General features: G+C 45.5%; 2 protein-coding genes across 3 annotated transcripts; both read right to left on the reverse strand.

The window, feature by feature from the left end:
• Positions 1–20,114: 20,114 nt before the first annotated feature.
• On the reverse strand, positions 20,115–49,497 carry MED25 (mediator complex subunit 25). 2 transcript variants are annotated; one of them, XM_069742443.1, is made up of 20 exons: positions 49,331–49,497; positions 47,069–47,206; positions 46,407–46,452; positions 46,191–46,315; positions 44,642–44,740; positions 43,891–44,011; positions 43,613–43,772; positions 43,065–43,198; positions 42,845–42,941; positions 39,766–39,998; positions 39,334–39,471; positions 39,163–39,248; positions 38,569–38,626; positions 37,151–37,258; positions 36,884–37,060; positions 36,450–36,557; positions 36,272–36,355; positions 35,963–36,142; positions 20,972–21,179; positions 20,115–20,615 (listed from the first exon to the last, which is right to left on the reverse strand). In XM_069742443.1, exons 2-20 carry the CDS (start codon positions 47,191–47,193, stop codon positions 20,512–20,514), a joined length of 2,391 nt encoding a protein of 796 aa, XP_069598544.1. In that variant the 5' UTR covers positions 47,194–47,206; positions 49,331–49,497; the 3' UTR covers positions 20,115–20,511. The 2 variants fall into 2 exon arrangements, with proteins under 2 accessions (XP_069598544.1, XP_069598543.1); XM_069742442.1 differs by having other exon boundaries at positions 39,163–39,245; positions 49,331–49,483.
• Positions 49,498–75,352: 25,855 nt separating this feature from the next.
• LOC138651923 (MOB kinase activator 2-like) lies at positions 75,353–107,204 on the reverse strand. The gene is made up of 6 exons (XM_069742540.1): positions 107,005–107,204; positions 97,447–97,545; positions 92,347–92,495; positions 86,976–87,069; positions 78,395–78,519; positions 75,353–76,282 (listed from the first exon to the last, which is right to left on the reverse strand). Exons 2-6 carry the CDS (start codon positions 97,482–97,484, stop codon positions 76,005–76,007), a joined length of 684 nt encoding a protein of 227 aa, XP_069598641.1. The 5' UTR covers positions 97,485–97,545; positions 107,005–107,204; the 3' UTR covers positions 75,353–76,004.
• Between the last annotated feature and the right edge of the window lie 36,975 nt (positions 107,205–144,179).

Below are 144,179 nucleotides of genomic sequence, written 5' to 3' on the forward strand. Positions count from 1 at the left end.
ATGTGCCAGACATGGGATGTGAGTGAGGTTGCCAAGGGCCAAAGCTGCCACCAGATTTCGGCCATTGTCACACACTACCATGCCTGGCTGGAGATTCGCTGGCACAAACCACACATCGCTCTCCTGCTTGATGGCATTCCAGAGCTCCTGCGCTGTGTGGCTTCGATTCCCCAAAGAAACTAATTTCAAGACGGCCTGTTGACGTTTGGCCACGGCTGTGCTCATGTCAGTCGTAACAGGTAAATGTTCACGGGTCCATGTGGAGGTGGACTGTGACGGCTCCTGCAGCAATGATTCTGAGGAACTTGTGTATGAGGAGGAGTCAATGCGTACAGACTGGATTCCTGCAATCCTTGGAGTGGGCAGGACACGTCTTGCGCCACTCACACGATCTGTACCCGACTCAACAACATTAACCCAATGGGCAGTGAGGGAAAGGTATCGCCCCTGTCCATGTTGACTGGTCCACGCATCGGTGGTGAGGTGGACCTTGCTACTGACGGTGTTCAGTAGCGTGTGTTTTATGTGTCCCTCCACATGCTTGTGCAGAGTAGGGACGGCTTGCCTGCTGAAATAAAAGCGGCTGGGCACCTTGTACTGTGGGACTGCCAATGCCATCAAGTCACGGAAGCTGTCAGCCTCCACCAGCCTGAATGAGAGCATTTCCAGTGACAGAAGTTTGGCAATGCCTGAATTCAGAGCCTGTGCTCGGGGTTGGTTTGCCGATAATGGCCGCCTTTTCTCCCATGCCTGTACTACTGATGGCTGTAGACAAGGCTGGGAGTGTGAGGATGACTGGGAACGTGGTGCTGTGGGTGGAATTACACTAGGTCTCTGGACAACAGTGCCAGAGGTTCTTCCATGGCGATCCTGGGAGGAAGCCGAACCAGCTGTGTGTGAGCTGGAGGAAGAGGCAACACGAGCTGAAGAGGTGGTAGCTGCCGCTGTTGGTTGGCCTAGGTCTTCAGTGTGTTTTTGTATCTCCACCGCGTGCCTGGTCCGCACATGTTTCCACATATTTGTGGTATTGAGGTTGCTGACACTTTTCCCTCTTTTGACTTTCTGATGACACAGCTTGCATTTGACAAAACAAATGTCATCTGCAACTGTGTCAAAAAAGGACCAGGCACTGCAAGTCTTGGGAGCGCCCTTTTTGGCTTTTGGAAGAGACAGGCTCCTAACGGGTGCCAAAGTGGAGGCTACAGGCTCCGCAGTCTTCCCCCTCCCTCTCCCTCTTTGGCCCGTTCGGGGAATCTCTTCCTCAGAGCTGCTCCCACCACCTTCCTTTTCCTCACGCCACGATGGGTCAAGGACCTCATCATCTCCACTACCCTCTGCCACCAACTGCTCCTCCTGGGTAGTCTCGGCAGCACAGTACGCACCAGAAGGCGGCACCTGAGTTTCATCATCAGATGCGTACTGCGCTGTGTGTTATGAACTGGTGGTTTAGAACAACAATGGACCTGGTGGTTAAGAGCACACAAAATGACCTGATAGTTACTAATAACATAGGACGAGCTCTGAGACGTGGGAACTCTGCTGACCACAATCCCTAATCCTATCACACCACACTAGAAATAGCCGTGGAGCGCTCCTGTCCAGTCCTAGGCGCCTCGGCACAGCCTAAGAAACTAGCTAGCCCTGAAGACAGAAAAATAAGCCTACCTTGCCTCAGAAAAATTCCCCAAAGGAAAAGGCAGCCCCCCACATATAATGACTGTGAGTGAAGATGAAAATACAAACACAGAGATGAAATAGATTTTAGCAAAGTGAGGCCCGACTTACTGAATAGACCGAGGATAGGAAAGATAGCTTTGCGGTCAGCACAAAAACCTACAAAAGACCACGCAGAGGGCGCAAAAAGACCCTCCGCACCGGCTAACGGTACGGAGGTGCTCCCTCTGCGTCCCAGAGCTTCCAGCAAGCAAGACAGAGCAAAATAGCAAGCTGGACAGAAAAAATAGCAAACAAAAGAAACACAAGCAGAACTTAGCTTATGCAGGGAAGACAGGTCACAAGAACGATCCAGGAGAGAGCAAGACCAATACTGGAACATTGACTGGAGGCATGGAGCAAAGAACTAGGTGGAGTTAAATAGAGCAGCACCTAACGACTTAACCTCGTCACCTGTGGAAGGAAACTCAGAAGCCACAGTCCCACTCACATCCACTAGAGAAAGCCCATAGACAGAACCAGCCGAAGTACCACTCATGACCACAGGAGGGAGCTTGGCAACAGAATTCACAACAGTACCCCCCCTTGAGGAGGGGTCACCGAACCCTCACCAGAGCCCCCAGGCCGACCAGGATGAGCCAAATGAAAGGCACGAACCAGATCGGCAACATGAACATCAGAGGCAAAGACCCAAGAATTATCTTCCTGACCATAACCCTTCCACTTAACCAAGTACTGGAGTTTCCATCTCGAAATACGAGAATCCAAAATCTTCTCCACCACATACTCCAACTCCCCCTCAACCAGAACCGGGGCAGGAGGATCAACGGATGGAACCACAGGTGCCACGTATCTCCGCAACAATGACCTATGGAATACATTATGGATGGAAAAAGTAGCTGGAAGGGTCAAACGAAACGACACAGGATTAAGAACCTCAGAAATCCTATACGGACCAATGAAACGAGGCTTAAACTTAGGAGAGGAAACTTTCATAGGAATATAACAAGACGACAACCAAACCAAATCCCCAACACGAAGTCGGGGACCCACACAGTGCCTGCGGTTAGCGAAACGTTGAGCCTTCTCCTGGGACAATGTCAAATTGTCCACCACATGAGTCCAAATCTGCTGCAACCTATCCACCACAGTATCCACACCAGGACAGTCCGAAGACTCAACCTGCCCTGAAGAGAAACGAGGATGGAAACCAGAATTGCAGAAAAACGGCGAAACCAAAGTAGCCGAGCTGGCCCGATTATTAAGGGCGAACTCAGCCAAAGGCAAAAAGGACACCCAATCATCCTGATCAGCAGAAACAAAGCATCTCAGATATGTTTCCAAAGTCTGATTGGTTCGTTCAGTTTGGCCATTTGTCTGAGGATGGAAAGCCGAGGAAAAAGACAAATCAATGCCCATCCTAGCACAAAAGGCTCGCCAAAACCTCGAAACAAACTGGGAACCTCTGTCAGAAACGATGTTCTCTGGAATGCCATGTAAACGAACCACATGCTGGAAAAACAATGGCACCAAATCAGAGGAGGAAGGCAATTTAGACAAGGGTACCAAATGGACCATCTTAGAGAAGCGATCACAAACTACCCAAATGACCGACATCTTTTGAGAGACAGGGAGATCCGAAATAAAATCCATAGAGATATGCGTCCAGGGCCTCTTCGGGACCGGCAAGGGCAAAAGCAACCCACTGGCACGAGAACAGCAGGGCTTCGCCCGAGCACAAGTCCCACAGGAGTGCACAAACGAACGCACATCCCGCGACAGAGACGGCTAACAAAAGGATCTAGCCACCAAATCTCTGGTACCAAAGATTCCAGGATGACCAGCCAACACCGAACAATGAACCTCAGAGATAACTCTACTCGTCCATCTATCAGGAACAGTTTCTCCGCTGGGCAACGGTCAGGTCTATTAGTCTGAAATTTTTGCAGCACCCGCCGCAAATCAGGGGAGATGGCAGACAAAATTACCCCCTCTTTGAGAATACCCGCCGGCTCAGGCAAACCCGGAGAGTCGGGCACAAAACTCCTAGACAGGGCATCCGCCTTCACATTCATAGAGCCCGGAAGGTACGAAACCACAAAGTCAAAACGGGAGAAAAACAGCGACCAACGAGCCTGTCTAGGATTCAACCGTTTGGCAGACTCAAGATAAGTCAAGTTTTTGTGATCAGTCAAGACCACCACGCGATGCTTAGCTCCTTCAAGCCAATGACGCCACTCCTCGAATGCCCACTTCATGGCCAGCAACTCTCGATTGCCAACATCATAATTACGCTCAGCAGGCGAAAACTTCCTGGAAAAGGCACATGGTTTCATCACCGAGCCATCAGAACTTCTTTGCGACAAAACAGCCCCTGCTCCAATCTCAGAAGCATCAACCTCGACCTGAAACGGGAGCGAAACATCTGGCTGGCACAACACAGGGGCAGAAGAAAAACGACGCTTCAACTCCTGAAAAGCTTCCACAGCAGCAGAAGAGCAATTGACCACATCAGCACCCTTCTTGGTTAAATCAGTCAACGGTTTAGCAATACTAGAAAAATTATTGATGAAGCGACGATAAAAATTAGCAAAGCCCAGGAACTTTTGCAGACTCTTCAGAGATATCGGCTGAGTCCAATCATAAATGGCCTGTACTTTAACAGGGTCCATCTCGATAGTAGAAGGGGAAAAAATGAACCCCAAAAATGAAACTTTCTGCACACCGAAGAGACACTTTGACCCCTTCACAAACAAAGAATTCGCACGCAGGACCTGGAACACCATTCTAATCTGCTTCACGTGAGACTCCCAATCATCCGAGAAGACCAAAATATCATCCAAGTATACAATCAGGAATTTATCCAGGTACTCTCGGAAGATGTCATGCATAAAGGACTGAAATACTGATGGAGCATTGGAAAGCCCAAATGGCATAACCAGGTACTCAAAATGGCCCTCGGGCGTATTAAATGCTGTTTTCCATTCATCGCCCTGCTTAATACGCACAAGATTATACGCACCACGAAGATCTATCTTGGTGAACCAACTAGCCCCCTTAATCCGAGCAAACAAATCAGACAGCAGCGGCAAGGGGTACTGAAATTTGACTGTGATTTTATTAAGAAGGCGGTAATCAATACAAGGTCTCAACGAACCATCCTTCTTGGCCACAAAAAAGAACCCCGCTCCCAATGGCGACGACGACGGGCGAATATGACCCTTCTCCAAGGATTCCTTTACATAACTCCGCATAGCGGCGTGCTCAGGCACAGACAAATTGAACAGTCGACCTTTAGGAAACTTACTACCAGGAATCAAATCGATAGCACAATCGCAATCCCTATGCGGTACCTGGATTTGGGCTCATCAAATACATCCCGGTAATCCGACAAGAACTCTGGGACCTCAGAAGGGGTGGATGATGAAATAGACAGAAATGGAACATCACCATGTACCCCCTGACAACCCCAGCTGGACACAGACATAGATTTCCAATCCAATACTGGGTTATGGACCTGTAGCCATGGCAACCCCAACACGACCACATCATGCAGATTATGCAACACCAAAAAGCGAATATCCTCCTGATGTGCAGGAGCCATGCACATAGTCAGTTGGGTCCAGTACTGAGGCTTATTCTTGGCCAAAGGCGTAGCATCAATTACTCTCAATGGAATAGGATACTGCAAGGGCTCCAAGAAAAACCCACAGTGCCTAGCAAACTCCAAGTCCATCAAATTCAGGGCAGCACCTGAATCCACAAATGCCATGACAGAATAGGATGACAAAGAGCAGATCAAAGTAACGGACAAAAGAAATTTCGACTGTACCGTACCAATGGTGGCAGACCTAGCGAAACGCTTGGTGCGCTTAGGACAATCAGAGATAGCATGAGTGGAATCACCACAGTAAAAACACAGCCCATTCTGACGTCTGTGTTCTTGCCGTTCAGCTCTGGTCAAAGTCCTATCACATTGCATAGGCTCAGGTTTATGCTCAGATAATACCGCCAAATGGTGCACAGTCCTACGCTCATGCAAGCGTCGATCGATCTGAATGGCCAAAGACATAGACTCATTCAGACCAGCAGGCACAGGAAATCCCACCATAACATCCTTAAGGGCTTCAGAGAGACCCTTTCTGAAAATTGCTGCCAGAGCACATTCATTCCATTGAGTGAGTACAGACCACTTCCTAAACTTCTGACAATATATCTCTACCTCATCCTGACCCTGACACAGAGCCAGCAAGATCTTCTCTGCCTGATCCACTGAATTTGGTTCATCATAAAGTAATCCAAGCGCCAGAAAAAACGCATCAATATCACGCAATGCGGGGTCTCCTGGCGCAAGGGAAAATGCCCAGTCTTGAGGGTCACCACGCAACAAGGAAATAATGATCTTTACTTGTTGAACTGGGTCACCAGAGGAGCGGGGTTTCAAAGCCAGAAACAGTTTACAATTATTTTTTAAATTCAGAAACTTAGCTCTATCTCCAGAAAATAAATCAGGAATAGGAATTCTAGGTTATAACATAGGATTCTGAACCACAAAGTCTTGAATATTTTGTACTCTTGCAGTGAGATGATCCACACAAGAAGACAGACCTTTAAAGTCCATCACTACACCTGTGTCCTGAACCACCCAAATGTCTAGGGGAAAAAAAAGACAAAACACAGTGCAAAGAAAAAAAAATGGTCTCAGAACTTCTCTTTTCCCTCTATTGAGAAGAATTAGTACTTTGGGCCTCCAGTACTGTTATGAACTGGTGGTTTAGAACAGCAATGGACCTGGTGGTTAAGAGCACACAAAATGAGCTGATAGTTACTAATAACATAGGACGAGCTCTGAGACGTGGGAACTCTGCTGACCGCAATCCCTAATCCTATCACACCACACTAGAAATAGCCGTGGAGCGCTCCTGTCCAGTCCTAGGCGCCTCGGCACAGCCTAAGAAACTAGCTAGCCCTGAAGACAGAAAAATAAGCCTACCTTGCCTCAGAGAAATTCCCCAAAGGAAAAGGCAGCCCCCCATATATAATGACTGTGAGTGAAGATGAAAATACAAACAAAGAGATGAAATAGATTTTAGCAAAGTGAGGCCCGACTTACTGAATAGACCGAGGATAGGAAAGATAGCTTTGCGGTCAGCACAAAAACCTACAAAAGACCACGCAGAGGGCACAAAAAGACCCTCCGCACCGGCTAACGGTACGGAGGTGCTCCCTCTGCGTACCAGAGCTTCCAGCAAGCAAGACAGACCAAAATAGCAAGCTGGACAGAAAAAATAGCAAACAAAAGAAACACAAGCAGAACTTAGCTTATGCAGGGAAGACAGGTCACAAGAACGATCCAGGAGAGAGCAAGACCAATACTGGAACATTGACTGGAGGCATAGAGCAAAGAACTAGGTGGAGTTAAATAGAGCAGCACCTAACGACTTAACCTCGTCACCTGTGGACGGAAACTCAGAAGCCGCAGTCCCACTCACATCCACTAGAGAAAGCCCATAGACAGAACCAGCCGAAGTACCACTCATGACCACAGGCGGGAGCTTGGCAACAGAATTCACAACAGTTGTGGTCACCGGAGGCACTGGCCCACCCGCCTCTTCAGAGTCAGAGAGACAAAGCTGTTGGGCATCACTGCACACTGCCTCTTCTTCCATTTCTCCAATACTGCTTGGCTGGCCCCCTGTTTCCAAGCCAAGAGATTCAGGGAACAGAAGTAGATACGGCTCCTGTCCTGGGCTCTCTGACTGCCTGGCCAATTTGGCAGGTGGTGAAGAGACAGATGGCTGGTCTCCAGTGGTCTGTGCCTGAGAGGATGTGGCACTAATTGAAGTCGATGCCGATGCGTCAGCTGCCATCCATCCGACAACGGCTTCAATTTGATCTTCACGCAGCAGCGGTGCACGGCTCTCTCCTACAAAGCTGCGCATGAAGGACTGTTCCCTGCTGAAACTGGGTGATGATGAGTCACCGGTGCCCGCAGCAGGTACAGAATCACCACGTCCTCTCCCTGCTCCTCTCCCTGCTCCGCGCCCACGCCCACGTGCCTTACTCCCTGCCCTCTTCATCTTGGTTTACAGATAAAGATAAGCAGAAAAGTACTAAGGCCTTAGTGTGCTTATTCCTGAAATGCTCCTCCTAACAGGTATAAGAAACACTAATTTTCTAAAGTGTGGACTAGACTTTATTATTAGTTAATGTGGCCTACACAACTGTTAAGTGGTGTTTGGTGAACTTTACTTTTTTTTTTTTGGGCAGATCGGACTGCAGAGCGAGTTTCACTCAGAGACCGTGCAGACAGCCGTAAACGGCGCTGCAAGGCCCAAAAACACTCCTCTAGGTTATCCTATGGAGTGTTTTTCCACAATTTAGCTGGAGACGTGTGGAAAGCCACTAATAGGAAATTTGAGAAAAAATGTGCAGCAGGCTGCACTATTAGCAAAAAAGGACAAGTTTTTTTACGGTATGAAACAGTGACGAACCTTTAGCTGAATACAACCGGCTGTGGCTGCACACAGACTACAGGACGAGCTGCACTCACACGGAGACCGTGCAGACAGCCGTAAACGGCGCTGCAAGGCCCAAAAACACTCCTCTAGGTTATCCTATGTAGTGTTTTTCCACAATTTAGCTGGAGACGGGTGGAAAGCCACTAATAGGAAATTTGAGAAAAAGCGTGCAGCAGGCTGCACTATTAGCAAAAAAGGACAAGTTTTTTTTACGGTATGAGACAGTGACGCACCCTGAGCTGAATACAACCAGCTGTGGCTGCACACAGACTACAGGGCGAGCTGCACTCACATGGAGACCATGCAGACAGCCGTAAACGGCGCTGCAAGGCCCAAAAACACTCCTCTAGGTTATCCTATGTAGTGTTTTTCCACAATTTAGCTGGAGACGGGTGGAAAGCCACTAATAGGAAATTTGAGAAAAAATGTGCAGCAGGCTGCACTATGAGCAAAAAAGGACAAGTTTTTTTACGGTATGAGGCAGTGACGCACCCTGAGCTGAATACAACCGGCTGTGGCTGCACACAGACTACAGGGCGAGCTGCACTCACATGGAGACCGTGCAGACAGCCGTAAACGGCGCTGCAATGGCCCAAAAACCCTCCTCTAGGTTATCCTATGTAGTGTTTTTCCACAATTTAGCTGGAGACGGGTGGAAAGCCACTAATAGGAAATTTGAGAAAAAATGTGCAGCAGGCTGCACTATTAGCAAAAAAGGACAATGGATAGAACAGTATGAGGCAGTGTGAACCCCCCTGAGCTGAATACAACCGGCTATGGCTGCACACAGACTACAGAGTGAGCTGCACACACACACACACACACACACAGAGACCTTGCAGAACGCTGTTAAAACAGCGCTGCAAGGCAAGAGCAAGGTGAACACACAGCGGTTGCTAAATTAGCCTGGGAAAAGCGCAATGAAGCAATTCGCTATCTCAACTGGCCCTCAGTTAGAACACAGCGTCCTGTCCCTAACTGAAATCACAGCAGAGTGAGCGCAAAATGGCGGCAAGCGTTTTTTATAGTGCATCATGACATGATTTCAGCAGCCAATCACAGCCTTGCCAGTAGTTACATGCCCACCATGCTAAACAGGATGTGCCCACACTTCCATTCATTCCTCATTGGCTGCTGCGTGCAGTTTGAATTCTGGGAACTTCCGATTCCGGTATCCGATATGCGGTAAATATCGGAAATCGGTATCGGAATTCCGATACCGCAAATATCGTCCGATACCCGATACTTGCGGTATCGGAATGCTCAACACTACTTGCAACACATTCATATATTGGGTCACAGATTTCCCTCCCATGCATCTCCTCCAAGATTTGCAACACCTTGGTGAAAGTGTTCTGCTCATGTGGGGTCCGGAACATGACGGAGTATCTAGCGTCCCTGTGAAGGGCCATCAAAGCAATATCTACCTGCATAGCGGGGGTCATAGGGTGCAACATTAGCATGCCTTTAACCCGCTCGGCCCAGTCCCATAGCAGTGATTTGCTCCCAGTAAACTTTTGGAGATTGTTGAGCATGGCCCCCAGCGACAAGCTGGCCCTTGGGACTCCAAAGGCCGCTTTGTCTGCTGCCTCTGCGCCCGTGTACTGCATCCTGCCGACCACGCCAAATGTAAGCAGGTTGCAAGATGCAGTGACGCAAGGGAGGCAGAGCAAGGGTTAACAATTTAATTAACAGTAAAGATACACCTCGCAGGGAGATAACCAGTTAAAAAGGGGATGGATACAGGGTAATGGCACAAAAAGCAAAAAAAAAAAATAAAAAATAGCAACAATTCACTCAGCAAACTTATCGTGTACTGGGTTTCCTCAGCCACAGATGTCCCGCTGAGGGTTGTAGTCCTTGGTGACAATCGACAATGTCCTCAGATGGGGATCCTCAGCTCCCGGCAGTCTCTGGTCTCACCCGTTGGGCCCCTGGTCCATGAAATCGTGCAGCCAAATTCACAAATGCTGCAACAATCACAGTATCAGGTGAAGTTTCTGATGTGAAGGTCAGTAAGGGGGGAATGTTGGGTTTTATTTCCTTTGTTTTTTAAAGAGATATTACAGCAAACACATAAATTCTAATGAAAAGCCCTAAAGAGCATTTTTCAGGCCGAGTTATAGTTTTGTATGACACCATTCAACTTCACCATATAATAGAAATTGGGAGAAAAAAAATGAGTGGTGTCAAATGGTGAAGAAAAAAAAATTGCAATCCTGCCGTCGTTTTTTTGGCTGTCATTTTTACAATGTGTGTTAAAAATTACCTGGTGACTTTATTCTGCAGGTCTGGTAATTTTCTCTGGTTAAAAAAAAATGTTTTAATGGATTTTCCATTTAGATATATATATATATATAATAGCTTGGACTTTCACAGACACGGTGATACAAAAAAAATATATATTTTTTCACTTCATTATTTTTGGTTTGGAGGGAAATAAAAGGGAGGTATTAAAACTTTTTTCTCAGAATATTTTTTTTTTTTTACCTAAATTTTTTTCTTTTCGCACCTGCAACCACTTGTATTATATACTGCAATACTAAAATACTATAGCAAAAATTAACGATCTGTGTCTGCGGTTTAAACCAGCACAAAGATAGTTGTGACTTGGGCCTTTAGTAGACCCCCTGGATCACATGGTAACTCGGATGCCCACATTTTTATTTATTTTTTTTAAACAATTTTCAGATTGACAGCAGCACCTAAATGGTTAAACAGCAGTGATTGGAGCTCAGCTCCAGTTGCTGCTGTTCAAGGCAAGTGTCCTGAATCCCTTTAAACATCAATGATCAAAGGGGGTTTCTGGGTAAATGTATGTATGTATGTACATACGTTTGTATGTATGTATATGAAAATTCTGCATTCACACTGAAGGCATCAAAACTATGAATTAACACATGTGGAATTATATACTTAACAAAAAGGTGTGAAACTGAAAATATGTCTTATTGTCACGGGGCTTCTGCGACAGAGAGGTTCCAGAGAACCGCAGCGCTCTGGGCCTCGTTCACACACGATGAACAGAAGCTCTTCTCCTGAATTCTGACCTGGCTGTCTTTTGCCAGGAGGTCAGGAGTTAAACCTAGTTGCTGAAGTTGCTGAGAGCTTGGTCTCTAAGCTGAATTCATTTTTGTAATCTCCTCTCCTATATAGACTCAGCTTTGTCTACAACTGTTGTCAGTGATCAGTTCAGCTGCCTCTCTTGGAGGTTGAAGGAGCGTTGTTGTGAATTCTGCTTTTGGGCTCCCTCCGGTGGTTGTAGGTGGTAATGCAGTTGTTCCTGGGTTGCAGTCCTGGTCAGGTGTATCTGCTGATTGCAGTTCTGACTGGGGTATTTAGGTGTGCAGGATTCATTAGTCCTTGCCAGTTGTCCATGGTTTTTGGGAGGTGTCGGATCTCTGTCTGGTTCCTCCTGCCTTGCTGCCAAATCAGCTAAGATAAGTGTCTGGTTTTGTTTCTGTGGCACACTTGCTGTGTGCTTGATATTTCAGTGCTATTCATTTGTTTTTTCTTGTCCAGCTTAGATTGTGTCAGTATTTTCTCAGTCTAGTTGGATTCTCAGGAGTTGCAAATATACGTTCCACGTCTTTAGTTAGATGTTGGAATTTTTTGTATTATCTGTTGTGGATATTTTTGGAAGGATTTTAATACTGACCGCTTAGTATTCTGTCCTATCCTTTCCTATCTAGCTAGAGTGGCCTCTTTTGCTAAATCCTGTTTTCTACCTACGTGTGTCTTTCCTCTCCTACTCACAGTCAATATTCGTGGGGGGCTGCCTATCCTTTGGGGTTCTGCTCTGAGGCAAGGTAGATTTCCTATTTCCATCTATAGGGGTATTTAGTCCTCCGGCTGTGTCGAGGTGTCTAGGGTTTGTTAGGCACACCCCACGGCTACTTCTAGTTGCGGTGTTAGTTCAGGATTTGCGGTCAGTACAGATACCACCTACTCCAGAGAAAGATTCATGCGGCTCCAAGGTCACCGGATCATAACAGTACAACTGGCCAATAATGAGTTAAATGCATCTCAGAAGAAGGGAAGAAAGGTGTTGAGCCATTTGTTTTTCCTGCAGTCTGCTTTATCTTCTCTTCCCTCTTTATCTCTGGGTGGCTGAGGAGTCTTGTGCTAGCATGGATGTTCAGGAATTAGCTTCTCGTGTAGACCAGCTTGCTGCTAGGGTACAGGGTATTTCTGATTATATTGTTCAGACTCCTGTTTTAGAGCCGAAGATTCCTACTCCTGATTTGTTTTTTGGTGACAGGTCCAAATTTTTGAGTTTTAAGAACAACTGTAAACTGTTTTTTGCTCTGAGACCTCGATCCTCTGGTGATTCCATTCAGCAGGTTAAAATCGTCATCTCCCTGTTGCGTGGCGATCCGCAGGATTGGGCATTTTCCCTGGAATCTGGGAATCCGGCCTTGCTTAATGTAGACTCCTTTTTCAGGCTTTAGGATTATTATATGATGAACCGAATTCTGTGGATCAAGCGGAGAAGACCTTGTTGGCCCTGTCTCAGATTGTCGATTTCTGGTGTTGCATAATTTGCATGATGCTATCGTGCTGGGTATTCCGTGGTTGCAGGTACATAATCCTGTGTTGGATTGGAAGTCTATGTCTGTGACTAGTTGGGGTTGTCAGGGGGTTCATAATGATGTTCCTTTGATGTCAATCTCCTCTTCTTCCTCTTCTGAAATTCCAGAGTTTTTGTCTGATTTTCAGGATGTATTCGATGAGCCCAAATCAAGTTCCCTTCCACCACACAGGGACTGTGATTATGCGATTGGATTGATTCGATTCCAGGCTGTAAGTTTCCTAAGGGTCGACTTTTCAACCTGTCTGTGCCTGAACATACCGCCATGCGGAGCTATATAAAGGAGTCTTTGGAGAAAGGGCATATTCGGCCATCTTCTTCACCGTTGGGAGCGGGATTTTTTTTTTCTTGCTAAGAAGGATGGCTCCTTGAGACCCTGTATTGATTATCGCCTCTTGAATAAGATCACGGTCAAGTTTCAATACCCTTTACCTTTGCTTTCCGATTTGTTTGCTAGGATTAAGGGGGCTAGTTGGTTTACGAAGATTGACCTTCGGGGGGCATATAATCTTGTTCGTATTAAGCAGGGTGATGAATGGAAAACTGTGTTTAAGACGCCCGAAGGCGATTTTGAAAACCTTGTGATGCCATTCGGGCTCACTAATGCTCCATCTGTTTTTCAGTCCTTCATGCATGATATCTTTCGGACTTATATTGATAAATTCTTGATTGTATATTTGAACGATATTTTGATTTTTTCCGATGTTTGGGAGTCTCATGTGGGACAGGTCAGGATGGTATTTCAGATCCTTCGTGACAATGCTTTGTTTGTGAAGGGGTCTAAGTGTCTCTTTGGGGTGCAGAAGGTTTCTTTTTTGGGCTTCATTTTTTCTCCCTCATCTATGGAGATGGATCCGGTTAAGGTTCAGGCCATTCATGATTAGATTCAGCCCACATCCGTGAAGAGCCTTCAGAAATTTTTGGGTTTTGCAAATTTTTATCACCGTTTCATTGCTAACTTTTCCAGCGTGGTTAAACCCTTGACCGATTTGACGAAGAAAGGCGCTGATGTGGCGAATTGGTCCTCTGCGGCTGTCTCTGCCTTTCAGGAGCTTAAACGCCGATTTACTTCTGCTCCGGTGTTGCGCCAACCGGATGTTTCTCTTCCGTTTCAGGTTGAGATTGATGCTTCTGAGATTGGGGCAGGGGCCGTTTTGTCTCAGAGGGATCCTGTTGGTTCTTTGATGAAACCGTGTGCCTTCTTTTCCCGTAAGTTTTCGCCTGCTGAACGCAATTCTGATGTCGGCAATCAGGAGTTGTTGGCTATGAAGTGGGCGTTTGAGGAGTGGCGACATTGGCTTGAGGGAGCTAAGCACCGTATTGTGGTCTTGACCGATCATAAGAATCTGATTTACCTCGAGTCTGCCAAACGGCTGAATCCTAGACAGGCTCGATGGTCCTTGTGTTTTTCCCGTTTTGATTTCGTGGTCTCGTATCTTCCGGGTTCTAAGAATATTAAGGCTGATGCCCTCTCTAGGAGTTTTTTGCCTGATTCTCCTGAGGTCCCTGAACCGGTCGGCATTCTGAAAGAAGGGGTGGTCCTTTCTGCCATTTCCCCTGATTTACGATGGGTTCTTCAGGAATTTCAGGCTGACAGACCTGACCGCTGTCCAGTGGGGAAACTGTTTGTTCCTGACAGATGGACTAGTAGAGTGATTTCTGAGGTTCACTGTTCTGTGTTGGCTGGTCATCCTGGTATTTTTGGTACCAGAGACTTGGTTGGTAGGTCCTTTTGGTGGCCTTCTTTGTCACGTGATGTGCGTTCTTTTGTGCAGTCCTGTGGGACTTGTGCCCGGGCCAAGCCTTGTTGTTCCCGTGCTAGTGGGTTGCTTTTGCCATTGCCGGTCCCTGAGAGGCCCGGGACGCATATTTCTATGGATTTTATTTCTGATCTTCCGGTTTCCCAGAGGATGTCGGTTATCTGGGTTGTTTGTGACCGGTTCTCTAAGATGGTTCATTTGGTGCCTTTGCCTAAATTGCCTTCCTCTTCAGATTTGGTTCCGTTGTTTTTTCAGCATGTGGTTCATTTGCATGGTATTCCGGAGAATATTGTGTCCAACAGAGGTTCCCAGTTTGTTTCTAGGTTTTGGCGGGCCTTTTGTGCTAGGCTGGGCATTGATTTGTCTTTTTCTTCTGCATTTCATCCTCAGACAAATGGTCAGACCGAGCGAACTAATCAGACTTTGGAGACTTATTTGAGATGCTTTGTGTCTGCTGATCAGGATGATTGGGTGGCCTTCTTGCCATAGGCCGAGTTTGCCCTTAATAATCGGGCTAGTTCGGCTACTTTGGTTTCGCCTTTCTTTTGCAATTTTGGTTTTCATCCTCGTTTTTCTTCAGGGCAGGTTGAGCCTACTGACTGTCCTGGTGTGGATTCTGTGGTTGACAGGTTGCAGCAGATTTGGGCTCATGTGGTGGACAATTTGGTGTTGTCTCAGGAGGAGGCTCAACGTTTTGCTAACCGTCGTCGGTGTGTTGGTTCCCGGCTTTGGGTTGGGGATCTGGTCTGGTTGTCTTCCCGTCATGTTCCTATGAAGGTTTCTTCTCCTAAGTTTAAGCCTCGGTTTATTGGTCCTTATAGGATTATTAATCCGGTGTCTTTTCGATTGGCGCTTCCGGCCTCTTTTGCTATCCATGTCTTCCATAGATCTTTATTGCGGAAATATGTGGTGCCCGTTGTTCCCTCTGTTGATCCTCCGGCCCCTGTGCTGGTTGATGGGGAGTTGGAGTATGTGGTTGAGAAGATTTTGGATTCTCGTTTTTCGAGGCGGAGGCTTCAGTACCTTGTCAAATGGAAGGGTTATGGCCAGGAGGATAATTCTTGGGTTTTTGCCTCTGATGTCCATGCTGCTGATTTGGTTTGTGCCTTTCATCGGGCTCGTCCTGATCGGCCTGGGGGCTCTGGTGAGGGTTCGGTGACCCCTCCTCAAGGGGGGGTACTGTTGTGAATTCTGCTTTTGGGCTCCCTCCGGTGGTTGTAGGTGGTAATGCAGTTGTTCCTGGGTTGCAGTCCTGGTCAGGTGTATCTGCTGATTGCAGTTCTGACTGGGGTATTTAGGTGTGCAGGATTCATTAGTCCTTGCCAGTTGTCCATGGTTTTTGGGAGGTGTCGGATCTCTGTCTGGTTCCTCCTGCCTTGCTGCCAAATCAGCTAAGATAAGTGTCTGGTTTTGTTTCTGTGGCACACTTGCTGTGTGCTTGATATTTCAATGCTATTCATTTGTTTTTTCTTGTCCAGCTTAGATTGTGTCAGTATTTTCTCAGTCTAGTTGGATTCTCAGGAGTTGCAAATATACATTCCACGTCTTTAGTTAGATGTTGGAATTTTTTGTATTATCTGTTGTGGATATTTTTGGAAGGATTTTAATACTGACCGCTTAGTATTCTGTCCTATCCTTTCCTATCTAGCTAGAGTGGCCTCTTTTGCTAAATCCTGTTTTCTGCCTACGTGTGTCTTTCCTCTCCTACTCACAGTCAATATTCGTGGGGGGCTGCCTATCCTTTGGGGTTCTGCTCTGAGGCAAGGTAGATTTCCTATTTCCATCTATAGGGGTATTTAGTCCTCCGGCTGTGTCAAGGTGTCTAGGGTTTGTTAGGCACACCCCACGGCTACTTCTAGTTGCGGTGTTAGTTCAGGATTTGTGGACAGTACACTTACCACCTACTCCAGAGAAAGATTCATGCGGCTCCAAGGTCACCGGATCATAACAGAGCGTGGTGTATTAGGAGCTTGGAGGTTTATTTACAGAGATTGGTGTCTGCTGTTTTGGTTGCATGTTAAACCTGTTTTCCTTCCTAGTTTTTTCCTTCTCTTCCCTTCTATGTGTTACCTCTGTGGTTGTGTGAGCTTTTGGTGAGTTTCAGACTTTTAGTTACCATGTCTGTATACCCTGTTAATTGTTGTATTTATACACTGGTGCAGTCCACCTCCTGTGGGGGGTGAGGGGGCCATTGATAGGGTCTGCACAGGAGACAGGGATACGCTGGCGGCTCAGGCCTCCTAACCATCATAGGTATCCCTGAGATAAGGGAAAGTCAGGGCCCTATTATACTGGCAGGGACAGGTGCGGGTCCCAGTACGCCGTCCTGCCCCTTTATCGCTGTTAACGGCTTGACACTTATATTCTCGGTTCTTCAAAGTAGCCACCTTTTGATTTGGTGACTGCTTTGCACACTCTTGGCATTCTCTTGATGAGCTTCAAGAGGTAGTCCCCGGGAATGGTCTTCCAACAATCTTGAAGGAGTTCCCAGAGATGCTTAGCACTAGTTGGCCCTTTTGCCTGCACTCTGCGGTCCAGCTCACCCCAAACCATCTCGATTGGGTTCAGGTCTGGTGACTGTGGAGGCCAGGTCATCTGGCGTAGCACCCCATCACTCTCCTTCGTGGTCAAATAGCCCTTACACAGCCTGGAGGTGTGTTTGGGGTCATTGTCCTGTTGAAAAATAAATGATGGTCCAACTAAACGCAAACCGGATGGAATAGCATGCCGCTGCAAGATGCTGTGGTAGGCATGTTGGTTCAGTATGCTTTCAATTTTGAATAAATCCCCAACAGTGGCACCAGTAAAGCACCCCCACACCATCACACCTCCTCCTCCATGCTTCATGGTGGGAACCAGGTATGTAGAGTCCATCCGTTCACCTTTTCTGCATGGCACAAAGACATGGTGGTTGGAACCAAAGATCTCAAATTTGGACTCATCAGATTTCCACTGGTCTAATGTCCATTCCTTGTGTTCTTTAGCCCAAACAAGTCTCTTCTGCTTGTTGCCTGTCCTTAGCAGTGGTTTCCTAGCAGCTATTTTACCATGAAGGCCTGCTGCACAAAGTCTCCTCTTAACAGTGGTTGTAGAAATGTGTCTGCTGCTAGAACTCTGTGTGGCATTGACCTGGTCTCTAAACTGAGCTGCTGTTAACCTGCGATTTCTGAGGCTGGTGACTCAGATAAACTTATTTATCCTCAGAAGCAGAGGTGACTCTTGGTCTTCCTTTCCTGTGGCGGTCCTCATGTGAGCCAGTTTCTATGTAGTGCTTGATGGTTTTTGCCACTGCACTTGGGGACACTTTCAAAGGTTTCCCAATTTTTCAGACTGACTGACCTTCATTCCTTAAAGTAATGATGGCCACTCGTTTTTCTTTACTTAGCTGCTCTTTTCTTGCCATAATACAAATTCTAACCGTCTATTCAGTAGGACTATCAGCTGTGTATCCACCAGACTTCTGCACAACACAACTGATGGTTCCAACCCCATTTATAAGGCAAGAAATCCCACTTATTAAACCTGACAGGGCACACCTGTGAAGCGAAAACCATTTCCGGTGACTACCTCTTCAAGCTCATCAAGAGAATGCCAAGAGTGTGCAAAGCAGTCATCAAAGCAAAAGGTGGCTAATTTGAAGAACCTAGAATATAAGACATATTTTCAGTTGTTTCACACTTTTTTGTTAACTATATAATTCCACATGTGTTAATTCATAGTTTTGATGCATTCAGTGTGAAAGTATAATTTTCATAGTCATGAAAATAGAGAAAAATCTTTAAATGAGGTGTGTGTGTGTGTGTGTGTGTGTGTGTGTGTGTGTGTGTGTATGTGTGTATGTATGTATGTATATCTATCTATCTAGCTATCTCCGATTTGTGTCTGCGGTTTACACCAGCACAAAGATAGTGGTGACTTGGGCCTTTAGTAGACCCCCTGGATCACATGGTAACTCAGATGCCCACATTTTTTTTTTTTTTTTAAACAATTTTCAAATTGACAGCAGTACCTAAATGGTTAAACAGCAACGATTGTTGGAGCTCGGCTCCAGTTGCTGCTGTTCGAGGCAAGAGCCCTGAATCCCTTTAAGCATCAAAGATCAAAGGGAGAGGGTTTCTGGGTGGGTATATATATACACAAACATACATACATACAGAAACCCCCTTTGATCTTTGATGTTTAAAGGGATTCAGGGCACTTGCCTCGAACAGCAGCAACTGGAGCAGAGCTCCAATCGCTGCTGTTTAACCATTTAGGTGCTGCTGTCAATCTGAAAATTGTGTAAAGAAAATAAATAAAAATGTGGGCATCTGAGTTACCATGTGATCCAGGGGGTTTAAACCGCAGACACAGATCGCTAATTTATATATGTACATATCTACTATATAATTATCTAAGGGTCACTTCCGTCTTTCTGTCTGTCTTTCTGTCACAGATATTCATTGGTCGCGGCCTCTGTCTGTCATGGAATCCAAGTCGCTGATTGGTCGTGGCAAAACGCCCACGACCATTGCCACGACCAATCAGCGACGGCCGCAGTCCGGCGGCAATATGGCAGCTCTTTCCTCCCCACAATCAGTCAGTGCCCGCTCCATACTCCCCTCCAGTCAGCCCTCACACAGGGTTAATGCCAGCGTTACCGGACCACGGTGTAACGCACTCCGGTTACGCAGCTATTAACCCTGTGTGACCAACTTTTTACCACTGATGCTGCGTATGCAGCATCAATAGTAGAACGATCTAATGTTAAAAATAATAATAATCAAAAAAAAAAAAACCTTATTCTCACCCTCCACCGTCGTGTCTTCTCCTCGGCACTGCAAGCGGCAGCTTCCACTTCCAAAGATGCTAAGAGAGAAGGACCTTCCATGACGTCACGGTCATGTGACCGCGACGTCATCACAGGTCCTGCGCTCATACCAATCCTGGGACCGGAAGCTGCCGGGTGCCGCACACAAGCGCCGGAACTACAACGGGCTCTTCAGATGGTGAGTATATGTTTCTTTTTTTATTTTTTAACCTGTTACATACGTGGTTGGGCAATATACTACGTAGCTCTGTGCTGTATACTACGTCTCCATGCAATATACTACGTGGCTGGGCAATATACTACGTGGCTCTGTGCTGTATACTAAGTCGCTAGGCAATATACTACGTGGACATGCATATTCTAGAATACCCGATGCGTTAGAATCGGGCCACCATCATATATATACATACAATATATATATATTTATTTTGTGTGTGTGTGTGTATATATATATATATATATATATATATATATATATATATATATATATATATATATATATATATATACATATATATATATATATATATATATACATATATATATATACACACACACACACTTTGAACGGAACCTGAAGGTACTAGTCTAGATACTTTGAACGAAACCTGAAGTATCTGACATATCGGAATCCGATCTGTCCAATCTTTGCTAACCATGACGGCAGATATTGAAGGATAATATCCGTCAGTAATTATGTAATTTCTATCACCAGCCTAACCATAAAACATGCATCTGAACCCATGAACACAAAAGTCTTATATCTAAAAATAATTAATTTTAATACTTTGCTGTCATAACCATTATTGTAAAAAGGAAGAAACCCCCCAAAAAATTCTACAAATGAGACATTTATTTACCAAGTTAAAAAAAAGGATTAAATAAGCAGAATGCTTCATCTGTGAAGATGGCGTGTCCCATGTCTGTCCATGGCGGATTACTGGAGTTGTAGTAGCACACAAGATAACCTGGCTGAGTGCTGCCACATGGTGGCAGAAGATGGGAGTGCACACAGAACTTGTCCGGAAGAATCCAAAGTCTTCAATTAGTAAATCTTAAGAGGAATCAGCCAGATTGTGGAAGTGATGATGGATAACAATAGATTTCCAACAGTGTGAATTGAGGAGGAGTTTTATAGTTCACAAGAGGCTACTTTTAGATGAGGTCCATTAAGATATCCTCTTCCATGACGCTTTGGGCCTGTACTTGTAATCCTGGTTGAGGGACGGGTCCTCGTGGTCCTGCATTCATCATGACTCCTGAAAAGTGCAGAGAATTTATCAAAAAGACAAATACTTATTCCTGCCCAGGTCTGGAACTACCCCGGTCTCTTGTCTGCACAACTGATGTCACATCAACAGTGCTGCAGCCAATCAGTGAGCTTAGCAGCTAATAACAGGCAGCACTGCCGTGCTCACCAATTGGCTGCAGCGCTGTCAATGTGACATCAGTGCTACAACGGAACAAAACAAACATTTTTTTTTTTATTTTTTTGTGGCTACTGCAGTCTGAAAGGGGCGCCATCCCCTTTAACATGTAAACCAAGGAGAGAACGAATTGGGTCGTACCTGAAAAAAGAAACTATGCTGGCTTCACAGGTATTACTGTGACTTACCTGGCATGGGCGCCCGCTGTGCCATTTGATTGCCCCACTGCTGGGCTGGGGCCTGATGCATAAGAGACTGCCCTGAGATCTGCAGCTGTGGCTGGCCGGGGGGCTGGTGCGGCATCTGTTGCCCCAATGCCTGGTGAGGGAGCAGGCCTTGTGCTGCCTGCTGCATATGATGCAAAGGCTGCTGGGTCTGAGAAACCCCGGCCTGTGGCTGTAAGAAAAGACAAGACTTATTCTTACCTTCTTAATCCATGTTTGACCCTGCTTTATGATAATGAGGAAACACAGAAGCCAACATGATTAAAATCTCCTTGTCTATAGTGGTTGTTAAGATCCCAATTGCTGATTCCCTTTAAGAATCTAACCCTGTATATTTGATTTAAAAAATTATCAGTGGCCAAATAGAGGACTGTTATGTAGGCAATCCAGTGACACAGTGTGCCAGCAATCAGAGCACATACAGTGATCTGACAACAACCCAAAAACAATAGAACGAGCTCTGAGACGTGGAATCTCTGTAGACCGCAATACCTGAACCTATCCTAACACAACTAAAGCCAGCTGTGGATTGCGCCTGTCACTACCTATGCAACTCGGCACAGCCTGAGGAGCTGACTAGTCTGAAGATAGAAAAACAAGCCTGACTTGCCTCAGAGAAATACCCCAAAGGAAAAGGCAGCCCCCCACATATAATGACTGTTAGCAAGATGAAAAGACAAACGTAGGGATGAAATAGATTCAGCAAAGTGAGGCCCGATATTCTAGATAGAGCGAGGATAGCAAAGAGAACTTTGCAGTCTACAAAAAACCCTAAAGCAAAAAACCACGCAAAGGGGGCAGAAAGACCCACCGTGCCGAACTAACGGCACGGCGGTGCACCCTTTGCGTCTCAGAGCTTCCAGCAAAAACAAAAAGACAAGCTGGACAGAAAAAGTAGCAACAAAAGCAAAGAAGCACTTATCTAAGCAGAGCAGCAGGCCACAGGAAAGATCCAGAAGCTCAAGTCCAACACTGGAACATTGACAAGGAGCAAGGAAGACAGAATCAGGTGGAGTTAAATAACAAAGCAGCCAACGAGCTCACCAGAACACCTTAGGGAGGAAGCTCAGAAGCTGCAGTACCACTTGTGACCACAGGAGTGAATTCAGCCACAGAATTCACAACAGTACCCCCCCCTTGAGGAGGGGTCACCGAACCCTCACCAGAGCCCCCAGGCCGACCAGGATGAGCCACATGAAAGGCACGAACAAGATCTGGAGCATGGACATCAGAGGCAAAAACCCAGGAATTATCTTCCTGAGCATAACCCTTCCATTTAACCAGATACTGGAGTTTCCGTCTAGAAACACGAGAATCCAAAATTTTCTCCACAATATACTCCAATTCCCCCTCCACCAAAACCGGGGCAGGAGGCTCAACAGATGGAACCATAGGTGCCAAGTATCTCCGCAACAACGACCTATGGAATACATTATGTATGGAAAAGGAGTCTGGGAGGGTCAGACGAAAAGACACAGGATTGAGAATCTCAGAAATCCTATACGGACCAATAAAACGAGGTTTAAATTTAGGAGAGGAAACCTTCATAGGAATATGACGAGAAGATAACCAAACCAGATCCCCATCACGAAGTCGGGGACCCACACGGCGTCTGCGATTAGCGAAAAGTTGAGCCTTCTCCTGGGACAAGGTCAAATTGTCCACTACCTGAGTCCAGATCTGCTGCAACCTGTCCACCACAGAATCCACACCAGGACAGTCCGAAGACTCAACCTGTCCTGAAGAGAAACGAGGATGGAACCCAGAATTGCAGAAAAATGGAGAGACCAAGGTGGCCGAGCTGGCCCGATTATTAAGAGCGAACTCAGCCAACGGCAAAAAGGACACCCAATCATCCTGGTCTGCAGAAACAAAACATCTCAGATATGTCTCCAAGGTCTGATTGGTTCGTTCGGTCTGGCCATTAGTCTGAGGATGGAAAGCCGAGGAAAAAGACAGGTCAATGCCTATCCTACCACAAAAGGCTCGCCAAAACCTCGAAACAAACTGGGAACCTCTGTCAGAAACAATATTCTCAGGAATGCCATGCAAACGAACCACATGCTGGAAGAACAAAGGCACCAAATCAGAGAAGGAAGGCAATTTAACCAAGGGCACCAGATGGACCATTTTAGAAAAGCGATCACAGACCACCCAAATGACTGACATCTTTTGAGAAACGGGAAGGTCAGAAATGAAATCCATCGAAATATGTGTCCAAGGCCTCTTTGGGACCGGCAAGGGCAAAAGCAACCCACTGGCACGTGAACAGCAGGGCTTAGCCCTAGCACAAATCCCACAGGACTGCACAAAAGTACGTACATCCCGTGACAGAGATGGCCACCAGAAGGATCTAGCCACTAACTCTCTGGTACCAAATATTCCAGGATGGCCAGCCAACACCGAACAATGAAGTTCAGAGATAACTTTAGTAGTCCACCTATCAGGGACGAACAGTTTCTCCGCCGGACAACGATCAGGTTTATTCGCCTGAAATTTTTGCAACATTCGCCGCAAATCAGGGGAGATGGCAGACACAATGACTCCTTCCTTGAGGATACTCGCCGGCTCAGATGAACCCGGAGAGTCGGGCACAAAACTCCTAGACAGAGCATCCGCCTTCACATTTTTAGAGCCCGGAAGGTACGAAATCACAAAATCAAAGCGGGCAAAAAATAACGACCAACGGGCCTGTCTAGGATTCAAGCGCTTGGCAGACTCGAGATAAGTAAGGTTCTTATGATCAGTCAATACCACCACGCGGTGCTTAGCTCCTTCAAGCCAATGACGCCATTCCTCGAATGCCCACTTCATGGCCAGCAACTCTCGGTTGCCCACATCATAATTACGCTCAGCAGCCGAAAACTTCCTGGAAAAGAAAGCACATGGTTTCAACACTGAGCAACCAGAACCTCTCTGTGACAAAACCGCCCCTGCTCCAATCTCAGAAGCATCAACCTCGACCTGGAACGGAAGAGAAACATCTGGTTGACACAACACAGGGGCAGAACAAAAACGATGCTTCAACTCCTGAAAAGCTTCCACAGCAGCAGAAGACCAATTAACCAAATCAGCACCCTTCTTGGTCAAATCGGTCAATGGTTTGGCAATGCTAGAAAAATTACAGATGAAGCGACGATAAAAATTAGCAAAGCCCAGGAATTTTTGCAGACTTTTCAGAGATGTCGGCTGAGTCCAATCCTGGATGGCTTGGACCTTAACCGGATCCATCTCGATAGTAGAAGGGGAAAAGATGAACCCCAAAAATGAAACTTTCTGCACACCGAAGAGACACTTTGATCCCTTCACAAACAAAGAATTAGCACGCAGGACCTGGAAAACCATTCTGACCTGCTTCACATGAGAGTCCCAATCATCTGAGAAGATCAAAATGTCATCCAAGTAAACAATCAGGAATTTATCCAAATACTCACGGAAGATGTCATGCATAAAAGACTGAAACACAGATGGAGCATTGGCAAGTCCGAACGGCATCACTAGATACTCAAAATGACCCTCGGGCGTATTAAATGCAGTTTTCCATTCATCTCCTTGCCTGATTCTCACCAGATTATACGCACCACGAAGATCTATCTTAGTGAACCAACTAGCCCCCTTAATCCGAGCAAACAAGTCAGATAACAATGGCAAGGGATACTGAAATTTAACAGTGATCTTATTAAGAAGACGGTAATCAATACATGGTCTCAGCGAACCATCCTTCTTGGCTACAAAAAAGAACCCTGCTCCCAGTGGTGATGACGATGGGCGAATATGTCCCTTCTCCAGGGATTCCTTCACATAACTGCGCATAGCGGCGTGTTCAGGCACGGATAAATTAAATAATCGACCTTTAGGGAATTTACTACCAGGAATCAAATTGATAGCACAATCACAATCCCTATGCGGAGGTAGGGCATCGGACTTGGGCTCTTCAAATACATCCTGATAATCAGACAAGAACTCTGGAACCTCAGAAGGAGTGGATGACGAAATAGACAAAAATGGAACATCACCATGTACCCCCTGACAACCCCAGCTGGATACCGACATAGAGTTCCAATCCAAAACTGGATTATGGGTTTGCAGCCATGGCCACCCCAACACAACCACATCATGCAGATTATGTAGCACCAGAAAGCGAATAACTTCCTGATGTGCAGGAGCCATGCACATGGTCAGCTGGGTCCAGTACTGAGGTTTATTCTTGGCCAAAGGTGTAGCATCAATTCCTCTCAACGGAATAGGACACCGCAAAGGCTCCAAGAAAAACCCACAACGTTTAGCATAATCCAAATCCATCAGATTCAGGGCAGCGCCTGAATCCACAAACGCCATGACAGAATACGATGACAAAGAGCATATCAAGGTAATGGACAGAAGGAATTTGGATTGTACAGTACCAATGACGGCAGACCTATCGAACCGCTTAGTGCGCTTAGGACAATCAGAAATAGCATGAGTGGAATCACCACAGTAGAAACACAGACCATTCAGACGTCTGTGTTCTTGCCGTTCAACTCTGGTCATAGTCCTATCGCACTGCATAGGCTCAGGTTTAATCTTAGACAATACCGCCAAATGGTGCACAGATTTACGCTCGCGCAAGCGTCGACCGATCTGAATGGCCAAAGACATAGACTCATTCAAACCAGCAGGCATAGGAAATCCCACCATGACATCCTTAAGAGCCTCAGAGAGACCCTTTCTGAACAAAGCTGCCAGCGCAGATTCATTCCACTGAGTGAGTACTGACCACTTCCTAAATTTCTGACAATATACTTCTATATCATCCTGACCCTGGCACAAAGCCAGCAAATTTTTCTCAGCCTGATCCACTGAATTAGGCTCATCGTAAAGCAATCCGAGCGCCAGGAAAAACGCATCGACATTACTCAATGCAGGGTCTCCTGGCGCAAGAGAAAATGCCCAGTCCTGAGGGTCGCCGCGCAAAAAAGAAATAATAATCAAAACCTGTTGAATAGGATTACCAGAAGAATGAGGTTTCAAGGTCAGAAATAGCTTACAATTATTTTTGAAATTAAGAAACTTTGTTCTATCACCAAAAAACAAATCAGGAATAGGAATTCTTGGTTCTAACATAGATTTCTGATCAATAGTATCTTGAATCCTTTGTACATTTGTAACGAGATTATCCATTGAAGAGCACAGACCCTGAATATCCATGTCCACACCTGTGTCCTGAAACACCCAAATGTCTAGGGGAAAAAAAAGACTGAACACAGAGCTGAGAAAAAAAAATGATGTCAGAACTTCTTTTTTCCCTCTATTGAGAATCATTAGGTTTGGCTCCTTGTACTGTTATGTAGGCAATCCAGTGACACAGTGTGCCAGCAATCAGAGCACATACAGTGATCTGACAACAACCCAAAAACAATAGAACGAGCTCTGAGACGTGGAATCTCTGTAGACCGCATTACCTGAACCTATCCTAACACAACTAAAGGCAGCTGTGGATTGCGCCTGTCACTACCTATGCAACTCGGCACAGCCTGAGGAGCTGACTAGTCTGAAGATAGAAAAACAAGCCTGACTTGCCTCAGAGAAATACCCCAAAGGAAAAGGCAGCCCCCCACATATAATGACTGTTAGCAAGATGAAAAGACAAACGTAGGGATGAAATAGATTCAGCAAAGTGAGGCCCGATATTCTAGATAGAGCGAGGATAGCAAAGAGAACTTTGCAGTCTACAAAAAACCCTAAAGCAAAAAACCACGCAAAGGGGGCAAAAAGACCCACCGTGCCGAACTAACGGCACGGCGGTGCACCCTTTGCGTCTCAGAGCTTCCAGCAAAAACAAAAAGACAAGCTGGACAGAAAAAGTAGCAACAAAAGCAAAGAAGCACTTATCTAAGCAGAGCAGCAGGCCACAGGAAAGATCCAGAAGCTCAAGTCCAACACTGGAACATTGACAAGGAGCAAGGAAGACAGAATCAGGTGGAGTTAAATAACAAAGCAGCCAACGAGCTCACCAGAACACCTGAGGGAGGAAGCTCAGAAGCTGCAGTACCACTTGTGACCACAGGAGTGAATTCAGCCACAGAATTCACAACAGAGGACCCTTTAAACTGTACCTTTAAAGAGGGCCTTAAAGGAAATAAACATTGCAGTTCCTGAAGCTGTGCTGATCGGGGCTCAGGGAATGAATGAAAAGTAGATTATAAACTTATGCAGATATGTCAAATCAGAAAAAGTACCTGCCTAGTTAAGTGGCAATGCTCCCAAAAGGTATAATCATCATCCAAAAAAGCAAATATGAAGCAACATAGCCATAAAATAAGTCAAATTTTATTAGAACACATATCAATATATAAGACAAAAAAGTTTATAAAAACTGGGGCAGAAAATATGCAAAAAGAAAAAACCACCGTAAGGAAAAATATAATGTAAATACTAAATATACCGAGGTAATCAATGAAAAAAAAATATATATAATGACTTCAATATGTTAAACTGTACGCACCAGACAAATGTCAGACATGGCAATAGCCTATGCCGTGCAAAAGTGAAAACAAAAGAAAGACCGGCATGCTACATAGTCCCATCAGACAGTGTTCACATGTAATACAAAAAATGTAGTAAATCCCTACGGCAAACCAAAATTGGTTAAATAGTACACTGCAAACAGAATATCTAAATATATAATAAGAAAAGAGTTCTTAAGTAAAATGGAGCCATCCTCAAAAAATATCAAAAAATGTTTATTAACTGTAAGAACTTAGTATGCGCAGCAAATGAACATAGCGATAAACCTGTACCTATAATGCAACCAGATGGCTAAACCAGTGTATGCAACTAAGCAGAGAATTTGGAGGGATGATGGGATAGAGACCCGTCTAAGTTTAAAGTCACATAGGCTAAACATGCAGCAGTGCAACCGATGGGAAATAAGCAGCCATAGTAATTACCTAACGGTGGTAGCAGCAACCCGACGCGCGTTTCGCGTGTAGCTTCGTCCGGGGATGAGTGCATGCATGCACTCATCCCCGGACGAAGCTACACGCGAAACGCGCGTCGGGTTGCTGCTACCACCGTTAGGTAATTACTATGGCTGCTTATTTCCCATCGGTTGCACTGCTGCATGTTTAGCCTATGTGACTTTAAACTTAGACGGGTCTCTATCCCATCATCCCTCCAAATTCTCTGCTTAGTTGCATACACTGGTTTAGCCATCTGGTTGCATTATAGGTACAGGTTTATCGCTATGTTCATTTGCTGCGCATACTAAGTTCTTACAGTTAATAAACATTTTTTGATATTTTTTGAGGATGGCTCCATTTTACTTAAGAACTCTTTTCTTATTATATATTTAGATATTCTGTTTGCAGTGTACTATTTAACCAATTTTGGTTTGCCGTAGGGATTTACTACATTTTTTGTATTACATGTGAACACTGTCTGATGGGACTATGTAGCATGCCGGTCTTTCTTTTGTTTTCACTTTTGCACGGCATAGGCTATTGCCATGTCTGACATTTGTCTGGTGCGTACAGTTTAACATATTGAAGTCATTATATATATATTTTTTTCATTGATTACCTCGGTATATTTAGTATTTACATTATATTTTTCCTTACGGTGGTTTTTTCTTTTTGCATATTTTCTGCCCCAGTTTTTATAAACTTTTTTGTCTTATATATTGATATGTGTTCTAATAAAATTTGACTTATTTTATGGCTATGTTGCTTCATATTTGCTTTTTTGGATGATGATTATGCAGATATGTGCTAATAAACCTCTCTGATCCACGAGAACCCGTCAGGTCATCAGCCGTGTGGTCATGTATGACAATAAGCCTGGAGACGCTTCCCTTCTCTCGAGAAGGTCGGCCAAGCTCAGGTTCTGGTGAGCCGAGCTGCCATCTGGCACATGAGATGTCCTACGCCCTCCGGTGACATCACTCACATCTGGTCTCCATCAGCGGCATGCTCGGATTTACTTATCGGAATACAAATCATTGGCATTCTTGTCGCTCCAGTTATAATAAAGGACCGACAAGTGAAAAAGTGTGATATTATTGGCAGAAGTGTCAGGATAGGCCTCCAACTGGTCACACTCAATACCACAACCACAATCAGCTATTATATTATATTCCTGTCCTTGGCATTTAGTGGGATATTCCAGTTCAACATTAGCATGACACCATCCCATAAGAACACAGCATAGAAATAAGCACAAACACTACTATGACATCCCATAAGAACAGTGCCTAGAAATAAGGACAAACACTACTATGGCATCATCACATAAGAATACAGCCTAGGAATAAAGACAAATACTAACGTGACACTGTCAGAAGAACACAGCTTCAAAACTGAGAAAAACACTACTGTGACATCACATCAGAAAGCAACCTAGGAGTAAGGAAAACAGGGATTTTTGTGTACTCACCGTAAAATCCTTTTCTCCGTGCCACTCATTGAGGGACAGAGACCATGGGTTGAATGATGCTTGCCACTAGGAGGCTGACACTTAATTAACACAAAAAGGTTAGCGCCTCCTCTGCAGTATACACCCTCGTGCTGGCTGACAGAGAACCAGTTCGGTGCAAAAGCAGTAGGAACAAATAGTAACAGCATAGAAGAGTACAACATGTCACCTTAAAAGAACAGGTAAAAGCCATATAAGCCGATAGGCTAACAGGGTGGGGGCTGTGTCCCCCAATGAGTGGCTCGGAGAAAAGTATTTTACGGCGAGTACACAAAAATCCCTGTTTCTCCTCTGCCTCATTGGGGGGACACAGACCATGGGAAGTCCCAAAGCAGTCCCTGGGTGTGAAAAAACTACACAAAGGATTAGGCTTCATGCAACAACTGCCTAAATGTGCGCCACCGCTGCCTGCAGAATTCTTCTGCCCAGACTCACATCCACTGAAGCCTGAGAGTGAATATTATAGTGCTTTGCGAAGGTATGTAAACTGGACCAAGTCGCAGCTTTACAGACCTGCTCCGGCCGTCACCTGTTGCCGAATGGCCCAAGAAAACCTCACCACCCGAGTGGAGTGTGCCCTGATCCCAGCTGGGATGGGCTGACTTCTGACTCGGTATAACTCCTGGATGGTGGAACGAATCCACCTGGCCATCATAGCCTTAGAAGCGGCAAGACCTTTCCTGTGACCTTCCGGGAGAATGAACAGAGCATCTGTTCTTCTGAAGGATGCCATCCTGAGACTTACCTTCGCAGAGCTCTGACCAGGTCCAGAGTGTGGAGAGCTCTTTCAATTCTGTGAATAGGGGCCGGACAAAAGGAAGGAAGAAGAATGTCCTCGTTAAGATGAAGGACGAAACGATCTTTGGCAAAAAGGACGGCGACGGCCTGAGGACAACCTTGTCCTGATGGAAGATAAGGAAAGGTGCCCGGCAGGATAAGGCGGCTAATTCCGAAAGCCTTCTGATCGATGTGATCGCTACAAGAAAGGCAACCTTCCAGGACAGAAGGACCAGAGAAATGTCCTGAAGCGGTTCAAAGGGAGGTTCCTGAAGGGCACTTAGCAGCAAGTTGAGCTCCTAAGGCTCTAAAGGCATGCGATAGGGAGGAGTGACATGAGACACCCCCTGAAGAAAAGTTTTAACCTGAAGTCTTGATGCGATGCATCTCTGAAATAAGACCGATAGGGCAGAGATTTGGCCCTTGAGAGAGCCGAGAGCAAGCCCAGAGTCCAGACCGGCCTGTAGGAACTCTAAAATGGTGGGAACCGAGAAGACGAGAGGAGAAAGACCACAATCCTTGCACCAAGCAAAAAATGTCTTCCAGGTACGATGACAGATGCGTACCGATGAGGGTTTACGGGCTCTAACCATGGTGGAAATGACCTGTTGAGAAAACCCTGCCTGGGTTAAGACCCAGGATTCAATGGCCACACCGTTAAACACAGGGCCCCTGAGTTTTGGTGGTAGATGGGGCCCTGGGTGAGCAGATCTGGGCCAGTCTCCAGGGTATGTCGGCGACGAGGCGTACCAACTCTGCGAACCACATGCGGCGAGGCCAATCGGGAGCTACCAGGATCACTGGTACTCCATCCATCTTGATTTTCCCGATTAATCTGGGAAGTAACGGTAGAGGAGGAAAAAATGTACGGAAGGCGGAATTTCTCCCTGAAAGAACCAGAGCGTCGACACCAATGCCTCTTGGATATCGAGACCTCGCTATAAACTAGGGAACCTTGGCATTCGGTCTGGACGCCATGAGGTCCACATCTGAGATCCCCCAGCGAAGACAGATCTGATTGAAGACTTCCGGATGGAGCTCCCACTCCCCCAAAGTGAGACCCTGACGGCTGAAGAAGTCCGCAGTCCAGTTTTCCACTCCTGGAATGTGCACCGCTGAGATCACCGAGCAGTTGTTCTCTGCCCATGAAAGGATGTTAGTTACCTCGGGGATGGCCGCCCTGCTGCGGTTACCCCCATGATGATTCATGTATGCCACAGCCGTGGCATTGTATGATTGGATACGGATGGGGTGACCCGCCAGAGGATGAAGGAAGTGTTGCAAGGCCAGTCGAATAGCACGGATCTAGATGACGTTGATCGGTAGGTTCGATTCCTGAATTGACCAGCGACCCTGAGCAGTGTGGTGGTGAAAGACTGCTCCCCAGCCCGAAACACTGGCATCGGTAGTCACCACTAGCCAGTGAATGGGTAGAAAAGACTTCCCCCGGTTGAGGGAAGAGTTCAATGTCCATCACCTGAGAGTCTGTCTGACCTGCAGGGATAAGTGGCACCTTCGGTCGAGGGAGAAAGGGTTTCTGTCCCAAGCTGCCAGAAGGGCATGTTGTAGGGGACGACGGTGTAATTGCGCAAAGGGGACTGCTTCCATTGCGGCCACCGTCTTTCCTAGTACCCTCATTGCAAACCGGATGGATTGAGGGTAAGTGACAAAGCGCTCGGGCTCCTTGTTGAAGGGCTAAGACTTTGTCTGGAGGGAGAATTACCAACGCCCGAGGCGAGTCCAGGGACATTCCTAGAAAGGAAAACTGCTGGGCTGGGACTGGAGAGGATTTGCTTAAGTTTATCAGCCAGCCCAGGCGAGAAAGGGTATCGAACGTAATGCAAACGGACTCCGCACAGTCGTGGAAGGACGGACCTTTGATCAACAGGTCGTCCAGATAGGGCAGAACAATCACGCCCCGAGAGTGCAGGATGGACATGACGGCCGCCATGACCTTTGTGAACACTCTGGGTGCAGTAGCAAGGCCGAAGAACAGGGCTGTGAATTGGAAATGCTGGTCACGAATGGCGAAGTGCAGGTATCTCTGGTGAGGGGAAAAAAATTGGAATGTGCAAGTAAGCATCTCGGATGTCGATTGAGGCCAAGAATTCCCGTTCTTCCAGGGAAGTACTAACTGAACGCAGAGATTCCATGCGGAAATGACGGACCTTGACAAACTTGTTTAGAAGTTTGAGGTCTGGTATCGGTCTCACCTTTCCGTCCTTCTTTGAGACGAAGAAAAGGTTTGAATAGAAACCCTGAAACCTTTCGCTTTCTGGGACGGGGACAATGACACCATCGTGACGCAGTGCGTCTATGGCCCGGGAGAAAGCCTTTGCCCTTGCCTCTAAAGAGAGAGGACGTGAGGGAAAGAAACGTGAAGGGGGTGCGTAGTAAAGTCGATTTTGTATCCAATCGACACCAGATCTCTGACCCACTTGTCGGAGACAACGGAAAGCCAGACCTGACGAAAGAGAAGTAGGCGCCCGCCTACCCTGCCGGTGTCGACTGGACGGCGCTGATAGCCAGCAAGAGGAAAATCTCTGGGACCTAGGTCCTTTAGGCCTCGACTGTTTGGGTCGGGACTTCCAATGCTGGTTAGGTCTGTACAAGACCTGAGTTCCTCCATCTCTTCGTGCAGAACGTCCTGAATCGGACAAAGTAGTGGCCCAGCTTGGAGTGGAACGAAAGGAACGGAGATGGATTTGTTGCTGTCTCCGAAAGGGACGTCTAAGTCTCTATTGGGAAAGGAATTTACTCTTCCCTCCCGTAGCATACGAAATAAGCTGATCCAGCTTTTCTCCAAACAAGCGACCGCTTTGATAAGAAAGGGAGGTGAGAGACTTTTTTGATGCAGAGTCCACCTTCCACTCTCTGAGCCATAATGTCCTTCTGAGAGTGATGGCATTGGCTGCTGACTGGGCAGCACAACCGGCCGCATCTTAGGATGCATTTACCAGGTAATCACCTGCCCGGGAAATTTGGATGGCAAAGTGCACTGTCTCCGGAGGAAGGTTACTGTTATGAAGAGAATCAGCTAAGGTCTCTGACCAGAAAACCATAGCCTCAGCTACCCATGCTGCAGCAAAGGATGGATAGAGAGCTGAACCTAAAGCCTCAAAAACAGAGAGGCCAAGCTTTCTATTTGACGGTCCGTTTAGTTCTCTTAAAGGACACGGTCTGATCCGGAGCGGAGCCAGAATCCTCCTCAACCTTTAAAGCCTGGTTGACAGCCTCAAAACAGCGAATCCACAGTCTTCTGAAAATCTGGCGTATCCAGACCTAAGGAACCATCAGATTCACACTCAGATTCGCTTTCGCTACTAAACTCTGGAAAGGGAGAGCGAAAAACGTAGATGTGAGGCGACAAGGCACGTGTCTGCTCAGGATACGTGCTACGGATCCGTTTTCTAGGTGCCTGACGGCTTCTAAAGTGCTTTCGGTCCCTGCTAACCAACTGCTCCCAGCTTGGGGAGGATCCGTCTACGTTAGTCCTGCAAATGCTCCGATCCCCTGAAGGATCGCGGAGGGATTCAATCGCTTTGGCCAGCGAAGCCATGGATTGAGACAGTGACGAAGCCAACTCAGGGGGACTAGGTACACTGGGCTCGGTGGCGGCAGAGGGCTCCTGAGCGCAGTTGGGGTCACAGGCATTGCAGAGCTCTGAGCCTTAGGAAAAGCAGACTGGCAGGAGGAGCATGAAGTAAAAAATATAGCCATAGTCTTAAGACTTTTTTGATGCCTTAGGCTGCCGTCACACTAGCAGTATTTGGTCAGTGTTTTACATCAGTATTTGTAAGCCAAAACAAGGAGTGGGTGATAAATGCAGAAGTGGTGCATATGTTTCTATTATACTTTTCCTCTATTTATTCCACTCCTGGTTTTGGCTTACAGATACTGATGTAAAATACTGACCAAATACTGCTAGTGTGACAGCAGCCATAGGCTGGGACATGATGTACCCTTCTATGAGGCCTTATAATATTAGGGGCTGCTGGGAAAAAAGGGTGTTACAGCAGGGAGGAGGATCCCGGAGGGATTCAATCTGTAAAATGCAGAGCTCCCTTACCCTGGTCTGTGTCCCCGCTCCTCCTGCGTTACTCAGACTACGTGGACCTTGCGCGACACTTGCTGCCTCCGTCCTGATGGCAGATAGAGTGCATGCTGAGGTGGTCTGGGGGGAGAAAGGTGGCCCCTGAGATCTGAGAGGCGCTTCTCGTGCTGTGCATCACGTCATAGTGTGCAGGGCTTGCGGCCTAGAACAGGGCCGCAACAGAACAGGGCTGAAGCCGGTGACTAAATTGAAGGTGCCAACACAGGAAGGGGCTGATGCGCGTCCCTGAGAATGGGTCCCCCCTACCCAGCGCCACCCCAGACCACCTGAAAGGAGCCCTCCAGCCGCGGCACTTACCCGGCTGCTGGGTGGCAGGTAAGGCAGCTTGCTGAAGGTCCTCCTGCGCTGCTGCTGGTTTGGACGGTGCAGGGATAAGGGGAAAAAAGCCTCAATCCACCATCCCTTTAGTAGAGAGGTGGAGAGGGACCGTTCAACCCCTTGTACCATCCGCTTTAATAGTGGTGGTGCAATGGGGGCTGCTCGGATGCCACGAGGTGGGCCTCTGTACATCCAAGGGGTAATCCCCTAGGTTAGAACAGGGCTGAATGTCCGGCAATAGGCCTGGCTGCGGAAGAGGGTACATGGAGGCGACACTCCATGTGCTTGTCCGTTAAAGGTGTGGGGAGATCGGTGCCCTTGAAGGGGCCCATCGCCCCTAAGAATCAACCCAGGCCTGGCATCCCACCTTGCAGGAGAGGATACGGAGAGGCAACACTCTCCGTTATCCCCTGTTAATGGTTCGGGGAGATCGGAGCCTTGAAAGGATCCTCTGCCCTTCGTCCACTGTAAAAAATAAAATCAAAAACTTAAAAATTGTAAAAATATAAAAATAAAATAAAGAGTTTTGGTCTGAATAGCAGACCTGTCCGTGTGCCTCATACGGACACTAAGCAAGAACTGATTCTCGGGGAGACAGCACGAGGGTGTATACTGCAGAGGAGGAGCTAACTTTTTTGTGTTAACTTAGTGGCAGCAGCATACACCCACGGTGTGTCCCCCAATGAGGCGAAGGAGAAAACACTAACGTGACATCATCACATAAGAACACAGCCTAAAAATAAGGGCAAACACTGCTGTGACATCATCACATAAGAACACAGCCTAAAAATAAGGGCAAACACTGCTGTGACATCATCACATAAGAACACAGCCTAGGAATAAATACAAAACACTCAACTTTTGCATGTGACAATTCTATTGACACTTAAAGGCGTCTTGTTATTTTGGAACGCCCGTTCACCAGCTGCAGTTTGCTTAACTAACACACACAAAAAACACAACAACCCAAACTGGTCTTTACCCACTGTTCCCAGGTCCAACAGAGAGTCTCATCTGCTGCTTCCAATGTGTTGTTGTCTGCAGCGGTGATGCCACTGCGACAACGCCGGCCACAGCCAATCAGTGAGCTTAGTGGATCTAAGCAGCTCATGATGTCAACACAGGCAGAGTCGCGCAGTTGAGCGATTGGCTGCAGCGCTGTCAACGTGACGCTGGCGCCGCAGGCAATGACGTCAATAATGGTCTAAGTGTGTCAGTAGTCCAGCGAAGAGATTAGAAAGCTTCACATCACAGAGTGCCTACTCCAGATTAGTAGAATGGCAGAAGATACTCACAGGCTGCTGGCTGAGCAGTAGGTTTCGAAGCTGGGGGTTGGCACCGGGGTTTTGGGGTCTCAGCATTGCTCCTGCTGAGTTCTGTGGCTGTCCGGGGACTTGCACTGTAGCTTGGGTCCCCTGCTGAGGCGCTTGGTTGGGACCCTGCGTTGCCTGCTGTTGCTGCATTCTGATCTGTAACTGAAGTCCTGCAGTCAGTGAGGACGCCTAAGCGCATGTTCACACACAGTTTTCTTTTCCATAAGAAATAAGCAGCGTATTGGCGAGCAGAGGAAATGCAATAAGTGCGACATTACAGAGGAAGCTCACCAGATTCTGCGATCTCTGCTGCTCGTCCATCATGGTTACCTGGCTGACAGATGGCATGCCTTGCGTTACCTGCTGCCCGGGCATCTGCAATATGATAAACATGCCACAATGTGCACGGTTAGCGATGCGGTGTTATAGACCGACGCGCACACAGCGAGACGCGTAGGGACGGATTTACCTGCTGTGGTACAGCCTGCGTCACAGGCAGAGGAACGGGCTGCTTGGATAAGAAGGACTGGGGGTTGGCCTGAGCGGACCCAGCGCCCATAGACTGAGCTGCTCCCATCTAAAAGAACAAGGGACACTTTAAGGCGGCCATATTGAAAATTCAATTTCGTAAAACTCTCCAAAGTCCAATTATTGCGGTTGTGATGCGGACACTAAGCGCATGTTCACACGTGGCATATCTGGTGCAAATTCCACGCATGACCATGATATCCGCGTCTCCAGGATGCAAAGCTGAAAACATAATCGGAGCCAAATTATAGAACAGAACCAGAATGAGAACATTTGTCGTGGGAGCGCAAGTCATTTTTGAGGTTGGGGGGGGAATTCCTGTATTAACAAGATTTGGGGTCACTGAGTTAAGACTGATCGCCAGCGCCTCCTTACACTACGGTTCTGCATCTGCACTTGCTTGTGGTTGGTGATCACTTGTCGGATGCCGTTGACAAAGCCGCTCTGATCGTACGGGATCAAACCCATGAAGATCTTCTTTTTGGAGGAGTACAGCAGCATGAGAACCCGGACTTCGCAAGGAGTGGTGTGCGGAAAGTGTACGCAGCCGGCCTACAACAGCAAGAATGAAAAAAGGTCAACTCCCGAAGATGCAGAAGGAATATAGCTGTAAGACATGTAGGAGCCCATAATGTGACTTACAAAGCCGTTACCCATGATCCGGTAGAGTCCCTTAAGAGATTCCAGATCCTTGTTTGTAAAGTGGAATTGCACCATGCGAGAGTTCCTGAATAAGGGTCCTAAGGTGGTCTGCAACAAAATAAAAGAGGCTCGTTATATTTTAGGGTTCACTTACGTCCCAGGCAAAGTTGGTCATACATATTAGGCTATAAAGATTATTATTATTATTATTATTATTATTACTTTCACACATCAGGTTTTTGCCATCAGGTAACAATCCGTCGAATGTTGAAAAAGACGGATCTGTCGCAGATTGTGAAAAACTGATGCAACGGATCCGACTAGCATATCCAGATAATTGTATTTAAAAAAAAAAAAAAATTGGAGCATGCTCCGTTTAAAAAAACGGCATCTGGCGGCGGAATCCGTCATTTTCCGGATCCGGCACCTTCTCGCTCACATTCTAGCAAAAAGCCGTAAGCTTCTGGCTTTTTCGACAGAGACAAAAAAAGTTACTGCGTACGTTTTTTTCCCAGACGCCGGAAATGACATTTTTGCCAGATCCGGCAAAAACCGGACGAAACTTAAGGTCATCTGGTGCAGTCTGCCGCTAATACAAGTCTATGGGGAAAAAAACGGATCCGGCGGCATCTTTTGCCGGATCCAGTTTTTTTCAAAATTTGCCGGATTGAGCCTGACGGCGAAAGACGGATGTGTGAAAGTAGCCTTAGATAGCTGTTGGATGATCAACTGTTTGGCTGACAGCTCCCTCCCCCAATTCCCCCATACACAGGAATGCTCCTGTGGTTTCTATTAGAGTGCTGCTGCCTTCTCTTGTCGTGAAACAAAAGCGATGGACACCAAAATTCAACAATCCGGATCCCTCTCCTCCCCATCATCTGTCAGGGGAAGAGTTGAGAAGCCTCCCCACCCATACATTAATACATTAGATTGTCAGATGATTCTGCCAAAATAGACTTATCTAATGTGTTTGACCTGTGACCACGTCAAAAGTGGCTAATTTTTGCTCTTAATTTTATTCCCCTTGTTCCCTTGATTACTCTTTTTTTTTTCTCTTTTAAAATCCGCTCTACGGTTCCAGAGATATGGGCCTATTTATTGCTAAGATTTTCTGCCTGGATCCTCTGGGGCGTGTCTTAAGGCTGCTCTGCATAATTACCCTGTGAACCACGCCCCCTTGTAAAGATTAGAAACATTAGCACAGAATAAAAACACTCATATCTCAGGAACCATATAATGGATTTTGAAAAAACAAAAACCAGAATAATCAGGGGAGCAGCGGGAATAAAATAAGAGCAGAGAATGGACAATCATAACCTGGTGACAGGTCCTCGCTAAAGAGGCAGTCAACTGCCCTGATGGCCAAAACATATGACCAGACATGGATAGTCACAGATAGATTAAAGAGGATTATATACCAATAATTGCTGGGGGATCAGCTGCATTATTAACTTCTGGGGCCATTGATCCGTTTTCCTGTAATGAAAAAAAAAACAATAAAACAAGTTGAACTTTAATTTTTTGTGAAATTCTGTTTATATTTCGTTAATCTCTGAACACAATTAAAATAGGATTTTTATATTTAACCGTTCAATCTATTTCTCATTGAAAACTTGTGTTCGCCTCCAACAGACAAAATCCTAGAACTGCCCTAGCTAGCGTCCAAGGAGAGGTAATACCTCACCAGACATTGGATTTTTTTTAACCTATTGTCAAGCAAGGCGTAAACCCACGACAAAACACAATTACATAAAAATATGTGATCATAATACATTACTATGTCGCTTCCCTATCCGGTTACAAGTGGACACGATTCCAGACACATGAACATGAGCAGCGTCGTTTATGAGAATACCAGACCCTTTTTTTCCTAAGCTTTAAGTTTCTAGTACCAAAACTGCAAGTAGTGACCAAAACCAGCCAGACAACATTTACTTTATTTTAAGGTCTGGAAAGAAGTTGGGAAAAAAAAATACAGTTGAGCTAATGAAGTAATACCTATAGGCACTTACAGATTTTCCCCGGGGTTGACGTATACTTGACATGGAAGGGAACGAGTGAGCTTGGCGTTGGTGTCCACGGACGGTGGCTTAGGCTTCTATGCGGAAAGGAAGATCGACTTATATCAAAACCATCCACTCTAAAGTGTCCTCATATTAAGCCTCTGGCAGGACATATCTCACCTCCTGCCATTCCAGCACGCCGCTCCACGCCAGCATTTTGTTGGCCACAGACTGCTGTGTATTGGCCAGTTGTGCGGTGCCAAGCTGCGGTGCGTTTGCTTGTTGGGTAGGTAAACCGGGTGGCACTCCTGTGCCGGGCTACAAGCAAATAAACAGCCTCATGAAAAAGTAGTATACAGACAATAAATAATTGTGATCTATACGCAAGATAAAATGAAGGGTCATTCCTATCTTGTAAAGTGAGGGGTTAGATTGCTAGGACCCCCCGCCAATCCTGAGAGTGAAGGAAACAAGTAAGGCAGGAAAAAACAGGGGACTCTAGTATGCCCCCCATACGGCAGTTATAACTGGATGGTGGTGGACTAGGAAGGAGAAAAGGGAAGGGCCAAGGACTAGCTTGTGTGAAGCGCAGAGCCATCACTTGTGACGTACCATGGGCTGCGGGACAGGCTGCTGCTGAGCGCTCTGCTGCGCCATCATTCCCTGGGAGGGTCCGGGACCTGTGGTTACAGTGGAGACCAAACTTGGCTGGGGAGACGACGTTAGTAAAGAAGCTGAAGAGGTGACCATCTTGGACGCTTGTCCTTGAGGCATTGCTTGAGATGGTGGTTGGTTGAATGGTGGGCCGACAGGTGGCGTAGACTGCAAGGCTCCGAGTCCAGGAACTGAAAGAGGAAAATGCAAATCAAAGAACCAAGATGAGGAAATGCACAACGCAGCGAGAAAGTAGCCCAGGATATGGAACTAAAACAAAAGAGGGGAACGCCAGTGAGAAAGGACGTTGGCGATATCTGTGACCAAAGAACAAGATGGCTCTGCAAAGATAAAGCCCTTGGGCACCTAAGAGACTAATGCACACTGGGGCAGTACAAAGAGTACGCCTAGACTAATGCACACTGGGGCAGTACAAAGAGTATGCCTAGACTAATGCACACTGGGGCAGTACAAAGAGTACGCCTAGACTAATGCACACTGGGGCAGTACAAGGAGTACACCTAGACTAATGCACACTGGGGCGGTACAAAGAGTATGCATAGACTAATGCACACTGGTGCAGTACAAAGAGTACACCTAGACTAATGCACACTGGGGCAGTACAAAGAGTACGCATAGACTAATGCACACTGGGGCAGTACAAAGAGTACACCTAGACTAATGCACACTGGGGCGGTACAAAGAGTATGCATAGACTAATGCACACTGGTGCAGTACAAAGAGTACACCTAGACTAATGCACACTGGGGCAGTACAAAGAGTACGCCTAGACTAATGCACTCTGGGGCAGTACAAAGAGTACGCCTAGACTAATGCACACTGGGGCAGTACAAAGAGTACACCTAGACTAATGCACACTGGGGCAGTACAAAGAGTACGCCTAGACTAATGCACACTGGGGCAGTACAAAGAGTACACCTAGACTAATGCACTCTGGGGCAGTACAAAGAGTACGCCTAGACTAATGCACACTGGGGCAGTACAAAGAGTATGCCTAGACTAATGCACACTGGGGCAGTACAAAGAGTACGCCTAGACTAATGCACACTGGGGCAGTACAAAGAGTACGCCTAGACTAATGCACACTGGGGCAGTACAAAGAGTACGCCTAGACTAATGCACACTGGGGCAGTACAAAGAGTACACCTAGACTAATGCACACTGGGGCGGTACAAAGAGTACGCATAGACTAATGCACACTGGTGCAGTACAAAGAGTACACCTAGACTAATGCACACTGGGGCAGTACAAAGAGTACGCATAGACTAATGCACACTGGGGCAGTACAAAGAGTACGCCTAGACTAATGCACTCTGGGGCAGTACAAAGAGTACGCCTAGACTAATGCACACTGGGGCAGTACAAAGAGTATACCTAGACTAATGCTCACTGGGGCAGTACAAAGAGTACACCTAGACTAATGCACTCTGGGGCAGTACAAAGAGTATGCCTAGACTAATGCACACTGGGGCAGTACAAAGAGTACGCCTAGACTAATGCACACTGGGGCAGTACAAAGAGTACACCTAGACTAATGCACACTGGGGCAGTACAAAGAGTACACCTAGACTAATGCACACTGGGGCAGTACAAAGAGTACACCTAGACTAATGCACACTGGGGCAGTACAAAGAGTACGCCTAGACTAATGCACACTGGGGCGGTACAAAGAGTACGCCTAGACTAATGCACACTGGGGCAGTACAAAGAGTACACCTAGACTAATGCACACTGGGGCGGTACAAAGAGTATGCATAGACTAATGCACACTGGTGCAGTACAAAGAGTACACCTAGACTAATGCTCACTGGGGCAGTACAAAGAGTACACCTAGACTAATGCACTCTGGGGCAGTACAAAGAGTACGCCTAGACTAATGCACTCTGGGGCAGTACAAAGAGTACGCCTAGACTAATGCACTCTGGGGCAGTACAAAGAGTACACCTAGACTAATGCACACTGGGGCAGTACAAAGAGTACACCTAGACTAATGCACACTGGGGCAGTACAAAGAGTACGCCTAGACTAATGCACACTGGGGCAGTACAAAGAGTACGCCTAGACTAATGCACACTGGGGCAGTACAAAGAGTACACCTAGACTAATGCTCACTGGGGCAGTACAAAGAGTACACCTAGACTAATGCACACTGGGGCAGTACAAAGAGTACACCTAGACTAATGCACACTGGGGCAGTACAAAGAGTACACCTAGACTAATGCACACTGGGGCAGTACAAAGAGTACGCCTAGACTAATGCACACTGGGGCAGTACAAAGAGTACGCCTAGACTAATGCACTCTGGGGCAGTACAAAGAGTACACCTAGACTAATGCACACTGGGGCAGTACAAAGAGTATGCATAGACTAATGCACACTGGGGCAGTACAAAGAGTACACCTAGTCTAATGCACTCTGGGGCAGTACAAAGAGTACGCCTAGACTAATGCACACTGGGGCAGTACAAAGAGTACACCTAGACTAATGCACACTGGGGCAGTACAAAGAGTATGCATAGACTAATGCACACTGGGGCAGTACAAAGAGTATGCATAGACTAATGCACACTGGGGCAGTACAAAGAGTACACCTAGACTAATGCACTCTGGGGCAGTACAAAGAGTACACCTAGACTAATGCACTCTGGGGCAGTACAAAGAGTACACCTAGACTAATGCACACTGGGGCAGTACAAAGAGTACACATAGACTAATGCACACTGGGGCAGTACAAAGAGTACGCCTAGACTAATGCACACTGGGGCAGTACAAAAAGTACACCTAGACTAATGCACACTGGGGCAGTACAAAGAGTACACATAGACTAATGCACACTGGGGCAGTACTGGGAAGAGCTGATCGTTGGGGTCCCGGGTGTCGCACTCCCATCGCTCAGATATTGATGACTTACGGTATCCTAATTATTGGACATCAATGGAAAAGTCCCAGAAACCCCTTTATCTCCACACTGTACAGTCCTGCACGTTGATGGACGAGGAGCAGTGAGAGACACTTACACCGACTTTGGATATTATTCTTCTGTATCTTGGCAGCCTCGACTGCTGACTGTGCCGCGAGCTGTGCGGAGGTCAGGGCGCTGGTCTGAGACGGATGCTGTAATGATAAAGTCATCACATATGAGACCCAGGCATCGGAATAAAAGCCATAGCCTCCATCTAATACCAAAATATTGTACCGCCATGGCTCCGAAATGCAACATTTATTATTTCAACGTACCATGTATGGAGCCTGCACTTGTGGGAGCGGGTGCGGAGGGGCACTCGGAAGCTGGGATTGTACCACGGGGAGCTGCGGCTGGGGTAGAGGTTGCTTTAATGGAACAATACCGGGTGTTGAGGATGCTCCTCCGACTGTAAAAGGAAGCACAAAAGGTAACTGCACCAGTACATGCACATGGTCACACCGTCAACAGGCATGATCAGCAACATTAGATATTCACCGGTTTAACGGCCCATCGGCCAAGATGGAGAGCAGCTAATAAGGAACATGGAGGGCCAGGTCTGTCAATATATTATACAGCTGGCCATGAATTTTTAATTCATCCCCAATAAGTCACTTCCAATATTATTGAAGGGTTTAAGAAGTGAGACACAAGACTATCAACGAACCCACAGAAAGGCTTATTTTCCTACGATACGTCTGCAAAAATGATACATTATTTACCGGTAATCTGATTTTCCGGAACCCACGACAGCACCGTATAAAAGAATACTGTTGTGGGGATGGGAAAAATTATTACAAATCATAGGAAGTGTTGCATTAACCTGGAAGGACCATCCCTCTGATTAGTATCATGTGTCGGGGGTCCTGACTGTAGTCCTTGGGCTGTGGCTCCATCATACTTCCTACCGGCATGGCTTTCTCAAAAAGTGTCCTCAGAGCTGGCAGCTTCCGCGGAGAGATGATGGAGAAATGGATTCCTCTCTGGTGAGAAAATCAAACATTAACAAACGGACATTTCCTCCCTCCATTATTAGCATTTACATGTTTTGGGGTTTTTTTTCGATCATTTTTAACCACTACAAAAGCAAAGACTATGTACCTCCCCGATCTTCTGGACCAGGTTCTCCGTCGTGTACCCGGAGTAGGTCGTGCTCTCCACGGCAGGAAGCAAGTATGGAGGAGAGTTGCAGATCAGGATGCAAACCTTATGAGTCTGCCCGCTGTCAGAGACAAATCGATACGTTATTGGCAATGCAGCGGCGACCGCACATATAAACACTGACTGTAGCTAAATGCAATGTGTAGTAGCCGCTGCTGAGTGCTGCAGAACGCCTACTATTCATGAAAATGCAGCGCCCCGCAGCCGCCGATACACACAGAATCAAGCCGCTTTTCTATTAATTTACATCTAGCGTCTGCCAGAGCCAATACCAGCTGATCGTCGGGGGGTGCCGGACCCACAGAAGTACGATACTGATGACCAGGATAGGCTCATAACCAAATCTGAATACCATTCCATTAAAATCCAAGAATTACCCTTAGAAAACTGAACTATGCTAGGGATATCTAGAATTCCTCGATTCCTGATGCCTCACCCAACTTTTCCAGGCCCTGGAAGTGGAGTCATGGGAGAGGTGCAGCAACCTGAACTATATTAGTAACTTACTGTGTACAGCTCACTTTCCCAGGCATGACAACCCCTTTAATTGAGTAGATTTTTACTATAAAGGGTTTGTCTCAGTGCAAAGCACAACTGACCTCGCTTCTTGGTTTTTCCAATGATTATCCCGAGGCAAAGCGGACTATGAGGTCCGTGCATTACAAACAACTGTCTGAAACGAGTCACTTACATCTGTTCCCTCATCTTCTTGAAGTCGTCGAAGAGTTGCAGCGCCGTGCTGAGTCCTTCGGCGATGAGGCTGCAGCTTTCACCACCACCTCCCATAAACCTGAAAAGAAAAAGACAGAAGACTGTCCTTAACCTTTGAACAAGATGGTCCTGGTGCAGTGACGGGAAACAGAGAGGCTCGGGAGGAAAAAAAAAACAGAGGCGCGCGGGAGGAAAAAAAACAGAGGCGCGCGGGAGGAAAAAAAACAGAGGCGCGCGGGAGGAAAAAATACAGAGGCGCGCGGGAGGAAAAAATACAGAGGCGCGCGGGAGGAAAAAATACAGAGGCGCGCGGGAGGAAAAAATACAGAGGCGCGCGGGAGGAAAAAATACAGAGGCGCGCGGGAGGAAAAAATACAGAGGCGCGCGGGAGGAAAAAATACAGAGGCGCGCGGGAGGAAAAAATACAGAGGCGCGCGGGAGGAAAAAATACAGAGGCGCGCGGGAGGAAAAAATACAGAGGCGCGCGGGAGGAAAAAATACAGAGGCGCGCGGGAGGAAAAAATACAGAGGCGCGCGGGAGGAAAAAATACAGAGGCGCGCGGGAGGAAAAAATACAGAGGCGCGCGGGAGGAAAAAATACAGAGGCGCGCGGGAGGAAAAAATACAGAGGCGCGCGGGAGGAAAAAATACAGAGGCGCGCGGGAGGAAAAAATACAGAGGCGCGCGGGAGGAAAAAATACAGAGGCGCGCGGGAGGAAAAAATACAGAGGCGCGCGGGAGGAAAAAATACAGAGGCGCGCGGGAGGAAAAAATACAGAGGCGCGCGGGAGGAAAAAATACAGAGGCGCGCGGGAGGAAAAAATACAGAGGCGCGCGGGAGGAAAAAATACAGAGGCGCGCGGGAGGAAAAAATACAGAGGCGCGCGGGAGGAAAAAATACAGAGGCGCGCGGGAGGAAAAAATACAGAGGCGCGCGGGAGGAAAAAATACAGAGGCGCGCGGGAGGAAAAAATACAGAGGCGCGCGGGAGGAAAAAATACAGAGGCGCGCGGGAGGAAAAAATACAGAGGCGCGCGGGAGGAAAAAATACAGAGGCGCGCGGGAGGAAAAAATACAGAGGCGCGCGGGAGGAAAAAATACAGAGGCGCGCGGGAGGAAAAAATACAGAGGCGCGCGGGAGGAAAAAATACAGAGGCGCGCGGGAGGAAAAAATACAGAGGCGCGCGGGAGGAAAAAATACAGAGGCGCGCGGGAGGAAAAATACAGAGGCGCGCGGGAGGAAAAATACAGAGGCGCGCGGGAGGAAAAATACAGAGGCGCGCGGGAGGAAAAATACAGAGGCGCGCGGGAGGAAAAATACAGAGGCGCGCGGGAGGAAAAATACAGAGGCGCGCGGGAGGAAAAATACAGAGGCGCGCGGGAGGAAAAATACAGAGGCGCGCGGGAGGAAAAATACAGAGGCGCGCGGGAGGAAAAATACAGAGGCGCGCGGGAGGAAAAATACAGAGGCGCTGGGATAAAGCCTGGAAGACTCCTAAATTTATGGGATTAATAAGACAAAGACTTACATAATGCTGTCCAGCCACTGAACAAACTCATAGGCACTGCTGGTGGGTGCGTGACACTGGACGTACGACTCTGGAGCACAGTCCACGGTATTGAAGACCACAAGACTGTATTGTGTGCCGCCATACTGGAACACAAAACAAGACCAGTGAGTACAGGTGGATATCAGCACATGACAGACTGCTGATTCGTGGTAGACCAAGTGTATAAGAACTCACATCTCCTCCAAAGTCAGTTTCAGCTGGGGGGCCGCCATTAAAATATCTGGGGGAAAGAAAAAATAATATGAGGGTGAAATTTCAAACCTTGTTGACCCCTTTTTGGCCGAGCAGTGGTCTCTCAAGCTGATGAGAAGCTACAAGTTGGAGACCGCTGTCCGAGTCTACACCTGCAGCTTACACATGTTTGTGGCTTCCGACTGAAGTTGTGAAAAAGTGACACTGCTGCACCGGAGCTCGGATGGCGTCTGTCCGCCTTCATTATAGCGAAGTGTTTTCTAGGGACTGAGGGGGGTCCTGCTACGGTTTCTCAAGGTTTCAGACAGAAGCCACAAACAGGTGGAAAATGTAACGCAGCGGCAGTGCACAACGCTGCACCCGACCTTTTTATAGTGAATGAATAAAGCGGCGTTTCAGCGCCCGACCTGCAGCGCCATTAGTTAATGAGGATTATAGTGTCACGTTTCGCCCAGCCGGTCGCCCCCACCCATCAGAAATTATGACCAATCCTGTGGATAGGTGACAACTTGCTTTAACCAGACAACCCCTCTAAATTATCAGCCGCAGGTTCCCTTTGCTGAATCCAGACATCCCAAAAGTGTACGCAGTTGACTCGCAGTTGACTCGCAGGAGACGCTGTGACAATACAGAATATAACTTACTCTATCGCGGGGAGAAGATAATGTTTCCTCAAAGACTCGAAGTAAGGTCCTAAGTTAGCTGTCCCTTCTATAACAAAGACGACGTCAGATACTATGCCTCCACTTCCCTGGGTGGAAGCGTCCATCTCTGGAACTGTCCTATAGGAGACAAAACATCAGGACTTGTTATAAGTGTCAGACCGGATGCCGGCTTCAAGATGGCACATTTCAACGGAGGACTGGTTTATCTTGAAGGAGTTGTTCGGCCTTAAGGTTCAAGTCTGTAGACCCTTTATGTAACTGCAAGCTTGTCAGTGGTGGAAGCAGATGGGCACATGACTATCATGATGTATGTGATTTTCATACATGCGGACACATGCAGACTAGTCGTGCGTGACCTCGTTCAATACAAGTGAATTGACAACTCTAGTCGGAACGTGGCTGAAAAATTCTGACAACGAAAATTGTGCATAGTGAGGATTCACAAGACTTGAGCCCCAAAGCCGGACAACCCCTTTAATCCCTAACAAGACATAGAGAAGAACAACAAAGAATGAAACTGATCGATTGGGGTCCTAGTAGGAGGACCACCTTATTGACCAGCAAGAACTTCTTGCAGTGGTCAAGCACAACTTAAAAAGGTCTCTGCCGGCAGCAATGGATTTGTGTATTCCTGAGATTTGTCCGATTACTAATCAGCTGTTACTCGCCCTCCAGGGGGTCCAGCTCTTCACCGCCATGAGTGCTCTGGTGATTATGTGCAGACTGCAGCGGTAATGTCGCCGAGTCCAGTGACTGTCTGCAGCATGTTGACGTCACCACTGAAGCCTGCACACAATCACTACAAGAGTGACAACAATGCAGTGACGGACCTGGGGAGGACGACAACTTATTCTAATATTTAACACAGTGACGACAAATTAATACAAAAAGATAAGAGGGGGGAAAGAAAAAAATCCCTAAACAGTACCCCTCCCCCCTCTGTATATTTTCCCTATTGGAGCACATGGATATCACAGAGCGGGGTCTTCAGCACAGGACTTCTCACTATGGGCCAACAGGAGGGGACAATAAAAAAAAGCACTTGTTGAGAGTTTCTGACTCTTTCCAGAGATCAGGAAAGTACTTAGAAATCGAAATGCTAAAAGTTATAAATGCAGCTTTAATTGCAGAAAATCCCTTTAAATATGCCATTCAAGGAAAATCCCTTTAAATATGGCATTCAAGGAAAATCCCTTTAAATATACCATTTATGGGAAAATCCCTTTAAATATAGCATTAATTGAAACATCCCTTTAAATATACCATTCATTGCAAAATCCCTTTAAATATGCCATTCAAGGAAAATCCCTTTAAATATGCCATTCATTGCAAAATCCCTTTAAATATGCCATTCAAGGAAAATCCCTTTAAATATACAATTCATGGAAAAAATGCCTTTAAATATACAATTCATGGAAAAAATCCCTTTAAATATACCATTCATGGAAAAATCCCTTTAAATATACCATTCATGGGAAAAATCCCTTTAAATATACCATTCATGGGAAAAATCCCTTTAAATATACCATTCATGGGAAAAATCCCTTTAAATATACCATTCATGGGAAAAATCCCTTTAAATATACCATTCATGGGAAAAATCCCTTTAAATATACCATTCATGGGAAAAATCCCTTTAAATATACCATTCATGGGAAAAATCCCTTTAAATATACCATTCATGGGAAAAATCCCTTTAAATATACCATTCATGGAAAAAATCCCTTTAAATATACCATTCATGGGAAAAATCCCTTTAAATATACCATTCATGGGAAAAATCCCTTTAAATATACCATTCATGGGAAAAATCCCTTTAAATATACCATTCATGGGAAAAAATCCCTTTAAATATACCATTCATGGGAAAAAAATCCCTTTAAATATACCATTCATGGGAAAAATCCCTTTAAATATGCCATTCATGGGAAAAATCCCTTTAAATATACCATTCATGGGAAAAATCCCTTTAAATATACCATTCATGAAAAATCCTTTTAATTATAGAATTTACTCATGCAGCATCCCTTTAAATATACCATTTATTAGTGGAAAATCCCTTTAATTTGCTGCAAAAATTAAATGCACCCAATATATGTTATACATGACCCAGAAATATAAGTAAACTGTTTAGAGCTGCGAATAATCTACAAAACCCAATCATTGCAGCTAAATAAGCAAAGCATGCTGGGCATTGTAGTTCTCCAGAGGCTGCACGCACACTACAGGAGGTCCTCTTACCGTTCTATAGCAGCCCAGTCTCGCACACGCAGACCCTCCCACAAATGTGCCCGTAGAGGTTCCCTACGGGGGAGGGTGTGCCCCCGGTACCGGGGCACGGGGTCCAGGAGATGCTGTGCCCAGAACTTCCGAATCCCGGAAGCTCCCAACCTCCACACCAGCGAGACGCCGGCGCAGAGCGGCTATGACGTCACCGCTCTGCACACAGACCGTATGCTCCTCGTCTGGGATCGATTAGTGCTGTCTTACCATCGCTTATGCTTGGTTGTCTCTTTGGTGCCATCTAAAGGTACGAGGTGATATTGCACTTTCAGTACACAGGATTATTAGCAAAGTGGTGATGTACAATAACAAATTGTATTCTGGTAAATGTGCTGTAAAGAGAAAAATCTTATTAAGCCTGCTCTGATTTACAAAACCAAATGATACACGTATCTAACAATGATTTAAATTGTGTTAGTATTATAAATATAACAATATATTACCCAAAAATACTAGTGTGTTGGGGTAGATATAAATGACTGCGTCATCTACATAATTTTCCTTTGCAACGCATAAAAAATAGCAAGTTTTTAGGTTTTTTTCTTATTTTTTTTACTTTTCACGTTTCACATTGTAGCAGCCTCTGCGAAGAACTGAATTAATATTATTATTATTATTTATTGTTATAGCGCCATTTATTCCATGGCGCTTTACATGTGAGGAGGGGTATACATAATGAAAACAAGTACAATAATCTTAAACAATACAAGTCATAACTGGTACAGGAGGAATGAGGACCCTGCCCGCGAAGGCTCACAATCTACAAGATTAAACTGTGACTTTAAGAGACAATACTATTGTCCCAGTATTGGGGTATCAGGTGCAGTAATAGGGACACATACGGCAGCAGCGGCTCAGTATAGGGGTATCAGGTGCAGTAATACGGACACATACAGCAGCAGCAGCTCAGTATTGAGGTATCAGGGGCAGTAATAGGGACACATACGGCAGCAGAGGCTCAGTATTGGGGTATGAGGTGCAGTAATAGGGACACATACGGCAGCAGTGGCTCAGTATTGGGGTATCAGGTGGAATAATAGGGACACATACGGCAGCAGCGGCTCAGTATTGGGGTATAAGGTGCAGTAATAGGGACACATACGGCAGCAGCGGCTCAGTATTGGGGTATCAGGTGCAGTAATAGGGACACATACGGCAGCAGCGGCTCAGTATTGGGGTATGAGGTGCAGTAATAGGGACACATACGGCAGCAGTGGCTCAGTATTGGGGTATCAGGTGGAATAATAGGGACACATACGGCAGCAGCGGCTCAGTATTGGGGTATAAGGTGCAGTAATAGGGACACATACGGCAGCAGCGGCTCAGTATTGGGGTATGAGGTGCAGTAATAGGGACACATACGGCAGCAGTGGCTCAGTATTGGGGTATCAGGTGGAATAATAGGGACACATACGGCAGCAGCGGCTCAGTATTGGGGTATAAGGTGCAGTAATAGGGACACATACGGCAGCAGCGGCTCAGTATTGGGGTATCAGGTGCAGTAATAGGGACACATACGGCAGGAGCAGCTCAGTATTGGTGTTTCAGGTGGAATAATAGGGACACATACGGCAGCAGCGGCTCAGTATTGGGGTATCAGGTGGAATAATAGGGACACATACGGCAGCAGCGGCTCAGTATTGGGGTATCAGGTGCAGTAATAGGGACACATATGGCAGCAGCAGCTCAGTATTGGTGATTCAGGTGGAGTAATAGGGACACATACGGCAGCAGCGGTCAGTATTGAGGTATCAGGTGCAGTAATAGGGACACATACGGCAGCAGCAGCTCAGTATTGGGGTATCAGGTGCAGTAATAGGGACACATACGGCAGCAGCGGCTCAGTATTGGGGTATCAGGGGCAGTAATAGGGACACATACGGCAGCAGCGGCTCAGTATTGGGGTATCAGGTGCAGTAATGGGGACACATACGGCAGCAGCAGCTCAGTATTGGGGTATCAGGTGCAGTAATAGGGACACATACGGCAGCAGCGGCTCAGTATTGGGGTATCAGGTGCAGTAATACGGACACATATGGCAGCAGCGGCTCAGTATTGGGGTATCAGGTGCAGTTATAGGGACACATATGGCAGCAGCGGCTGAGTATTGGGGTATCAGGTGCAGTAATAGGGACACATACGGCAGCAGCGGCTCAGTATTGGGGTATCAGGTGCAGTAATAGGGACACATACGGCAGCAGCGGCTCAGTATTGGGGTATCAGGTGCAGTAATAGGGACACATACGGCAGCAGCGGCTCAGTATTGGGGTATCAGGTGCAGTAATAGGGACACATACGGCAGCAGCGGCTCAGTATTGGGGTATGAGGTGCAGTAATAGGGACACATACGGCAGCAGCGGCTCAGTATTGGGGTATCAGGTGCAGTAATAGGGACACATACGGCAGCAGCGGCTCAGTATTGGGGTATCAGGTGCAGTAATAGGGACACATACGGCAACAGCGGCTCAGTATTGGGGTATGAGGTGCAGTAATAGGGACACATACGGCAGAAGCGGCTCAGTATTGGGGTATCAGGTGCAGTAATAGGGACACATATGGCAGCAGCAGCTCAGTATTGGTGTTTCAGGTGGAATAATAGGGACACATACGGCAGCAGCGGCTCAGTATTGGGGTATCAGGTGCAGTAATAGGGACACATACGGCAGCAGCGGCTCAGTATTGGGGTATCAGGTGCAGTAATAGGGACACATACGGCAGCAGCGGCTCAGTATTGGGGTATCAGGTGCAGTAATAGGGACACATATGGCAGCCGCGGCTCAGTATTGGGGTATCAGGTGCAGTAATAGGGACACATACGGCAGCAGCGGCTCAGTATTGGGGTATCAGGTGCAGTAATAGGGACACATACAGCAGCAGAGGCTCAGTATTGGGGTATCAGGTGCAGTAATAGGGTCACATACGGCAGCAGCGGCTCAGTATTGGGGTATCAGGTGCAGTAATAGGGACACATACGGCAGCAGCGGCTCAGTATTGGGGTATCAGGTGCAGTAATAGGGACACATACGGCAGCAGCGGCTCAGTATTGGGGTATCAGGTGCAGTAATAGGGACACATACAGCAGCAGAGGCTCAGTATTGGGGTATCAGGTGCAGTAATAGGGTCACATACGGCAGCAGTGGCTCAGTATTGGGATATCAGGTGCAGTAATAGGGACACATACGGCAGCAGCGGCTCAGTATTGGGATATCAGGTGCAGTAATAGGGACACATACGGCAGCAGCGGCTCAGTATTGGGGTATCAGGTGCAGTAATAGGGACACATACGGCAGCAGCGGCTCAGTATTGGGGTATCAGGTGCAGTAATAGGGACACATATGGCAGCCGCGGCTCAGTATTGGGGTATCAGGTGCAGTAATAGGGACACATACGGCAGCAGCGGCTCAGTATTGGGGTATCAGGTGCAGTAATAGGGACACATACAGCAGCAGAGGCTCAGTATTGGGGTATCAGGTGCAGTAATAGGGTCACATACGGCAGCAGCGGCTCAGTATTGGGGTATCAGGTGCAGTAATAGGGACACATACGGCAGCAGCGGCTCAGTATTGGGGTATCAGGTGCAGTAATAGGGACACATACGGCAGCAGCGGCTCAGTATTGGGGTATCAGGTGCAGTAATAGGGACACATACAGCAGCAGAGGCTCAGTATTGGGGTATCAGGTGCAGTAATAGGGTCACATACGGCAGCAGTGGCTCAGTATTGGGATATCAGGTGCAGTAATAGGGACACATACGGCAGCAGCGGCTCAGTATTGGGGTATCAGGTGCAGTAATAGGGACACATACGGCAGCAGCGGCTCAGTATTGGGGTATCAGGTGCAGTAATAGGGACACATATGGCAGCCGCGGCTCAGTATTGGGGTATCAGGTGCAGTAATAGGGACACATACGGCAGCAGCGGCTCAGTATTGGGGTATCAGGTGCAGTAATAGGGACACATACAGCAGCAGAGGCTCAGTATTGGGGTATCAGGTGCAGTAATAGGGTCACATACGGCAGCAGCGGCTCAGTATTGGGGTATCAGGTGCAGTAATAGGGACACATACGGCAGCAGCGGCTCAGTATTGGGGTATCAGGTGCAGTAATACGGACACATATGGCAGCAGCGGCTCAGTATTGGGGTATCAGGTGCAGTTATAGGGACACATATGGCAGCAGCGGCTGAGTATTGGGGTATCAGGTGCAGTAATAGGGACACATACGGCAGCAGCGGCTCAGTATTGGGGTATCAGGTGCAGTAATAGGGACACATACGGCAGCAGCGGCTCAGTATTGGGGTATCAGGTGCAGTAATAGGGACACATACGGCAGCAGCGGCTCAGTATTGGGGTATCAGGTGCAGTAATAGGGACACATACGGCAGCAGCGGCTCAGTATTGGGGTATGAGGTGCAGTAATAGGGACACATACGGCAGCAGCGGCTCAGTATTGGGGTATCAGGTGCAGTAATAGGGACACATACGGCAGCAGCGGCTCAGTATTGGGGTATCAGGTGCAGTAATAGGGACACATACGGCAACAGCGGCTCAGTATTGGGGTATGAGGTGCAGTAATAGGGACACATACGGCAGAAGCGGCTCAGTATTGGGGTATCAGGTGCAGTAATAGGGACACATATGGCAGCAGCAGCTCAGTATTGGTGTTTCAGGTGGAATAATAGGGACACATACGGCAGCAGCGGCTCAGTATTGGGGTATCAGGTGCAGTAATAGGGACACATACGGCAGCAGCGGCTCAGTATTGGGGTATCAGGTGCAGTAATAGGGACACATACGGCAGCAGCGGCTCAGTATTGGGGTATCAGGTGCAGTAATAGGGACACATATGGCAGCCGCGGCTCAGTATTGGGGTATCAGGTGCAGTAATAGGGACACATACGGCAGCAGCGGCTCAGTATTGGGGTATCAGGTGCAGTAATAGGGACACATACAGCAGCAGAGGCTCAGTATTGGGGTATCAGGTGCAGTAATAGGGTCACATACGGCAGCAGCGGCTCAGTATTGGGGTATCAGGTGCAGTAATAGGGACACATACGGCAGCAGCGGCTCAGTATTGGGGTATCAGGTGCAGTAATAGGGACACATACGGCAGCAGCGGCTCAGTATTGGGGTATCAGGTGCAGTAATAGGGACACATACAGCAGCAGAGGCTCAGTATTGGGGTATCAGGTGCAGTAATAGGGTCACATACGGCAGCAGTGGCTCAGTATTGGGATATCAGGTGCAGTAATAGGGACACATACGGCAGCAGCGGCTCAGTATTGGGATATCAGGTGCAGTAATAGGGACACATACGGCAGCAGCGGCTCAGTATTGGGGTATCAGGTGCAGTAATAGGGACACATACGGCAGCAGCGGCTCAGTATTGGGGTATCAGGTGCAGTAATAGGGACACATATGGCAGCCGCGGCTCAGTATTGGGGTATCAGGTGCAGTAATAGGGACACATACGGCAGCAGCGGCTCAGTATTGGGGTATCAGGTGCAGTAATAGGGACACATACAGCAGCAGAGGCTCAGTATTGGGGTATCAGGTGCAGTAATAGGGTCACATACGGCAGCAGCGGCTCAGTATTGGGGTATCAGGTGCAGTAATAGGGACACATACGGCAGCAGCGGCTCAGTATTGGGGTATCAGGTGCAGTAATAGGGACACATACGGCAGCAGCGGCTCAGTATTGGGGTATCAGGTGCAGTAATGGGGACACATACGGCAGCAGCAGCTCAGTATTGGGGTATCAGGTGCAGTAATAGGGACACATACGGCAGCAGCGGCTCAGTATTGGGGTATCAGGTGCAGTAATACGGACACATATGGCAGCAGCGGCTCAGTATTGGGGTATCAGGTGCAGTTATAGGGACACATATGGCAGCAGCGGCTGAGTATTGGGGTATCAGGTGCAGTAATAGGGACACATACGGCAGCAGCGGCTCAGTATTGGGGTATCAGGTGCAGTAATAGGGACACATACGGCAGCAGCGGCTCAGTATTGGGGTATCAGGTGCAGTAATAGGGACACATACGGCAGCAGCGGCTCAGTATTGGGGTATCAGGTGCAGTAATAGGGACACATACGGCAGCAGCGGCTCAGTATTGGGGTATCAGGTGCAGTAATAGGGACACATACGGCAGCAGCGGCTCAGTATTGGGGTATCAGGTGCAGTAATAGGGACACATACGGCAGCAGCGGCTCAGTATTGGGGTATGAGGTGCAGTAATAGGGACACATACGGCAGCAGCGGCTCAGTATTGGGGTATCAGGTGCAGTAATAGGGACACATACGGCAGCAGCGGCTCAGTATTGGGGTATCAGGTGCAGTAATAGGGACACATACGGCAACAGCGGCTCAGTATTGGGGTATGAGGTGCAGTAATAGGGACACATACGGCAGAAGCGGCTCAGTATTGGGGTATCAGGTGCAGTAATAGGGACACATATGGCAGCAGCAGCTCAGTATTGGTGTTTCAGGTGGAATAATAGGGACACATACGGCAGCAGCGGCTCAGTATTGGGGTATCAGGTGCAGTAATAGGGACACATACGGCAGCAGCGGCTCAGTATTGGGGTATCAGGTGCAGTAATAGGGACACATACGGCAGCAGCGGCTCAGTATTGGGGTATCAGGTGCAGTAATAGGGACACATATGGCAGCCGCGGCTCAGTATTGGGGTATCAGGTGCAGTAATAGGGACACATACGGCAGCAGCGGCTCAGTATTGGGGTATCAGGTGCAGTAATAGGGACACATACAGCAGCAGAGGCTCAGTATTGGGGTATCAGGTGCAGTAATAGGGTCACATACGGCAGCAGCGGCTCAGTATTGGGGTATCAGGTGCAGTAATAGGGACACATACGGCAGCAGCGGCTCAGTATTGGGGTATCAGGTGCAGTAATAGGGACACATACGGCAGCAGCGGCTCAGTATTGGGGTATCAGGTGCAGTAATAGGGACACATACAGCAGCAGAGGCTCAGTATTGGGGTATCAGGTGCAGTAATAGGGTCACATACGGCAGCAGTGGCTCAGTATTGGGATATCAGGTGCAGTAATAGGGACACATACGGCAGCAGCGGCTCAGTATTGGGATATCAGGTGCAGTAATAGGGACACATACGGCAGCAGCGGCTCAGTATTGGGGTATCAGGTGCAGTAATAGGGACACATACGGCAGCAGCGGCTCAGTATTGGGGTATCAGGTGCAGTAATAGGGACACATATGGCAGCCGCGGCTCAGTATTGGGGTATCAGGTGCAGTAATAGGGACACATACGGCAGCAGCGGCTCAGTATTGGGGTATCAGGTGCAGTAATAGGGACACATACAGCAGCAGAGGCTCAGTATTGGGGTATCAGGTGCAGTAATAGGGTCACATACGGCAGCAGCGGCTCAGTATTGGGGTATCAGGTGCAGTAATAGGGACACATACGGCAGCAGCGGCTCAGTATTGGGGTATCAGGTGCAGTAATAGGGACACATACGGCAGCAGCGGCTCAGTATTGGGGTATCAGGTGCAGTAATAGGGACACATACAGCAGCAGAGGCTCAGTATTGGGGTATCAGGTGCAGTAATAGGGTCACATACGGCAGCAGTGGCTCAGTATTGGGATATCAGGTGCAGTAATAGGGACACATACGGCAGCAGCGGCTCAGTATTGGGGTATCAGGTGCAGTAATAGGGACACATACGGCAGCAGCGGCTCAGTATTGGGGTATCAGGTGCAGTAATAGGGACACATATGGCAGCCGCGGCTCAGTATTGGGGTATCAGGTGCAGTAATAGGGACACATACGGCAGCAGCGGCTCAGTATTGGGGTATCAGGTGCAGTAATAGGGACACATACAGCAGCAGAGGCTCAGTATTGGGGTATCAGGTGCAGTAATAGGGTCACATACGGCAGCAGCGGCTCAGTATTGGGGTATCAGGTGCAGTAATAGGGACACATACGGCAGCAGCGGCTCAGTATTGGGGTATCAGGTGCAGTAATAGGGACACATACGGCAGCAGCGGCTCAGTATTGGGGTATCAGGTGCAGTAATAGGGACACATACAGCAGCAGAGGCTCAGTATTGGGGTATCAGGTGCAGTAATAGGGTCACATACGGCAGCAGTGGCTCAGTATTGGGATATCAGGTGCAGTAATAGGGACACATACGGCAGCAGCGGCTCAGTATTGGGATATCAGGTGCAGTAATAGGGGCACATACGGCAGCAGCGGCTCAGTATTGGGGTGTCAGGTGCAGTAATAGAGGCACATACGGCAGCAGCGGCTCAGTATTGGGGTGTCAGGTGCAGTAATAGGGACACATACGGCAGCAGCGGCTCAGTATTGGGGTGTCAGGTGCAGTAATAGGGACACATACGGCAGCAGCAGCTCAGTATTGGGGTATCAGGGGCAGTAATAGGGACACATACGGCAGCAGCGGCTCAGTATTGGGGTGTCAGGTGCAGTAATAGGGTCACATACAGCAGCAGCGGCTCAGTATTGGGGTATCAGGTGCAGTAATAGGGACACATACGGCAGCAGTGGCTCAGTATTGGGATATCAGGTGCAGTAATAGGGACACATACGGCAGCAGCGGCTCAGTATTGGGGTATCAGGTACAGTAATATGGACACATACGGCAGCAGCGGCTCAGTATTGAGGTATCAGGTGCAGTAATATGGACACATACGGCAGCAGCGGCTCAGTATTGAGGTATCAGGTGCAATAATAGGGACATACGGCAGCAGAGGCTCAGTATCGGGGTATCAGGTGCAGTAATAGGGACACATACGGCAGCAGCGGCTCAGTATTGGGGTATCAGGTGCAGTAATAGGGACACATACGGCAGCAGCGGCTCAGTATTGGGATATCAGGTGCAGTAATAGGCACACATACGGCTGCAGCGGCTCAGTATTGGGGTATCAGGTGCAGAAATAGGGTCACATACAGCAGCAGCGGCTCAGTATTGGGGTATCAGGTGCAGTAATAGGGACACATACGGCAGCAGTGGCTCAGTATTGGGGTATCAGGTGCAGTAATAGGGACACATACGGGGCAGAAGCGGCTCAGTATTGGGGTATCAGGGGCAGTAATAGGGACACATACGGCAGCAGCGGTCAGTATTGGGTATCAGGGGCAGTAATAGGGACACATACGGCAGCAGCGGCTCAGTATTGGGGTATCAGGTGCAGTAATAGGGACACATACGGGGCAGAAGCGGCTCAGTATTGGGGTATCAGGTGCAGTAATAGGGACACATACGGCAGCAGCGGCTCAGTATTGGGGTATCAGGTGCAGTAATAGGGACACATACGGCAGCAGCGGCTCAGTATTGGGTTATCAGGGGCAGTAATAGGGACACATAGGGCAGCAGCGGCTCAGTATTGGGGTATCAGGTGCAGTAATAGGGATACATACGGCAGCAGCGGCTCAGTATTGGGGTATCAGGTGCAGTAATAGGGACAAATACGGCAGCAGCGGCTCAATATTGGGGTATCAGGTGCAGTAATAGGGACACATGCGGCAGCAGCAGCTCAGTATTGGGGTATCAGGGGCAGTAATAGGGACAAATACGGCAGCAGCGGCTCAGTATTGGGGTATCAGGGGCAGTAATAGGGACACATACGGCAGCAGCGGCTCAGTATTGGGGTATCAGGGGCAGTAATAGGGACACATACGGCAGCAGCGGCTCAGTATTGGGGTATCAGGGGCAGTAATAGGGACAAATACGGCAGCAGCGGCTCAGTATTGGGGTATCAGGGGCAGTAATAGGGACACATACGGCAGCAGCGGCTCAGTATTGGGGTATCAGGGGCAGTAATAGGGACACATACGGCGGCAGCAGTGGTCAGTATTGGGGTATCAGGGGCAGTAATAGGGACACATACGGCAGCAGCGGCTCAGTATTGGGGTATCAGGTGCAGTAATAGGGACACATGCGGCAGCAGCAGCTCAGTATTGGGGTATCAGGGGCAGTAATAGGGACACATACGGCGGCAGCAGTGGTCAGTATTGGGGTATCAGGGGCAGTAATACGGACACATACGGCAGCAGCGGCTCAGTATTGGTGTATCAGGTGCAGTAATAGGGACACATACGGCAGCAGCGGCTCAGTATTGGTGTATCAGGTGCAGTAATAGGGACACATACGGCAGCAGCGGCTCAGTATTGGTGTATCAGGTGCAGTAATAGGGACACATACGGCAGCAGCGGCTCAGTATTGGGGTATCAGGTGCAGTAATAGGGACACATACGGCAGCAGTGGCTCAGTATCCTATCAGGTGCAGTAATAGGGACACATTCGGCAACAGCGGCTCAGTATTGGGGTATCAGGTGCAGTAATACGGACACATACGGCAGCAGCGGCTAAGTATTGGGGTATCAGGTGTAGTAATAGGGACACATACGGCAGCAGCGGCTCAGTATTGGGGTATCAGGTGCAGTAATAGGGACACATACGGCAGCAGCGGCTCAGTATTGGGGTATCAGGTGCAGTAATACGGACACATATGGCAGCAGCAGCTCAGTATTGGGGTATCAGGGGCAGTAATAGGGACACATACGGCAGCAGCGGCTCAGTATTGGGGTATCAGGTGCAGTAATAGGGACACATACGGCAGCAGCGGCTCAGTATTGGGATATCAGGTGCAGTAATAGGGACACATACGGCAGCAGCGGCTCAGTATTGGGGTATCAGGTGCAGTAATAGGGACACATACGGCAGCAGCGGCTCAGTATTGGGGTATCAGGTGCAGTTATAGGGACACATACAGCAGCAGCGGCTCTGTATTGGGGTATCAGGTGCAGTAATAGGGTCACATATGGCAGCAAGGCTCAGTATTGGGGTATCAGGTGCAGTAATAGGAACACATACGGCAGCAGCGGCTCAGTATTGGGGTATCAGGTGCAGTAATAAGGACATACGGCAGCAGCGGCTCAGTATTGGGGTATCAAGTGCAGTAATAGGGACACATACAGCAGCAGAGGCTCAGTATTGGGGTATCAGGTGCAGTAATAGGGGCACATACGGCAGCAGCGGCTCAGTATTAGGGTATCAGGTGCAGTAATAGGGACACATACGGCAGCATCAGCTCAGTATTGGGGTGTCATGTGCAGTAATAGGGACACATACGGCAGCAGCGGCTCAGTATTGGGGTATCAGGGGCAGTAATAGGGTCACATACGGCAGCAGTGGCTCAGTATTGGGGTATCAGGTACAGTAATAGGGACAAATACGGCAGCAGCGGCTCAGTATTAGGGTATCAGGTGCAGTAATAGGGACACATACGGCAGCATCAGCTCAGTATTGGGGTATCAGGTGCAGTAATAGGAACACATACGGCAGCAGCGGCTCAGTATTGGGGTATCAGGTGCAGTAATAAGGACATACGGCAGCAGCGGCTCAGTATTGGGGTATCAGGTGCAGTAATAGGGACACATACAGCAGCAGAGGCTCAGTATTGGGGTATCAGGTGCAGTAATAGGGGCACATACGGCAGCAGCGGCTCAGTATTAGGGTATCAGGTGCAGTAATAGGGACACATACGGCAGCATCAGCTCAGTATTGGGGTGTCATGTGCAGTAATAGGGACACATACGGCAGCAGCGGCTCAGTATTGGGGTATCAGGTACAGTAATAGGGACAAATACGGCAGCAGCGGCTCAGTATTAGGGTATCATGTGCAGTAATAGGGACACATACGGCAGCAGCGGCTCAGTATTGGGGTATCAGGGGCAGTAATAAGGACATACGGCAGCAGCGGCTCAGTATTGGGGTATCAGGTGCAGTAATAGGGACACATACGGCAGCAGCGGCTCAGTATTGGGGTATCAGGGGCAGTAATAAGGACATACGGCAGCAGCGGCTCAGTATTGGGGTATCAGGTGCAGTAATAGGGACACATACGGCAGCAGCGGCTCAGTATCGGGTTATCAGGTGCAGTAATAGGGACACATACGACAGCAGCGGCTCAGTATCGGGTTATCAGGTACAGTAATAGGGACACATACGACAGCAGTGGCTCAGTATTGGGGTATCAGGTGCAGTAATAGGGACACATACGGCAGCAGTGGCTCAGTATTGGGGTATCAGGTGCAGTAATAGGGACACATACGGCAGCAGCGGCTCAGTATTGAGGTATCAGGTGCAGTAATAGGGACACATACGGCAGCAGAGGCTCAGTATTGGGGTATCAGGTGCAGTAATAGGGACACATACGGCAGCAGCGGCTCAGTATTGGGGTATCAGGGGCAGTAATAGGGACACATACGGCAGCAGCGGCTCAGCATTTGGATATCAGGTGCAGTTATAGGGACACATATGGCAACAGCGGCTCAGTATTGGGGTATCAGGGGCAGTAATAGGGGCACATACGGCAGCAGCGGCTCAGTATTGGGGTATCAGGGGCAGTAATAGGGACACATATGGCAGCAGCGGCTCAGTATTGGGGTATCAGGGGCAGTAATAGGGTCAAATATGGCAGCAGCGGTCAGTATTGGGGTATCAGGTGCAGTAATAGGGACACATACGGCAGCAGCGGCTCAGTATTTGGATATCAGGTGCAGTAATAGGGTCACATATGGCAGCAGCGGCTCAGTATTGGGGTATCAGGTGCAGTAATAGGGACACATATGGCAGCAGCAGCTCAGTATTGGGGTATCAGGTGCAGTAATAGGGTCAAATATTGCAGCAGCTGTCAGTATTGGGGTATCAGGTGCAGTAATAGGGACACATACGGCAGCAGCGGCTCAGTATTGGGGTATCAGGGGCAGTAATAGGGACACATACGGCAGCAGCGGCTCAGTATTGGGGTATCAGGGGCAGTAATAGGGGCACATACGGCAGCAGCGGCTCAGTATTGGGGTATCAGGTGCACTAATAGGGACACATACGGCAGCAGCGGCTCAGTATTTGGATATCAGGTGCAGTAATAGGGACACATACGGCAGCAGCGGCTCAGTATTGGGGTATCAGGGGCAGTAATAGGGACACATACGGCAGCAGCGGCTCAGTATTGGGGTATCAGGGGCAGTAATAGGGTCAAATATGGCAGCAGCGGCTCAGTATTTGGATATCAGGTGCAGTAATAGGGTCACATATGGCAGCAGCGGCTCAGTATTGGGGTATCAGGTGCAGTAATAGGGACACATACGGCAGCAGCGGCTCAGTATTGGGGTATCAGGTGCAGTAATAGGGACACATACGGCAGCAGCAGCTCAGTATTGGGGTATCAGGTGCAGTAATAGGGTCAAATATGGCAGCAGCGGTCAGTATTGGGGTATCAGGTGCAGTAATAGGGACACATACGGCAGCAGTGGCTCAGTATTGGGGTATCAGGTGCAGTAATAGGGACACATACGGCAGCAGCGGCTCAGTATTGGGGTATCAGGTGCAGTAATAGGGACACATACGGCAGCAGCGGCTCAGTATTGGGGTATCAGGTGCAGTAATAGGGACACATACGGCAGCAGCGGCTCAGTATTGGGGTATCAGGTGCAGTAATAGGGTCACATACGGCAGCAGCGGTCAGTATTGGGGTATCAGGTGCAGTAATAGGGACACATACGGCAGCAGAGACTCAGTATTGGGGTATCAGGTGCAGTAATAGGGACACATACAGCAGCAGCGGCTCAGTATTGGGGTATCAGGGGCAGTAACAGGGACACATACGGCAGCAGCGGCTCAGTATTGGGATATCAGGTGCAGTAATAGGGACACATATGGCAGCAGTGGCTCAGTATTGGGGTATCAGGTGCAGTAATAGGGACACATACGGCAGCAGCAGCTCAGTATTGGGGTATCAGGTGCTGTAATAGGGACTCATACGGCAGCAGCAGCTCAGTATTGGGGTATCAGGTGCAGTAATAGGGTCAAATATGGCAGCAGCGGTCAGTATTGGGGTATCAGGTGCAGTAATAGGGACACATACGGCAGCAGCGGCTCAGTATTGGGGTATCAGGTGCAGTAATAGGGACACATACGGCAGCAGCGGCTCAGTATTGGGGTATCAGGTGCAGTAATAGGGACACATACGGCAGCAGCGGCTCAGTATTGGGGTATCAGGTGCAGTAATAGGGACACATACGGCAGCAGCGGCTCAGTATTGGGGTATCAGGTGCAGTAATAGGGTCACATACGGCAGCAGCGGTCAGTATTGGGGTATCAGGTGCAGTAACAGGGACACATACGGCAGCAGAGACTCAGTATTGGGGTATCAGGGGCAGTAATAGGGACACATACGGCAGCAGTGGCTCAGTATTGGGGTATCAGGTGCAGTAATAGGGACACATACGGCAGCAGTGGCTCAGTATTGGGATATCAGGTGCAGTAATAGGGACACATACGGCAGCAGTGGCTCAGTATTGGGGTATCAGGTGCAGTAATAGGGACACATACGGCAGCAGCGGCTCAGTATTGGGGTATCAGGTGCAGTAATAGGGACACATACGGCAGCAGAGGCTCAGTATTGGGGTATCAGGGGCAGTAATAGGGACACATACGGCAGCAGCGGCTCAGTATTGGGGTATCAGGGGCAGTAATAGGGTTAAATATGGCAGCAGCGGCTCAGTATTTGGATATCAGGTGCAGTAATAGGGTCACATATGGCAGCAGCGGCTCAGTATTGGGGTATCAGGTGCAGTAATAGGGACACATACGGCAGCAGCGGCTCAGTATTGGGGTATCAGGTGCAGTAATAGGGACACATACGGCAGCAGAGGCTCAGTATTGGGGTATCAGGGGCAGTAATAGGGACACATACGGCAGCAGCGGCTCAGTATTGGGGTATCAGGGGCAGTAATAGGGTTAAATATGGCAGCAGCGGCTCAGTATTTGGATATCAGGTGCAGTAATAGGGTCACATACGGCAGCAGCGGCTCAGTATTGGGGTATCAGGTGCAGTAATAGGGACACATACGGCAGCAGCGGCTCAGTATTGGGGTATCAGGTGCAGTAATAGGGACGTGCAGCGCCCCAGAGATCTGGTCGTTGCAGTAATATCGCTCTGCCACTAAGGGGAGTGATGGTACGTTTGATGGCACTAAAGGACTTCACCTGACCAGGTATCACTGTCACACACTACACTTCACCCTTCGGCCACTAGGGGGAGCAAAAGGTTCTATTTATTAGGCCACTCCTCACACTTTGGTAAAACAGGGGTTGGATAGGAAGTTAGGGAGAAGCTGGCTGGGTTTTGTCCAGGCAACATCCCGTGGCAGGGGGTGTTGCAGGAAAGATTCAGAGGGGTCCCTGTCAGGCGTGGGAACCTGGCAGTGACTTAGCGACAAGGACAGATCGTTACAGAACCGTGCCTGCACTACTTTGCGGCAGTATCTAAAGAAAGGACATGAAGCGAAGTATATTGTGGAGAAGTGAGAAACGAGATCAAAGCACAAAGGAGAACCAGTAGGAGTCGTGCCCCGAGATCGGCAACATCCTACTGAGGCGCGTAGCCGGTGGCCAGAACGCCGAGGAAGTAACTGACTCCAAGCATTACTTCAAACAGAGGCAGGACAGTTGATTATACGTTGGCTGTCTAACATACGTCACCTAAGAAGACATAGGGGGCAAGCGTGGAGAGGGGCATCTCTAGGGTCCCAGAATAGCTCCGAGCCTTCCCGTCAAACGGGTGCGTCCTAGCCATAACAAACTGGGGGACGAAGCAGAACATCAGAATGGAAACGACAGTTGTGAGGACTATCCCTAATGCTCATTAGGGAAGGACTGCAACACACAGGCGCTAGTTGGTAGGCACTGATTTCCACCTGCAAAGGGAACTCTGGATGTGCCTTCGGACCGGCCGATCTCAGACAGCCCTGTTAACAGTGCTCTGGATTGAGGATCCTGAAGTCACCAGTAAAGAGGTAAAGAGACTGCAACCCTGTGTCCTCGTTATTAACTGCGCCTCACACCATCGCCACCTACACTACTGGGAAGCCCTGGGGATACACTTCACCTGTGGGAAGGTATACCATCTAGCTGCCATTCCATCACCCCAGTGGACCCTGAAGCAGCGTCGGTCGCCCCTCAGTATTGGGGTATCAGGTGCAGTAATAGAGACACATACAACAGCAGCGGCTCAGTATTGGGGTATCAGGTGCAGTAAGAGGGACACATACGGCAGCAGCGGCTCAGTATTGGGGTATCAGGGGCAGTAATAAGGACACATACTGCAGCAGCGGCTCAGTATTGGGGTATCAGCATGATGAGTGGTTTGTGCAGGTTGGGAATAGATGGTGATGGCTGGAATGTGAGAAGTGAAATGTATCTTTGTTGTTTTCTCTGCAGACGAGTCCTGGCTGGAAGAAGTTGTCATGTCGGTCTGGGCCAGATGGAAAAGACGGGAAAAGTGACGATTTCATCAGAAAGGACGTCAGCGGTAAGTCATTATCTGTAACTTTGCAGTAATCAGTTATATGCTCTGTAGGGCTGGTATCTACCACTGACCATATGGCGGTAATATCCATGTTGGTCGTTATATAGAGATTATCTTCAGTAACAGTGCGGTCATCTGCTGAGGTTCTCCTCCACTATTAGGGGGCGTCACCGAGTTGTAATCAAGGTTACCTGGTTAGGAGCCCTCTCAGAAGCTTCGCCCCCCCCCCCCCCCCCCCCCCGAACCAAAACCCTAGCTACGCCTCTGCTGCAACCCATTCTGCAACCATGGAAATGGTACAAATATTGCTGTTGTTTGTGTGATTCCAGAATATACTTGTAAGGAGGGAAAGTAACTGTTTTTACTGTTCACCTATGTGACTGTGTCCGCTGCTTTCTTCCTTATTTCGGGTTGAATGTGATGTAATGTACAGTACATGAACTTTTATTGTAATATTAGGTGTTACCATCATGCTACTGTTGTGGCAGGGAAAATAAACTGGTGATATATAAGGAGCTGGTGGCAGGAAGCGAGTCAGTGAGTGGAAGCAGCTACAGGGCAGGAAGCAATTTTATACCTATTTTTTTCACTATTTTTTAAGAAATGTATTACATTTTTTGAACTGGGTATGTTTTTTTCCATTAGTTTTTTTGTGGAACTCTATAGAAAAAAATGCATGTGAAAAAAGTGTGAATCCCAAAACTGCTTGGAAAAAAAATGCATGAAATTCAAGGTGTTTTCTTAACAAATGAACAGAAAGACTAAAAAGTCATTTCTGATTAGCACCTTGCACCAGCTCACCATTGGAGCAAAAGAGTCAGGAGAGTTTTTTGAGACTTTTAGACAATGCTGAAATATATAAAATTACCTAAGATGTCCATGAAGTTCACAAAATCTTTCATTCTGGTATTAATAAAGTGATATGGTTTTTAGTATTGCATTTTTTTTACTTACCGCAGTTGTATTTCATAATAGCCACTAGAGGGCAGCAGAGCAGCTGGTGTTCATGACTTGCAGTGTCCCTGCACAGATTCTGTACTTTGTGGCCCTACTATTATGTAACTTGTACATTATTATCTCCGGCTCTGTGTACAGCTAGTGCAATATTCCAAGTGTGTTTTGTTTTTTTCCAGCTTTGTTTGGTACTTGCAGATTTGTATTTGTCAATTTGCATTTGTTCAATCAGCTCTAATTTAAAGATTATACATGGGCCTGTTTCATGCAATGGTTTTTTTTTCCTCATTTGTGACACAGTCCCTATTTTTATCAGTGCACTAAATCCATTTTTGCTATATGTTTTATTTTCTTGCTTACGGAATAATTGACTGGCATTGGTGAATGTGATCCGCAACACGGATCACAGTGGGGAAAAATGTCTCCGCGTGCCGCCAGATTTGATATTTTCCTCACAATTAAATGTTCTTATAGGTTATTACATAATCTGTGAAAAAAAGGTCTGTAGCACAGGGAGGATAAGAACATGGAAATAACAGGCTGTTAATGGATCCATGTTATTGGCTTTATGTATGTGGCCTGAGGATATGTTCACATGCCATGAGAAGGTGAGGTCTGGAGTCGCTGCACTAGTGCAATCACTTTTTTTTTTACTTTGCTGGAACAGCTACCTGCAGATAAAACAGCTCCCGCACTTCTGGGAAACATTTCTATAATATTTTGGATTTTCTAGATTTTTGTAGAAATTTCTCACGGTGACCTGGGGTGAACTCACTGAGCTGAACTGCGGTGAACTCACTGAGCTGAACTGCGGTGAACTCACTGAGCTGAACTGCGGTGAACTCACTGAGCTGAACTGCGGTGAACTCACTGAGCTGAACTGCGGTGAACTCACTGAGCTGAACTGCGGTGAACTCACTGAGCTGAACTGCGGTGAACTCACTGAGCTGAACTGCGGTGAACTCACTGAGCTGAACTGCGGTGAACTCACTGAGCTGAACTGCGGTGAACTCACTGAGCTGGACAGGGGTGAAAATGCTTGAAAAAGTTGCACCGTTGCATTTGGCACAATAAAGGACTTTTTAAACTTCACCTGGATTGGATGCTGTCCTTCACTTTGCAGCGGTGAACTCAGTGACTTGCGCCCACGGTGCTGAGGTCACCGCAGTTCAGCCCGGCTGGGAACTCAGCCTCTGTAACCGGCGGTAACCTGGATGCTGCGCTCGCAGCAGTTCATTCACTAGTGGTTCTCAGCCTGGACTGTCACATCTTGGTGCCGCACATTACAGTGATGAATATGCGGCTCCACCTCCCATAGGGGTGGAGCCGCATATTCATTACTGTAATAAGCGGCACCAAGTGACCGCTCATACAGGACAAGCAGCGACGCTGAAAGGATGTAAGCGCCGAGGGAGCTGGGTAAGTATTTTAATGCCAGCGGGGGGCGCACAGGGGGTGGGAGGGGGCAGATTACCGGCAACTTTATTTTAAAAACAAAAATAAATTTAAAAAAAAGATTATTAATTCCTTTCTTCCAGCAAACGCTGCTGGGAAGAAGGGATGAATACCGGCTTCAGCACCGCACGCAGGGGACAGCGCTTAACTCTAGCGCTGTCTCCTGCACAGTCCATGTGGTCCTCAGTTGGCACACAGGCGGCACACGGCTGCCGCATGTGTGCCACACTGATGTTCAACGTAAGCACACGGACACGGATAATTCCGGTACCGGAATTATCTGGACGTGTGAGACTGGCCTTAGTAAAATAGGTAACTTACCGGTACATTTTTTACTAAAATACGCAGCGTAAAAAACTCACCAAAAAGTCATGGTGTAAAACATAGCACTAAACTGTATATCATGCATCAATCCTTAAGCATAACACAGGAAATGTGTTTCATCTGGAGTGTTAAATTAAAGAGTAACTAAACTTTATTTTTTTATAATTTTTTGCAGCATGGAAAGTTCTGAAACTTTGCAAATGACTATTAGGGGGATTTATCTTCATTCCTTTTAAAAATGCATGCAAATGGATTTTAAAAAAAACTGCTTTTCCCCAGTCTATTTGGAGGATATCAGAACATATTCCAGTGGAGTACAGATGATGGCAGTGTTGGCTCTGCTTTTCCCCAATACATACCTTCAGCTGCATTTATATCAGAGCTTACTTATTTGGAATACAGATGATGGCAGTGATGAGGCAGCTCAGCACCTGTCTGTCACTAACTCTGGAGAGAAGCTACTACAGGAGATTGTTCTGATAAGAAGAACACTCAGAGGAGACAGGGGCTGCCCCATCACTGCCATCATCTGTACTCCAGAGGAGGAGACAGGAGCTGCCCCATCACTGCCATCATCTGTACTCCAGAGGAGGAGACAGGAGCTGCCCCATCACTGCCATCATCTGTACTCCAGAGGAAGAGACAGGAGCTGACCCATCACTGCCATCATCTGTACTCCAGAGGAGGAAACAGGAGCTGCCCCATCACTGCCATCATCTGTACTCCAGAGGAGGAGACAGGAGCTGCCCCATCACTGCCATCATCTGTACTCCAGAGGAGGAGACAGGAGCTGCCCCATAACTGCCATCATCTGTACTCCAGAGGAAGAGACAGGAGCTGACCCATCACTGCCATCATCTGTACTCCAGAGGAGGAAACAGGAGCTGCCCCATCACTGCCATCATCTGTACTCCAGAGGAAGAGACAGGAGCTGACCCATCACTGCCATCATCTGTACTCCAGAGGAAGAGACAGGAGCTGACCCATCACTGCCATCATCTGTACTCCAGAGGAGAAGACAGGAGCTGATCCATCACTGCCATCATCTGTACTCCAGAGGAAGAGACAGGAGCTGCCCTATCACTGCCATCATCTGTACTCCAGAGGAGAAGACAGGAGCTGATCCATCACTGCCATCATCTGTACTCCAGAGGAAGAGACAGGAGCTGACCCATCACTGCCATCATCTGTACTCCAGAGGAGGAGACCAGGGCTGACCCATCACTGCCATCATCTGTACTCCAGAGGAGGAGACAGGAGCTGACCCATCACTGCCATTATCTGTACTCCAGTGGAAGAGACAGGAGCTGCCCTATCACTGCCATCATCTGTACTCCAGAGGAGACAGGAGCTGATACATCACTGCCATCATCTGTACTCCAGAGGAAGAGACAGGAGCTGACCCATCACTGCAATCATCTGTACTCCAGAGCAGGAGACAGGAGCTGCCCCATCACTGCCATCATGTGTACTCCAAATTAGGTCTTTCTGATAAAAATGCAGCTGAAGGCAGGGAATGGGGGAAATGCAGATGCTGAGCTGACCCATCACTGCCATCATCTGTACTCCACATGTATACGTTTTGATATCAATGCAGCAGAAGGCAAATAGATTGGGGGAAAAACTATCCATATGCTATTTTTTTTTTACAGGAATGAAGACAAATTCCCTAATAAAGTTATTTGCAAAGTTTCAATAAAAATTGAAAGTTTATTTACTGTAACTTTTTAAATGAAGCATTGTGAAGGGCACAGTGTCATTGCGGACTATCTGAGTTGTTGTGTGCTACAGGCTGGACAACACTTTACTTCTGAACATATATCATTTGGACTCTTAGAATGGTCAATTACCTTTCTCCATTGCACGACCTGGTTAAAGTGCAGCACTATATGTATATCTGCAGTGCCCCGGCCCGGTAAGTAACACCTAGTGAAATATGTTGATTGTGTCTTTTTTTCCAGTAAGGGCGACGAGAACCATATCCGGTGCCTTTGAGAAATGCTTTTTACAGACATGATGACTGGGAGGACTGCACGGACGTATAATGATGCGGGGATGATTGGACAGACCTCCTGACTGCAGCAGAATTGATTTTCTATATTCTTTAGAATAATGGTTCACACGCCAATATGGCTCACTTAAAAAGGCTTTTCCCACTGCAGTGTGTCATGACCCATCAATTAATTTACATGAATCATATGATAATGAATGTGGGGGTCTGACTGATGGGACTGCCACAAATTCAAAGAATGGATTTCTTCTCGTGCAGTCTCTCTCCATTAAAATTAATTACGTAAGTTGAAGTCCTAGGGACCCCCTGACTACTACGTACTGTACCTTAATATTATCTGCCCACAAAATAGCACTTAAGTGTGATGTCTGTTCTTATCAGTGCCGAGGCCATTGGCAGTGACTGGGAACACTGTACACATGGAGAAAAAGCTTCTCGATGTACCCAGAATGACCTAACGGATGACTAAAAATGGCCAAGACCCTCCGGATCTAAGCCATGGGCCAGGCTGTTGATGCACAATGGATCGCAGAGCAGTGGGCTGCTGATACTGAGAGGAAAGGGAATAAGAGTGCACACTGACACTGCAGGACACTACCACATATGGTGTCAGTGTGTGTGCTCATCTCTGCTGGCAGCAGTGTGCCCTCTAATCTCCATGTCCTGTGTGCAGAGGCCACTCACTGGACATAGAATTGTACAGCTGCCGATAAGAAGAGTGAACACTGACACTGCAGGAGCCTATCATTGTGTGTGCCTTCTGATCCCCATGTCCTGTCTGCAGCGGCCGCTCTCTGCACACATGATCGCACAGCAGCAGGCAGTCAATGCTGACAGGAGAAGAGATAAGAGTGCACACTGACACTGCAAAAAGCATAGCACATCCTGTATCAGCGAGTATGTGTGCCCTTTCATCTCCTCTACTGTTAGAATTGACTTCCCGCTGCTGTGCGATCTTGTGTGCAGTGAGCGGCCGCTGCAGACAGGATGGACATTGGGATCAGAGGGCAGCCACATGCATTAACATTATGTGACCTCTTGGCTCGTGTAATTTCACTATGTGCTGGGTTGAGGATTCAATAAAGCGAGCATTCCTCTGGGTGCGGTAACTCACAGTGCTTTTTAGGGTGCGGTCACTTACTGCGCTCCTTGAGGTGCGGTCACTCACATCACTCCTTGGGGTGCGGTCACTCACTGCGCTCCTTGGGGTGCGGAGGATGGTAATTGAGGGACTGGAATGGTGCACTGAGAACTTGGCCACGAATGGTGCACCAAAGACCCCTCATGTTAGGGTTGGCGGAACGCACTATATATATATATATATATATATATATATATATATATATATATATATATATATATATATATATTTTTTTTTTTTTTTTGTGTTACAAAAGATGCGTTCGCAACCCGGGGTCCACCGTGCAGGAGAGAACCTGCTGCTAGCAATTGGCAGCACTAAATGGCGGTGTAAGCGAACTCTTACTTCACAGAATCGCTAAGATAGGTAAACGCTGTGCCCTGTTAACCTCACAGAGGATCACAGCTACCTAACAGAGCAAAAAGCAAACAGTGGTTATGCAGTCAGCCTAGCACACGAATAACTCCTCTCCGGTGGCGCCAGAATTCTAGTGGCTATACGCCAGGCCTGAATTCACACACACAAAACTTCTCACTGGAGGTGCCGGTATTCTAGGGGCTTATTTCAGCCAACCCTGACCACATGCAGACATGACCAAAAAGTAGCAAAGCTCATGACATAGGTTGATACTAGCGCCTGGCCGTGCGGCCATTAGAACCTTTTATAGCTGTAGCAGACAAGGACCTTCCTAGTGGTCCAATAGGAGCCGCTACAGGACCTGAGCATGTGATCCCAGACCTCCAATGGTAGGTTGACCCTTGGGCATGCTCAGTAGAGGAAAAGCAGGACTTAGTCCCAGGACCATCTGCCCGTCGAAGAATAGTGCTAGTTACAATGGCTGAACCTGGAAGATCAATAGTAAACAAGCGCATACTATCTGCCTGAGCCAGACGCTGAGACCGACGTCTCTGCTGAGCAGGCTCCACTGCGGCTGGAGGAGAATGGGAGACCGCAGCGGACATGGTTCGAGATTCCCCCTGTGCAGCGGCGGGAACTCGACACCCAACACCTCATTTACAGATTTTGTACAACTAGGTTTATTACATAAGCAAAATTTGTACCATAAGTAAGATTTTTATAGAGGCAGAGTCCCCTATATGAATGTATAAAATGTTTCATTTCAGTTTGGGGGAGTAACAGACTCCTACTAATACTCCATCACCTGGGCTCGGCAAAAGTCTATCTTAAAAGGCCAAGGGTGATCACTTTAATTAGGAAATCCATTGTGGATTAGTGCAACGTAAGGCGGCCATAAGAGAAGGCAGCCAGGCGCCACTGAGCTTTGGTGAAGCGAAGCCACTAGCTGTGGACCTCTGCTGTAGCCTTCGGTTCCAGAGGGTTAGGGAAAGGCGTGTTGGGATATTCTGTCCTTTTGCACTCGGGTGATGAAACTCACGGTACATTGAATTTACCTTTCATGTCCCTGTGTATAGGACACTATTTCCATTTAGAAAAGAAACTACGCTCAGTGCAATGAAACCGAGAAACTTTTTATTGCAACTGTCCATGCTTTCTAAAGGATCAGAAAAAGGAGTTATATCTCAAAAGTTACCACCTATGACTCCGCTCGACTGAGCATTACCATTATGCCAATGACCAACATGTGCATAAACAAGAAAAGACCCAAAACACAAATTGTATTTCCCATTCGTGAGTGATAACAGCTTGCAAGAGCAAAGTTCAGCAACAAAAATAAGTCAACAGAGGTAGAACGAAGCCACGTCAGCAAGTAGGAAATTATCCAAGTTTACTAAAGTCTGCAGCTTTGATTCTGTCGGCCCTAATGTTCCAAGAGTATTTTGTAAATACACATTAAAGACGTTATGTGTAGATTATGGATGGACCAGTTTGGGAGAGGCTGTAGCTCAACCGTGCAGTGTCTAAATAAGTATGTTATAATGGTTTTTGACCCTTACAAGAATAGCACAGCAACTATAAGTACTCATTCTGAACTGGCCTAGAGAGTTACATGGGATCTAGAAAAAAAATAGAAGGAATAATAAGGCACCACGACGAAATTTATTTGCAGGAATCTGATTTGCCAGGGCTGAGGAATTGTTAGACTAGCTAGGTGAGGTGGATTTTCAAAGCCCAAGGTCTGGTTGGGCACAAAGACCATGGGCCTCAATGCAGCAGACAATTAGGACACATGGAAAAACAGCTGGTAGAAGAATTGGAAGCTGCAGCCGGGCAGGAGACGTCCTGGATGCTACAGGCAGGCAGAAGACTTCCTCTTCCTAGAAGTTGCAGGAAGACATGTAGCAGAGATCCTGGAAGACTGGGAACAGGTAGCAGAGGTCCTGATAGCTGCTGGTGGACATATAGCAGAGGTCATGGAAGATAGCAGAAATACTGGAAGCTGCAGGCGGACTAGAGAGGTCTTGGAAACCAAAGACAAACCCACAGCAGGGATCCTGCAAGTCCAGGAACAGTGTTGCATTGATGTCTTCATGAGCCCTTCTACTCAATGCTCCTTAGATACGGTAAGTCTACGGCTTTAAAAATAATCATCCTAAAAATCTGACACTTGATTAGCATCCAGGTACACATAAAATGAATGATCCATCATAGACCCAAAGAATTTTCCAGTTGGGACAGGTTAGATGCAATAATGAGGTCAAGGGTCCAGAAGAGAACAGTCTAACCGGTCTGTTCTAAGAGACTGATAGGCTAAGTGACATATCCTGCTATAGATCAATGATATGTAAAGACCAGATTCTCCTGGATCGTCGAGGAGGCTCCTAGACCTCCTAGACCAGGGGTCCCCAACTCCAGTCCTCAAGGCCCACCAACATGTCATGTTTTCAGGATTTCCTTAGTCTTGCCCAGGTAATAATTGCATCACCTGTGCAATGCAAAGGAAATCCTGAAAACATGACCTGTTGGTGGGCCTTGAGGACTGGAGTTGGAGACCCCTGTCCTAGACTCTCAAAGGAGATGTCAGAGCTCCTACAGCTTCAAAAAGCACCTAAAACCTCAGGTAAAGCAGCACTTGAAGAAAGTTTCTTGTGAATGACACCAGGAGCTGTCAACCTAACCGGACATCCAGCAGGTGGGAATCTGGTCAAGGAGGGTCCGCAGACTCGTAAAAGGGGTTTGAGAGTAAAAAGTTCCACCAAAGTTGTACAAACATTACATTTCCCGGAAGACAGTTTCTCAAAGTTGGCCATTATGGTAAAGAATTTTTGCAATTAAATCAATATTTTAGAGTAGGAATTTGTAGGAAGCATATGTTACTCAAAAAAACAAAAAATATTTATTAATTATATCTAAAAAACCACCATCCTGTGGCTGCACCAAACACCAACACAAAAACTGTGAACAAACTAGTGAGGGGAACTAGGAATACCCTGAACTGATATCTATATTGTGGTCTGCCTATCAGCGGGGGTTGGCGCCCTATGGGATAGCGTTATGGGCCATAACGCTATCCCATAGGGCGCCAACCCCCGCTGATAGGCAGACCACAATATAGATATCAGTTCAGGGTATTCCTAGTTCCCCTCATTAGTTTGTTCACAGTTTTTGTGTTGGTGTTTGGTGCAGCCACAGGTTGGTGGTTTTTTAGATATAATTAATAAATATTTTTTGTTTTTTTGAGTAACATATGCATTATGGTAAAGAAACACATACACAGTTAAGTAGTTTTGATTTTTTTTTTTTTTATAAAGTACGGTAAATACATTTTTACTTAAATGAATAAATTACAAAAAAAAAGTGAAGTGCGTATTTTTCTTAAGAAAAAGTAACATATCCCTTGAAGTAAAATATACATGTAACTTTCAGCTCTATCCATGTCCTTAAAATAGGAAATTAGCGTTTATAATTAAATTAAAATAAGTTTGTAATTTTATAAAAAACAAAAACACAAAAAAAAAAACAAACAAAACAAAAAAGCTCCCATTCTGGAGATTCTGACCTTAATTTACATGTAAAGTCTGCAAATGTCATCCAGTGTTGGTTACACAAAACACCATCGACCAGAGAAACCATTTTCTGCCCAGTAACACATAAAACGTCTTTGCGAGCGCTGTCCGTCCTTTGCTTGTCTTATCAGATCTTGTGAATCGATGCGCACTCGTTTGGCTTCCGTCTTAATGCACTTAGTGGATCCCTCAGTGTACAGTCCACTCACAGCGGCTCTGTGCTATGCGGCACGTTGCCTTCATCCTCATCTCCCCGAATGCTCTGCAGCACAGATATTATTGTACTCTGCCACCTTTTCATTTGGCAATCAGAAGCTGTGCTGAAGGTGTCACGCCAAAAATTAGATTACATCGGAATATTAGCAAATTTGCAAAAAGGTAACGAGTCCTGGCGGCAGTATGTGTAGAAAAAAAAAATAGGGGCAGTCTAACCATAGAGCTGGTTCATGTGTTACGAGAGTGACTTCCTGAGGTTCGGGGAGGTGGGCTGGAATGTATCAAGGCTGTGGTTAAGTCTTCGCTTAAGGCCATTTCTTTGGAATCGAGGAGGTGAAATTCTGCACAGAAGAGAAGAAGGTGCAGGTACAGGGTGTTAAGATGTGGATGAAGTTCAAGATTCACCACTGTCCTGAAATGACAGGTGTAGATGTGGCCCAAGAGGTGGAAAAGAAGCCGGAAGGTCTTCTGGATCGCCGGTCTGAAGGTCTTTGGAAATTCTTTGCCTGAAGAAAAGAAAAATAGGAAAACCATTTAAGCAAAAATAAAACACAAAATACAAAAATATATCAAGCAGCTAAAGAGAATTTTTTTTAAAAAGTATCAACGAGAGCAGAGGTGTTATGGGTGCCGTATATTCCCTTGCAAATGGGGCAAATTGAATTAGACTCCCAGAAACCATTTTTGAACCCGATTAATTGAGTGGGATCAGTTGATGATCTACATAGTTGGTGCGAATCAACTCACGAGACCCAGTCAATTGGCCATGACCATCGTAATATGTGGCCGTTGGACGGAAACACCGAGAGAAAGCCCTTTCTTGAAGGCATCCGCGGCTTCTTTGATTAGCCACACCGACGTGACATCATATGTGTGTGATGCCACAACGATGATGTTCCACCAGGTTGGTTAATCAATCGAGCAGCCAGTCATCAAGGTTCCCATCCAGCTGTCACAGATTACAGATGTGGCCGATGGACTGGGTAACGTGAATCAATTGGCATCAACACCACTGTCAACAGCTTCAAAACTTGGCAGCCCAATTCTTGGATCCAACACCCAAAAGGGAGAAATTTATTCAAACTCCATCAAAAGTGGGCAGTTTTGTCTTTCTGAAGATGGTATCGAAATGAGCTCTTTAGATGGGTTACTAGACAATTGCAATCAGGAGAAAGAGTGATTCGCCATGTTGAATATCGACATGGCCAATTCTTTGTTCTCTGGCAGAACTTCTCACAAAGGGCTTGTATCCATACCCTTATTGGAATAAACCAAACATACTCAACCAGTCTGGGTACATGTTTAGGGGAAGATGGGCATTCAGCTGAATGCCCATTTGGCCAACACCATCTAGGAATATATTCGGACGGCAAAATCTCCGGCCACATTTTAGCACCAGTATCTCAGTTGAAGATCACACAAGGTTCAAGCAAACCAGACTCAGATCACCATAAAACGCCACCTGTCCGGAGTGGTGACAGGTTGGAATATGTTGCGGATTGGTCACAAAATTCACATTTGCAAAAGATGAAAGTCTACCAAAAAAAAAAAGAAAAAATCCACAAAGAATTGTCATAATGTGATTTCGGTAATCCCATCGAAGGTCAATTTATATGAATAAAGTTCCTTTTTTTATCTTAGCTGCCCTGTTCCAAGCTTCGGAAAAAATACAAGATTTTACGGGTCTGATTCATTGTTGCATTCGCACCTTTTTATCTAGTTTTCGCCTTATTCTTTGAGTTTAACACCTTCTTTAAAAAGTCTATTTTTTATGTACGGTAATTTCTTTTTTTTTTGCCCCATGTTCGTGATGGTTGTTGAAGTTTGAGGTTTCAAAATGGTTTTGGCCAATTCATCAAATTGGGACTTTTTTTTTTCAAAAGTCTTGACATTTTTTGGCAAAGTAACTTCACTTCCCCCTCCCAGAATGACTTTATTCATGTCTGCATTTTTTGTGCAAATTCTGCGAGATTTTTACAAATTTGCGCTAAAAAAGTCACAAAATAGGAAAGACAAAAATAAAGAGTTTTTTTTTGGCAAAGGTCACATGAGCCTTTTTGAAAATTCTGGAGCAAAAAAAAAAAAAAAAAAACACTTCAATAAAACCACAAGATAAAAAAAAAAAGCAAATGATGAATTGGGGCTTACATTTATACATTATAAATAAGGTAAAAAGCATTTCTGGAAATATCCATGGAGTTCTAGGTAATACTTTGTTCCTCCTGTGGTGGCGCTGTTGGGAAACCCTTCTCCAGCTGCTATGTTTCCCCTTAGTATAAAGCTGATTTTTGGAGGTCTAATTAGAAGGACACCTTATGATAAACTGATTTTTGGGGGGACCTGTCAATAAAGGGATTGTCAGAACAACCCCTTTAATGTAAAACTTTCTTATTTTATGACATTCTAGGCATATTATATTCACATGACTGCCAGTAAGTGAATCAGGGGAATTCATTATAGTCACTAGAAAAAATGTGCCTGAGGCTGCAGTTATGTAACATTATCACTATAATCAGTTCTTCAAGGATGCACTCTATATTCGACATGACATTAAACAGAATCATCTTCTGCTTGCAGCAGAGCGAAAGAAACCCTGAAGCGGAAGATGCATTACTCACTGTGCTTAGTAGGAACCAAGCCTTCATCTGTCAGGATTTTCTGAATGATGCTGGCAGCATAGTCCGCATATTGCGGGCCCGAACATTTTCTCTTGCGCCCCTTCTCATCCGTCCACTGGATCTGCCTGGAGACACAAACATATAAAACATAAAAACTCTTGGCCAAGACACTAAAATTTAACACTGATCATGCCAGAAAAATATTTTGTCTGTTTAAAAGGGGGTTATACCCATCTTTGAAGATGGCTATGGTTTGATAGGGCTTGTAAAAACAAGCACTTTTGCAATTTACTGCTTATTAAAATTTTAATCCGTTCTTGAGATATTAACACTTTTGGTTACAGCTCGTGCTTACAAAATAGACAGCAGCGGTGGTTGGTTTCCTAGGCAACGTACTAAAAAGCATTAATATCTCAAGAACGGCTGAAAATTTTCTTAAGCAGTATATTGCAAATGGGATTGTTTTTACAAGCACTATCCCACCATATCCATCTTCAAGTATGAGGGGAAAACCCTTTAAAACCCTTTAAATAGTGTCACTTGCTATAAATATGTATTTTTTCTTTCCATCTGGTCTAAATGCCGCTGTTCTCCTCAATCCCACGTTTTTCTTTTGTTCCTGCCCTTCTCCATTCCCAAGATATTGGCTCCTCTTTCCTGTACATAAAGCTAGTCTTGTTAACCAAGGGGGTGTGGTTTTCTAGAAGTCACCCACAAAAAAAAGTATGTCTGTTCTTGAAGACACCGTCTACCTGGCTAGACGGACTAGATTTATATACAGGGAAGAGGCGGCCATATCTCAGGAACGGAAAGGCACAAGAACAAAAGAAAAATAGCATTGGATTCAGGAGAATGGCGGCATTTACACCAGGTATAAAAAAAAAAAATTATAAAAAAAAAAAAACAATAGTAAGTGAAGAATTTTTGTCATATTTAGAACATGGATTCTAAAACTGGCACTTAAAGTGTAATTGAACTTTCTCAACACTTTCACAATTTAGAGAGAAACGTCCAATGTTTTGATCGGCGGAGGTCCAAACGCTGCGACCTCCGCTAAAAAAAAAAAAAAAAAAAAAAAAAAAAAAAAAAGAGGGGGGGGGGGGGGGCAAAGTTTTCACCAAAGGGCTGCTCGGCTCCAAGATCTAAAACTATGAAGCAAGCAGCAAAAAATAAATTATATATATATATATATATATATATATATATATATATATATATATATATATATATATATATATATATAATTATTAGAATGGTCTATGGCATTCCATGTAAATAAGAGATAATGGTCCCCCGTTCTGAAAAGTTTTCGCCCCATCATTCTAGTAGGCATCACCTATCCTGCAGATGGCGGATAACTTCTTAAAGAGTGTACTCCTGTTGCAAAGCATGCAAGGACAGTGCAATGGATTTAAAGGGGTTGTCCACATCGGAGGTGAGCAGTGCCGATGACCACACGTTCTGGCGCCACCAGAAGGAAAATTGCAGCATTTGCCGTTTGTATAGTCCTGGGTACTCCAATGAGAGTGGCGCTTTTTTTTTTCTAACTAATTGATGGATATCTCAAATAAGTGACTACTGAGGTTTTAGGATTTTGAAAGCCGGACAACCCCTTTAAATTCTCTCCCATCCCCCCAGGTGGTATGTAGCACTTTATTATGTACTAAAACTTTTCTGATCCACGTGCGTTTCGAAAGTGGCTCGGAGATGTTTGTTGGGGTATAAATGTTTAGTGTTTTATAAGTATACAGTCGTCCGAGCCAATGGATGAAAACCATAAACAGAAGCTGGAATTTCCGCGTTCTTTCATCACATCCGTGAAGATTCCAGCAAAAACTAATCCTTATACGGCCCAAGTAGCACGTTCACCCTGGAAAGTGATCACTCGTCTATTAGGCTTCTTTCACACTAGCGTCGGACTCTGCCCGTCGCAGTGCGTCGGGCCGAGGTTCCGACGCTAGCAGTGAATGCGCCGCACAACGGGGGGCAGCGGATGCATTTTTCCTACGCATCCGTTGCCCCATTGTGAGGTGGGAGCTGAGTTCCGGCCGCGCATGCACGGTCGGAAAAAGCAGTCCGTCGGCAGCAAAAAAACGTTACATGTAACGTTTTTTGCTCCCGGCGGTCCGCCACAACGCGGCGCAACCGTTGCACGACGGTTGCAACGTGTGTCAATGGGTCGCAATGCGTCGCTAATGTTAATCTATGGGGCAAAAACGCATCCTGCAAACAACTTTGCAGGATGCGTTTTTTCCCATAAACGACGCATTGGGACGTATTGAAAACGACGCTAGTGTGAAAGTAGCCTTATTGTAACTTATTATTCTCTACAATGGACTTGGAGCAGACGGGAGCACGTCCTCCAAAATCGGATCATACTCGCAGCGCTGCCATAAAGTGCAACTCAATTTCTTAAAAATTGACCAAAGTTACTCAAATTAGCACAAATGTATTTATGCAAATGGATGATTTAACCCCATAAAACAGGGGTCGGACAGAACATTGGTACAACCTGAGCACCCACACAGGGGCAAAAGAGGCAAGGCGGTAAGGGGCCCAAATACCGTGACGGCCATCCAGAGAAGGCCAAAGAGTCACTCTATTCTCCTCGAGACTCCTTCCTAAAAAACTGATGACCTCCCCCTTCTATAATGTCCAAGTTTCTACTACTACTATTCTGAAGGCATGGAAAAGACGCCACAAGGACATAGTTTTCAGTTTCCTCGGCTGTAGAAAGAGTTTTACAAGCCACATGACAGATTGAATTTCTATGGCATTAAATGAGCATTTTTGCCTTCCGCCTTTGTGGTCAACTAGAGACGTCAGCGCCTGACATTTTTAGAAACGATAATCTTACATCCAAACTGGTAATTAGGTGGATATTTATAGGAAAGATCGTACAAGCAGCAGTTTCCTGCTCGGAGTTTCTTCAACTAAGACAGAGCTTTAGAAAACGGATAATGTGCTGCTGTGCCTTCGGATGTTAATGGTGGCCAGGCGACTTGCAATCTACTGTCTGCCGGTTTCTGCTGTCTGCCGGTTTCTGCTGTGGGGCATACAGTTACCCCCACAACCTCGGAATTCTGGCCTCTGGTTCCTGCGCTTCAGCGTGGAGGGAGCCCAATCACAGCTCCCCTCCAGCTCGTCAATGCTCCTTTGCTCTTTCAAACTCTCTCACAATCTGCTCTGTCTCTCTTTCTGCTCTTTCCAGGAGCTGCAGACCCTCTCTAGACTAACTAACTCCTCCTCCAGCCAGAAAATATATATAGGGAAGCCACCCATAAACTGGATGAGAGCTCCCTCTTCTGGCCTGGAGTCAGAACAGTGTTGTATGTATGTGTTACCTGTTCAAGGGATCTTTCCTCGCTTCCAGGCATGGCATCACTCTTCCCCTGAGGAAGGCAATACCACTGCGATAACCGAACTCCTGGGGTGTCACACATTTGCACTACGCAAAACACAAGGACCCAATATAGCCAGTGCATATGGCTGGTTTGCCATATGGATAGCCTTCTGACACCACAAGCAATAAGGACCAACATGCAGAGCCAGTCACATCTGCAGTTTGCGGGTGTGCCTGGCCTGATTTTCCACCTAGTTGTACTAGGTAAACTCATTATATAATGTTGGGACTGGACGCCAGACATTGTTTACCCTGTCCGGTCAGGTTAATTGCTTTTCGCTGTCACCAGTAGACCACCCGAGCGGCACAGAAAGAATAATTGTCAAATTAATTGTGCTCATTTAGCTGCGGTTGTCGTATCTGGCACAGATAAAAGCTGAAACGAAGCTGGTGCGTGCCGGAGACCACTTTAATTCCTGGCGGAGAGGGAAGCAGGTGCATGGGGAGCTAATTATACGTCCCTCAGGCCCGTGTCAGCTGCTTCTGTGTATCCACGTTACATGGCAACTTCATATCAACAAGGCGGTGTTTGCAGGCCTCGTAAACAGACAAGTGGAATATTGGATCTCCGAAATGCAAACCCCCTGGGGAAAATAGTGTGAGAACTGCTGCAAAAATTACTGCAATGGGCTACGAGGTCATCCATGATGGTCTTACGTAAGATCATGCGGAGGCCAAGGCCCAATCGCTTCTGGTCATCTGACTTTTCACAAATGCATCACCATTGTATCCTCTCCCCACTAGCCACTGTCCAATGAAAAGGCTGCTAAAAACACTATTGGGAGAGGGAAAAAAAAAAAAAAACACTACCAACCCCCAGAAAAAAAAAAAAGTAAAACAAAAAAGTGATTTACACTTGACAAACTAGTAATTTCAGAATTCCAAGAAAGAAAAAAAAAAGCTTCATGTTAACATAGCCTAAAGGTTCTCTACCTAATTTTTTTTCCTTACAAAAACAGTTTATGCTTTTCCTCTATTTTTTACATCGTATATCCTAACAATTTAGTTGAAGATTTTGAAAAATCTGAAATATGCCGACTCGTAGGAGATGGCTGCCAGCCGAATGATGCTTCAGCCGATCATTCGTCCAACAACCATCTTTTTCCTTCCAAGGACCAGGAGCATTCATTACTTGCGGAGGAAAGGAGATTCCACCAACTACATAGGAAAGGATTCTCTACAGTTAGAGCAGGCAGACCGTGAAATGTCCGGCCGCAAGTTGTAGTAATGGCAGGTACTAGGGCCACATTTAAAAAAGTGCTTAAATATATATATATATATATATATATATTTTTAGAATATATAATGGAGAATAAATTAAAAAATATATCATAGAAAATAAAATAATAATGAACAACGAACAGCCAATTTTTTTTATGGACATATTGGAAAACCATGATACAATAATTATGAACCTGATGAACCTGTGCTCCTGATTATGGAGCCATCAGCTGCATTCACGGGAGGATTAGTGCAGCCCTGGAAAGGTTTCTCCAGCAATTTTTTATTTTTATTTTTTTTACAGACAGGGGAAAAAAAAAAGAAAACCAACTGCCCAAGAATATCTGGACAGTTGGCAACTCTGGTGGCATTGTTGGTGCTCAAGTGTTGTCCTTCCGCATCAGAAGTGCGCAAAGCACCGACACTGCACAAAAACATGCGATGGTTAAAAATGGAGAAGAAAAACCAAGTCAAAACTACAAAAACCAAGGAGTCAAAATTAAAGCGGAGCAGAGCCCAGTGTTACATCTGCGTGGGCAGCGGCTTGTGCGCTTCTCTTGGAGAATGGAAAGTTAGATCCAGGTCTTTTCTCGTAAACGAGGGCGTCGTTCCACCTTTACCTTTCATTTCACAGTGTCTGAGTTCTGTTTGCTGCGCACTGAATTCCATCAGCGGGCCTGTCCTCGTTACAAAACTTCCTGTTACGAACACGGACACGTCGCCAAACCCAATGTTTGACAGGACAAAAAATATATATATATATATATATTTTTTTTTAAGCCGAGTCTTTAAACCTACCGCAATCTGATCGGCCTTGTGAGTGATTGCGAGCTCTTCTGGCCAGGACCCTATGCCTGGAGTGGTCCTACATTATGCGGTGGTGCGCTTTAAACATGCAAAAAAAAAAAAAGTTTGACAAACAAGATAGTTTGTCGTCATCACGAGGGCGAGGAAGCAACGTACTGACATGTATAAGAATGCAGCCTAGCAGGACACGCAACCCTCCCTTATCCACAGGCTGCAAAGCTTTTCCACTCAGAATATGTGGAAGTGAGCCGCGCCAGATTATTATTAATTTTTTCTTTTTTTTGCAGCAATCCAAGTGATATTTTTCGGATTCCAAAACTCCTGTATAGGTGCGCACAACTGTTTTCTCTGGATCCGAGAAAAAACATTTTGATGACACAGACATCAGTTCTTCTCAAAGGTGAACAAAAAAAAAAAAAAAGGTTTCACCTTCTCCATTCTGAAAGTCTGTGAAAATCATACTGCACTCTGATGTCATCCAAGTGCAGTCCGCTGTTTTTCACAGACCATAGACCTGTATTGCATATTTTGATCTGACACTGATCAAAATCAGACACGTCTAGGATTTTATCCACTCAATCCAAGAAAAAAAAGAAATAAAAAGGAAAAGAATGAAGAAAAATATAATTCAGCAAAAAAAAAATAGTATATCGGATACATCCAGATAAAATATCATGGCCAAGAGCGCTATACGTGAACACCAATGCAATTGGTCCTAAGTCTTCTTCATTACAGCAGCGCAGCCGGATATTGTGTAATCGTCCAAGTTGATCATCCCTGAAAACCAGACATGGCACTTGTCCGATATCATCGGTTGTGTGCCCTTAAAGGTAATCTAGAAGTTGGGTTTTGATATGTAATCTAAGAGCAGCATGATGTAGGGGCAGTGACCCCGATTCCAGTGAGATCTCACTGGACTGGACGCGAGTCGTAGTCCCCTAGTGATAATCTTCTGATGATAAAACATTGATTGTATTCAAACTACAACAGTCCATTAAGTGAGAAATCCCAGGAATCGGGGTCTCTGCGACTACGGTATTGTGATTAAATGGGAAAAAAACCTGCTGACGGATTCCCTTTAAGCAGTAGTTTGGCAGGCACCGGCGATGGCACTTTGGAGCTTAGTGAATACAACATATGCAATAAGCTATTGGTCGTTACAGACCGCATTCATTTTAGCTTTTAAGCTTACACAGGGGATTTCGAGCTTTTGTCTTCTACTCCAGATGACGGAGGAAGAACAAGATTGGACTCCAATCAAGCGCAATGAATAAACCGATAGTGCTAGATAAAAACAACTTCCGTTCTGAAAAAGACCACCAGCGACAAGTCCGGCAAGCCGTTTTTGTGGATGTGCGCGCTCAGCTACATGGACATTGCAGCCCTCGCTTATAGTTCGTCAGGTCTTATTATTTGTAAATGTGATTTACTGGGTTCAAACGAGATCTAGATTCACGGTAAATGTGAATGCGTCGACGGTTTCACGACTTGCCGTTTGCCTATAATGTTTATATTGGTCCAATAAACAGTAGAACTGTCCAGAGAGAATCCAGTTAAATTTAGCACACAGACTTTTTATGATGTTTTCACTCCCCCATCAAACCGGGCTCCAGGCCAAGGGGAGAAGGAATTTTCATCCTTGAAAAGGTGCAGCCGGATTCCTCGGGTGCAGAAGAGGCCGTGCAGGCCTATACTTGTACATGTTTGGGCTCAGAATGTTTGATGCCTTCTGCACAATTTTGCTCTTTTAGGGGAGGGAAACAATAGGGGCCATTACTAGAGAATTTTGCAAGGATACTGCATCTCTTTCATGGCATTTATGTAGAAAGGACATTGGTATGGTTCTCAACAGTTCAGGACAAAAAGTTAATCAAAACCAGTCACGACCGAAGACCCAAATTGTGGAAAGACCATGTGGCTAAAATTGTTGCGTTCATTCTCTTCTTTAGAGGGACATCAAACCTAGACTACTCATGTGCCCGAAATTCAGGACAAGCCTGGATTGAGCTGGAACTTCAGTAAAACCTAGAGATTCTCTTGTAGAACCTTCATATCAGGTCATCTTAGAAAGCAGTCGGTATACATTTCATACAATTGAGATGGTCAGCCAAAGACGGCAAATTCGACTGGCATTAGCCTGTCGGCAAAAAATGACTGTTGAAACCAACAACAGGCGCTTGGTGCACCATGGTTTGGCCAAATAGTTCAGTAGACCTTGTCATCTACTGTTTTTCCAACTATCTCCATCCTCAAGCCAACGTAGTCAATCACAGAAAAGGAGGGCAGAGATGGATGGAAAACAAGTAGGTCGGAAGGTGCCTCAACTATTTAGAGATGGCAAGGGTGCACCAAGCGCTCTATTTGAACAGTCGTTTTGTGCTAACCCCTAAGTTTTATCTGGTTAAGGTTCCACGTAATAAAAGACGAAGTTCATTTGGACCAAAGCATAGACTTATGACTAGTGCATGGTATGTGGAGAAAGTATGGCCAGAATTTTTTTTTCTTGAGTTAGGCACCGCCGCTCAGACTCTTCACTATACATTAGTACAATATATCCACCCTGGAGGGTTCCTTTAAGCGTAGAACGTGAAAAAGTGCCTTTTCTTATCCAACGGAAGATAGGTTTGAGGAGATTGTCCAAAAATAGAAAAGAAAAAACATGATTGCTTTCTTGCTATAACAGTACCGACCTATAACCTATCATCTGGACAGGTATGGTGGCCTCTGGGGGAAAATGGGCTTGTTTTTTTAATCTTCTAGAACCCCAAGTTGGCTATAGATATGAATATAAAAATGGCTAATGTCACACTGGTAATCGTAAGCTAGACCAGCAGATGAAGTGTTCATGCAACCTTGGCCACAGGTTAATAATTTACTGATCAGGAGGCCAATAGTGTGCCAACAAGCAGGAGAAAGACTACTGGAAAAATACATCCTCGGGAGGGCCATCGTGTGACAGCAAGAGACCTCTTTTCAGCCACCATTGTTTTAGAACTTTACATACGACCATTCATTTATCTACTGCAAGTCAAGGATGTTTCCATGGGTACTCAAAGATTTTCCAACTCTTGCACCGAGGAGGTCTATCGTAAATCTACATACAGAGAAGGGATTTTCTTTATACAAAGCTAATAAACATGGAGTACTTACGTTGACCAAGCCTTCATTGTTGGACAAGACGATACGGTGCAAAATTCTGATACAGACCCGTACATGAGGCTGACATGGTTGTAGAAGGCAGAGGCTGAGAAATAAGAAAACGCCAGTATAAATAATCCAGTAGGATATAAATTATGAGTTACTATCACTATTTCTGGTAACAAGGATTTAGACACTTGTAATTTACGGCTAATAGGTCTCATTTTTGTCGCACGTCGATATAATTAAGAGATCTAATACTGATCCGATTTCTCCAGCCAGATGCGTCATATGACATAATACAACATCCTACGAGGGACACTATTTGGGATCCCTTAGATGGCAAATAGTGGTTCCTTTTTTTAGCAGACTTCAAACCCTGTCTTTACACAGCATCCCACTTATTTAAATGATCCTTACAGTATCTAAAGGCGAATTCAGATGTTCGGGAAATAAGGTCCAAGTATGGACTTTCTGCAGGTGTCCAGACTCAAACTCAACAGCCTCATCGGCATAACAAGAGGAGACTTGACCTCAGAACTGAAGTCAAAGTCCGTACTTGGACCGTGATAGATTGCTAAAACTCCAATGCCAAATTGAAGTATCAGTCAACAATTGGGGCTTTAGTTGAGAACATATGTCCATTCTTCATGAAATACCAAAGATTCTGGACCATGTGCAGCTTTCAGCAGAAAAACACCCATTGAATTTAGTCTCCCAATTTCTGGTAGAAAAAGCTCAAGCAAATCCAAGGAGTTAAAGTTGTGCTCCATGCAGGCGCCATCTATATTTAACAAGAACGTCTCATATGTACCATAACTCTTTATTATGTCTAACCTCTGAGACATACAAGTAGCAATGAAAACAGAGCCAGTGCTCCCAGCAGTGAAAGAAAAACTCCAAGGAGCTGGGAGAAGAGAGTTTGTGGTCAAGGATCTGGATGAGAAATTGGAAATCAGACTCCATAATCCTACTTCAAACTTCAGCATCAAATGAGTAACAGATGGGAATTAGCAGCCCTCATCCATGAAAACTTTGATGCAGAGGAGTCCTGACAAGAGTGGCTGAATTCTTCATAGGGTGCAATGCAATTCAATGCAGTTTATTTAAATAAAAGGTGGCCAATGTCATCTCAGTTCAATCTCCCGAATTCTCTTCTCGACCCTCTTCAATCTGGCTTCCGCTCTTTACACTCTACTGAAACTGCCCTCATTAAAGTCTCTAATGACCTACTAACAGCTAAATCTAATGGTCACTACTCCATGCTAATTCTCTTGGATCTCTCTGCAGCATTCGACACTGTGGATCATCAGCTCCTCCTCACTATGCTCCGCTCCATCGGCCTCAAGGACACCGTTCTCTCCTGGTTCTCCTCCTATCTCTCTGACCGATCCTTCACTGTATGTTTTGCTGGTTCCTCCTCCTCTCACCTTCCCCTTACTGTTGGGGTTCCTCAAGGATCAGTCCTAGGCCCCCTACTCTTCTCATTGTATACTGCCCCTATTGGACAAACAATCAGTAGATTTGGTTTCCAGTACCATCTCTATGCTGACGACACCCAATTATACACTTCTGCTCCCGATATCACACCGACCTTTTTAGAAAACACCAGTGATTGTCTTACCGCTGTCTCTAACATCATGTCCTCCCTCTATCTGAAACTAAACCTGTCAAAAACTGAACTCCTCGTGTTCTCTCCCTCTACTAACCTACCTTTGCCTGACATTGCCATCTCCGTGTGCGGTTCCACCATTACTCCAAAGCAACATGCCCGCTGCCTTGGGGTCATCCTTGATTCTGACCTTTCATTCACCCCCTACATCCGATCACTGGCTCGCTCTTCTTACCTGCATCTCAAAAACATTTCTAGAATTCGCCCTTTTCTTAATTTCGACTCTGCAAAAACTCTGACTGTTTCACTTATTCATTCTCGTCTGGACTATTGTAACTCTCTACTAATCGGTCTCCCTCTTGCAAAACTCTCCCCGCTCCAATCTGTCCTGAATGCTGCTGCCAGGATCATATTCCTCACCAACCGTTACACCGATGCCTCTACCCTGTGCCAGTCATTACACTGGCTACCCATCCACTCCAGAATCCAGTACAAAACTACTACCCTCATCCACAAAGCACTCCATGGCTCAGCACCACCCTACATCTCCTCCCTGGTATCAGTCTACCACCCTACCCGTGCCCTCCGCTCCGCTAATGACCTCAGGTTAGCATCCTCAATAATCAGAACCTCCCACTCCCGTCTCCAAGACTTTACACGTGCTGCGCCGATTCTTTGGAATGCACTACCTAGGTTAATACGATTAATCCCCAATCCCCACAGTTTTAAGCGTGCCCTAAAAACTCATTTGTTCAGACTGGCCTACCGCCTCAATGCATTAACCTAACGATCCCTGTGTGGCCTATTTATAATAAAAAAAAAAAAAGGTTCCTCGCATCATGTTCTCATACACTTTATGCAGTATTAGCCCTCTGTGTCTGTACTGCTACATACTTAGGCAGGTAACTGGTTCATGCAGCTTTACATGAACACCTGAGCCTTACACTATAGCTGGTCCGAATAACTAAAGCAATTGTTACCATCCACCTCTCGTGTCTCCCCTTTTCCTCATAGTTTGTAAGCTTGCGAGCAGGGCCCTCACTCCTCCTGGTATCTGTTTTGAACTGTATTTCTGTTATGCTGTAATGTCTATTGTCTGTACAAGTCCCCTCTATAATTTGTAAAGCGCTGCGGAATATGTTGGCGCTATATAAATAAAATTATTATTATATTATTATTATCTCCCTTTCCCTTGGCAGAAGGCTTAGGCATGGCTCTGTCAAGATTTAGACCGCATTCACAGCCTAAACCTTGATAGATCCAACCAGATCCATATAGAGTTCTTGCCTGATCTTTTGGGTAGGTCTACTTTACTTGCCTTTTCATGGACCTCCTATACTGAAGCCTGTGTCTACCCAGGAAATTATAATAAAATTTTATGCAGGATTGATGATTTATACAGAAGTGGGGACATCCATGTAATCTTAGTCAAGGGAACATTTTCTACTAAGGTAGAGGGCGATGAATGCCGTAAACCCATAGCGTTGACTCATTGAAGTCTCAGAAGACTACATTAATCCGGTCCAGCCTCAAATTCATATGGTAAAAACAGTACTGGCTTGAGAAGTCACATATCCTATTCATTTGGAAATGTGAGCTGATCCAACGGCAATGTTCAGCTAGTCTTCATTGTTGGCTGCTCAGATCTGCGATCTTCATGATGCATGAAGCACAGTCCTGATCCAGAAGACGGTGGAAAGTGGGACATGAATTATAGATATTCTGCAGATGTCAAAGAGTTGGGTCTACAGGGAAACAAACCTTGAAAGACTACAAGCCACTGGAGACTGGAAATAGGCTATTGGTGCATTGGTTTGCTTGTTCCATTGATGTGTGTTGTTGTCTTTTAAGGAAACAGTATTGTGTCCACCTTGATTTATTGGGGTATTCTAACAACAGAAAGTCCTGGGATCCCTCAACTTGATGGAGAAGAGAGGTCTTTTGACCACCACCAAGTGATCAAAAGTGGAGAGTCTCAGGTTAGGGAGCAGAAGAGACCGTAGACCAAGCAGTTTATGGGAATATGGAAAATTAATGCTCAGTGCTGGAGTCGCACATCTGTGTATCGAGGTTTAATCATGGACCGGCCCCAGGTCTCCTGACCAAAACTATATGTATATGAGACTTAAGTTTGTGTGAGAAGACCTGCGGCTTGTTTGATGTATGAATCCAACCTAAAGCCCAACATACACATCAGAATAATGTATGGTGGCCAAATTTACCAATATTGACAGTCTTAACTGTATGTGGTTGCCGGACAATTGTCGGTAGAGTTAAGGATCTCTCATATCTCATTTTGGACCACTGATCCTCTGGCTCTCCTGGAGATAAGCTGCCACCAGATATGTCTGGCAGTCACGCTCTCACAGGAAACGCAAGACCTCAGCCAAACGAGTGCTGGTGTGTATGGGAGTGCAGGCCATCCCAACCAGCCTTCGTTGAACAGGCATCCAATGAGTAATTCCCATAGACTAGTAAAAACAGAAGCATCTATTTTTTGGCTCGAGGAGCACAAAGAAAGCTGCAGCCAACTGACTCTGGCGGTGGCTTATCTCCTAAAGAACCAAAAGGGTCAGGGGTTGATATATAAAGTGCCCAAGTCAGACCCTTAACTTCACTGACATCATCGGTTCGGGGATTCGGGAGACCTCATGTATTCAACTGTCAAACGATTCTTCGGCCAACTTTAGTCTAATGTGAATGTGGGCCTATACCCTGGTGACCGGTACAGCTGGCAGAGACTAGATTTTAGAAAAGATAAGCTTTATCTGGTAGCAAGGTTTAGAAAGCTGGTAATTGTAGTTCCACCACAGAACATGGCCGCTGTTACATACTTGGTCCATTACCGAGCGATGTTGTAACAATTATGTTAAGTGTAGTAGTCATCCACATACCACAATGAGGAAAACACAGATGCTTCACCCCGCATGATAAACACGACGTGCTCATCAGCCAAGCCAAATATGGGAAGGCAAAACACAATGCAAGGTACATGCGGGACAGGTATGGGAGACATGTTGTCACAATTTAGTGTCATGTAAGCTTCAAAACATGGCCAAAGGATTTTTACAGCCACATATCAGTAAACAGGTACGAATTGTAAGAATTGTAAGACAAGCATGTAACAAAAGATCGTGGTCATGGATGTTATTATAATTTTTATTAGACTATCACTGTGGCCAACACAGCTTAGAAACAAGACGTCAGGTTTTTGATATACTACTAGGCCTCACTGATAAACCAGCATCTGTTGTCAATAGCAACCAATCACAGTGCAGCTTTCATCTAGCCAGAGGACTTTGAGAAATGTAAGCTGAGCTCTGATTGGTTACTATGGATAGTGTGTCTTTTAGACAGTTCTTTTATATTAACTCTGCCATTTTGCGGTTCAGTTCTTTTTGTTATTATCATGATTTCCATTTGCAGTCAGTGACTATATATTAATATAGTATACATCAGCAACTCTATAAAATAGAGCAATATATAAAATCAACAGTACTAAACCGCTACAGTGTGTTAATGCACCCACTGGGCTTCATAACCTACCTATGTAAAGGTGGGGCAGAGTCGGGAGGCCGGACGCCTCATAAACATTAGATAGTCATCCTATCGCACCGAAATTGGTGGATTTGCAAGACTTCTCTCGTGTCTATAGGACGTGAAAACCACTAATATCACATTACTATGATTTCTATAGAATGACAAACTTAGCTCTGCTACATCACTTTTTTTTCTTTATAATTATCCAGGTAGTCTACAGGGACATCTTACCATTACTGGCTAGCCATTCATCGACATTGAGTCCTTTGGGTAAAGCCACGAGCATTAAGATATCAGCATCGAGTATTCGTGCCCCTGTATATCGCGGCTCCAGGTACAGCTTCTCGTTTTCTGCTGCCGCCTTCTTTTTTATTTTATTGCTGATGAAAAAAAGAAAAGAAAGTTGATGTTTGTGGCAAGTTGCACAAAATCCTATTGAAGAAAGACAATAAAACTTTAAGACCCCGACATACGCAGATTAGAAGAACGTTGATCGGACCCGCCAAAATCAACAGGTACAGTCTAAACCTTATGGGAACTCCCCAGGCATGAGCCCTCCACCGGGGGGACCCAGGCATGAGCCCTCCACCGGGGGGACCCAGGCATGAGCCCTCCACCGGGGGGACCCAGGCATGAGCCCTCCACCGGGGGGACCCAGGCATGAGCCCTCCTGTGTATAGAAATCTCATAGTAGATAGCTGCAGGCCGAACCATTGCTCATCTGACAGCCATAAAAAGTGTAAAAGGGGGCTTCACATCGGTTGGACATGCTTACATTATCAACAAAGAAACAAACGGGGCTTGTCAACTTAAGAACAAAGAATCAAGCATGCGGAGATCCAATCTTTCATTAACCCATATCGTCTGTCGTGGGGGTCACGCGGCCATACACAAAGACAGTTGGCTGGTCCTGCCAAGATCCCAGTTTAGGGGCACCTTTACCATCAAGATGGCCAACAACCCTCTTCTCACACTCCGAGCTGTTCTTGTCCATAAAAGCCGCAATACAAGGCCTGAACGGTTCCGTTTCTAGCCGCAGTTAGAATTACCCCACTAACATCACACAAACCCAATACGGCCTCCTTTGTAGGGTTGTTAAAAAAAAAAATCATCTATTTGGTAATTCGGTCTATGGAAAGAGTCGAGTGACAAACTAGTTCGGTATTTGGCCATATTGTTTCTTGTACCACTTTTTAAAATCCTGAAGACTTTTTTTTTTTACAAAGTGGGGGAAGGTGTAATCCTGTTTGATAAAACAAGGCTACGATACATATTAAATTAATCAATGCAATATCTGAACGCCTTGGACACGATTCAGAAGGAAGTCACCTGCCTTTTGCCTGGTGTGATCACCGACTCCTCTTAATTTTTATGATAATGATGGGAAGTGACGCGTTACAGCGTTGGCTAGAACAAGAAAGTCAGGCAGCATTTTGGGAGTGCAGCTATTCCAAGCCTCACCCTCATTTACCACCGTGCTTCTCAGCCTTACTTGCAATTCTCTCCCTCTAATTAGCCAGAAAGCTCTCATAAGGACAGTGTGCACCTTCCAGGAAAATCTCCTAATAAATAAACATTAATGAGAGGTTTGTTGTGATTAAAGAGGGTCCAAAATGTTTAAAGAGCATTTCCCCTTGAAAGTATCACACCACTTTGCCTCCAGCCAAATACACTCAGCTCTCTTTATAGTCAACTGACGATTATGTGGCCACTAGGAAAAGCCAACATAAGTGGCACTGAGGCCATTGCTACATTATTCTAGTGATCAACGAGTTCCCCCAATGTCGGTTAAGGCCCCCATGCACATTAGACCAACGTAGGGTCAACCCACCGACATCGACAAGTTCAGCAGAAAGTCTCATGTGCATAGGACCCCCAATAAATGATTGTCGGCAAAGATAAGGATCCGGCATAGTCGAATTTGGACGGCTGATCCTTTTGTTCTCTAGAGATAAGCCACCAGCAGAGATGTCTAGAAGCGGCTCTCCGAACACAAGAGCACTCCGCCGAATGAGCACTTATGCGCATGAGAGATTGGGGCAAAATACGAACAACCATCTAAAGGGTACTGGGGATCTTTAGACTATGGAAAAACCAAAGTGAATTTTATAAAAGAATCCTTGGCAAAAGTTTTGTAGATGTTTGATGTTCCACAGTCCTGAGTGAGAATTGGCTCTACCGTGAAAAACAGCTTAATATACTAGCAAAATGTAACAAGAACCGCGTTACAGTGTATGGATGAATAGTTGAATCCATAAACATTTCTTTCAAGTTTGCAGTAAAATTGCACCCAAATAACTGCTGGGATAGGTCTATCCATCCATCCCAAAACCAACATACATGAGAAATCCATAAATAATTTTGAATATGGTGCAAGGAGAGGTGTCTGGGTGGGAGAAGCTCATCTCTCCTAAAAACAAAACGAATGGATGCCGAAATTCCAACTGACGGAGTCGCCTTCCATCAGAGGATAGTGGCGAGAACCCATACACATCACATGGTCGTCTGGTCCCACAAACTCATTTAATACTTATAGGGGGACATAAGTGTATGAGCAACTTTAAGGGTGGGGTGACAAAGATGGAACAGGATGTTCCCGGTATGACCTCTTGATTATTTGATGACAGTCCCTCATCCCTTTTCAGATTTAGCTGAGCGGAACTGGAATGTTAATGGACGTGATAGGGGTCCGAGCCGCAAATCCAAACAAATCTAATGTCTCTAGCCGGCCTTACACCCTACAATGTTTATACAAGAATTATGTAAACCCCTTCTGCAACACTCGTCTACTCCAGCATTCCCTGTCTCAGCATTGTCCTAAGGACACCGACAAATAAACCTATCCTGCTTATACAAGGGCTGGTGATCATATCTGCAACCGGCAGTCATCCAGGAATGAAGCCATGACACATGACGGAGCTATTGCAATCTATTTGATCATCACAACATTGTTGTTTTCAATGCTGAAATTTTATTTACATTATCATAAAAATAATTTCTGAAATTCCTTTTAAGAAAAAAAAAAAAAAAAAAAGTGTGTCCGCAAGAAACTTATTTTCAGCTCTAAATGTGATAAACCCCATCATTTCAGTAGGAACTTGGTCATTGCACCTCAATAAAGGACTTTTCCTAGCACATATTTGTACTCAGATAGTCATCCCCTAGATACTGATTTAAGGGAGTATGTGTGTCCACTACCTGGATGAACCCTTTTTAAATGGTAAAGCAAAAACAAATATTCAACTCCTGCACCGACGCCGCGTCTCACTGGACGTGCTTCCGATCAGCGGACAATATTGGGATGCTGCGATCTTGCTTGTTCAAATAAAGAAAGAGCGCAGCAGTCCAATAGCGGCTGCAGGTCTCACGTGGCATAGCAAGATCACGTGTCCTGGGAGATGGGTATGTGTTTTTATTTTACAAGGGCGACTACTTCATTTAAAAAAGTTGTCTGTAAAGTGGATAACCCCTTTAAGGGGCTATAAATACACTGGATCTTCTCCTCCACAGTAAATTAAAATGGTTTTTGGTACACATACCAGTATAATACACCAGAGAATTGTGTTGATCCCCATGCTCTATAATTGGTCATACACTCTTTTTGAATTTGAAAGAGGCAGCCGGCAGAGCGGGAGCCCAGAGGCGGCCGGCAGAGCGGGAGCCCAGAGGCGGCCGGCAGAGCGGGAGCCCAGAGGCGGCCGGCAGAGCGGGAGCCCAGAGGCGGCCGGCAGAGCGGGAGCCCAGAGGCGGCCGGCAGAGCGGGAGCCCAGAGGCGGCCGGCAGAGCGGGAGCCCAGAGGCGGCCGGCAGAGCGGGAGCCCAGAGGCGGCCGGCAGAGCGGGAGCCCAGAGGCGGCCGGCAGAGCGGGAGCCCAGAGGCGGCCGGCAGAGCGGGAGCCCAGAGGCGGCCGGCAGAGCGGGAGCCCAGAGGCGGCCGGCAGAGCGGGAGCCCAGAGGCGGCCGGCAGAGCGGGAGCCCAGAGGCGGCCGGCAGAGCGGGAGCCCAGAGGCGGCCGGCAGAGCGGGAGCCCAGAGGCGGCCGGCAGAGCGGGAGCCCAGAGGCGGCCGGCAGAGCGGGAGCCCAGAGGCGGCCGGCAGAGCGGGAGCCCAGAGGCGGCCGGCAGAGCGGGAGCCCAGAGGCGGCCGGCAGAGCGGGAGCCCAGAGGCGGCCGGCAGAGCGGGAGCCCAGAGGCGGCCGGCAGAGCGGGAGCCCAGAGGCGGCCGGCAGAGCGGGAGCCCAGAGGCGGCCGGCAGAGCGGGAGCCCAGAGGCGGCCGGCAGAGCGGGAGCCCAGAGGCGGCCGGCAGAGCGGGAGCCCAGAGGCGGCCGGCAGAGCGGGAGCCCAGAGGCGGCCGGCAGAGCGGGAGCCCAGAGGCGGCCGGCAGAGCGGGAGCCCAGAGGCGGCCGGCAGAGCGGGAGCCCAGAGGCGGCCGGCAGAGCGGGAGCCCAGAGGCGGCCGGCAGAGCGGGAGCCCAGAGGCGGCCGGCAGAGCGGGAGCCCAGAGGCGGCCGGCAGAGCGGGAGCCCAGAGGCGGCCGGCAGAGCGGGAGCCCAGAGGCGGCCGGCAGAGCGGGAGCCCAGAGGCGGCCGGCAGAGCGGGAGCCCAGAGGCGGCCGGCAGAGCGGGAGCCCAGAGGCGGCCGGCAGAGCGGGAGCCCAGAGGCGGCCGGCAGAGCGGGAGCCCAGAGGCGGCCGGCAGAGCGGGAGCCCAAAACGGATAACTCCTTACAAAGGGCAGTAGTAAACAGAGTCAGACTGGAGGAGGACAACTAGTAGCTAGAGATTTTGAGCGTTTTTTTTTTTTTTTTTGGGAGGGGGGGGGGGGAAAATCCATTTTTGGCCATCTGGTGAATCGAAGTTAAATGGATTTTCGGGCTCCTCTTACTTCCATATCAGAGGGCGACAGTGGATGATGTGCTAATAGATACTTGCCAGGATTCATGCACAGCCAACAAACATCAAATATTGCGCATGCATCACGGCAGGCCCCAGATAATGCAAGGTCATCAGTATCTCTTCCCTTCCAAGGCAAATAAATCCCTTTAATACAGGAATCATTTTAAGGGAGCAATTGTCTGACTAATTGGAGGATCTACTGGAATTTTGCAGGAGGAAGCCGTGGCTGGCCGTACATGGTATTATATGGCGCCTAATCACAAGGCTGGACGATCACGTTCAACAATGTCGTATATGCCATTTGGTCATCACGATAACCAAAAGAAAAAAAAAAAAAAAATCACTTTTTACAATGGCTTTATCATACATAGCCTGTTTTTTAGGTTTGACAAAACAAAGTGTTAACAACATTGGAAAAATAGGTTATAGAAAAATACTTACTGCTTCCCCAAAAGTTTTCCTACTGCTTGAAACACCATTGTGCCGGTAAGTTTCAGTGTAGACAGAGGAGCAGCTGCTTCCCACCTTCAGTCTCAAGACCTGGGGATGAATCCAAAAGACCATCAGAAGGTTAAATACATGGGATATAAATGTGCACACGAAACAAAAGAGCAGTGTAATGCAGATGACCTGCCTGAAACCGCACTCTCGCATAACTACCAGGGCTGCAATTAATGTGCAGATCAACCAGAAAACAATAGTGTAGCTTATTAACGTCAGAGACACCAGGTGGCTGCCAGGGATCGGATTTGTGTAAAAAAAATATTCAAGAGAAAATATAAAAAATAAAAACAATCATAGCAACATCTACGTATTCCTAAAGCAAAAGTGAGGCAAAAACAGTATTTTGCTACAGTGTTGGTGAAGTTTAAGAAAATGGAGTTGTGCTTCGTGAATAATGAAGAGGATGCAGCGTATGTTCAGTCCGCTGATAAGTGGAGGGATGGGGGTGGTGGAGGTCAGATTCCCATTGACCATAACGGGTTATCCCCACCACTGCTAATAGGATGTGGAATACCTGGCCGATCGTTAAACATGAGCCACCTCCACTCCGTTCATTGACTATGGGACAGATGGAAATCGCTGAATGCTTTACTTGGCTGTCTTATAGACAATGTATGGAGCAGAGCTCGCGTATGTGAACTTCTGCACCCTTCAGGCTGGAGCTGCAGAGCCCAGTTCTCAGGGATTGCGCCTCTCGAACCCACAGTGATCAGCAAGCTATCCCCCATCCTACCCTTATAGACTAACTTGCTGGTCCCTTTGGGTTCGAGTGGCGCAATTCCTTCGAACAGGGCTCGGCAGCTCCAGCCTGAAGGGTGCAGAAGTTCACATGCGTGAGCTCCGCTCCATACATTGTCTACATGACATATCCATTCGGCTATTTCCGTCAGTCCTATAGACAATGAATGGAGTGGAGATTTCACATGCGCACCGCCGCTCCCTTTGGGATGGAGATGCCAAGAAAATTAAGTTTTCAGGAACGCATTTGTCCAACCCACAGAGATCAGCAAGTTATCCCCTATCCCTACAGATAACCCTTTATAGACTAATCCACCTAAAAAAAAAAAAATCACGTTTGGATACATTATGGTCCAAAAAAAATCCAAAACAATAAAAATAAACAGTTTAATACTCCAACTTTAGCTTCCATGCCCATTGCATTATATTATATTCCAGCCCTAATAAGGAAAAACTAATTTCCATCGCTCGGATAAAAAAAAAAAAATAATAATAATAATCCTATTCCGAATAAATATTATCTAAATAGAGAAGTAGTGGAGGGACTCGTCCCAGACGGTAAAACATTCCCAGCATGAATTCTCATCCGGACTGTCGACAGCTCCCGCGGCCCCATAATGTATTCTATAGTCATCATCACCGTACAAATACATGAATTATCCATATTTTCCACCATATCACAGCCGTCTGTCAGCTCTGCGAGGCTCGTACGTTTCCTGGGTCTATATTTAGCTGAACATTGACCATTAACATGCAAAGCATTGCTGCTGTACAAATAGATAGTCGCTGCATTTATATTTAAGGAATGTAAAAAAGAAGCTCCCTATTGACAATCAGCAATATCAGAATGGTTTCATTCCTTGATAGACTGGTGCGGTGCGCAACACAGACCGCACATTAAAAATTCCTTTAGGGGACTGGATAAAGGACAAATGATCAGATTCTCTCATCAGTATTTGTAAGCCACAACCAGGAGTGGAACAATCGGAGGAAAAAGTATAAGAAATACAGAAGTGGTGACGTGTTTCTATCACCCACTCCTGGTTTTGGCTACAAATACTGAACTGGAATTAATTGGAAAAAAAAAATGAATACAAAAAAAAAAAAAAGGGTCAGAGAATCAATTTCTGGATTAATATCAGTCATCAGATATATTTTGGAAAATATCAGCCATTAGACAGGGCTTCTGTGTCCCTAATCACACATTAACGAGGTTAAAAGAAGGCGTGAAAACCTTGTAGAGAGGCATGGTCTGTAAAAAAAAAAAGAAAAAAAAAAAAAAGGGGCTGGCTTGGGGGAATAAATTATTAGCAGCAATTTTCAAATGCTTATAACACCTGCATGAAGGAATTGGGTAAAAGTATATTTAAAATACTTAAATTTTAAATAAAAAAAAAGTAATATGAAATTCTTACAATTTTTTGTATACAGCTCCTATGCAGATTTATGCATCTCCATGGTTATAGAACACAAATACTGTGCATTTAGTCATCTTAAAAGCTTATCCAATTAAAAAAAAATAAGACCCCCCAAACACGTTCATCTAATGTCACGGAGAATGGATAGTCGGTGTTAAGGATCCAACATGTCAGATTTTGGACTGTTGATTCTTTTGTTCTCCCTGAGATAAGTCCCTGCCGGAGGTATGGAAGAGATGAGACCGCTGCCGGCTGAACCATCAATTGTGTACAGGAAAAAAAGAATCAAGCAGCAAATAAAAAAATAAATAAAAAAAACACGGAGGAGGATCAGACTACACAGGGTTTATTTGTAGTCTGTAACCCTGGAAACACAGCATTGAATAGGAGCTGTAGATATTTGAAAAAAAAAAAAAAATGGATATTTTTAATCAAGACTATTGGTACAAGAAAATGAATTGCAAAGGTGGCCTTATTGTAAGTTAGACTCTACGCATATAGTCCAAAGTTAGAGGCCACCAAATAAATTGTGGACAGTGTGGAAGATGAACATCGGCATGTAGAGAGGGAAACTACAACAAATACACGGAGCATCCTGGAACCTACGGCTTGTGTCCTGGTTAGGACGACTGTACTCCGCACACATTGGGTGGTCTCCTCCTGAGCTATTTTTCTATGGTTGCTACTCGGGCAGACCAAACAACTTTGTTACATTCTAGTTCTGTTTAAAACATGACAAGTTCAAACTCTGGATTCTAAAAGCCACAGACTGATTTTACAAGAGGTTCTGCAGCAGCAGCACTTTTTTCTACTCAGGCCAGACCAAAATTTCTCCTTCCTCTCATCCCCCTTTTTTTAGGTCATAAGCTGGCAGTCACCAACTGCACATTACCATCCCACAGAATCAAGACGTTCCAAGATCCGTGTAATGGAAAATGAGGATATAAGGTTTCCTGTTCTTTTATTACCGGCGGCTTAAAAATAGTCCGGCAGCAGCGTAGGCCAGAATGGAGGAGTGTGCATTTACAACCGTGTCAATTATTAATAAAGAGCAATCGAAGACACGATTGCACAAGTGAAGCCTCGGCATTACGCCGAAGAGAAGATCAATGGACGCCAAAGAGGGTGGATATTGGTCAACAACAACAAAACAAACAATCATTGGAAAAAGCGGCTTGGTCAAGAAAAGAATAAAAATAAATATAACAAATTGTATTTATTTTTTATTTATACAGTATGTGGTCTTTAACCCTGGTGGTACTGTACTTTGGCCAAGGAGGTCATCAACGTGCCAGGATGTGTATGCATCATGGAAAAGAAAGATCAATGGAACCAGAATTCTTACTTTCTATTGATCTTAAAGGAAACCTTGATTAATCTTCACATTATCCTGAGAAACAGCCTACTGCTGGTACAGTAACTTTCCAAGGACAGTCTCCCTCCCCCACAGCATCGGTTCACACCTCTCACCCATTACCTTCAGCCAAACTGATCTCCCATGATAAGCGCGGCACCTTATTACCGATTTCACCTTGATACATGAATAGTTGATTGTTATTCCTCAGATATAAATCATTTACAGAGAGTAAAAAACATTTACTGTTATTATTCTCTGCGCCAGGAGCCTTTTAAGAAATGCAAATCATAAGGAAGCGGTCTTGAGGGTCCGACCATTTATATTTGGCTAGGTCTACTTAACGAGGGCGCCTTACATACACTTCGTGGTAGGTGAGGACATCGTTAGTTATACCTCTTGGTAGAGTCTCCAAACCTTCTGAACTAGAGGGAAAACGTGAAGTTTAAACAGGAAATTACTTCTCTCCCTAGTGACCACTGCATGTGTCGGAAAGTGGTCTTGGTCGAGGAGACCTGGCCTAATGTGTGCATTTGCAATTTTTGTGTTTTTTGGGGGGAGTACTATGGAGGACTAGCCCAGAGGAAATGGAAGGGTTGACTCAGGATCTGCACTGCTCAACCTCACGATGGCCTACAATATGTTCATATGAAGCCGAGAGGCACATGGTCTACTGAGCCTGGACCAACAATGACAGAACCACAGCCTAATCGGTGGGCTCCTCAAGACCAATCACATACTGATAGCTTCATTTCTTAATTCCGCCCAATGGAACCACCATTGGAGACCTTTGAAAGGTCAAGATATGACACAGATTCATACAGACAGTACAAGATGAAGACCTTGATTGTGGCAGACACTTGAGTACCATGGTCACACAACTATTAGCAGGTTTCCATGACAAGCTCTAATTATGACATCCACATTGGGACTCTGCTTCCTTTTCTCCAGGAACACAACAATTAGATTGATGCTCATTATCATCAAGACCATTGAAGGAGATACTTTCTATCAACTTGTACTAACATGTTTTGTAGTTTTTGTAACTTTTTGGAATTTCCAAGTAATAGGTCAGATATCAAGAAGCTAGACCCATCGAGTTCGCCGGCATATCCCGATCCATTAGTTAGCCATCTTCCTCGACTCTCTGAGATCCGCTTTTGTTGAGGAGCAGATTTGAGACTTTTATTAAGTACAGACTTCCATACTTTAAGAAAATAAATGACCCAGAAGATTCTATATCCTGAAGCTCCTTCTGCCAAAGGACTACTGCGTTTCTTGGCATTTTTTCCGCTCCCTCTTGGCTGCCAACCACAGGTTTAGATTTCCGGCATCTTCATGTCACAAAAGGTGGGAAAAAAAACCCAAGTCAGAACACAAATGGAAAGTCTCCAGTCTCCTGGAGATGAAGGTCTGTGATACGTTATCTCAGAAGCCTCAGTAGACCGGTGTAGGGTAGCCAACGGAACATTGTTTCCCAGATCTGATGCCCATGCTACAATTTCAAGTTCAAGTCAAGTCAAGAAATAACCTTTAAAAGCAAAAGTACATGGGAGTGGAGAAAAAACAGGTCACGAAGGAAAAGGAGGAAGGAGAAGAATTCAACGGAAAGTAGGAAAACAAACTGCAAGCGACCCAGAAACAAAGGGGCTTCCTTTGAGCAGCTGCATAAATGATCTGTATAATCAGGAGAAACTGAATATCTGTAGAGCGATTTATCTTAAGATGCCATCTATAGGAGACGGAAATTATCTTCATCCCTAAAATCAGCATGGCTAGAGAGTTGCTGTGTAAATACAGCAGTGGATAAGTGGCACCACTCATCTCCAGGATTAACGCTGGTCAGTGTCCAATGTATGAGATTATTGATCGTAGACTATGGGGCAGACCCCATAGAAACCAGATATATTCCAGTAAATCCACCAGAAACAGTGCGGTGACTATTGGTTGCACCAATGGTGCAGGCTGTGGATGCATGCTGAAAGTTGTAGTGTTGCAAAAAGCTAGAGATCGGCAGAATGGAGACCCCAGCCGTTCAATAAGGCCCAAGAAAAATAGCACCAAACATATGGTCCTGATGTCATGGGACATCCATGTATCCCATGAACAGGGCTACAAAGTGCACCATCTAAACCCGCTGTCTATGAGAAAACTGACAACTATACTTTACCTTTAAAGCCAAATTCACACATCCGTATTCAGACCAGGATGCACAGACCGCCCGCAGGTCTCCGGCCCAGAAGAAAACCCATCTATAATATAACGCTGGGAGCGTCACTCTGCCCGAAGCCTTTATAGACTTATCTGACTAAACAATCACAGCCAGAAGACCCGGAAGACGTAGCGGCACCCAGCACTTGGTCAGGACCAGGTGACTATAGCACGTGTCGGGGGCCTGAGCTAGCGGCGACTCCGGCACCTGACCCCCTCAGCGCGCCGGTGTCCCCGCCTGCTCAGACCCCACAGCACTCGGCGCCCTGCGACGATAGGCGAGTATGGTATTTTTTTTTTTATATATCGCAGCAGCATACGGGGCATATACTATGGAGCATCTTATGGGGCCATCAACATTTATGGAGTATTATATGGGGCGTGGAGCATCTTATGGGGGCCATCAACCATAATGCAGCAGCATATGAGGCATATACTATGGAGCATCTTATGGGGCCATCAACCTTTATGGAGCAGCGTATGGGGAATCTGGATGGGAGCAGCAAATTACAGAACGGTGGCGCAGGATGGGAGCAGCACATGACAGAATAGGGCAGCACATGACAGAACGGGGGTGCAGGATGGCAGCAGCACATGACAGAACGGGGGTGCAGGATGGGAGCAGCACATGTCAGAATGGGGGCGCAGGATGGCAGCAGCACATGACAGGATGGGAGCAGCACATGACAGGATGGCGGCACAAGATAGGACAGCACATGGCAGGATAAGGGCGCAGGATGGGAGCAGCACATGACAGGATGGCGGCACAAGATAGGACAGCACATGGCAGGATAAGGGCGCAGGATGAGAGCAGCACATGAAAGGATGGGGCGAGGCGCAGGATGGGAGCAGCACATGACAGCATGTGGGTGCAGGATGGGAGCACCACATGACAGCATGGGGGTGCAGGATGGGAGCACATGACAGAATGAGGGCTCTGGAAGAGAGTAGCACATGACAGGATGGGGGCGCATGATGGTAGCAGCACATAACAGGATTGGGGTGGAGTATGGGAGCACCACATGACAGGATTGGGGTACAGGATGGGAGCACGTGACAGGATGAGTGCTCAGGAAGACAGTAGCACATAAGATGGAGGCACACAAAACAGGATGGGGGCTGCACATGACAGGATGGGGGCGCAAGATGGTAGCAGCACCTGACAAGATTAGGGCGCAGGATGGAAGCAACACATACCAGGATGGAGACCATATACCAATATAAATGCTCGCCATCCGGGCATAGAACGGGTTCAATAGCTAGTCTCATATATGCCCATAAGGCTGTTGTGTTTGGATCTGGAGGCCTGCGGCCGGGAGAGAGGGAGAGGGACTGATTTCCATTGAAAAAAAAAAGGATTGGGCATGTTAAAGCGCAACATGCCCTATCCTTATTGTTTTCCCAAAATTTGCAATTGAGAGAGTGAAGGCAAAATCAGAAACATTGAAAGGTTGGCCAGTCTCAGAAGTTGTCAGGTTTGGCCGACATTTATCTAATGTGTATGGCCATTGATTGGCGATAAATTAGGGAATTTATAATATTTATTTACACACCTACAGGTATACCTCTATCCAGTGGCGCAACTTGAAACTCATGGACCTCAAAACTCCAATGGGTCCCTCAATTATTGCAAGTATTAAAAATAGTATTGGACTTTTTATAGAGGACAAATGGACTTTTTGGGCCCCGATGCGATTGCCACCCCTGCACGTATTGTCGTTTCGCCACTGTCTCTATCCTTAAAAGCAAACTTTATGATCGTATCCAACCAGCATGATGATGCAAGACCCGAACTATACAGGCCATATCTGGTTACGTATATAGATAACGTACAGAGCTGATGTGGTACACCCTGTACATTGCTTAGTTCCAGTACTTTTCAGCAGAAGGGGGATGCTCGGTGTCGGACCCCCAACAATAATCTCTTGGATAGGTTATCAATTAATCCTGGACACTCCCTTTAAACAGCAGCACTATGGTAATAATACATAGGCTGCAAAAATTAAAAGTTGAGCAGCTTCCTTTTATCCTTTGACTGTGAAAGTAAGAGAAATCAAATTACCTGTGAGCAAGCCATTTACCGTTTTATGACTTCACTCTTACAGAGATGCCACAGATAACATATTCGCCATTCCCATGGAATTTTGTTCCTGCTGGTATCTAACAATTGAGGAAGCGTCCGCAATTAAAATTACACAATTAAGTCTACATCGCGCCAAACAAGAGGCCCATTCTCAAGGCTAAAAAGGTGGCAATATTCCACCAAACAAGCATTTAGTTCCCTTCTGACCCACTTTATACATGCACACTCAATTTAGCAGAGTGCCACACAAATCTATCAGTGCCTTATAGTTAGAGAACAAAGGATCAGGCATGTTGACTTTTAACATGCCCCATCATTTTGCTTTTCGACACCTGCTGACCACATTAGATCGCGACCTCACCGACACAGCATCACCAAAACCAGGAAGAGACCATTGTGCAGTTTTGCACGGGCCGGCCTAACGCCAAATTCTCAAAATGGTCAACCTTTGGCAGCAATGAATCCTTCATTTTGCCGATTTGGAAATCCCAGATAGGGATGAGCGAACCCGTGGAAGTTCGGGTCCGAGCAAACTTTAGTCCAAAGTTCGGTTTGAGTACCGAAAACCCCGTAGAAGTCAATGGGGACCTGAAGCTGTCTCTTCAAATGGACATATTAGAGAGGTCCGTGTTCGGAATGACCCCCAAACTGTAAAGCTCATCTCTAATCCTAGACCCTTTATTATTGCAGTCCATACGGCGGATAGGCTCGAGTCCAAATATTTTAACCGGGAATATAAATGTCCACTACGTGGCGGTCCTAGGGTATATAATTATATCCTTATGAACAATTATTAACAAGGCCATACTCCACGCTACGACTGCAGCCCATCGAACACGACATATGCTACGTCTCCGCGTTTAATGTGCCATATGGTATTATGGCTTTTAAAGGCTCCAGCACTATAAAACAGATTTACAATCACCGTTCCAAATACTTTACACACTGGCATCACATTGTGCGCACATGGATGGCCCAAAATCCACAGAGCAGCCACGTGATATACATATGGTTTTCATGATAAGGCCGTATTTTTTTTTTTTTTTTTTATAATAAAAATAAATTATATTATTATTAATAAAAAGGTGTAATAATTGCAGGAGACTCCCAGCATTGCGAGCGAGGTGGCAGATGTCCTCCGCGTGCCCAGACCTGCCGGATGGAATGTCAGTCAGGAAGCAGGGCCTCCTGTTACAACCTGCCCCAAAGCCGCCAGGTGAGACGGGGGCCAGCTGATGGGCAAAACGATCCCAACAAATTCACCATCATTTTGCAAATACGTGCCTCCTAAAATCCCTCTTGCAAGACTTATATATGATGGAGGTCACTTGTTATTTGTTTATTGTTTTTAGAATGTTGAAACTTTTAAAAAATAAAACAGCTGCAACTTTTTAAATAAACAAAACTCTTCCAATTTTTTTTTCACAAACTTTATCCTCGCCTACAGGACGGTCCGTACACAATAAATACATTATTAGACCCCTCAATACTTTTACCCAAAACTAAACCCATGCTGTAGAAGCTATGGGAAAAAAAAACTTTTATTATTATTTTTTTTAAATAATACAACTACAGATTGGGTCTACACTATAAAATAAAGAGCATCACCTCCCTTTTTTCATATAGATAAAATGTATCAAGGCAGCAGGGCCTGGGCTACAGTGTAGGGATTGATACAAGTAACTACTCACCCTTGTTCTCCTGCTGTTCCTGGGGAGGCCAGGTGTCCAGAGCTCCTGCTGAGGAAGTAGTCCTTCTATGTCCAGTCCCAGCTGGTAGATGCACTGCCTCACTCAACAACTTCTAAAGCTTTTTGAAAACACAGTGGCAGACAAAAGAAGGAGAACCTGCCTAACCAGAGGCTGTTCCAGCCCAGTCTCCACATGCTCTCCTCCCCCTTCCCATGCACATAGCCCAGCCCCAACCTGCCTGCTCATACTGGGCTTATTCACTGCAGGCAGCCTCTTGCAGCCCCATAGGGCGGTACTATTCTATGGCAACCAGGGAAGCATTATGTCACCATCCAGCGACTACTAGGCTTGTCCGTATAATAACTCGCATTCGCGCTATCCGTGCCTTTAACAGATAGGATTTGTTCCCATGTTATTCTGATTTTTTTTCCCTCCTATTAAGGGCTCCTTTCCACTTGCGAGAAAAACGGACGATAAAAAAATCGGATTGCACTCGGACAAATGTTATTCAATAGGTGTCTTTTCATTTGCGATTTTTTTTTCTCAGCCGAAATCGGACTGAGAAAAAAAAAATCTTGCTGTGATTCTCGGACGAGACTCGCCAATGCAAGTCAATGGGTGCGATAAAAAAAAAATCGCATGACACTCGCATGATTTTCCTCCATTTTTTCGGTCCGCCGTAAAATCGGACCGTTTTTTATCTTTCAAGTGGAAAGGAGGCCTGAAAAAAAAAAAAAAATCGCAGCACGCACGATTTGCCTCTGAGAATGGGATCCAACTCCACTGGTCCGTGGAAAAAAAATCGGATCATGCTCGGATAACTTAACGTTGCGGAATATATTAGCGCTATATAAAAATAAAGATTATTATTATTTTTTATTACTTATCTTTTTCTCTCCACTTCGGAGAAAATTGGATCAAACTCTAATCGGACCAATTTTCTCGCCTGCAGCTATTTTTACGTTTAACAATCTGGATTGGGATAATTAAATAAAATAATCATATAAAACCCAAAATATATTTATGATAAATCTCTTTAAAATGCCACCAACCAAAAACTAAACAACAAAACACACCGTGAGAAAACTAGCGTTGGGGGGGAAGAAAGATCCCTAATTTGTACCTATACTGATGGCTGCCTAAGGGCTTGTTTCGATTTGCGAGAAACACGTCCATGTCTCGCATGTGGAAACGAAGCTCTGGTGCCGGCACTCCGGAGCGAAGCGTGCGGCTCCATGTGTTCCTATGCGGCCGCACGCTCTGCTCTGGAGTGCCGATGCCAGAGCTTCGTTTCCACATGCAAGACACGGACATGTTTCTCGCAAATGGAAACAAGCCCTAACAGCGGGGGTCGGCACCCTAGGGGGAACGTTGTGGCGCCCCCTGCTCCACGATGGCTTGCCCTGGGGTCCCTGAAATGCCCTAATATTGCCAATGGGTCCCTCTACCCACACATTAATGATAAACTGAAGGTACCCCTGATTCACTAAACTAACCTGATAGTGAGTAGTAATCAATAGGAATACACAATATAGGATATAGCCATTTATCGAGGATGCACATTTTTTGCAGCGTCCCTATCGGGGGTCTGCTTCTGCCTTCAAGGCAGGTGGAATTGTGCACTATGGTTCTTGCACAGGGACTAATTTGCAGTAATAAGTATTTCTTTTCAGAAAGAACAAGCGTAAATCACTAGGATATAGCACGTCTTTAGGCTTTGAGTACCGTAAAATAAATAGATAAACGTGTGCACAGCAATGTCATTTTTTACATTGCTGCGCATTGGTAATTTTTTGTGGCGGATTTCTGCATGAAAAAAGACAAACATGAAAATCGGATACATGGAGGGCATCTAAGTGCTGCTTTTTTTGTTTTTTTGTTATGGACCCACAGGCTTTTTGGCGAGTTTGATCCGTGACTCTGATAAAAAAAATTAGATATACTGTATGATGATCTCGGAGGCCTCCCCGTTTTTTAACTCACACATCCCTAAAAGTAATTTTTAAAACAAAAAAAAAAAAATCAATTTACCACTGTATATCTACCCAATCTAATAGTGCACGTTCCCCAATGGCAATATCACAATACATGTAAATCACCATTACTGTATGAACAGGAATTATATATTTTTGTCGGAACGTCCGTGGTTATTTCTCCGTCACACACATGTTGTAGTTTCTATGAACATCAGTGGGTTTGTCGTCCTCTGGGGCTTAGTTATCGGCTGCCTGATTGCAAACAATCTCCCCTGTGTTTACACACAAACATTTTCTATTTACAAATAAGAACTATCTGAATTGTATTCTGCCTTTCATGTATTTGCTTCCTCAATGCTCTGCAGTTTCTTGATAGTCTGTAGATACTATTAGGCTACGTTCACATGTTACATTTTTGCAACTTTTTTGTCTGCCAGCTTTTTCTTTTTTTGTATGCTGATTCTAGATGTCATTTACCTATAATACATGTTTAATAAAGTAAATTTTTATTCATTAAAACACAGTAAAAAACATGTGTTTGATTTTTGGCAGCATTTTTTGCACTTTCTCATTGCTTTCTATAGGTGAAAAAAAGGGTCAAATAACTCTGAAAAGAGCGGCATTGTTCAAGATTCAGTCATTAAAAAAAAAAGCTTTGCGTGCAGGAGACTTCTGAACTCTCAGAGCTTGGGTTTGTACTGTAGAAACCAGATTTTAATTTACATAAAAAAGCTGGGGGAAAAAAAACCCTCTGCAAAACCGCAAAGTGTGAACGTAGCCCAAGAGTAGCCATTACTAGTGCAGTTTTCTGAAAAACATATGAGACATGACCGTTCTTTTCTGGCAGCAGAAAAGGCCCAATACAAGTCCATAGGTTCATGAAAAACACGTACAGCATCCATGTGCCATCCATGTACTGTCCGTGTTTAACATTGCAACGTATAGAAGCTTCTTCCTTCCTTCCTTCCTTCCTTCCTTCCCACACTGATGTTAAAAACGGACAAACGGATGGTAAAAAAGACTAATAGTGGCAGAACACGAGGCCACCATGGGGCTCTTGAGTGAGGAGGGCCCAGTGCCTGCTTTCCCCCACATTGAGATTTCAACTATACCAGCATCTTAGATGCTGATACAGTTGAAAACAATGATGGAGGAGAGAGCGTCACATGACTGGAGACTGCATTACCTTCTATATGGCTGCATTATACTCTATGGGGCTGTATTATACTCTGTGTGGCTGCATTATACTCTATGGGGCTGTATTATACTCTGTGTGGCTGCATTATACTCTATGGGGCTGTATTATACTCTGTGTGGCTGCATTATACTCTATGGGGCTGTATTATACTCTGTGTGGCTGCATTATACTCTATGGGGCTGTATTATACTCTGTGTGGCTGCATTATACTATATGGGGCTATATTATACTCTGTGTGGCTGCATTATACTCTATGGGTCTGCACTATATCCTATGGTGCAGCATTATATTCTATAGGGCTGCATTATATTCTATGGGGGCTGCATTATCTTGTATAAGATCTGGATTATGCTACATGGCGCTGCATTATACTCTTATGGAGGTGCATTATACTCCCATGGGGCTGCATTATACTCCTATGGGGCAGCATTATATTATATGGGGCTGCACTATACTCCCATGGGGCTGCATTATACTCCCATGGGGCTGCATTATAATCCCATTGGGCTGCATTATACTTCTGTGGGGCTGCATTATATTCTAGGGGGGCTGCATTATACCCCTATGGGGGCTTCATTATACTCCTGTGGGGCTGCATTATACTCCCATGGGGCTGCATTATAATCCCATTGGGCTGCATTATACTTCTGTGGGGCTGCATTATATTCTAGGGGGGCTGCATTATACTTCCATGGGGCTTCATTATACCCCTATGGGGGCTTCATTATACTCCTGTGGGGCTGCATTATACTATATTGGGCTGCATTATACTCCTGTGGGGGCTGCTTATGAAGGTCTATGGTGTGCATTGTACTATATGGAGGACTATGGGGTGTGCATTTTTTCTGTATGGAGCACTATAGGGTTTGTATTGTACTATATGGAGGACTATGGGGTGCATTATACTTTGTGGAGGACTATGGGGCATATTAAACTTATCGAGCAAAATGCTGCCGATTCATTGAGTGATTGGATTCTTTACACTGGAACAGTAATCACTGTTCTCGGCAGCACATCACCCGGTGAAAACAGCAGAAGTGCTGCTGATAATAACATGATACTGTATGGGGACACATTGATCTAATAGTGATTGTTCCGTGCCCTTCACTCTTCTCCAGCCGGTGTGAAGTGACCGAGAAACAAACGTCGAACGAATTCAATATTGTGAATCACAATCATTTAATGTCCTGAACTCTGTGCATGTAAATACACCCGAAACGTTACTGTGTGATGGTACAATATGGGAGCATTTGTGGCCCCTCTTTAAACTTTTGTCTAAAACCGGCCCTGCAGGCATGCTAATAATATTGATAGCAGTGGAATTGGCTGATAACTATTTAATGTGTATGATTTGACTTTGTTAGTTAGATGGCAGGTGCCCACCAATTCTATAGCTCCGGGGTTCTTCACTCGCCCGGATCCTGCCCTGTACATGATGTTTCCATTGTCATCTCTATTAGTAATGCAGGCAGATCATGTTACAGAAAATGACATGATTACGGTATTTTATCATGTACATTGTCGTGCAAAACGTGCACGGTAGCTGTACACACTGTACGCGGTCACACACAGTCCTGGCTCTGTGCTCTTACATTCAGACAGACTGACGCACAGTTACATTGTCATATTGTACACATGCCAAGATGTAAACACTGCAGAGACACAGCGTGACCCGGCGGTGTCATTCCAAAATGTGCAATCACCGCAGATATATCAGGTCACTTAGAATTTCCTCGTCTCTGCACTAAATGCAGCAGCCAAAACCATTTTTTGGTTATCAGTGGAATGATACAATACAAAATGTATCCAATCTGTACACAACAAGCAAACATTGCATCCAGGTAAGATAGAACCAAATTCTGGAGAAACCAGACACCCTGCGGGACAATGGATTCTTCACAATCAGATTTAATTTCATGCTTCGATGATGTGATTCTTGGCCGTGAGAATATTTGATGCCGGCGCTGAGATTTGGTGTTTCCTCCAAATTGCAATAAAAATTGTGAAAGTAGTCACAAAAGAGTATAGGAGTGGGCATCAATGTCTAAGTGGTCGCACTCTGCCAAGATATCACTCAGTGGGGGAAATAAGTATTTGATCCCTTGCTGATTTTCTAAGTTTGCCCACTGACAAAGAAAAACATGAACAGTCTATAATTTTAAGGGTAGGTTAATTTTGACATTGAGAGATAGAATATCAAAAACAAAATCCAGAAGATCACATTGCATAAATTATATAAAATTATTTGCATTTTGCACTGAGAAATAAGTATTTGATCCCTCTGGCGAACAAGACTTAATACATGGTGGACTTCATACTGATACATTGTACCGGCACTGCTACATTGTACCATCCTGGACTTCATACTGATACATTGTACTGGCACTGCTACATAGAATCACCCTGGACTTCATACTGATACATTGTACTGGCACTGCTACATTGTACCATCCTGGACTTCATACTGATACATTGTACCGGCACTGCTACATTGTACCATCCTGGACTTCATATTGATACATTGTACTGGCACTGCTACATTGTATCATCCTGGACTTCATACTGATACATTGTACTGGCACTGCTACATTGTATCATCCTGGACTTCATACTGATACATTGTACTGGCACTGCTACATTGTATCATCCTGGACTTCATACTGATACATTGTACTGGCACTGCTACATTGTATCATCCTGGACTTCATACTGATACATTGTACTGGCACTGCTACATTGTATCATCCTGGACTTCATACTGATACATTGTACTGGCACTGCTACATTCTATTATCCTGGACTTCATACTGATACATTGTACTGGCACTGCTACATTGTATCATCCTGGACTTCATACTGATACATTGTACTGGCACTGCTACATTGTACCATCCTGGGCTTCATATTGATACATTGTACTGGCACTGCTACATTGTATCATCCTGGACTTCATACTGATACATTGTACTGGCACTGCTACATTGTATCATCCTGGACTTCATACTGATACATTGTACTGGCACTGCTACATTGTACCATCCTGGGCTTCATACTGATACATTGTACCGGCACTGCTACATTGTATCATCCTGGACTTCATACTGATACATTGTACTGGCACTGCTACATTGTATCATCCTGGACTTCATACTGATACATTGTACTGGCACTGCTACATTGTATCATCCTGGACTTCATACTGATACATTGTACTGGCACTGCTACATTGTATCATCCTGGACTTCATACTGATACATTGTACTGGCACTGCTACATTGTACCATCCTGGGCTTCATATTGATACATTGTACTGGCACTGCTACATTGTACCATCGTGGGCTTCATACTGATACATTGTACCGGTACTGCTACATAGAATCATCCTGGACTTCATACTGATACATTGTACTGCATTCAGGGCCGGCGTCAGCACCCGGCGTACCCGGGCAAATGCCAGGGCCCTGGCGAGACAGGGGGGCCCATTCAGGGCCGGCGTTAGGGGCAGGCAGCTGCCTAGGGCCTCCGCTCCCCCAGGGGCCCTCAGCTAGAGGCACATCATGCAGCCGCTATGGGGCCTCTGTGAGGCAGTGGGGCCCGCCTGTCGCCAGCGCTAACTCCACCGCCGCCGCATTGAACTATACCGGCATCTGCCAGTAAAGTTCAAAGCAAATGATGGAGGAGAGAGCATCACCTGATGCTCCCTCCCCCATCATTCCCCACTCTGCCTTTGACACTGCTGGTGCATGATGACGTCATCGTGCACACACTGTGTGTGGCAGTGCAGCGGCAGCCGCCAAGACCGGAGCAGGGAGCAGTGCAGGCACGTTGAGAGGTGAGGAGTGTTTTTTTTCTAACTATAACAGTGAGTACTGGACTATGGGGCCATTCTTGGGGGGAGGGGGGCTGTGCTGTATACTACATGTCTGTGCTATATACTGCATGGCTGTGTTATATACTACGTGGGCTGTGCTATATACTATATGGGCAGTTATATACTACGTGGGCTGTGCTATATACTACATGGCTGTTCTATATACTACGTGGGCCGTGCTATATACTATATGGGCTGTTATATGCTACGTGGGCTGTGCTACATACTACGTGGCTGTGTTATATGCTACGTGGGCTGTTATATACTACATGGCTGTGTTATATGCTATGTGGCTGTCTTATATACTACGTGGGCTGTATTATATACAACATTGCTGTGTTATATGCGATCATGAATTGTGGTATGTGTTAAAGGGGGAGGGGGCCCACTGAGACTCTTTTGCCCGGGGCCCTCAAAAACCTGGAGCCGGCCCTGGCTACATTGTACTATCCTGGACTTCATACTGATACATTGTACCGGCACTGCTACATTGTACCATCCTGGGCTTCATACTTATACATTGTACCGGCACTGCTACATTGTACCATCCTGGACTTCATACTGATACATTGTACCGGCACTTCTACATTGTAACATCCTGGGCTTCATACTGGTACATTGTACTGGCACTGCTACATTGTATCATCCTGGGCTTCATACTGGTACATTGTACTGGCACTGCTACATTGTATCATCCTGGACTTCATACTGATACATTGGCTTTCAGGAATGGCGCCACACCTGCCCGCAGGTTGTGGGGAGTATTGCCGCTCAGCGCTTGTCACTTTACAGGGGGATGATCTGCGGTACCAGATGCCACCCATGGACTTGTATCGTGCTGCCTGCATCGCTGTGGACCACGCTCCCCGGCCTTTCCATTACTGCGGGATGGACCAGCACCCATGACAATGGCCCTGTGTCCTTCCCATCTTGACCCTAAATATTACCACCAAGGGATCACAGAGATCTATTAACCCCAGGCAAACTGAACAAAGCCACTGAAGCTCAGCTGCTTCCTATTCTTTGGGGAAGAAGAGCTGTCAATCATTTTTTTTTTCTTAGATGGGAAAATCAAAATTATTACTTAATTCCCAAATGTCTTCTTTGAGTAATTCCCTTTTATAAGGTCAGATAGTTTTCTGTAATTAAAAGGAAGATGTCATCAGAAAACGACCTAGTGTTTAAATAATGTATTTTTTAACCAATTATTTATGATTTATTATTATTATTATTATTATTATTAATTTTATTTATTTTTTATAGTTTTCTTTTTTGCCACTGAGCCTAATATTATGCAGCGATGACTTGTCAGCAGTGATTATGATCACAGACAGGATAAAAATGGCAGCCATCAATCACCTAAATTTAGATAACTCAGGGTCCACCATTCACACACTATATAATTCACCTCCTCCACCCTCCCTGTGCACGGACATCTGCACAGGTCATAGAGCATGCCTAGAAAATTCTCCCATAGGAATAAAAAAAAAATGTCCAGTCTTTTGATTTCCATGTTCCATGTGCCGGTAATTAAAAGCAACCTTTCAGCAGGTTTTGGCTATCTAATTTGACAGCAGCATAATGTAGGGACAGAGACCCTGATTCCAGCAATATATCACTTAGTTTACCTGATGCAGCGGTTGTGAGACAATCATTGTTTTCTCTGCAGAGCTCACAATGCAGAGCTGTGTATAACCCCACCCACACCACTGATTGGCTGTTTTCTGTGTACACTGTACACAGAATCAGATCAGTGCTGGGGGTGTGGTTTGACTAGCAAGCATGTGACACCTAGTCCTGTAGTGATAATCTCCTGCTGATAAAACAATGATTTTATTGAACAACAATACAAACCCTAATAAGTGATACATGGCAGGAATTATGATAAATGTTTCTCTAGTTACTGCAATGGCTTCAGGTAAATGGTGCACAGAAGACACCTCTGTCCAGTGGGCATTTTGGCCTCCAAACAGCCCTAATTGATTATATTTGATCACACTTAATCCTATTTCTTTTTCCTCCTGACATTAGCTGTGGCTATGTTATGTGGCTACCTCCAGTCTCTCCCAGGAAGAATAAAGATATTAAAACAAGGTTCACATTTTTTCAGTATTTTGATTTTATGCACAGATTTCTAAATGTGAATTTGGACTTTATGCACAGATTTCTAAATGTGGATTTGGATTTTATACACACATTTCTAAATGTGGATTTGGATTTTATGCACAGGTTTCTAAATGTGGATTTGGATTTTATGCACAGATTTCTAAATGTGGATTTGGATTTTATGCACAGGTTTCTAAATGTGGATTTGGATTTCATGCACAGGTTTCTAAATGTGGATTTGGATTTTATGCACAGGTTTCTAAATGTGGATTTGGATTTTATGCACAGGTTTCTAAATGTGGATTTGGATTTTATGCGCAGGTTTCTAAATGTGGATTTGGATTTTATGCACAGGTTTCTAAATGTGGATTTGGATTTTATGCACAGATTTCTAAATGTGGATTTGGATTTTATGCACAGGTTTCTAAACTGAAATCTGAATCTAAAATCCACTCCGATTTTCGCCACTTATTCATGAGTTTTTTTTATGTGATTTCTTTGTTCCAAAAATGCACATAAAAAGGCAAAGAAAAAGAAACAACAATAAAAAAACAATGTAGGACTAGTGGATCAACCTGCGGATTTATGGTCCGCTATGTAAGGAGTGCAGCGCTTCCAACAGAACTTGAAACGCTGCTCTGAAGCTGGTGCCCGTCCGAGGCAAAGCTGCGTCATTGGAGAGTGCGCAATTTAGGCCAGCGGCTTGACCATACCACTAGTCTGCACTGTCAATCATTCCGGAGCATAGGTTTATAACAGAAGTCTATCCGTAAAAATCGGATCCGATTTTGCAGTCAGCCTGTATGATTAGTGCCCTACGCTAGTATAGACATCCTGGAAATATTACATTTTCACAATTCAGTCCTTCCTTTTTTTTTTATCGTACACATTATTGGATTAAAATTTCTGAAATTCCCCAAAGCTCGGAGTAGAGAGGACTAATATCAGACAGGTGTTGTGAAGCAGCTGTTTCCAGTGCAGGTGATAGGTTTTTGCCTGCAGCTGCACCCTTGCTTCCCCTCCCGCAACATTCTTCTTGTTTGCACAGCTTTCCGGTAATAACCAGCTCTGAAAGAGAAGAGCAGCTCCGGCCTTCAAGGCAACAATGTACAACCAGAGCAGACTCCCAACAGCTGGCACCGGCTGGATCCGACGCCAACAGCCAAACTGGGCAACTTTGTAAAAGAGGAACTGTAAAGTTTGTGACTGTGGGTGAAAGGGTAACACATAGGCCGGGCGCGCCACTCGCAATCCAATGTGGACGACTTCAGACATTGTTTTTCTTATATGCAAATGTGGACAGTTTGGGTCCAATTTTCAGCCATTTTATTGGTCTCTGTATCCTTTTTTTGCCATAAGGGTGACATAGGGGTTTTCCTTTTATGCCAAAACCCCCCAAAAAGTCAAGTTTTTCCTTCCCATTAAACAGTAAAAAAAAAAAATGGACAGATGTTTCCATTAATGAGTTAGATCTGTGATACGCCTCAAAACCGCATCAGTCCGCAAATCCATCCCCCCCCCCCCCCCCCCCCGGATATGTGAACGGACCCCATGGACTATAATGGGCGTTCCATGTTCTATTTGTTAAATAACACGGATGGAACACATATGTGAAAAACGGAAAGAAAGAAAGCTTCTCTGGCTGCAGTTTTTGAGTTTTTGGATTTGTTCATATTGCATCTTCTTCTGAAACGCTGGGAGAAAAAAAAATCCACTCTAAAAATATTAAAAAACAAAAATCAACATATTCATTCCTACATAAAAACGACTTGTTCGCGTATTCAGGCTTCTTTTTAAGGCTATGTTCACACGAGGAGTTTTTAGTGTTTTTTTTGTGCTTATTTTCAAGTAAAAAAAATGCAATTCACTTATTTTTCGTATCTGCAACATCGAAAACTCACTATAAATAATTATTTAAAAAAATTATTATTTTTATATTATACTTATTATATATTTATATTATTATTTTTATACTATTATTATTATTATTAAAAATTACTATAAATAAATACATTTAAAAAACCTAAATATAAAAATGATCAAGCAACTTCTGCTTTAAAAATGGTCGTTAAAAAGACAATTTGATAATCCGACTCTAATCCGGTCCTATTGATGCTGGATTAAAGGTATATATATATATATATATCTATATATATATCTATAGATATATATATCTATAGATATATATATAGATATATATATATATATATATATCTCTATCTATATATATATATATATATATATATATACTAGCTGAAGAGCCCGGCGTTGCCTGGGCATAGTAAATATCTGTGGTTAGTTATAGCACCTCACTTCTCTTATTTTCCCATTACGCCTCTCATTTTCCCAATCACATCTTTCATTTTCCCCCTCACACCTCTCATTTTCTCCCTCACTCCTCTCATTCCCCCCTAACACTTGTCATTTCAACCTCACATCTGTCATTTTCTGATCACTCCACTATTTTTCCTCACTTCTCTCATTTTCACCTCACACCTCTCATTTTCACCTCATCACCTCAGTATATACATGTTTGTCATCTCCCTTATATATAGTATACATCTGTATGTCATCTCCTGTATATAGTAAATACCTGTATGTCATCTCCCCTGTATATAGTATATACCTGCTGTGTGTCATCTCCCCTATATATAGTATATACCTGAATGTCATCTCCTTCTATATATAGTATATACCTGTATGTCATCTCCTCCTGTATATAGTATATACCTGTGTGTCATCTCCCCTGTATATAGTATATATCTGAGTGTCATCTCCTCCTGCATATAGTATATACCTGCATGTCATCTTCTATATATAGCATATACCTGTATGTCATCTCCTCCTGTATATAGTATATACCTGTGTGTCATCTCCCCTGTATACAGTATATATCTGAGTGTCATCTCCTCCTGCATATAGTATATACCTGCATGTCATCTTCTATATATAGCATATACCTGTATGTCATCTCCTCCTGTATATAGTATATACCTGTATGTCATCTCCTCCTGTATATATATGTACCTATATGTCATCTCCTCCTCTATATAGTATATACCTGTGTGTCATCTCTCCTGTATATAGTATATATCTGTGTGTCATCTCCCCTGTATATAGTATATACCTGTGTGTCATCTCCTCCTGTATTAGACCGCATTCACACGTTATTTGCTCAGTATTTTTACCTCAGTATTTGTAAGCTAAATTGGCAGCCTGATAAATCCCCAGCCAACAGGAAGCCCTCCCCCTGGCAGTATATATTAGCTCACACATACACATAATAGACAGGTCATGTGACTGACAGCTGCCGTATTTCCTATATGGTGCAATTGTTGTAGTTTGTCTGCTTATTAATCAGATTTTTATTTTTGAAGGATAATACCAGACTTGTGTGTGTTTTAGGGCGAGTTTCGTTTGTCAAGTTGTGTGTGTTGAGTTGCGTGTGGCGACATGCATGTAGCGACTTTTGTGAGATGAGTTTTGTGTGGCAACATGCGTGTAGCAACTTTTTGTGTGTCGAGTTACATGTGACAGGTTAGTGTAGCAAGTTGTGTGCAGCAAGTTTTGCGCATGGCGAGTTTTGCGCGTTGCGAGTATTGTGTGTGGTGCCTTTTGAGTATGTGCAAGTTTTGTGTGAGGCAACTTTTGCATGTGTTGCAACTTTTGTGCATGTGGCAATTTTTCCACGTGTGCAAGTTTTGCGTGTGGCGAGTTTTTCATGAGGAGAATTTTGCACTTGTGGCGAGTTTTGCAAGAGCCTAGTTTTTGCATGTGGTGAGTTCTGCGCGTGGCGAGTTTTGAGTGGTGACTTTTGTGTTTTGACTTTTATGTGGCGAGGTTGGTGTATTTGTGGTGAAATGTGTGCTGAGGGTAATATGTGTTCAAGCACGTGGTAGTGTGTGGCGCATTTTGTGTGTGTTCATATCCCCGTGTGTGGTGAGTATCCCATGTCGAGGCCCCACCTTAGCAACTGTACGGTATATACTCTTTGGCGCCATCGCTCTCACTCTTTAAGTCCCCCTTGTTCACATCTGGCAGCTGTCAATTTGCCTCCAACACTTTTCCTTTCATTTTTTCCCATTATGTAGATAGGGGCAAAATTGTTTGGTGAATTGGAAAGCGCGGGGTTAAAATTTCACCTCACAACATAGCCTATGACGCTCCCGGGGTCCAGACGTGTGACTGTGCAAAATTTTGTTTATGTAGCTGCGACGCTTCCAACACTTTTCCTTTCACTTTTTTCCCCATTATGTAGATAGGGGCAAAATTGTTTGGTGAATTGGAACGCGCGGGGTTAAAATTTTGCCTCACAATATAGCCTATGACGCTCTCGGGGTCCAGACGTGTGACTGTGCAAAATTTTGTGGCTGTAGCTGCGACTCCTCCAACACTTTTCCTTTCACTTTTTCCCCATTATGTAGATAGGGGCAAAATTGTTTGGTGAATTGGAACGCGCGGGGTTAAAATTTCGCCTCACAATATAGCCTATGACGCTCTCGGGGTCCAGACGTGTGACTGTGCAAAATTTTGTGGCTGTAGCTGCGACGGTGCAGATGCCAATCCCGGACATACACACATACACACACACACACACATTCAGCTTTATATAGTAGACTAGCTGAAGAGCCCGGCGTTGCCTGGGCATAGTAAATATCTGTGGTTAGTTATAGCACCTCACTTCTCTTATTTTCCCATCATGCCTCTCATTTTCCGCCTCACATCTCTCATTTTCTCCCTCACACCTCTCATTTTCTCCCTCACTCCTCTCATTCCCCCCTAACACTTGTCATTTCAACCTCACATCTGTCATTTTCTGATCACTCCACTATTTTCCCTCACTCCTCTCATTTTGCACTCACACCTTTTCATTTTCACCTCACACCTCTCATTTTCACCTCAGTATATACCTGTGTGTCATCTCCCTTATATATAGTATACACTTGTATGTCATCTCCTGTATATAGTATATACCTGTATGTCATCTCCCCTGTATATAGTATATACCTGCTGTGTGTCATCTCCCCTGTATATAGTATATACCTGTATGTCATCTCCTCCTATATATAGTATATACCTGTATGTCATCTCCTCCTGTATATAGTATATACCTGTGTGTCATCTCCCCTGTATATAGTATATATCTGTGTGTCATCTCCTCCTGTATATAGTATATACCTGTATGTCATCTTCTATATATAGCATATACCTGTGTGTCATCTCCTCCTGTATATAGTATGCACCTGTATGTCATCTCCTCCTCTATATAGTATATACCTGTGTGTCATCTCTCCTGTATATAGTAAATATCTGTGTGTCATCTCCCCTGTATATAGTATATACCTGTGTGTCATCTCCTCCTGTATTAGACCTCGTTCACACGTTATTTGCTCAGTATTTTTACCTCAGTATTTGTAAGATTAATTGGCAGCCTGATAAATCCCCAGCCAACAGGAAGCCCTCCCCCTGGCAGTATATATTAGCTCACACATACACATAATAGACAGGTCATGTGACTGACAGCTGCCGTATTTCCTATATGGTACATTTGTTGTAGTTTGTCTGCTTATTAATCAGATTTTTATTTTTGAAGGATAATACCAGACTTGTGTGTGTTTTAGGGCGAGTTTCGTGTGTCAAGTTGTGTGTGTTGAGTTGTGTGTGGCGACATGCATGTAGCGACTTTTGTGAGATGAGTTTTGTGTGGCAACATGCGTGTAGCAACTTTTTGTGTGTCAAATTGCATGTGACAGGTTAGTGTAGCAAGTTGTGTGCAGCAAGTTTTTCGCATGGTGAGTTTTGCGCGTGGCGAGTTTTATGTGTGGTGCATTTTGAGTATGTGCAAGTTTTGTGTGAGGCAACTTTTGCATGTGTTGCAACTTTTGTGCATGTGGCAATTTTTCCGCGTGTGCAAGTTTTGCGTGTGGCGAGTTTTTCATGAGGAGAATTTTGCACTTGTGGCGAGTTTTGCAAGAGCCTAGTTTTTGCATGTGGTGAGTTCTGCGCGTGGCGAGTTTTGAGTGGTGACTTTTGTGTTTTGACTTTTATGTGGCGAGGTTGGTGTATTTGTGGTGAAATGTGTGCTGAGGGTAATATGTGTTCAAGCACGTGGTAGTGTGTGGCGCATTTTGTGTGTGTTCATATCCCCGTGTGTGGTGAGTATCCCATGTCGAGGCCCCACCTTAGCAACTGTACGGTATATACTCTTTGGCGCCATCGCTCTCACTCTTTAAGTCCCCCTTGTTCACATCTGGCAGCTGTCAATTTGCCTCCAACACTTTTCCTTTCATTTTTTCCCATTATGTAGATAGGGGCAAAATTGTTTGGTGAATTGGAAAGCGCGGGGTTAAAATTTTGCCTCACAACATAGGCTATGACGCTCTCAGGGTTTACAGACGTGTGACTGTGCAAAATTTTGTGGCTGTAGCTGCGACGGTGCAGATGCCAATCCCGGACATACACACATACACACACATTCAGCTTTATATAGTAGATATATATATTGTTAAGAGGAAGGAAGCAGAATTGTTTCAATGACGGACAGATAAACTCCGGGATCCATCAGATTAGTTAACGCCCATTTGACAAGCCATATGGCATTGTGTGCGCGGTACGTGCTGGCGGATGCAAAGATGTACAGGAATACGAGATGGATCAGTGAGTACAATGCATCTTTTCATACCGACGAATTCATCAAATATGCACCATTAGCGGATACATAATACATGGCGCTCTGCAGAGGGATCGCTGCTGATTGATGACTATAGCCTACTCCTAATGGAAATGTGCACAATATAAGATCCTATCCCAATATGTAGTATGTGTTATAATAATAGTATTAGCAAACACCTCCAATTAGAAATGTAGTATAGTTCTTCTGATTAGCTATGTCTCTTTCCTCACGTGCAGGACCTTTGCTATCTATAGTAACGACCACTAGCAACTAGCTAACTGTCACTATATCAGTGGTCATAACCATGGATACCTAAGGTCCTGCAATGCCTGCACGTGAGGATGAGACATAGCAAATTAGAAGAACTATACTACTTTTTTAATGGGAGGTATTTGCTAACATTATTATATTATTAGGATAGGATAGGATCTTGGAGATGGGAACACCTCTTTAAATGCATGTATTTGGGACTCAAATAATTTTCGCAATTTGGTTTTTCATTAAAAATTTTGCACCGTTTTCGGCTTTTACAGGACTTTTGTTTCCCAGCACGTTCAACTTTAATGTGGTCTATAGTGATAAATCAGCTGAGACCAGCTCAGAAAAAGACAAAAAGAAGTTACGCTCCCCATCAGACCATCATAGGAAGCTCACTGATGGGTTCTCAGTTAACTCACATTGCAGTCAGCAAAGCACAGTGCTACACAGAGGCTGTAGAAGGGAAACGGTGCAACATTTTTAGAGAAACCCAATTGCAGAAATGATTATTAGCCCCAAATGAATGCATTTTATTAAAAAAAAAAATATATATATATATATATATATATATATATATATATATATATATATATATATATATATATTTGTAGTGAAATACCCCACCGCATAACCTAGTTTCAAAAACTGGGTGAAAAAAACCCTTGTGGGCTCTATTATGGGCATATTATTGGATGTCAACTTGCCAGAAGCAGATTTCCCCACTCTCATGGACAGACAGTTCCAATTTTCACAGGTCTGTACCAAAAAACTCAACTAAAAAAATAAAAAAATAAAAAATTCTGCTTAATTGCATCAAATGGGTTCTCAACTTCGGAGAACACCTACATGACAAAAGCCCGATAGCCAAGGGTCCTCCAGCTGGGACCTCCATCAATCAGCTGTAATCTGATGGACTGTTCAATTTTACTCTAGCACCCCCGCAGGAGAAATGGGGAATTACACCTTCGGATGAATGGGTTGTCTTTGTAAAGCAAGACAGGACGGGTCCTCCAGAGAGAGAAGGAGAGATTCTTATACTTCCATCTACCCACTCAAGATAAGAGATGAAGATACACCTTATCCGAGCACATTTGCTCATCACTAGTCTTGGGAATTCAGCATGATGGCGGACAGACAATTATTCATTTAATTAACTCCGTATTTCCCTTAGATCTCAATTATTAGTGCCCAAGACAGCTGCCTACATCGTCTGACCCTCTCCATTCTCCCTCTAATTACCCAGCCTCCATCGTATTTTTCCCCTTTAGGCCGGCGTCACACACAGCGTATGAAAATACGGTCTGTATATTACGGCCGTAATACGCTGAAAAGTCCCGAAAATAGTGGTCCGTAGCTCCTCCGTAGGCAGGGTGTGTCAGCGTTTTTTGCGCATGGCATCCTCCGTATGTAATCCGTATGGCATCCGTACTGCGTGTTTTTATCGCAGGCTTGCAAAACCGACATACCGCTATAGAAGTGACCCATGTGTCGCAAAAAGAAAAAAAAATATATATATATATATATATATATATATATATATATATGTCATTAGACACATATATGTATATATATTAATATTTATTCCAGCCCTATACAGCTTGAAAGCCGGTAATTCAATTACCGGCTTTTTCTTTCTCCTTCCTAAAACCCGACATGATTTGAGACATGGTTACATACAGTAAACCATGTCTTCTCTCCTTTTTTTTGCAGATTCCACACTACTAATGTCAGTAGTGTGTATCTGCAAAATTTGGCCGTTCTAGCTAGTAAATTAAAGGGTTAAATGGCGGAAAAAATTGGCGTGGGCTCCCGCGCAATTTTCTCCGCCAGAGTAGTAAAGCCAGTGACTGAGGGCAGATATTAATAGCCTGGAGAGGGTCCACGGTTATTGGCCCCCCCCCCCCCCCCTGGCTAAAAATATCTGCCCCCAGCCACCCCAGAAAAGGCACATCTGGAAGATGCGCCTATTCTGGCACTTGGCCACTCTCTTCCCATTCCCGTGTAGCGGTGGGATATGGGGTAATGAAGGGTTAATGCCACCTTGCTATTGTAAGGTGACATTAAGCCTAATTAATAATGGAGAGGCGTCAATTATGACACCTATCCATTATTAATCCAATTGTAGTAAAGGGTTAAATAAAACACAAACACATTATTTAAAACTATTTTAATGAAATAAAAACAATGGTTGTTGGAGTATTTTATTCTACGCCCAATCCAGTCACTGAAGACCCTCGTTCTGTGAAAGAAAAAACATAATAAACCAACAATATCCTTACCCTCCGCAGATCTGTAACGTCCAACGATGTAAATCCTTCTGAAGGGGTTAAAACATTTTGCAGCGAGGAGTTCCGCTAATGCAGGCTGCTCCTTGCTGCAAAACCCCGGGGAATGAGGCTAAATATAGATCAATGATCTATATTTAGCTTCATTTGCGGTGAGGCGCCCTCTGCTGGCTGTTCCTAGATCGTGGGAACTTACCTAGAAAGCTCCCAGGCTTTTTTATCGGATTGCACTCGTCCGTTTTTCTCACAAGTGGAGATGAGCCCTAATACTGATCAGTAAAATACGGCAGATAGGAGCAGGGGCATAGAGAATAATTGTGCCGTATTTTTTGCGAGTTTTACGGACGTAGTTTCTGCGCTCTTACGTCCGTAAAACTCGCAAGTGTGAAGCCGGCCTTAGGGATAATATTGTGTTAATTGCGTTAGTAGCTCCCTAATAAAAGAGATAAATAAGAGAAGACGACCCAGGATGAAGCGTTACATAATAACATGTGGATTTCCTAGATTAATCATTCCATTAATGAAGACCATATATTGTGCCGCAGCCGAGCGATCTAGATGATAGGAGCATTTTTTGTCTTTTTTTTTGCACATAATTAATGTCATAAAACCAATGTGCGGCGCAGAGATTTTATTTATTCATGTCATTAACAAGGACGCGAAATCGCTGACAGAGGCTTTCATGTAAGCGTTGCCGAGAAAGAATGTGACGCGTGGGTTATGGAAGGAATCATATCGTCTGTAAATATGCAAGAAGGAAGATAGAAAACAAAGCAAAAATGCAGCAAAGAAACAAAAAAGTAACAAATTTCATCAATCATTTGGATCGGAACTTCATCCGAGTTTGATAGAGGATTTGACTATGAGTTTGTGCTTTATTGTTGTGCCAGAAACGCGTCAGTCTTACACGGCTTTGATGCAAATGTTTTCCATTTCAAAAGGTTTTTTATCCATTTTTGTAAAGCAATTCCGATATTTTATTCCTTTTTTTTTTTCATTTATCAAAGTTTGATCTAAAAAAAATAAGTTTTTTTTTTTTTTTTAAATCTTTTTACCTTCTCCTATCTAGCAGACCTGATGGAACTCGAGTGATTATTTTTTGGAATTTATGTTTAATCATTTAAATTATTGATAGCAGCATGTAAGTGGTTAACAGCAGCGATCGCAGCTCTGCTCCAGTTGCTGCTTATAGAGACATATGAGGGCTATGTACCAAATGTTCTCAGCACCTGAGCTCTGGCCACAACACAGGTACTCCCCGCAATTGCGTACATGTACTGGATTTAAGGGTTAAATGGTTAGGCCTATTCTGTTTGTTCAGGACCGCAATTTTTCATCTCTTATACACATTAATCTTAATTATCAGTTCTACGTTTACCTTTGTCTGTTCCATTTATAAAAACTGGACACAGATCGGGCCATCACTGGAGCTGAATGCTTAGATCTGCCTGCCGTCTTATAGCCAAGTACAAGAACCTGAAAACTGCTGTCGCCATGTTTTACTGCAACTGTGCAACAGCGCCACCTACATTCTCATAATCAAAAAGTGCACAATTTTGTTCTTCGTAATTTTTTTTTTTTTTTACAGGAATTTTTTTTAGCTCATTATTCCCTAGTATTCAGAAATTAATTTTTCTGATATTTTATTTTCTGGCAAAAGAGGTTGTGGCTTTTAGTTAGACTGAGTTTGAATGCTTATTTGCATTTTTTCCAGTGATGCAGAGCTCTCCCTGTACAACTGCAGGGGGAGACATATTGCTGAAAGGCTGCTAATAAGGATTGTGAACCACAGGGACTAATGGACATGAGCAGTACCCATTAAAGGTATTATACAGGACTTTTTTTAACAACGTAGCTAAGAACTAACAGGCAAGTAGTTGCTAACTACCTGCCTGTTGTGCCCGGCGCCGATCTGTTTTGACACAGAATGGTCACAGACCGCTCCTGCTGGCGTTGCAGTGGTTTCAACTGACTTCACGTTGACAGAGCAGCAGCTTCTCTTCCACACTGCTCTGTCAACGAGGCGTCACTGCAGACGTCATGCTGATTGACTGTCTAACTGGGAAGAGTCTGCTGTCAATCAGCATGACATCACTGGTGTACTCTCAGGACGATTTTACTAAAGAAAGTAGGAATATAGGTGTTTAGGTAGTGGAACAATTAAAAAAATGGAAATATGTAAGGGGAGATTTAAAGGGGATTTTTTGGGGGGTTGGAAAAAAGGTTAAAAGTCTGAGTGTGAGTATCTTTCCAGTAGGAGCAGCCTCTGTTCCTCAGATATCGATGGGGCTTTGGCCAGACACTTTCCCCTCTATCCCTCTTCTTTCCAGGCGCACCCTTATTTGTAGGCACAGTCACGCTACAAGGACCTTAATTTAAATAAAAAGTGAAGAGCATGGGTGCTGCACCTTAGACTTCGGATTTGGTGGGCTGGAGGAGGACTAGATTCAGCCAGGCTTCCCTAACGTTAGGACCTTTGCTACAAGCCTTCCGCGCGGCTCACACCAGCATGGCGCCACTAAACTTAGCGCAAGAAGGAACAAGCACCTAAAAAAGTATTCTTATCAGCTGTTCACTAAAACATTAAAGTCCTACCACAATGACAGCCACAAACTGGGTAGATTTATATCGGAGCCAGCAACCAGTCTACAAGTTGTTTCTCACCTGTCTAGGCTCTAGGGCCGTGCCCTTCTCCCTCCCAAATGGCCGCTGCCCTTCTTTAGTTGCTTCATATAAGTACCCTGGCTATCTCATGTGACATCATCAACCTAGGCCTTTAAAGGCCGACTCCATTAGATTTATGTGCCTGAGTATTCAGCTACCACGTGCTTTGGAGTGTGCCTCACCATTCAGTTCCGTCAGCTGGCTAATCATCTCTTCAGCAAACGTCTGCTTGTTTTTTTCTATTATGTGCAATTACTTTCTGGCTAAGACCTGCTGGTCAACGCTTCATCTGCTGTAAGCAAAAGCAACTCTTCACTGTTGTTGTTCACACTTCAAACCCTGCCGCAACAGTTTCTTTACAAGCAAATATTCTTTTTACCTGTTCATCAATGCTGCCCAAGGACCATCTGTCTTTAACTATTTATTTGCTGCAAGCCCTGAACTGACTGTACATAAACAATTCCCATGTGAGTGCACGCTCCTGCTTCTGTCCTCTGGTGTTTTCTACTCTGCTTGTCTTCCTGCTGTCTTGGTCCTCAGTGATTCATGTGCCAAGTCCTGTCCGCTATGCCATCGCCTTTGGCCTACAGCTTAGAGAATCCACCCCATCAGGTGAGCCCTATAACACAAGTAGTGGCTTGACATTTCTCGAACCTCTGCTGTAGTGTCGGTGTGCATGCCCCATAGAGATAAAAGAAGGGTTGATTGTATTTCTTGAAGGGGTTATGTCATCATGAAAACCCCATTTTATACACGGCACTCCGGAATCTAATTGAAATTGCAAACAGAAGCTCCAGCCGCCATATTGCATTTGTAATAGTACAAGGCAAATGAGTAAAAGCGGCTAGTAGCTGCCCCGTTTTGGCTAATGGATGGGGTCCCAAGGTGGTCTAAACGTGACCATACTCTTTACATAACTTGCTATTCCTCCCAAAGTCCTCCATGCATATGACTTTTGGATGAGCTAAGCCTACATGTGTTCTTAAAGAAGGGGGGACAATAAACCAGGAAGGATCAGGCAGGCTGAAATCCAACATGTCCAATCTTCTGCACAAACCTTATGCACGGCGGATGGTTTTTCCAGTCCTGCCAAAACGTACGTTCTGTCCTACATTCCTCTATTGCATACATTCACCTTAAGAGGAAACTATTTTTCTACTTCCACAAGCATCGTGCTGTTTATTATTGCAAAAATTCCTTCTAAATGTGGTAACGGCCGCTGATCCTAATAACATTTTGTTCTGTTTTGTTCAGTTTTACAGGCCAGATGATCTCATGTCTTTCTTCGGGCAGGTGGTTTATTTTGCAGGTCTCTGCTACATTACAAGGTCTCGCTGTTACCGCTTCGGGGATATAAGGTAATTTGGCACCCGGTAATATAACATTCATAAAGGGAAGGGGCACTCTCTACTATTTTTCCTTTTTTTAACCGAAAAAAAAATACCAATTTTTCTTTTTTTTTTTTTTTTTTTTAGAGCTCCCCAGCCCCCTACTAAAAGCTCACATTCCTCAGGGGGACAGAAAAAAAAAACAGAAACTTGTACAAATAAAAGTTAGAACAATCGGGGAGGGGGGTGGAATGCGTATGCAATGTACCTGGAATGTAGCAAGTCTAGCACTGCAAGCAGAAACTTGGTACACATTAACTAGGCACTGATAGAACTTGTAATAGGGCTCTTCAATGCACAAAGAAAAACTTTAAAAAAGTCAAAAAAGTGCGTAATAATTATTTCTTAAAGGGACAGTTCACAAAAATGTGTTTCGACACATAATATGCAAATTGCCTCTTCTGAGAAAAAGAGGACTTAAACTCTATAGCGCCACCTGTTGGAAGTAGCGATCCTACAAGTCACAATCAACCCTTTAACGAGTCGTGCAATATGACTAAAAGCCAAATCATACGACACACAGAATTTTTTTTTCCCTGCAAGTAAAGGATCAATCGTAATACAAATCTGTTCGGCTATTTGTTACTATTTATTAAGAAAATTATCTATTGTAAATAAAGTTTTTGTGTAACATGTTGTTTTTTTAGGGTCTTTTTTTGTCAATTTTTTTCATATCATGATATTTATTTAAAAAAAAATTTGTAATCCTGCAATTTTCAAACTGGACACTGGGGCTTTTTTTTAGTTTCATGCTTCCTGTCCTCTCAGGTAGAGTTTTCAGTAGGTTTCTTATCATCAGAGGCGAGATTACAGTGACAGATAATACCTCTATACACATCCGGTTGCACAGGATCCACCAATCACAATAGGCCATGTCGCAGCTGACCCTGCTCTGCCTCCCTTCACAATGACCTTTGCACACACTCATTAGATGCTTCAATTGGGTTGGATTCTGACTATTGTGGCTAATGTACATGTGTTGTTTCCTGAAATAACAGGAAGTTAGAGTCTAAGAAAACCCCAGTGGCCAATGTGAGAACTGCAAGATTTTTTAATGTTTAAAAACCTGATTAAAAACAATTTCTAATTATAGCTTCTGGTTTTTGCTTTATAATCTGAGAGGAGCATGATGTAGGTGCAGAGAACTTTATTCCAAGAATGTGTCACTTTCTCAGCAGATTCCTGTAGTTTTAATACAATCAGTGTTTTATCAGCAGGAGATTAAAACTGTTGGACTAGGGGTTGCGTGCCAGACAGTTCAGCTAATCTGTATAACCCCGCCCTCACCATTGATTGGCAGCTGTGCACAGTGTACACAGAAAGCTGCCAATCGGTGGTGTGGGCGGGGTTATACAGGGCTCAGCATTCGAGCTATGCTAGATCTACAGCAAAAAAACAGGGATTTTATCCAAACTGCCCAGTAAGTGACACATCGCCAATATCAGGGTCTTTGCCTCTACATCATGCTGTTCTCAGATTACCGAGCAAAAACCTTTTGACAGATTCCCTTTAATTTAGATCTGGCATTGGAGTCAATTATTTGTCAATAACATGTATTTCTTATGGATTGATTAGCAAATAACATGTTAGATCTTTAAGGCAAACACATTAGATGTATTGTCAGATGATATATTTTGTATGGAGACATCCCTGACTCTCCCTACAGATAATGTCGGTGGGGAAAAGGAATGGAATTTTAACAGCCGATACAGAGATAAGCTGCTGCCCAATTATTCTGCCGGTGGCTTTCTCAAACACAGAAAGACCTGGTACATTAACAAAACCATCACAATCTTAAAAAGGGTGGTCTTTTTGTAGGCTGTTCCTTTAAGATATCAGGCGCTGTAGGGTGTTCGCGAAAGTGGAAGATGCTCCTATAAGGTGAAGGAGGACTTGCTGCTCACCTATATGACCTGAAGAAGGTGTGAGCCATAGTGGCCTTATAACCAATTATGGACCTTGTGCCCCCATGATCTTTGCGGAGGGCCTATGACAGTCACATATACGAAGTTTAGTCCCCATAATGACAGCCATAATCCCACTGTGACAATAAACATGAACAAGAGTATACATACCATCAGAGAAGACCACGGATTTACTATGGGGCACCTGGAGAAAAGGGGTTTTGCCCCCATTCAACCTCTGTGGAAAATCTGCATGGTTATTTATGGCATAACTTCTAAATATCCCAGATCCAGCGGGATAGTCCCGCATTTCAGTTGATGTCCCACTGTACGGGGAGGTAAGGGGTATGCCCTGACTTCAAATGTATCTGGGTTGTCAGGACACAGATGTCGGTGAGTACAGCGGTTGGACAGGGAATCGTCAGATCTGTCTCTGTTCCACAATTCCATCTATTTAGAATCTGGATGGACCTTTAAGTCATGAGACTGGGTCAGCAGAGAGCAGCTGTGATTGTGGGCTGCAGGGGGTGCTGTGTATGGGGGGCATTTTATGGTGGGGTATCATGTTGTATAGTGGGGAATGTGAGGGCGTTATTCTGTGTGTATCTGTTGGGGGCATAATATGGTGTAAGTAGACATCGTAATGTTTGTTTGGGAGGAATATGGGGGCATCATACTGTGTGTGGGGGGAGCTGTATGGGCATCATACTGTATGGGGGCAGTGAGCATAATAATATATGTGAAGGAATTTACTGTGGGGACATCAAGGCGTGTATGAGTTATTTATTGTGGAAGCATCATACTGTGAGTGGGGTCATCAGACAGTGTTGTCAGGGACTGGGTGGACATTATACTGTGAGGTGGAATGTACTGAGCGTGGGGGCATCATACTGTATGTGAGGTGGAATGTACTGAGTGTGGGGGCATCATACTGTATGTGAGGTGGAATGTACTGAGTGTGGGGGCATCATACTGTATGTGAGATGGAATGTACTGAGCGTGGGGGCATCATACTGTATGTGAGGTGGAATGTACTGAGTGTGGGGGCATCATACTGTATGTGAGATGGAATGTACTGAGTGTGGGGGCATCATACTGTGGGGGCATCATACTGTATGTGTGATGGAATGTACTGAGCGTGGGGGCATCATACTGTATGTGAGATGGAATGTACTGAGCGTGGGGGCATCATACTGTATGTGAGATGGAATGTACTGAGCGTGGGGGCATCATACTGTGGGGGCATCATACTGTATGTGTGATGGAATGTACTGAGTGTGGGGGCATCATACTGTATGTGAGATGGAATGTACTGAGCGTGGGGGCATCATACTGTATGTGAGATCGAATGTACTGAGCGTGGGGGCATCATACTGTATGTTAGATGGAATGTAATGAGCGTGGGGACATCATACTGTGGGGGCATCTTACGTATGTGTGATGGAATGTACTGAGTGTAGGGGCATCATACTGTGGGGGCATCATACTGTATGTGTGATGGAATGTACTGAGTGTGGGGACATCATACTGTGGGGGCATCATACTGAATGTGTGATGGAATGTACTGGGTGTGGGGGCATCATACTGATTATGGGAGCATCATACTATGTGGGAGGGACTCTTTGGGGGTCATTAAGGTTCAGGAACACTAATGGGCTTCAGTAGGACGAGTATTTCATTGTGGGCACATGAAAAGGATTTGGCAACGTGGAACGCACGCTAGGACCCTGGGGGTACTCGGCACCGGGCAAGTTCGTAAAGGAATGTGTCACGGTGGCAGTGACCCGGTCCGTGGCCCTGGGCGTCCAATAAAAGGGGTTGAAGAAAATGGGAAATAAAGTTTATAAAGTAATGTTCGTGACGCCACCTCTGGTATTCGGTCAGGGATGACCGACGCTTAAAGGGGCCCACTGGGGTGATGTTATAGCAGCAGGGATGGAATGGCTTGCCAAAGGTGAAGCTGGGTCCCCAGGGCTCCCGGTGAAGTAGAAAAAGATGGTGTAGTAAGAAACAGAGGACACAATGTTGCAGTCTCTTTACCTCTTTACTGGTGTAAAGCAGCCACAGTCCAGGGTACTGGATCACAGGTACTGGTATGGTCCGGACGGCTTGGAAGCCACTCAGGAATCCCCCTAGCCAGGTGGGGTTGGAAGCCTTCCCTTCTGCGCTGTGTTGTAGTCCCTTGCTTCCTTAGGCCTCACACAAGGTCCTCACGTTCTCTCTGTCCCCCTTGTTGATAGGACACTACTCGCATGGCAGGTAACTCGAGCCTTTTTACAGGTGTCTCTTAGATGACTCCGGGCTCTATCTGTTACTGTGCCTTCGGGTGTTAATGGTGGACAGGCGACCTGCAATCTCCTGTCCGCCGGTTTCTGCCGTGGGGCATAGAGTTACCCCACAACCTCGGTCTTCTGACTACCGGAATTCTGCGCGTCAGCGTGGAGGAAGCTCAGTCGCAGCTTTCCTCCAGTTCTTTACTTCTCCTGTGCTTCTCTTCTCCTTTCAGTCTCCTACAGACTGCTCTGTTCCTCTCTCCTTCCAGAAGCTGCAGAACCACTCATCTGCACGGCCCCTGCTTTACTCTCTCAGACTCTCTCTGTCTACTTCCTCTCTCCTCACTCTCCCCTCACAGACTCCTCTCACAGACTGACCTCCTTCCCTGTCTCTGACAGACTGACCAACTAACTCCTCCTCCAGCCAGAATATATAGGGAAGTTCCCCTGAATCCGGGTCTCGGGCTCCCCCTTCTGGCCTGGAGTCAGAACAGTGTTGCATGTACTAGTTACCTGTTAAAGGGATCCTTCCTTGCTTCCAAGCATGGCATCACTCTCCCCGAGAGGAAAGCAATGCCACTGTAACAACCGGTTACCTGGGGTGTAACAAATGTCATGGGCATGGCTTATTGTAAAATAAAAATTGCTGCGGTGTCCAGTTAGTATGTGTCCTACTTTCATGACCTTCAGAGATATGAATTTGGATAAATAATAATCAGCCCAGGATCCTGGAAAGTATGTGGGACAGGAAACAAATACCAGGCCCTTCAGTCCTGGGGATAAAACTTATCACTATGATGGTAAGCCCAGTTTGGACTTTGTCTTCAGGCCCCCTTCTTATATGTACATCACTAAGGATGACATGACTTAAAGGGGCCTATCTCTTACCATAATTTGTGTTACCTGGGTAAATGCCGCTGTTGCCCTGAATCTGGCTTTGTTTTTCCTTTGTTCCTGCTCATCTCTGATCCTGAGCTATGGCCATCTCTTCTCCATTTAATCATTTTTTTATCCAGTCGGGCGTGGTCCTCAATATTCTATTATGGAACCCTGCCCACTTGGCTAAAAAGGCTAGATTTACAAACAGGAAAGAAGGGGCCATATCTCAGGAACGGAGAGGCGTAGAAACAAAAGAAAAATAGCATCGGATTCAGGAGAACAGTGGCATTTACACCAGGTAACAAATTATACATTTTAAGTGTCAGATCCTCTTTAATGCACCCAAATGGACTCATCTCAATTTGCCACTGCTGACCCTGAAGTGATTATCATGTTTCGAGCTGATAAAATAGAAGTCTATCGCCTTGGGAAGTCATTCCAGTGATTTTACTAGTGAACTTGCCAGAGTCTGTTGGAAAAGAACGCGATGTTCAGAAATGGAGATTACAATACTCCGTTGAAAATGAAAGCACGCCGCCGCCCGATGAGCACAATCAGCTTTATTTCAGGCGCGATAACATCATTTTAAGAAAACCAGCTGGGAAATTCAATCAAATATTTGTGTTGTGGGAAGCCGCAATTACTCAGTACCCGTCTAAGTAACATAATGGGGGGCATTGTTGTATTGTTCCGTGTAACTGTGCATGAAAAGCCGATGAGCCGCCAACGGCAAACATCTCTACCGACGAATGCGGGGTCATATCAGGAGGGAAGGAATCGATTTAGAGAAGTGAGATAAATCCACACGTCACTGCACTGGTTTTAGGGTTTATGTACGAAATCCTCTTATTAATGGGACATTGGACTTTTTTCAGTGATAGCATTATCATAAGTAGAGGATTGATCAAAGGAAACGGAACAATGAAGATCAAAAGCTTATATAGATATTTTGGGAAGTTTCTAATTTTATTTGCATTTTCGTTGACCGAGATGGTGGATAATATAGAGCATTTCTGAAATCTATGAAGCATTTTCCATTGGAGCCATGTATTTTGCATTGCATATTTTTTATTCAGTGCAGCTTACCTAAACAAAAAAAAAATTCTCCAACTGGTCTTAATTAAAAACGTTCTACCAGTTTGTGTCTACGGCTTCCATGCTGTCCTATGTGTTCCATGGTAACAGACTACAAATTGATCTTGTGTAGTCTGATGCCGGAGACGTGCTTCCTTCCATCTGTCTTCTTCTTCTTCTTGTTAGATACTTTAAAAAAAAAATCTATTAAATTTCAGCAATATCAGCTGATCCAGATAGGTTACAGCCAAATTGTTATGTCAGTGAAGGTTTGCTTTGGAAGCAACGGTTCCCCCGGCAAAATCAACTAATGAGTTATTGGGCAATTTGAAAACTCCAGCAAAACCTGTACGCTGAGGTTCTTGGCCATGTTGTGTACATATCACGGCCACGACGTGAACCCCAAAAATGGCCTTACCCTAAGGAAACATCAGAGATTGTGACATGAGGTTCACTGGAGAGTCAACATCAAGACCACCCTCAAGAATAGAACGGTTTTGCAGGTGGAGACCAAAGACAATTCCTCTCTCTTTCTGAGTGACTCATCCCTAGTTTGGCCTTTTGCTAGTGTCCTTGCCATTACTGGTAGAAAGAGGCATTACCTACAGCACATTCAGGTTGCACAGGTAGTCAACTTACACCAGGATGGCACATCCATAAGTGCAATCACAAGAAGGTTTGCAAAGACAATCTCCAAGAGCAATGAGCAGATATCGTGGCGCTGGGCATTTCTTGAGAAGAGCCGGACAGGGATGTAGAAGACCACCAACCTAGAAGAAGAACAGATATCTTCTCCTTTGTGTATTGAGGATCTCTTCCAGAGGTGTACCTAATGACCTCATGAGGCTACTGGTGTTCATGTTTCTGACCTAGTGTCAGAAGCCGACCTCATGAGGATGGCATGAGGGACTGGTATCCTGTAGTGGGACCAGTGCTCATAACTCAGCACCATACAGCTTAATTTTCATTCGGCAGAGAACACCAGAAGCAGCAGGTTCTCGTCAGAGTTGTGAGTAGGTTTACATTGAGCACGTGACATACATGAGAGTCTTGAGAGATCATGGTGAACGTTATGCTGTCTGCAATATTATCCAGCAAGACCCATTAGGGAGTGGCTCAACGTGACAGCCAATGGTATTCCAACTTCTGGTAGTTACCAGGAAATCCTCATATCCATTGGCAGACCTTACGATGGTGTAGTAGGATCTGGTTCCTCCTGGTGCAGGAGAATGCCTGGTTTCATGTGACCACAGTGTGCAGGCAGTTCCTAGATGATGAAGACATGGATGCCATTGGCCAAAACTCTTTTTTCATTTCACAATCTAGATCTTGAGCACTTTTGATGCACAAATTTCTTATCTCCAGCCCTGGAATTTACATCTCAAGCACAAAAAGCTCTAAAAATGAAATGGTGGCTAGCCAAGACAAGGTGTATACTTGATGAATACCAAAGCATTTGCCTTCACGATCCCCAGACCTGAATCCAATTGACCAAACCTCTGAGACATTATGTATCAGTGACACCATTAAGTAGTGCCACAGTTCGTCAAGGTGCTCAGTGATACCCAGATCCAAGTCTGGGATGAGATCCCCTCAGGAGATCATCAGCCATTATATCAGCTATGTTGGGAATGCATATAGGCTCCAGGGGGCCATAAATACTACTCACATTATTAGCTTTTTGTGATGAAATTTACACAATTTGGATCCACCAGTGGTTTAACATTTTTACTTTGATTTTCAGGATGATTTGGATTTCAGGCCTCAAATGGTTGATCATTTTGGTTTCCATTGACCAATGATGATTATTGTTCTCAACGAATTACACAATTTGGATCCGTAAACTTGAATCTTTCTATCATCCAGATCCAATGTGAGATTTACTGTAACTGTTCCTAACATGTAGTACAGGATAGATAAGGGGTTGGCCGGGTCCACATGTAGGAAAGCCAAAAGGTGCAATTGGCCATGGACTTCCATCATCATAACCACCATTCGACAAATCTGCTGGTCATTTGGATATTGCCGGTGGAGGCACTAGTGAGGCTAGAGTTGACATGCCATGACTATGTAACCCTTCCCTGAGATGATCTAGATGTGAACATTATCTCCGGCACCAAAAAAAGTGGATCTCAATAGATTCTGTAATAAAATTGAGGCTGTCCAGGGTAGCCAAAACAAGGACTGAACTTGAAGGATACCAAAGCATCTGCAAGAAAGCAACCAAGTCTCAGCTACATTGTGTGCATATTGTTTGGGCAATAAATAGAGAGTACGACACAAATGACCTTCCGTGACTTCAATAGTGGCCTTTATGTGCACTGGGTGGATAGCATTTTGTCTCAAGAGACTCGTGATTGATAAGAGATTACTTGAACAAACCCTCCATTTTAAGGTCATCAGTCACATCAATTGTTTCCGGAGCTCTTCAACATACCAGTAAGGTTGTGTAAGTGAGCGCATTGAGTAATCCTCCATATTTTATGGTGAGAATCTTATAAGAATGAGGAAATGAGATTTTTCGATTAGTAAATAATTAGTCAATCCAAACCGTAATAAGGTTTTAGCTAAGGTTGATGTCTCCAGTAACAGATGGATGGAAAATTTGCCAGACAAATCGGTAATGGTCAATCTGACCTGTCGGACTTCTCTCATGCTGCACTAATATATTTTGCAAAACTAACTGCCCTTAACATTTCCAGGATGAAAATTCCATCCGATAGCTGCCAGATGAATGCTTATCCGACTCTTAAGCCTAACAAACTTCCCATACACATTGATGAAGGATTCGGCCTACCGTGAAAGTGTTTTCAATGGAAAAGAGGGAAGAAGCCTGCTGCCACCTATTTCTTGAGGGGAAAAAAAGGATTGGGTATTTTGAAACTCAATATCCCGGCTTTATCCTCCGAGATAGGCTAAAGGAACACGAGGCAAACGTTTCGATCCAATGTGTATGGCTGTAATAAGCAGGAGTAAAAGGGAGGCACAGCTCATGGCACAGTGATGGGGGATTGTGGACCCAGATGTGATGGCAGGGCACACTATACCTCTGTTTCTGTATGTCTTATGAAGGTCTGAAGACTAATTACTCTAGGTGCAGTACCTAATCTGACCTGAGAGTAAGGGGGCGCCAGAGAGCTGCAAGTTTTCAAGCGGAATATACATAAATCCCTGCAGTTCGTGGTATATTGAAGAGCAGTGAGATACCTAAAATAAGCCCCTGCTGTAAACTAAGAGGTCAATAGCCTTGTGTGTGTTTTTTCATCACCTTGTAGCAGTGGAGGGATAACTAAGATAAGCCCCCCTGCACATGTGATAGCCGTCTGTTGGCCTAAAGTTACCCCGATCCGTGACGTAGGGGTGACGGTCACGGTGTGAATCGTGACATATTGTGTGAAGGTCTGAAGATGCTGATCGAAACGTCACGTACAAACTTTGGATTGCCTAAACATTAAAAAAAATCAACATGAACCATGTCTGAGAATTGGCATCTCCATGTGCAAAGACAAACATGAATCCCAACTTCCTGGATCCAGCGGACTCACCCGAATTTGGGGAGGTCTCAAAAAAGGTCAGGGGTATCTGATGTGTTGGTGGAGCAGAGAGCCAACAGGTCCTACCTCCAGTATTCAGTCCATGTAAAGATTGAAGGTCCTACCAAGACCTCTGGGCCAGGTGACAATCTCAGGTTACATGACTACATAGCAGAAGAAGAGAAGGACACAGGCAAGAGGTGTGTGTGTAATATAATGATGTGTGTGCATATATGCGTGTCATATACATATGCAAACAGAAAACGGCAGAAGTTGCTTTTGTTCATATTTTATGTAATAATATTTCATCAAATATATATATATATATATATATATACAAAAAATTGAAGGAATTTCGTAATATAATCACCACTGTGAACAAATCAATCCTCCAGACTGCGGTACAGGCTTGGACAAACTTCCAACTTACAGACAGATCCTGGGTGTGGGTGATATCTACGCAGACATGCGCTTCCATAGATTGATCAAGAGGGCAGAGACATTATTATTATTATTATTATTTATTATTATAGCGCCATTTATTCCATGGCGCTTTACATGTGAGGACATTGACCAACAATGAGTAGAACACACCTGCGGTGACGTTTCAGGGGACCTATTTTGGTGTTGCCAAGGTATGTATTTTTTGGTGTGTATTTTGGTGTTGCAGAGCTATGTATGTTTTCATGGAGCAGAGCTGTGTGTTAATGTAGCAGAGATGTGTGTATTTGGTATTTCACAGCTGTATATGTTTTAATGTAGCAGAGCTGTGTGTATTTTGATGTTGCAGAGCTGTGTGTCAGGCTGCCGTCACACTAGCAGTATTTGGTCAGTATTTTACATCAGTTTTTGTAAGCCAAAACCAGGAGTGGGTGATAGTACAGAAGTGGTGCATATGTTTCCTGGTTTTGGCTTACAAATACTGATGTAAAATACTGACCAAATACTGCTAGTGTGACGGCAGCCTTAATGTAGCAGAGCTGTGTGTATTTTTATGTTGCAGAGCTGTGTATGTTTTCATATTTATCCATGACCTCTTCATCACCAACAAACTCTCCTTCCTCGGCCTCACTGAAACCTGGCTCACCCCCTCTGACTCGGCCTCTCCAGCTGCGCTCTCCTATGGCGGATTCCACCTCTCTCACACCCCTCGCCCCAGCAACAAACGCGGTGGAGGAGTTGGCTTGCTCCTGTCCGACACCTGCTCCTTCACTCCAATCCCGCTACCACCCTCCGCTACTCTTCCCTCGTTTGAGGTGCACTCTGTCCGCATCTATTCCCCCTCCAACCTCCAGCTGGCTGTCATCTACCGCCCCCCAGAACTAGCCATCTCCGCCTTTCTCGACCACTTCACCACCTGGCTACTTCATTTCCTCTCTGTTGACATCCCCACTATCATCATGGGTGATTTCAATGTCCCCATTGACACTTTCACCTCAGCTACCTCTAAACTTTTATCACTGACTGCCTCCTTTGGCCTCACTCAATGGTCCTCTGAGGCCACTCACAAAGATGGCCACACGCTGGACCTCATCTTCACCCGCCTCTGCTCCCTTACTAACCTCACTAACACACCCCTCCCCCTGTCTGACCACAACCTACTGACATTCTCGTCCCTCTCCTCTCCTAGTGTGCAACCCCCACTCCACAAACTCACTCACCCTCGCAGAAATCTCAAACATCTCAACTTACAATCACTCTCTGAGTCCCTTCTCCCTCTCACAGACATAGCCTCCCTTCATGACACAGATGCTGCTGCCACTTTTTATAACACCACAATAACAACAACACTCGATTCGGCCACCCCACTCATGCATAGTAAAACTCGTACAATTAACAGGCAGCCCTGGCTGACCAGCCTGACCAAAGAATTGAGACGGGCTTCCAGGATTGCTGAGCGGAGATGGAAGCGATCCCACTCTGCCGACCACTTCACTGCATACAAGCAGTCCCTCGCCAGCTTCAAGTCTGCGCTCACTGCCGCAAAACAAACTTACTTCTCATCCCTCATATCCTCCCTGTCCCACAACCCTAAACAGCTTTTCAACACTTTCAATTCTCTACTCCGTCCCCCCGCACCTCCTTCCTCCCCCCTCATTTCTGCTGATGACTTCGCCTCTTTCTTTAAACAGAAGATCGATACGATCAGAGAAAGCTTTGGCCCACAGCGCCCACTGCCCCTCTTAGCTGCTCAACCCTGCTCCTCCAAAACCAGCTTCTCCACCATGACAGAAGATCAGCTCTCCACCCTCCTGTCAAGATTACACCTCACCACCTGCACGCTTGACCCGCTCCCATCCCACCTCATCCCTAACCTTTCCACGGTCTTCATCCCAACCCTAACGCACCTCTTCAACCTCTCACTCACAACAGGTGTCTTTCCCTCATCCTTCAAGCATGCCAAGATCACACCCATCCTCAAAAAGCCCTCCCTCGACCCATCCTCTGTGTCTAGCTATCGCCCAATATCTCTTCTCCCTTATGCCTCCAAATTGCTGGAGCAACACGTCCATCTTGAACTGTCCTCCCACTTCTCCTCCTGCTCCCTCTTTGATCGGTTACAATCAGGCTTCCGTTCCCATCACTCAACTGAAACTGCCCTAACTAAAGTCACCAATGACCTACTAACTGCCAGGAGCAAGCGACACTACTCTGTCCTCCTTCTCCTGGACTTGTCTTCTGCCTTTGACACTGTAGACCACTCCCTTTTGCTACAAATCCTCTCATCCCTTGGCATCACAGACTTGGCCCTTTCCTGGATCTCGTCATATCTGACAGACCGAACATTCAGTGTCTCCCTCCCCCACACCACCTCCTCACTTCGCCCCTTGTCAGTCGGTGTTCCTCAAGGCTCTGTTCTAGGACCCCTACTCTTCTCCATCTACACTTTCGGCCTGGGACAGCTCATAGAATCCCACGGTATGCAGTACCATCTCTACGCTGACGACACGCAGATCTACCTCTCCGGACCTGACCTCTCCTCCTTGCTTACCAAAATCCCGCACTGTCTGTCTGCCATTTCAGCCTTCTTTTCTGCTCGCTTTCTACAACTGAACATGGACAAAACAGAATTCATCATCTTTCCCCCATCTCACTCTACCCCTCCACCAGACCTATCCATCAATGTCAATGGCTGCTCACTATCCCCAGTCCCACACGCCCGGTGCCTCGGGGTGATCCTCGACTCTGCCCTCTCTTTCAAGCCACATATCCAAGCCCTTGCCTCCTCCTGTCGTCTCAAACTCAAAAATATTTCCCGGATCCGTGCTTTCCTTGACCGCAACACTGCAAAAACGCTAGTGCATGCCCTTATCATCTCCCGCCTCGACTACTGCAACCTCCTACTCTCTGGACTCCCCTCTAGCACTCTGGCACCACTCCAATCCATCCTACACTCTGCTGCCCGACTAATCCACCTGTCCCCCCGCTATTCCCCAGCCTCTCCCCTGTGTCAAGCCCTTCACTGGCTTCCTATCGCCCAGAGACTCCAGTTCAAAACCCTCACACTGACATACAAAGCCATCCACAACCTGTCTCCTCCATACATCTGTGACATGGTCTCCCGGTACCTACCTACACGCGACCTCCGATCCTCCCAAGACCTCCTTCTCTACTCCCCTCTCATCTCTTCTTCCCATAACCGCATCCAAGACTTCTCCCGTGCTTCCCCCATACTCTGGAACTCTCTACCCCAACACATCAGACTTGCGCCTACCATAGAAACCTTCAAAAAGAACCTGAAGACTCATCTCTTCCGACAAGCCTACAGCCTGCAGTGATCCTCAACCTACTGAACAGCCGCACAGCCAGCTCTTCCCTCTCCTAGTGTATCCTCACCCACCCCCTGCAGACTGTGAGCCCTCGCGGGCAGGGTCCTCCCTCCTTATGTACTCGTGTGCCTTGTTATCTGCTCATGTTTAATGTATTTGTCTATATTTGCCCCGTATTCACATGTAAAGCGCCATGGAATAAATGGCGCTATAAAAATGTATAATAATAATAATAATATAGCAGAACTGTGTGTTAATGTAGCAGAGCTGTGTGTATTTTGATGTTGTAGTTGTGTACCTTTTTCATGTAGCAGAGCTGTGTGTTAATGTAGCAGAGCTGTGTGCATTTTGATGTTGTAGTTGTGTACCTTTTTCATGTAGCAGAGCTGTGTGTTAATGTAGCAGAGCTGTGTGTATTTTGATGTTGTAGTTGTGTACCTTTTTCATGTAGCAGAGCTGTGTGTTAATGTAGCAGAGCTGTGTGTATTTTGATGTTGTAGTTGTGTACCTTTTTCATGTAGCAGAGCTGTGTGTTAATGTAGCAGAGCTGTGTGTATTTTGATGTTGTAGTTGTGTACCTTTTTCATGTAGCAGAGCTGTGTGTTAATGTAGCAGAGCTGTGTGTATTTTGATGTTGTAGTTGTGTACCTTTTTCATGTAGCAGAGCTGTGTGTTAATGTAGCAGAGCTGTGTGTATTTTGATGTTGTAGTTGTGTACCTTTTTCATGTAGCAGAGCTGTGTGTTAATGTAGCAGAGCTGTGTGTATTTTGATGTAGTTGTGTACCTTTTTCATGTATTAGAGCTTTGTGTATTTTCATATAGCAGAGCTGTGTGTTAATGTAGCAGAGCTGTGAGCATTTTGATGTTGCAGAGTTGTGTACCTTTTCATGTTGCAGAGCTGTGTGTTTATGTAGCAGAGCTGTGTGTATTTTGATGTTGCAGAGTTGTGTACCTTTTTCATGTAGCAAAGCTGTGTGTATTTTGATGTTGCAGAGTTGTGTACTTTTTAATTTAGCAGAGCTATGTGTTAATGTTGCAGAACTTTGTGTGTTGCTGTAGTAGAACTGTGTGTACATGTAGCAGAGTGTTGTATGCCTTATAATTGGGGGATCTTATAATGTTGGGGAGGAAGAGAGGATTCTGTATCCTTTACATAGAGGTCATAGACAACAGTTGTCTTGTAAAGAACCGGAACAAAGGAATAAATCCAATGATGGTTTAGATTTACTTCTTCTTTTTGCATCAGCTATGATACAGGAAAGGAATATATCTTGGTACCGTGTTAGCCAGTAGATAGAAAAATATTTAGAATTGAGAGTCCT

This window comes from Ranitomeya imitator, chromosome 10 (genome assembly GCF_032444005.1).
Source record: "Ranitomeya imitator isolate aRanImi1 chromosome 10, aRanImi1.pri, whole genome shotgun sequence".
Lineage (NCBI taxonomy): Eukaryota > Metazoa > Chordata > Amphibia > Anura > Dendrobatidae > Ranitomeya > Ranitomeya imitator.

Excerpts from the sequence above, each read along its gene's own strand:
- LOC138651923 (XM_069742540.1), bottom strand. The coding sequence starts at position 97,484 with ATGGTGTTTCAAGCAGTAGGAAAACTTTTGGGGAAGCA. Across the intron at positions 92,496-97,446 it reads GGAAAACTTTTGGGGAAGCA|CAATAAAATAAAAAAGAAGG; the intron begins GTAAGTATTTTT and ends TTTTTTCATCAG. Across the intron at positions 87,070-92,346 it reads TGAATGGCTAGCCAGTAATG|CCTCTGCCTTCTACAACCAT; the intron begins GTAAGATGTCCC and ends CTTATTTCTCAG.
- MED25 (XM_069742443.1), bottom strand. The coding sequence starts at position 47,193 with ATGGACGCTTCCACCCAGGGAAGTGGAGGCATAGTATCTGACGTCGTC. Across the intron at positions 37,061-37,150 it reads GGATCATGGGTAACGGCTTT|GCCGGCTGCGTACACTTTCC; the intron begins GTAAGTCACATT and ends TTGCTGTTGTAG. Across the intron at positions 21,180-35,962 it reads TACTGCTCAGCCAGCAGCCT|CCACAGGCCGGGGTTTCTCA; the intron begins GTGAGTATCTTC and ends CTTTTCTTACAG.